Genomic DNA, 144179 nt, shown 5'->3' on the forward strand with positions numbered 1-144179 from the left:
TATACGTTTACAACCGCAATCTCAGCAATGGTGGTTACCTTATTGAAATAATTTTAAAATTAACAGCTGTTGTAATTTCACTTGAACACGAAGAGAAATGCAGTCTTATTACACGTTTCGGTGGGAACATTCAAATCAACTGCTGTTCATCGTGGCCGATATCCGATTACAGGATCTCGTTACGATCGATTCTGAGCATCAAGACGCACGAACGGAGAACCAAACTCGCGGTTGTCATTCAGCGCGAACAGTATCGCTGCTTTTAACCTCAGGGAAAAAGGCGAAGGGAAGTCGGAAGGTAACGGGGTGCAATCGTGATAATAAACTTCGTTAGACGTAAGCGTGATCGTTCCTAATAATAACCAGCAACCGTTTCATTGCGATAACTGCCCCATAAACACAGCATCCGATCCACCAATTATCGTTTTGCAACTAAGAAACGAACACATCGATGGAGTGTGCCTCACAATTCACGATAAGAGGAAATAAATAAATTTTGTTATAAAAATCAAATTGACACATCGACAAGGATGTATTGGAAATTGAATTTTTAGCAGAAGATTAGTAAAGGAGTTTATTAAATTATCTAAGAAAAAATTGAATTAATAAAATTTAATTAAATAGGCGCAGCAAAAATTTTTCGAATTCCCAATAGCGAATCCGCCTCTGGGTATCGATACTGTAATGGCTGGCCCGTGCATACGAGTTGCCTTTGCACAATGAAAATAATTAAAGAAATAGAGTAACGTAATATCAGAACGATGGTATTTGCAAATTAGATGGCGTCTCTGGTTTTCATCATTCATTACCCGTTCGATTAGACAGGGGTCTGTTCTTAGATTGCACAGTTACATCTACCTGATCAGCCAAACCAGCTTGGTCGCACTGTTTTTCATCGGGATGGTCGTTTGTTATTTAGCGAACAGCATGGCATTAGCACGAGATCGTAATGACATATCTGTTCTAGTTACTTTAAGTTAAGCGAGCGGACCGACAGGAACAAGAGCGAGACGGGACAGTAATTTCAGGCCATTAACCGCGTCCTTGTAGGACCGTTTAATCTGAATGAAATCCTCGTTTCTATAATTATACCAAGTGACAGAGGGAACGGGAAATTGATGAAGATCCGGCTTGCGACGATTCCGAGTTGCCGATAATTATATAATCTGTTTGTTTACCCATCAGACGTACACATTTGTTTGCTGTATATGAAATAGTTGATTTTTAAGTATTACAAGTCCGATATGATACGATATAAAAGAATCGTTATGTTAATTCGAAGCTAAGATTCGGTGGGAATGACTACAAGATGGCTGGTTGCTCGAAAGTAATAGAATTAGTATTGTATTTATGTTTGATATTACCCGCTGTTCTATATTGCATGCAGTTACCTCCTGGCGAAACGATAAGCAGTTCGCAGACAACCATCGTTTTTACTTTCCTTTACTTGTGTAATTAGTATCGGACAAATAATTACGTAATTCAACCGGCGTAACTGTAGGTGGCGAAACGTGAAAATTTATTTGATGGTAGCTGAGATAATCGTTAACAGCTGTACCAAGAGATTGTGCAGCGTTATCTTCCGAACGATCGATAAACCTGCTGTGAAACGAACTCGAGAAAATTTTAACTGCGCGCGATTCGGCTATAATCGTCCTTAATCGTTGTCAGGATGCGGTAAATAACGCAAATCAGGATATGACGTTAAAGTAAAATCAGTGGAACGAGGAACTGTTAAGCAAGCATTCGGAAACGTCAAGTTCCTTTGAGATACGATAAAGTAAATTTTCCTGAACCGAAATATAAATCCTGATTTAATCGTTTAAATCTTCCAAAATATTATTTACATTTCTGAATAGATCATAATTCATCTTTTTATAAAAAAACAATACCTTTGATAACAAGAAATAAAAAATATGCTCAACAAAATATAAAATTAATAAATAATGTGTATATACAAATTCTGTTTTCTTTTTGCAACTTTTTTTGGCAAAAAAAGAAAAGAGAATTTGCGTTTATAAATTATTGATCAATAAAAACAATGAATAATAAATTTTCAAACAAAATGTTAAAATTAATTATTGCTAATTACTGCCAGTTCTACCGAATGTTAAAGTAATTGAATTCTTTGAAGTTTGTAACAGTTGATTTGTTTGGTATCTCTCGAAATTTATGTTGCTTCTTAAGTTTCATCTGGTACTGGTACTCGTTACCGAAGAAATTATATATCATTAACGAGTCATCGCATTGAACAGCTGTGAAAAATATATTGTCTCATTAGCTTCCTTCGTTTAAATCATCATTAAAGTCAAATTATATCACACAGGACATTTAATACTATAATCATTTCTACATAATTACATAAACTACGTATAAAGAGGAATACTAGAGGACACGACTTGCACCCAGAATCAGCAGTTTTAAAAGTGACAATCCAAACCATAAAACAACTATGAATATATTGATTATCAACACAAGGATTAAATGGTTTCAAACTAATTAGGTACTTACTTCCATCAACGAAGCAAGAGTGAAAGAAACGATTCTCGCTCACCTAATTGAGTGTGATCGAAATTCCAGAGGATACTGTTGACTCGTATCTTCTTATCAACTGGCAAGACATCGACAATGTGATCGAGGTTCGCGAAAACCGGCATCACAGTATAACGATTCCGTCTTCGTCGATACGACCAATGAACGACCAGCTCTGCGCTACGTTTGTTCCAAGCCAAGTTCTCCACGGCACCGTGAAACTTAACGAGACGATAACTCACGGCATCAACCTTGTTCACGTTCCAGAGTAACAGGGACCCGTTGCCTAAGCCACCGCCTATGCATAAACAGCTACCATCGTGCGGGTGCCAAGCCAATGCCTGCAACATATTCATTTCAAAAATAGAGGGTTACTGTAAAATCCAGTATTTTGTCAACTTACTTTAACAGGTTCGTAGTAGCAAATACTCAAAAATGGAGTCAGATCTGGCCAGAGAAAAATTTGAACATCCATGTCCAGCGCGGATGAGGCCAGGTATCGGTAGTCCTTGGAAAATGCAAGTGAGAGCAAAGTCTGCGTGTGTCCCCGTACCGAATCGATATATTCGCCATTTTTCGCCGAATAAACCGAGATCAATCCTTTGCAACCCCTGTAAACAGAATAAATAGTATTCCATAATGTAGGTGTTTAGTGAAGGGGAGAGGGTTTCGTCTCCCCGGACGCCTTTAGTTTGGGCCGAAGACCGCTAGGTGGCGGCGAGATGACAGTGTTCTCACTGGCGGTCGCCTGGCATGCAGTTCAAATATATAGGAGTTCCGAAGTACTGTATGATAGGTGTCTGGGGTAAGGATCGTCTGTTGTCAGCCCCACTGACGAGTCTGACAGACGATCCCGAGACGAAACGCCTTTTTTCCCCTCTCCTACAAAAAATAATTAAGTGACAAATTCGGGATGAAAATCACTCACGTAACAATTAGTTGGTCGTCTTTTGACCAACAGGCACATCGTATCACACAGGGTGTATCGAACATGGCTACGCTCGCGCACTTTTGCGTCCATATTATTTTCTGCTTTTCCACCGAGTATACTTTGATCTTCGAAGACGTTGTACATATAACCAATTTGTCGCCTATTAAAATTTCACACGTTGTTAAACGCTACTTGTATTTTTTCGATAATGATTTATGCATTATAATATGCAATAGATTATATCAAACAAACCGACCTGCTCCACTCCATTTCACTAAGCACACATTAGTAGCATTCAAGTTCTGCAATCTCTCTACTGTTTGAGATACCCGGCTGTCGTAACACATCAGTGTACCTTCAATCTTCGCCACAAATACGTTTCTCGAACTCCAATCGATCAGATGATAACGATACTCTTCGAGCATTAGAAAAAGTTTCATTATTTTAAAAACATTCAATACTTAAAGTTCCCTAAGTCTTTCCTCCCCCATCAGTGTTCAAATTAAATCTAATGTTTAATAATTTCTTTAATATGTCTATCCTTCTATTTATATGGTGCCTTTTCGTCGAGATCATTGAAATCGGTGAAGTGTACCCTGTTCTATATAATTGCCAAAAAAAAGAGAAATAGTTTGATGGCTTAGGAGGTAAGCTCGAAATATCCTAGAATTTTATGAAATTCTTACGTGACGACGTCTGGAATCCAGGTATATCTAATATGGACTCCATAGTGCCTATTAAAGGCCTCTTTCGTGGCTTCGATTTCCACATTCCATCTTCGAAGCATTTCTCGTCCCACAGGTCTTTAGACTGCTCTGCAAAGTTTCCAGGCGACTTGTTTTCCGAGGATAAGTGGCTACCGCGCAGCACTTGTTTCTGTCTCAATCCTGGTATAACGTTTCCCTCCACCATTAACTGGTGCATAAATTTCTTTTGCCATGCGGTCGGTAGAGACTTTACCTATATGTATATCGTTCATCGATCGTTTAGTTAATCTAGGCAAAACGTGATCCTCGAATGTCAATTGAACGTTACACGAACTGTACAATTTTTAGAAGGTTGATATTTTTATGAAACGTAAAAATGTATTAGAAATAAATGTTATTTTCAATAGGACTGAAAGCATAGAGATGAGATAGTATGTCATTGACTCATTGTTTTATTTCTATGACAAAATGATAAGTCGCGTTAGACGATTATAATCATAAATCGCATAACAGAACAGCCTACGTCGATGAAGCTATTCATAGCAATCCATAAGGGAAATAAGGGTAAAATAAAGAGCGGTGGTCGGATGTCAAGCGAAGTGGTAGCAGACAGGCTCGCCTACAAGGATCTTCTGGAAAAAGGAGGAAAGAGGCAAAGGAAATATGATCGATGCTAGTATATTATTGCTTGTTGTTATTATAGTAATATTATCGACGTTATATTCAGGAAATTACGTTTCTAGGATATCTTCGTTTAGCGATTTCGAGACTCACGTTTAATTACGACTTTCCATTCTCTTCGATTCCTATTTTCTTCTTTTCCTATCCTCGCCAATGAAGACGCTAACGTTAATTTCACAGCGTTAATCGAACTTAAGTTGAAAAATAGGTAAGCGGTTCCGCGAATAGTTACAACGTGAGTGTAATTGAATCCGAGATTGGATGATCAATTTATTTTCTCTTCTTGCGCGTTCGATTAGTCTTATTTCCTTTTCGTTGCATCGGATTCCAGATTTAACGTCGAATTTAATTCTAGTACATCGTTCAACTTGTATTCGAAACGGAAATTTCAATATTTTATAATTTCTTAATAAAATAGTTGATTTAAACGGAATCTAATAATTTTTATTGGGAATTTCAGAATTTTATGAGTTTCATTCCATGGAAAAAAAGTGTTATCTACCTTCGGTGAAAATTTTCGATGAAGTTTGTAGAATCGAAATTTACGAGGGAATTAATTAAATTCTACTTAATTGAACGTGTGAAACAAATTGAATCTCAATTGTGATCTCGCGTCTTTCATTGTAATTATCAATTACAGTAAATCCCATTAGTAAATTAATTAGTATCTTCGATACATGTATACATTCGCGAAAGCACTTCTCGGAAATCTTAAACGATCGCGAAGAGCTTTAGCTTAATGGTACGTTGCGAGAACAGAGGGTGCGAGAGTAAGAGAGAGAGAAATGGAGGAAGTTCTATTTTCTGCTTGAAACGGCACTCATTTTCCCGAAGTCTAAGAACAGTAATTTCCGCGCGGTAAGCCGCTTCCTCGCCGTGATTTCGATCTTATCTTTATGGATTATCGAAGATTACATGCCTTCATCGAAAAACATGAACAAGATAATTCGCTCCCACATCCGGACGGCCTTTATGCTAATTCAAAGTTTGATGCAACAGCGTTGTTTCGACTAATATTAAAAAATTTATCATGTCCGAAAACACTGGTACTTAGTTTTATACTTCACATGCATAAAATGTTACAAAAAGAAAGAATACTCTTACTTGTTTAAACACATCGAGGTGAGATTCCTTTAAATGGTCCGGCTTTTTCTTTAGAAGAATATATCTCGCAGCATCTGTGTTAAAATTACGTCGCGATGGTATGAATCTATCCCCCGGATAGAATTGCTTCGGATATTCGGGTACAGTGTACGGTTTGATGATTTGCGAGGTAGACTTTGTGGTTAACTGGCAAGTAGAGACTGGATTTTTCGGGGTATCCTCCTAGAAAGAAAAACAATATGTTAATATTAAATCTCGGCACAAAAAAAAATATCACTAAAAATTGAAAAATTAGAATTTTCAGAAAATTGTATAATTTTGTTAAAATGTTGCAACAAGATGGCAAATTGGTATAATAGAATATGAAATATGTAGATATAAAATTCTTTCGCTTGCATTTCGATTAATTCCAAGTTATGATTAGCGCAATCGTAAGAATATATTATAGGTGTCGATAATGGAATCGTGTTCATTGGAGCGCGCGAAACGAGTCAATATATTCACTGTTATCAGCGGAAGAGCGGAGGGAAGGCGATAAAGTCGTCGGTTGTTGCATCGTCACCGGGCGTATTTTCCGGTCGTGAGCGGGCCCGCGACGCTAAACACGCGATGGCGGGGCGTTAAGGTAGACTGGAAGGAAGCTGGCACCGGTAAAGGCACCGGGGCCATTAAATGTTGTACGTCGGGTAATTTATGGGGTGCGACAGAAGAAACGTAACCACCATCTACGTCCGTAGGTAGACATAATGCGACCCGGGGACTCGCATAAGAGCTGTAGTCTAACTCCTCGCTCTGTAACCCCCTTCGCGGTTCACGCATTTGCATAAAGCTGGACCGAGACGATGACCAGGAGGAAAGGGCGCTCGAGATTAAACGCTCGAGATTTCGCCGGCCGTGTTTCTTGCACGCTACTCACCTGGAAAATCCGATGGAATACCAGCTTATCCATTTAGGTAAGACGGCACCCTTCGCGTACGAACAAGAATAGGAGCGTTCGCTCGAAGATACTGTGAGACTAGGCCGTGGGAGAAAGTGAACGAGTTACTGTGAGAAGCTATGTATTAACATCTCCGTGATTTCAAACTGTTCGATGTACAAATAATAATGAAATTTTCAATAGAATTTTATTAATTACGAGTTTGGACTCATAATCTAATTGAAAGAAAAAGACTTCGGTAAATCGTGGAAACATTGTAGAATAGATAAAAATATGATGAATGTTAATAATGTATGGGGATTATAAATTGTATCAAGATTTCCACTTCCAAAGGTGTAAGCCTCTATAGAATTTATTAGTCTCGGTGCGGTATGGTGTTCGAAACTTATCGCGAGAAATTCCTATAGATATATTGGGTTCTTCCTTGTGCTGAACGACCAGCTAACGCGCTCCTGACTGGATTTCCGGGACGATGCTTTAAACGAGAAAGCAGAAAGGTGGCATCCTAATTCCGAGTTACGATGGCGATCCCTCGAGGCTGTTCTTCTGGCCGTAACGGTGAACCATCGTCCATTTAAATTGTCTGTACCGCGATTTATTGCTTCTCGCTTCTGGTTTCTACATCGTGTCGTTTTCTTTTAGTGACATCACTGTAATTGCGAGCTAAGCTAAAATTAGCTTTGAAACACTCTTGCCTACGTTTCGCAGGTATGGGATAAGATTGACCCGGTTTCGCTGTTCGAGGCGACCAGACGTGACATCCGAAGCCAATAAATCGAGTCGTACAACAACTGATTTGCATGAAGCTGAACCTTAAAAATTCAATACAGCTGGCTTGGCGTGCGTGGTAGAAAATTGAGGAGGATTTTCCCATAGGCAGCGAAAACATAGAGGACCCCCAGCGAAGATGAGCAACCACCGTCCAAGGTTTGTCCAGCTCGTGCAACCAGACCTGTCTAGCCAACATTTCTTCTGTACAGGTAAGGTTGCAAGGTGCTCAAAGGGTTCTTCTATCGTTTACCACACGCAAATTTAACATTAATTTATAATCATTTCTATATTATTTTTAGTTTGAAAAATAATATATTTTAATAAAAAAATTCAAACCCCCAGGACTGTAACCACTGTACAAATAAATTTTATTAAAATATAATCATTTAATTCGTGTATATTTATTATAGATTAGGCAAAAATAAAATTGTGCTAGTAAAACGATGCAAAATTCGACTGACCCATAAACTACCCTTAGATGCAAAGTAAAAGACGATCGAAATTTAATCAAAACACTCCAGCCAAATGGTCTCAGGAGCCATAAAAAATACTGTCCAATTATTCATCATATTTTTCGAATCCTTTTCGGACAACACTTTACCTCTTTGAATCTGTCCTTCTTCCCACGGTCTTACTTTATATCAGCTCGAACCGGTCAGCAGATGACACGTTGCATCCATAACGCGTACACATATTACAATAGACTTCGCGAATAAGAATGCTTATAGACACAGGAAGCTGATCGAACAGCTACTATAAACAAAATTATTAAAAGTAGGTGTATAGTATGACACCTATCTTCTCTTCAAGATGAACCTAAACCTCATCGAATACAAAGTGTTTTATACAATACATATTTTTAATAATATTTTATTTTGTAATTTAATACACGTAGCTGTATGGATAAAATAAGAACGAGAGGATTAGGGGAATTGCAGAGGAGAACATTGTCCATCATTCGGTTTCGGTCTTGAGAGTTCAGGGCAGGGAGCAAAAGTCTACCCTCCTGTCCTAAGAAAGAAAAACGAGTTAAACTAGTCACAGGAGACATCATCCCCTACACCACCCCTGAACATAGGGAAGCTTAGGGTGTACGAGACCATTCGAAGCGGTCTTTTTTTCAAGGTAGACTGCATCACCTGCAACTCTACTCCGGTGAATCAAGTTCGCAGGGGGTCTTCCTCGGGAAGGGGTTGCGCAGAATAGCGTAACAAGGAATTAGGGGACAGTCAGAGCGATGTATGCTTCTTATAAAGTTGATGTGTTACGTGAAATGCGTGCGTGGCAGGAAACGAAAAGGCCATCACGCGAGATCGTACGTCTTTCAATCCTCTTCTTTCCTCTGTCTTTAGAAGAGCCCTACGTTCCCGTGCTACGGAACATTCCGATCTCGCTTCGTACTTTTATTTTCTATAGTAAGTTTACGTGCTAAGTTAACATTTTACGTGATTTTCCTAGTGTTTTCATCGAAATATACTGATTGTAAATGGTAAGTTACATTCTGCATTTAATAAAATAAAAAATTTGCACCGATTTATCAAGTTTTCTTTTAAAAAATGCAATAACTCGATATTGTCGAAAAATGTCTTCCAAGATTTATTAGATTCACGAATGTACGCGATTCGTTAACGTTACCTTTGATTTCTTTGACGGAAAATAGCTGTTGTATATTTATGAATAATTCAGTCACACGGTATCGGTTTTGTACAAGGAAAACAAATTAATGGTATAAACGCAGCTCGCTCAGGTTGTACTCTTCATTCCGGAACGTCAAACGCTCTGCATATGCATCGACGTTACGAGCACAGGTGCAATTGCACACGCAAGGTAGAAATCCCTGATCTGAATATCAAAGATGCCGACATACTGATCCGTTGCCATCGCTAAACGTTTCTACCTGGATCGAGTACATAAAAAAGTAAATGTTTATAAACGTACACCGTGGTTGTCAACAAGAATCGTGTCTGGTAATTGCAGCTTTGATGTTTTCGCTAAGATTTTTGAAACCAACATCCATGAGAATATTGTTTATAACCGGTTTTCATGATTCAAATCAGATTATAATTGTTGATTAAAATATGCTGAACGTTCTGACGGTCCGACTATTATGGATGCTGACCGGATGGAAACTACGAGTAAAGAGAATTTTGAAATGTTGCAAACATATGTATCAGAGCAATTCGCTGCATTCAGATTTTACCTTGATGTTATCGTAAAACTTCGCTACAAACTTTCCGTACGCAGCCGATACTTCAGCAACATATCTGTAGAAACAGGTTGTTCCACTAGCGAGACTCAGAATCTCGGTCTATAATACAGATATTCAGTTCACGCGTAGCGGGTGCAAATATAAAACTCGTCTGGAAAGAAATGTTGGCTAATGAATTAGTGCTGTCTGTATCGGTAACGGTCGTGCTTACGCGCGACAAATTATGCTGATCATATCGTTAAATTCTAAGGAAACGGTTAAATACTTATTAGAGGCACATATGCGCTGGTAGTAGCAATATATCAGCCAGTGAACCGTGACGACATTTATGTTTTCATACTTCTAACGATCAAAGTCATCATTTTTACGCTTTTTAAGGTGGCATTCTTGACAATAATTGGGTCAACCAACAGCGAAACAAAGCGTTACTGGTTTGTTATTCATTCGTCGATTCCTTATCACGCGCTAATTATACGGTTAACGATCCCTTAATAAACTTTATTTCTATTACTTTAGATCTATACACGAAACTATTCGACTTGTCAGCACGATTTCTCGCATAAAATTTTAAATAATGAATCGATGTAAATGATCTAAACTCGTCCGGACGAAATTAATTCACGCCAGGCAAGAAGTTGTTCTCAGAATGTAAGCAGCTTAACAGGATCAACAGGATCAACCGTAAGATCAGCAGCAGCATCGTTGAGGATCGTAAGATTCTCCGTGGTATCGGTGAATCAATTTGAGGTAGCGAACGCGAGGCGTACGAGTGACACAATATAAGAACGGTGTTCTATCTCCCTCCACTTTCGACACCCGTTACAACCGAGACATTAGATCGTACCTTAGACACGGCGATTGGCTCCCGTCGGACGCGAAGAGGTTGGGCTCAGGTGGGCCATCAGGTTCGCAGGGGGGATCCAAGATGCGATTGGCAGCAGGGAAAGCAACGAAAGTAGGGGGCTAAGCTACCGCGGAAGCCGTACTACGATCGTTCTATTGCACCGGAGAGTTCAACGAAAGAGTAGGATTGCTACTACGACGTGGAACATGTTCAGACGAGGGAAAACCTCGCCAGGAGATAGATGAAACGATAAGAAACGCGAACTCTCACGTCGTATTAACCCTTGGATTTCATCGATAGTTCATTGCTTCCTTATCAATTTTCTAATTGATTATATCGTGGTAATTATAACGAATTAATTGTTATTAAGATAGATCAGGATCGATCCATTTATATTATATTTTAGTAGAATCAGTAATGCCATTATCTTCCATTTAGAAAGAAAAATAAAATCTAAATTATTCTCGTCGCTATTAAAAAATAGGAAAACACGACTACGAGTTTGCTTAATTTTGGGCAGTGCATCCAACGATGATAAAACAATCCCCAAGGTCATTTTCAATCCCATTACACACTAACATCTATTTTTCACAGTGCAACGTTGTAGTCGACATCGAGACGAGTTCAACGACCTCCAACACCGTTGCCTTGAAACGACCTTGAATAAAGAAAATGAGTGTAGTATCATGATTTATTTGAAAAGAAGAGCAACGTTGTCTGGTGGAAGTAGAAACGGACCTTTAGCCGAATTGCCACGTCCAGTTCGGTCCCCTGACCACAGCCAACTCAGCGTTCGAAGGAAAGAAGAGATTCGCCGGCAAGGCAAGCACAAGGGGGGCAATCCTTGCGGAGTGAGGTGGGGAAAGGGGTTGGGTGAGTAGCAGCTATCGAGTAAGGAGGGCGGGGAAGGCAGAGGAGAGAGTACGAAGAGGGGATCAAGGGGGGAAGGCGAGGAGCGAGCAACCACGCACGGCATCCTTCCTTCGGAGCCAAGTGAAGCGGCCGAACTGGTCCTGAAACACGGTGCAGTGCTCGAGCGGATTGTGGCGTGTCGGGTGCCCGGGTTCCGGGGGCCGGCGTCTGCAGCCCTCAGTCGTTCGCCGATGCCCCGACGAGGAGGAACACCGAGTTGTCCTAGGGCAAGGTCATCCCTCGTGCCTCGAATCACCCCGAGAATCGCGAGGCTCGCTCGGTACTCGCGTTCTCGCTGACTTTTCAGTGCTTTCAGTTTCGCCTCGGCTACTCGCCGCGTTCGCGTACGAAGAAACACCGTTCTCCGCTCTGTCGTTCGTTCTTCCCGCGGACACAAATTAAGGATAATAGCGTTACCGATCTATCGTCATCCTCGAGGAGGTCCGCGACCAATCGGACGGATCGATAACCGGAAGAGAAGAACAGCTCTCGGGAATCTAAGGACCAAGTAACAAGGTGATTTTTCAACGGAGTTTAAGTGACTCGGGGTTAATTGCCGATCGATGACGTTGGTGACGGTAGAAGAATGTTAACACGAACGAAGAGCGAGAGGAGTAGTCGGTGTCCAGGTGTCCAGGTCCGTTTCGGTGTTTCCGTGGTGTACAGCATATCCGGAGATCGTCGACTGACTGACAAGTTCGATTCGGAGCGGTCGTGTGTTGTGACGCGTGACGAAGATAAATCGCGTTTTCACCGTATCGGCAAAGTGGACTATTAGAGGCTGCACACACGCGGGATCGAGAAAGACAAGAGAGAGAGAGAGAGAGAGAAAGAGAGAAGGACGAGGGGGGCAGACGAGAAAGGGAGAGAAATTGTTCAGCACGGTATGAGAGAGAAGAGGATAGAGGCGGAGGCTTAAAAAGAAGGAACGAGGCCGGGGTAGAATGAGTAACAGAGAGGAAAGGAAAAAAGGAAGAATCGGCAACTTCCTGCGAGTCGAGAACGTGAGAGAAAGGCCGCTTCGGAGCGTGTATAGCTCGATCGATAAACAAACGTTCGTCGAAGCGTAATATCGAGGTGTGGACCCTCGTGCACCCTGGCCAATTGGAATGTCCATTTGCTTGGAAGCTGTTGCTTGTCATCTTATCTATTTTCAAGGATCCAACCTATCCTTATCTTTTTTTTTTTTCTTTTTATTTTCCTTCTCCTTCGATCGCGAGTCCCTATATAATTAACTGCTCGGAGAGAAAGAGGAGCATCACTCAAAGGGTTGCTCGCAAGCGGCTTATTTTCACGTCAGGAAAGCTGGCTTACCGGAAATCAGCGTATCGGGCATGAACGAGAAGGTTCTCTCTCAACGTCCAGTCAAAGACCGCTTGACAGGTGTTGAGCTTCCGGTTCCACGACGCGGAGTTCATCGAGCGTTCTGCTACTCGACGAACGTATAATGCGGTTTTAATGCCAAAGGTGTCGGGTTTCATAAACGAACCGGTACGCGCGCAGCCAGCCTCGCGCGAGTTTGTCACGGGTCATTCACGTCGCGGGTTACGAAAAACGACCGGTTGAAATGAGTGTACGGCACGTGGGCGATCGGCGTAGTCGTGTTTCCTTTTTCTTCCTCGTTTTCTTCCATTCTGTTTGGAGACAGAGGATAACGGAGAAAGGAACATGGAGTAAAATCGTTCATCTTCGCAGGTGCCTAGTTAAGTGTAATAATAATAAAAATGAATTGATACGTGAAATGGTTACCGATTCAATTTTCGAGGGATTTTTCTTAACAATTGTTAAATGGAATTTAGTTGGAAAGACGATCATTGGAAACTGTGTGTACACGTTTTGTTGAACGACAAGTGATGAGTTCCTCGGTGGAAGTTTGAGACTGCGGTGACTTCGATGCCGCGCATAGGACGGATTTCCGGCGCCATTGGTAAGTTTCGAGAGTTCGTATTAGACCACGGTTCGAGAAGATATTTTAGACGAGCGTTTACAATAGGATTTTTAGAAATTAATTCTCGGTGACTCTGGAATTTAATGGGATACAGTGACACTTGTGGCGGAAAAAGTTAGGCGCATTGTAAATAATTATTTTAATCACGCGAAACGATAAAGAAATATAAAAGGAATTCTTGAAATCGAATCAAATTAGACAATTCATCGAAATCCGAACAGTGAGACGTTCTTGCACGTGTACCTACGCTTCTTGCACAATAAATATCTGATCGATAGGATCTCGATAAAAATGCTACCTTGTGCTTCGGGATAACTCCGTCGACAGTAGTAACGAGTCATCTTTGTTGATCAATCGGTAACCGGTATGATACAGCATTCCGTGCATCCTTTCCAAAGCTATTTTCAATATGATACGCTTGGAACAGCTGAACCTTCGTTATCAAGATCTTCAGATTAGCAAAAACTATGCCCCTTTTCCTCCTCTCTTCGAGGATCGCGGCAAATAACACGAGGAACTTTCCAATATCTGATCTTGAATGCTACAGGAAATTGAACTTGCTATTCTCAGCTTATTAAAGATTTTTCTTTCGTTTAGCTGAATCATTTTATTTTATGCATCAACCAGAAACGAACGATTGTGGTAAGGTCGCATGACCATGTTCCTTGGCCTAACTAATTCCTAAACCGTGACACCGCCTTCAGCTTTTTACTCCGACACATTTCCAATAGTCATGCTCATGCGCATTTCATGAAAGAATGTTTCTTTTTTTAATGAAGAAGAATCGAAGGAAGAATATTATCCGATAACGAGTTGAAGCATATTTTATTAACGATACCTTGAAAAACAATTTTCTTACAAAGTATAGAGAAAATGTGAATTCTGCAAGAAGGAAAAATAAGGGCGACTCGTGTAGAATGCTGTAAGTATATCGATAAGCAGGGAAAAAATGAAGGGGTGTCGAGAAACTGGTAAGAACAGAAACGCGAAGGAAAGAAGAGGCTAACCAGATCGCGAAGGTAAAAGAAGAAAAAGGGTTGAAGGTAGAACGCGTTCTGGTAACAAGCGAGTCCATGACTCGTTATCATTGCAGCAAAGCCGTTAGAAAACTGCAAGACATCACGGTAGAAAGTTATCGAGCAACAAACTAGATAATCTATGGTAGCAATTGCGCAGGTAGCAATTCTACATTTTATCAGTAGAATTAACGTATTAGGTGGGCTGCACCGTCAAACAGATTCAAATTGAACACAAATGGCTTATTAAGTTCAACGATTGCTATAATATTCAGAATATATTTTCAACGCTTAATCATTAACAAATTGCAATATTTTATATTTCGTTACATCTTAATTTTACCGTTATAAAAATGTACAGCTGTCTTTCTACAACAAATCAAATAAGTACCATTTGTGATCTTTTATATTACAATTCTATAACTTTAATTTAGCAACAATAAATTTTACAAATGAAACTTTCATCCTCCCTGTGTATTTCTAATCACAGTAAAAAATTTCAAAATTTTCTCCCCAACACGTGTACCCCAACTTGTGTCCCCAGTGTATGTAACACGGTGCACGGGAAAAAGGACGGAGTGCATACGAGAGTCGAGGGAACGAGAGAGGGAGCGAAACTGTTCGCGAATGAGCTACTTACTCCAATCGAGACGCAGCTACGAAGGAGGAGGAGGAGCAATAGGTAGGAGGTGACGTTGGAGAAAGAGTTGTGAAACGAAGAAACGCGCGTTACCAATCCACCTAGGATATTACTATAACTCGTTACTCTTGTCAGTTAGCCTCTGGGAAATCGACGAGTTCGGAGCTTTTGGTTTCTCCTCGATGACCGTACAACATTTCCGCGACAGAAGAAGAATAAAATTTGGCAGGATAACAGAAACACAGCTCTAATCGTAACGACTAATTAGAATGAAAGTAAACTGAAGAAGAATGGGAAGAAATTCGAAAGCTCGAAACATCGAACTCCGCCAGATAACGCAACATACAGTAGAAAGAGGAAAGTCATTTATTTCCAGGTGGTACCAACAACACAGAGATAGATGACAGTTGACTAGCGACAGAGGATCGAGGATCCGGTACGTTACAGCCAGAAATAAGAAGAAACGAATCCTCTCTATAGTTGCATTCCGTAGGGCGGACACCCGAGCATGATCTCCGTATTCGGTGATCGATCATTGTGACGTATCGTCGATCACGTGACGAGCAATCCTCGAAGCTTATCCAACCTCGGAGGATGCTTACATCTGATCCAACGCTAAAACTGGATTCGTACATATTATCCCTATCCGACATGGAACCGTTCTCTATCAACCACATTAATTATCTCATTTATTTTTCATTATATCTCATTAGAGATATAAGAAATATAAAGTGGTTCTATGCTAGATAGAAATTCTTGTTTTAAGCGCCACTTTCTTGGAGCGATGGTGAAGAAGATATAAAATATATATCTGGTATCAAGAGGAATATAATTTTATTTTCTTTCTATTGAAAAATCCCGACTGCGAAATACCAGTTCCAGCTTCTCTCTGAAAACAGTTGCACGTGATAGTAGCTCTACCAAAAACACGGCTCAACGCAGCCTATGACTTCCATAGATTCCGAGACCACTTCTTCGTGTCTTCTAAAAAAGGCCAAGGCGTGTCCGAAATAGAAACGCGATAATTAACCGGTTACCTTAGCGCTCATCCTTCTTCGTACGCTATCGAGAAGATATCATTAGGTAGCCGTTTTCGCTCAGTCATTGTACGAAACCATGCAAGTTTCTTCGGGATCGTATTTACTCGTAAAGACGACAAGACGTTATACGTTTTCAAGGAAAAGAGACTATGGGACGTCATTATTGTGATCGAAATGATTAAACCGAAGGACAGATACACTTGATTAAGGTAGCAGAATTTCTGCAGATTTTACCGACCGGTTTGTATTAACTGGTATAATCGATAACGTTTCATTTAATTAACGATGTAGCAGGAAATGGGCGGAAGGTACTTAAAGATTCATTTCTGGATCTTCTAATTTTGTTTTTCTGCACTTAGGTGAAATAATCGATTTTATCATTATTTCCATTATTTCTATTTTTGTATTTGTATCTATTAAGTTGATGCGCATTAAGTAACTGGTCAGTTTCAGAGTATTAAAAGATTAATTACTATTTCTTACAATTATTATATACTATAATCATTTCAAAAGCTGAGATATTCAATAAAATACAATTTTATTATCGTGTGCATGTAATTACCACGCTATCTACTGATTTAGAGTTGAATATTTTTATATCTTCATAAAAATTCTCACAAATGTTCTATAACTTTTGAGTAGGAATGTGTATTGTTAAAAAGTAACTATTGTTAAGCGATCGTACTCATGTCCAGTAAGAGGATCATTTATCTTACTTGCAAGTCACCAATGGCAATCAACAAACCAGCATTAGCGTTCGGTCCAGTTACGCGGTACTCATTGTTAGTTAGTGGCGTTCGTCGAAGATCGATCGATAGAGAAGAAAATCGAAAAATATCGGAAGCTTTGTTAAATTCGCTAGATAATTTCTAAGCGAACGGGTTCGGTTACATTGTATGGAAATGGAAATTAATCGTCGCTCTAGACGTATTCATAGCTCACCGAACAAGATGCAATTTACTTTAAAAGGTTGCGCTTACGATCCTGACAACCGAGAATTACGGTTGACTTCGGAGCTCATTTTATCCCGGTATTAACCTTATGCGAGTTTTAGCAGCGTCACGAAGGATTGCGTAGAGAAGCGAATACCATATGCCTTCAGGAAATCGGTGTACGTATGTCTGAAAAATTTCTCACCGAACGAGGCGACTAAAGCAAATAACAGGTATTAGAAGACATTACATTACGTTAATGGCCGCATAATTACCGCGTAATTGAAAAATTAATAACACGCCGCATGGCGGGAAGTCCAGATGGTGTGAACGTTTCTAGGGGTATCGAATAAAATGCAGCGATCAGTGAATCTCGATGTACATACATATATGTAGAACGCTTCGATTGTCGAATAAAGGACTAAAGTGAATATTTGTGAAATACAGTAGTACCTCGATACACGTTTGCTTTGGAATACGTTCTGTTTTTCTGTGAATTTTGCGTCATTTTAAAATAATTATCTCAGAGGAAAGATTAAATTAATAATCAATTACATTCGGAATTGATGTATTATTAACTGACTGATCATCCAAGTAAGGATATCATGTAACAAAATAACTGTAAAACAAGAGGCAATAAAATTTATTCCATTTTTCTGTTAATTTAGAATCTATAATTAGATTACATTTATATTTTCCAAATTAATTATGTTAAAAAAACTAGTAAGTATTTTTTATAAACTTCTGGGAAATCGTTTAAATGCCGAAACAGTGTTTAAATTATTTTACAACCCCATTAATGTAAACATATTTTTTTTTTACATGAAAACGAATTAATCATTTTTACATTACTTCTTATGGGAAAGGTTGGTTTGGTATACGTCCTATTCGGTATAAATCCAAACATCAGGAACGGATTAAGGTCGTATACCGAGGTACGACTGTAGTTAATTTTCAAATAAAAAATTTCAAATTGCAGCTGATTTTTCCTGCAACGCTCTTGTTGAAGCTGCAGTTACACAGAACGGCTCAATTTTCGATAGGTCGAAAAGTAGAAGTGAAATTTCGACCGGGGGCGTCTGATCGTTAGACTTGTACTTGTCAGACTGTTATGTAGGTGTCAACACCATTACAAGAATCATTCTTTGCCGTTCTTACCACTCTCCCCCGGCACGGCACGGTACGGCGTTTGCTTCCTTTTTCTGTCCGCTCGCGGAGCCGGTCCGTTGATCGCGGATCTGATCCATGCGATCTACTACCAAGATCTCTCGTTCTTCCACACCCGCTATTTTCATTCCTCGCTCGTGTCTCGATCAGGCTTGTCACGCCTCGCGGATTTGCTCATCGAAATGTCTCGCACGAACATTCCGCTTCGTTCCAGAGAGTAGTTTGTTGCGATCGCGTTAAGGGATCGATGATAAAATTCTTGGGAATGTGGTGCATCGTGATGAGGCGGAAATTACCTCGCTCTCTGCGAATCGATTCAGGACATGTTGAGATAGCTGTCACACTCTTATTCGACAAATACGAAATGAAACGATTTCAAATGGTGTACTTTTTGTCTCATGTTATACCTTCACTCTTTCCTTCATATATTTTCAAGATATTTCAGAATGAAATCTCATGAAAATAATATTCAAATATTTTATTAAATAATTTCAAATTTGTATAGAAAGATACGTAATCGAGATACTAATTACAAGTTCATTAATAATTAATTTAACTCAGCCAAGGAAATGATATCTGTGGAAATTCTAATTATTTTAATTCAAATTTTACTATTTCACCAAGGGCTGCGTATCGTGTACCTTCGCTTAATGAAGAAATTTTCTCACGACCACTTTCTCGATACAAACTGACCGATTAGTTACATGTGTATTTATTTTGTTCACTTTCATGGCCGAGAATAACACGTGTTATTACGCAGAAAGTGGATAATTGATAAGGTAAACTAGGCACGGAGTTAATTAAATAGGATACATAAAGGGGGTCCAAAGAAAGCTTTGAGTAATTGGGAGGTAACGCATTTTCATATTCAAGCTGGATAATTAAAATCAACCGTTTATTACGAGGAGAAGTTACACGCGAGAAAATTGAACGATTCTTAAACGGTAGTCTTCGTTAAAGTTGTACGCTTCAATGGAATTCAGGGAGTGGTTATTTCTACGATTTCTAGCCTTTTTTTTATCCTCCTAGTCACGTACTCGAGGAATTCTCTGATATATTAATGTTGCATCCCAGTGAAAATTAATAAATTTCTATATTTTATCCGTTCTAGCAATCTCCGATTATAAATCATCGGTTCTACGTGTTTTAATCGAAGGTGTAAATTAATTAACTAAAACATTCTGATTAATTGAGAAATTGAACCGATCGCATTATAAGAATATTTATTTACAATGCGGCATCAACGCGCTGCATCTCTTTCATTTTTCTCTCCGTTCCTATCGTTTTTCTTTATTTTTCGTCCACTTTGATGATTATTATCGAGGCAACAGCTTCGATAGCATCATCTATTCTAATTGAATGTAGATGATCCATCATCCTAGACATCAGGTTACACGATAAATTGAAAAGTAACAAGACGAGAAATATCCGGATAACGTTAGCCTCGAATCGCTGACGGACGTTTAAATTACGACTAGAATGATAGATTATTATTCTTATCGGTAACACGACATGATAATTATATAAAACCTCCGCGCCATGAATGATTTTAAACGCTTGCTCGACACTGAAGTTGATTGAAAGAGATTACATTTCTTTGCCATACAAAATGTAGCAAGCAAATGTAAAACTGACGTTGCAGTTAGATAGCATTTAATCATTGCGTGTTTTGCACGTGATAAATTTTGTTTTAAGTTGAAATACTTCTTAGTAATTTGATAATTAATAACTACAACAGATGAAAAAAAAAGAAACCGATGGCAAAAAGTATTTATACACATTTCGCGTTCGTGGTTGTTCCGGAAATGATAAAAAGACGCTTGCATGATTAAATTAATAGAAATCTGTACCACTGTCGAGCGTGACAAACTTACATTAAGTTTCTGGATGCACCTGAGAAGATAGGAAGTCCTCGACAGTTGCGTTCGTTATAAGCGACATGCAAATCGAACCACCTCACCGCCAGGATTTCACGACGAAATCAACCGGAACTTCTACGTTAACTAAGCGACGTACCGTGACAATTTTAACTTGGAAATATAAACTTTGGGGAGCAGAGTATCTCCTGGAATTTATTTGCCGAAGGAAACATCGAACCCTCTACGTTCGATCTACCAACTGGTATTGCCTGTTTCAGGATTGGATAGTTAACCCCTATGCCCAACCCCCTTTAACCGCCTTTTATGACAAGCAGGGGATACAGAGAGTGTACGGTGCACCCTCCGACCATGGAGAAAATTGAAGCTCGTTGCTATGTGAACGTAAAATGGAGAATTTGTCTGACACAGAATGATGTCCGTGCTATAGCGATGGACTTTTAACCTAGAAAGTATTTCAAATACTGTTGCAATATTTTATTTTGTGCAAAATTAAAAAATATGACCGATAGTTTAACAAATCGACTGTATAGTGAAAATAAGATTGCATAAAATTATATGTGCACATATAGAGTTATTTGTTGTTAAAAATACAGAGAAGCACGGTGAATGAATGCGTGTGTGAAGATCAGGGTGAATGAGGAACAATTAAGGGAGCAAGATAGGGAGAGAATGAAGGGAGAAGAGGAAAGAGCAGACGATAGGGCGGGCGAAACACGGAGGGGAAGTGTGCGAATGGAAAGAGTAGTGTGGGATAGAGATGTGCGAGTACTCGATTTATTCGAGTACTCGAATTTCGAGTCAAACAATGATCGATCAGTCGAGTTTGAAACAAAAACAAGCAAAATTCATCTTCAAGTAAATCGAAGTTTTACGACGGCTCGAATATTTGAGTAGTTCGATTTTTTCGAGTAGCTCGCTTTTGTTTCAAACAGTTGGTCGATTTCGAGTAATTCGGTAAATTCAAACGCTCGACTCGGCTCGAACAAGCGAAGCGAGTTCAGCTCAGCTTGTAAATTACGAGTACTCGCACACCTCTAGTGTGGGAAGTGTAGGTGTTTATGTTACTCGAAACAGAGTTTAACAGAGATTCTTGATATCAATAAGGGAGCGTGGTGCCAGGAAGACACTGGGGATAGAGGAGAAGGATTCTAAGTTCAAATTCTATCTATCTAACGATATCGAAGACTAAAAATCTAAGTTCTACTTGAGATAGAGGGAACAGTTTCTAACAATAAGTCCCGAGTGTCTAAGACCCCGCTGTGCAATTGTATCGACATAACAGAGAAAGAGGAGAAAAGGAAATGCTGTAGATCAATGGCCAATTTGACGGTGTCGAAACGTTTCGACGTCGTTCATTAACGTAGTACGTGGTGTACCGGGCAGAAATGGCGAAAGGCGCAGCGATCAACGAGGTGGAGCGGTTTGGCGTCCAAGAATCGCCGTTTACCGAGATTCCATCGGTAATAATCGCGGGTTTCATTACAAGCAAGCTAAGTAAGCGTGGAACGACTCTCTGACAAGGAGAGTGCAAGACCTTTGGGTTACCGATTCTATTCGGACTGATCATTGATACATTTCAGTTGATAATTCCTCTATTCCTATTTTTATTTGATCATCTGATTTGTTTCATATTACGTGACAATTAAAACAAAAGAACCTAACAAAATTTCAAACTTCTGTTCGGATTGAACATTGATACATTTCGGTTGATAATTCCTCTATTCCTATTTTTATTTGATCATCTGATTTATTTCATATTACATGACAATTAAAACAAAAGAATCTGACAAAATCTCAAACTTTGTTTCAGAAATCAGTTAGTAGTGTATCCCTGAACTCCCTCCCATCCCAAACATGGCTTCTGGATCCGTCCCTGATAAGTGTCGAGCAAGATAGTTTGCGCGGAACAAGGGAAATGTAGCAACAGCAGCAAACACGAACAAGAACGAGAAGTAGAGATGTTCAAGACACGCTTCTATATTGCATCAAATTGCCGGACGATCTCATAACAACACGGTAAACGATTCTCTTTATATTGTTACACGCTTCGCTGCGGTTCGCGTAATTCAACGTCAAAAAAAAAAGAACGTAATACAGCCATAAACATTTCCAGGAGAATCGGTATATCCCGATAAGTCTATACAGGGTGAGACCATGGTTAATAATAACTCTAGAGAATAGAGACAATGGTAGAAAGAAATTTTCTCAGGGTCACCTTTTTATGAAATTTCATGCTTATTATCATTTTTATAAAGAATCAATTGTATACAAAAAATATGTAGCTCCATGAAAATAATTAAATGTAAATAATTGGAATTGATACGTATGCAATTATTCATTTAATCCTGAACATATATCCCAACAAATAGGTATCCAAAAAATATAGATTGGTTCTGAAAATTTATTCTAAAGTTAAACTAGACACCTTATCGAAATTCTTATCCAATCCCTACTTGTCTACGTTATATAAATAAACTATCCAGATAAGAGGTTAATGGGAATGGACTAATAATAAGGTAGAACGTAACGCATAATTTTATCATTCAAATTAGGTTTGAAGTAGAAACAAAAGTATATAGAGTTGAATGATAAAATTACGTTCCCATTTGCTTTAACGATATTACCATAATATATTGCGGTATCAATAAATTATTGGTAGCGTACCAGGTAAGAATAATTAATTAACAAACAAGAATAAACAAATTTGAATGATAAAATTATATGACATTCTACCTTAGCCACTTTCATTAGCCTTAACGATATCTTAACAACGATATTATCGATAACGTTCAATATAGAAGCACCTTTAACTGAATGTGCACACAAGAAAATAGAAACTTGCTGCGTCAAGGAAATTGCGGAAATTAGTTAGATATAAAAAAATTGATGAAAATGGTAAAAAAATTTGTCTCTGGCTGCTGGTAGCAATTAACCTGATGTGACTTTCATGAGATTCGTGCGCTCCTTTATAAGTACATAGGTAAATGAACTTATAAAGCGCGCTGGCTCTAAAAAATAACCGTTGTAAACGCTGAAAAATTTCATAAATTATGGAACCAGCGGTATAAACGTAGCAAATTTAGAATAGCGATGGACGTTGATAAAAACATTAATTAATCTGGTAGTTGATTGAATTTAATAAATTTAAGCCACTGTTTTCAAACTCTAGTCGGATCCTCTGAATTTATAAAACTTCTAGCTGATGCCCGCGACTTCGTCCGCATAGAAACACATTATGAGAGCCTTTTGTTATTCCCCAGCCCAGTCATCAAAGCCCATATGGGTAGGATCGGGGTCGGAACCCGAAGGTTTGTTGGAATTGGCGTACCCATAATAGTAGATTATACTTTTTCTGAATCGATAAAATAATAGTAGATTATACTTTTTCTACATCGATGAATTTAAAGAAAAAAATCTTAAATGACAGTCGGCTTCTTTATTTTGTGATTTAATAAAAGTTTTCTATTCGATACTCCTTAAAATAAACTGTACTATGTAATTAAAAAAACTGAATCTAATTTGTAACAAAAGTACCAAGAAAACGAAACGAAGAAATATTTTTGAATATCGCATTCAAAGGTGTTCTTCTGCCGCGTAAGAAGCCTAATAATTGAAACCATACTATGTAATTGAATAAAACTGAGCCTAATTCGTAACAAAAGACCAAGGAAACAAAACAAAGAAGAAATGTTGTTGAATATCGCATCGCATTCAAAATTATTCATCTACCGCATAAGAAACTGATTAAATAAATAGAGAAGAATAAAAAATTCCTAATAACAGAAAGAGACACAGTCGTCAAGAACGTCTGCAATAGCGCGGTGGCCGGTTTTGATCCTTGGGGGTTGAATATCCAAAAATCCGTTCTTACCGGATGTCTACGTCATACAATGAACCTACCTTCCAAATTTCAAGTTATAATTTCATCGATTTCATGCTGAGTGAGTCAGTGGATTTCGCTTTTATGTATATAATAATAACAATAAGGAAAGTTTCCGGCCCGTCACGATCGTTGCCGCGTCGATTCGATTAATCGCGGCAAGCGACAACGATCGATAATTGGCGTTGCCTAATCGCGACACGACGAGGCAGCGGTCAGTCAGGTAACGATTATGAGACGACCTAATCCTTGGCGGCAAACCAGGCCACGATCGTTGGGTCTCATGCTGGGCCCACTCCTTATTTATCTCGGCTAGAGTCCTGGTGAGGCAACAACGCACCACTCGGAAACCAATGGTCTTATCTCCATCGATATGTACCTGTCGGGTGCACAAGCGACCGTGTAATACCATCGTGAACGTATCGCGAGCTATTTCATCTCCATTCATAGGGTGATCCGAATAACCGAGGAAGGTTGTTTAATCGTTAGCCGATTGCGAAACAAGGAGCTAGAGAGAAACGTGTTTTCGGTAGCATTCCGTTGTTCCAGACCGGAAGCTTCATCTTTTCGTTCGAACTTGAGGAACGTTACATCAGGGCGTGGCAACGAGAAATGTTTAATCGGTTGGAAATCCGAAAGGCGGATCAAAGTTCCCTCGTTATAAGGGGATGTTCGATGCTGTTGGTAGATGGCGATAGTGGCAGGGTGAGATTTACCCTTCGAGGGATGTAGACTGATCAGAGGGTGAGTTGCCCTCGCATCTACGAATGGCCAATGGTTTTCAAGGTTGATTTGAATAAAGAAAATGTAAAAGACACAGGATTCTTATTTTTCTTCCAATTTCTCCTATCGAAGATGTTAATTAAATTCTTATTAAAATGAAATATAATAATGACCTGAACCATAATACCTGATAAATGTTTTTCCTTCGTTAAACTGACCAGAGGTATGGATAGAAAGCGTGTGTCGCTGAGACTCTTAGAAATCTCAATGATTAAAGTTCTCTTACCATAATGAAAGGGGTAATATCCGATGGAACGGGTCTGGTGAACGTGCGCTCGCTGTTACATTGTGCTTTGTAATTGTTGTAAATTGAACGACTCGACAGGACCTCAACACTGCTCGGTTGCCGATAAATATCTCGCTTTTCCTACCGTGCATTCATGTCTCCTTGAACCCCGCGATGACATGCGATTCTCTTCCTCCGCTATAAATCCACACTATCCTACCGATTTCTTTAATAAATTGCCTATATTAAAATTAGCCATTTGCTCGTTGACAACAACATTTGACATCTGTGATTTCGGTTAGTTTGGTTGTTTCAATATATTAACACTTTGAACGCCACGTCACTCATATATGGGTGATGCTTGAATTTCAATAGGAATCCATCACTCATGCTATTAGAAATTCTTTGACTTACTTAATTGGAAATACTTGTATCAGATATGTACTTGAAATTGTGGATAAAAATATAATGAAATATTTTAAAGATAATGTACATAAGATTTGTGAAGACAGAAGTAATACCTGATGGAATTTTCAATGGTTTCAGCGTGGCAGTCAAAGTGTTGAACGAGATCAAAGTGCGAAACTATTAAAAACGGTGGTAGCGTAACTATTCTTTTGAAACGCTATCCCTGAAGAAACTGGCAAGGATAGCTTTTCCAGGAATAGCTTTCAACACGTATGATGACTTTACTAGTAGTAAAGCTGGAACTAAATAGCGATTTTACGCTCGAACCGTGGTGAGAATAGGTGAAACGCGATAAAATCCAGCCACATTCGAGTAAGTAATTTCCGTCGCGTGAAATCGACGAATAAAGTAACACGGTGGTAAGAAAAGGCGAACGCTTTTTCTACGAGCCGGTTCACGAAAAAATGATTGCGTTCACGTGCTCGATAAATAGAGCTATGTAATCGTTCGATTTTGTTCACTCATGGTTTTCGTCAAAAAACCTAGCCTACTTCTTTCCTTTTTTATTACGTTACTTCTCGTCGAAACTCATTAACGTCAAATTGCATTTACGATTTGACAGTCATACCAGTCATTGAAACGTTAATTGAATGGATTATGGCGAACCGTTTAACTGCCTGTTGAAATTGCCATTCAAATATATAAATGCTTACAAAAAATGTGAATTAAATGGAAAAGAAATTTATGAACGAAAATAAACCTAATTAAAAGAAAAGAATCTAATTCCACGAGGTGTATAAACTACGTGAATATAAAGAGGATCATATAGATCGGAGAAGAGGAAGGTTAACTAAGTGTACTATCTTTTTGCGGAATAGCGTAGAATGTGGTAATAGGCAGGTAATTCCATTAGAATACGTTACGGTATCTGGATGGAAAGAGAGAAAGCAAGATGGACAGGAGAAGGTGGAGAGATCGAGGCGAGAGAGATGGAAGCTAGCACACACGTTAAAGATTGCTGGAGTAGAGGGAGGCAAGGAGAGAAAAAGGATCAAGGCACCCCCTGGGGAGCCGAGAAGCCACCCAAGAAGCAAACTCTCCGATATCTTGTAGGACATACCGCGGCTTTGCTATTCAAGCTTCGCCAAGTAATACCATAAATATTCCAGGCCGTATGCCAGGATCCATGCTGCTGCGGAGAGCTCGATATGCGACGGGGAAAAGAGAAAACGATAGACGAATAGGATGCTGAGAAGCCGGTACGGATGGAAGTGGATCTGTCCGGTACTGAGGAATTATGCAAGAAATGTTTTTTCACCGATCGCGAAACGAGGATACACCGGGGCGCTAATATTTATGGATGAAGTATGGTAAACGGGTTGGCCGACACCCGAGGTAAAATAGTATTTTGAAACGTCTAAGGTGGCTACAGTTCGGCTACAGTTCGATCGTTCGCCATAGATAACGCTGTTATTGCGTAGAAACTCGACGAGCTTAGTTGCTCCGACTACCGCGGTGAAATCATTCGGCTATAATCTACCTCGAGATTGTGAGCCGGCCGGTGTTGAAGTCGGGCCAGCATATTGGAAAGAAAAGATATTAAATGATACCGCTGTTTCGATCTTCAAGAAACGGTTCAATCGAGTCCATCCGTGGACCAGAAATAATTAATTAGTCTTATTAATTTATGTTGACAGAAATTTTATTACCTAACCAGTGATAATTTTGCTTGTATTTCAAACGTTTCTCATATGAGAGCTAATGAGATAAGTGTACAGTAATATACAAAATATGCTAAATCTTTGGTTTTCTTACCTATAATAATTAGAGTTCATTATAAACGGACCATCGATATTTATTTATTTTTTCAATAGAAATATAGGTATGAAATATTGCATTGAAAAAATTATAGTAAAAGTGACTAGTATTTTCTGTTATATTTTCAATCGAACAAGGTTGAAAAAGATTTTCTCTATAACGATGAAGATATCTATATCTCCGTGATCTCGATTCGCTTGCTGCGCATTCTTGGCCCCCCTCGAAGATCTGCAACGATCCGCCAATAACGATAATTGTCTTTAATTACGGGAATAATTGCATCGATCTCAATCTATAATACTGTACCGCTAAAAGGTGTGTCTTTATTCAGAAATAGGTTGTTCGCTCTTCAACCTTTCAAGGAACCACGATATCGCTTGAAATATACACGCTGATTTTAGATACGGTATTGTTCACTTCGCAATCCAGACTACTAACAGGTATCGTACTAATCAATGGGGGTAGTATTTTAAGCAACGAAGGTTAAATAAGAATTTTCGATAATAACTTGAAGATACATATAATCAGAACAGAACACCGCAAAATCTTGATGAAAATTATTTATTTTATCAGCAACGATGTAAATTGTTTATCTGTAGGCTTGCGCGGTTACTTTTGCAAATGCTTAATTTAAGTGTTTTTATGTCGTTAAATTGTATAAGACGTTTGATGATTCGTAATTAAGTTTCTCCCGAACGTCATAGGTTTAACATCGCTAATCCATGCCTTCCTAATCCTTTTAGAAAGATGCTATCCGTGTTCAGCAGCGACAGAGGGCCGGAGGGCTTTCGATTTAATCTTGGAAGGTGAAAAAAGGCTTACACGTACTCGACCGAACGCATTTACCTCTGATAAATCCAATCAGATCGGCTGTCGACACAGAGATTTTTTTCCCTCTCTTTCTTCACTGAGACGCCATGCTCTTTCTTTCGCCGCTTCTTTCTCGCGCCTTAGCCACAACTTACCTCCTACTTCTTCTCTACTCTCGGTGTAAACTAGTTTTGTAAGAAGAATAAAAAGAATCAGTGCATCCTCGAGTGATCACATAATCGTGCATTCACCTCGAGATCGAGCCTACGCGATCTTCTTCTTCTTCTTCTTCTTCTTCTTCTTCTTCTCTGCTTCACCTCAACATTGACTTCTACCTCAGCTTCCTTTCTGTTCTTTTTCTTCATCTTCCTTCTTCATCTTACTCTCTGCCTGGTTGTACCTATTCGCCATTATTTGCAACTACTTCCGACCAACTCTTGTTTCTTCATTTTTTTCTGCTACTTAATGCAATACTTCATTCCAGATTTCATGTTCTCTGCTTCGTTGCTTCATTTCGACAGTGTGGATTTTACGGTAATCGATTTGCCCCGTCAGTCTGATTGTAAGACGTTATCATTGCCATCTATACTGTTACGAATACAAGAGACTTGGTGAGATAACAAATTACAAATGAAATTGTTTGTAAGATGTGTAACTTCTTGAGAGGCGAATTTATTCAGCTCAAAAAGAAAACTGTATTTATTTTAAATATATTGGAAAATATTAAATGAAACATGATTTACATATCCATCGTGTTTTCTCGTATTTTCACAGTCAGTGAAAACTTTCTTTCGCTCGGTACATTCTTCTTCAATTGTCGTTCAATTTGATTTCCTATTTTTCCTTATCCTTCATCGAACTTTTTCTCCTCGGTGGTTTCGATCCGAAGAGTAATCGCTTTTACTGCTATCTATCGCTGTCTGATCACTCTCACCGTGGCAATCCTTCTATATCGAGTATTCCTATCATCAATCGAACCGTCTTTCGCGCGAATCGAGCCACGATACCGTTGATGGAAATCCGATTGTTATCTCGAAAGATTAAAGTATCCTAGTCGGGATGAAGGAGACTACCGGTTTGGAAATCTTTTTCTCTCACGGATCACTGATCAAACTTTATTGCCGTATAAAAAGAGTTATTATCGCGAGATTATCTGTTGCGTTAAAGAATACACATTTTGTAATAAGAGGATCAAAACACCGGTAGAAAGTTAACGATCCAACATCTGTGACCTTATCACAGATAAGTTTCAGCTAAATTTCTTTACAATCGTTTTGAAAAAAAAAATTTACCTTACCATAATAATAAAATTAAAACCTCGTTACCAACTATCATTTTAGTGGCATTTTGTTATAGTTGCCACGGTTTGGCCATATCCTGAAGATATGTTAAAAAATAAAAACGATAAAGAATTTCAGGAGCTCCGATTGAAATTTTTTTTTTTCAAACTCGATCGAGAGATACAACTCCGCCTGTACGTTTATCGTGCGATCTGGGATTCGTCGTTCCTTATCTTCCAGATAAGCAATAATTATGTTGGTCGCGGCGAGACACGAAGGATCGACGGGATCGATTGACGAGATTGTCGGTGATTAGAGGCAACTGTGTCGCTGGAAGGGAAAGGAATCCAGCGGAAGGAGACGAATCCGCTCGCGGTATGTGCACGACGAAACATGAATGAGCGATCCAATTTATCGATGCCGATCAAACCAGTCGAGGAGCAGGCCTCTCGAATCCTCGACTGGATCGAAAGAGCGACTTCCCTTGCCCGCAGCGGTCAGCCGCAGAAGAAGTCGATAAACGAACGAGGGAACAGCCTGGCAAAATCGATCCCGTCACGCTTCACGTAATCTCAAAGTGGAAACTCCAGGAATCCCATCGTTTCTCCTTTTCTTTATTGGCCCACGCGCTGCAAATTGTTTGTTTATTCATCCTTTAAACGAGATGCTCTACTTTTTTATCCATAAACGAATTATTACCAGCGTTAGCGATAGATTTTTCATTTACCTTTGATTATTATCGATACACCTATGGTTCAATTACAGGGGTCACAACAAAGTTATGATATTTAGTATCATAGATCATTAAATGTCGCGATTTACTGTCGTGTGAAAGCGTACACGAAAGCCTGCACAAAACACAGCGTGCATAAACGCACAGGTCGGTGAAATGCGCGAAACACGCTAGCTAAGGAAAAAATCCTCCGGTTCGCGTGGGCATCGAGTTAATATCCTTACGCCTCGTCGCATTAACGTCTTCTTACGGGAATTACGAGTTATATCATACGAGATTCCCGTGGTGGCACGAGGCCGTTCCTCCAACCTCTACGAGATCGATAATTATCGGTTTCGCGCGACACGCTACGAGAATCCTACGCCTAATTGCGATATACATCAGCGATCACTTTTGCATTTCGTCAGACGACCGACATTTACATCCGACATTTCCGATCCTATGTTAATCATTTCTTAAATACCTTCCTTTGCTAGGAATTAATAGTTCAGCTACCAAGGAATAACCTTTTCATCGTTTCTGAAAAAGATGATTACATTTTTGATCGCTACTTTTTAATATCGTCTATTCTAATTTTAACAAAGCTTTCAGTCGCGAGTTATCGTGACACTAGTTATAAGTAAAGTAAAAAAAAGAAAGGAAGAAAAAATGAAACATGTAGCGGAGGGTGCACGTTCAACGCCACGAAACGACTTCATTACCTACCGCCAAGACAGAGTGCTAATTACCGCGGCTCGTTAAGCCCCGCTAAATTGTTGACAGTATCCACGTCGCGCCGTGAGCAGCGCGCTTACCAACTGCCCAACGATTAAATTCTTAGCTTACATAGTAGTGATCGTAAAAGATTCCGATTATCAAGCACCGCGAGGCTTCTGAATAACCGCTCGAGTCGTGCCCGAACGATCTCTCGAAACTGTCGACCTTGCCTGCTTTGCTCAATGATCTTTGGATAATGATCGTCGAGTGGTCGTAACGTTTGCAAATCATACCTTTGTGCGCGCGAGAATTCGTGAAGCTATTTTACTGGAAGATATTAGCATCATTTAGATTTTCAAACGTTTTGAAATTGAGAACTCAGGTTCCGTATATAACCTAAATTGACTACCAGAAATCGATTAAAATTAGTTTCAGAGCTGGATGTCTTACCGTTTTCGAGATATCGTGGTAAAAATTTTTGTAGAATTTTGAGACTACGTATGCGCTATTCATTACTGCGCATGCGCTATTCAATACTGCGCATACACAAAACCTAACTTAATTTAACCCAACCTTACCACGATATCTCGAAAACGGTAAGACATCCAGCTCTGAAACCAATTTTAATCGGTTTCTTGCAGTCAATTTAGATTATATACCGAACCTGAGTTCTCAATTTTGGTGGGACCATTCGGAAACAGCCTGAAATTTTAATAAAACTGCACCCCGTCAAATTTCAGTCGTATTCTTTATCCAAGTTTCAGAAACAAACACAAATCGACGTTCGACGAACACATGGAATATAAAGGTAATTTAGTTTCGAATACGGGTCTGGAATGTTTACATAGAGAGTAATGACAGGTATCGAATCCCAGCGAAGACATTCAACCGCAAATCGATTTTACTGACTATCAACCGATCACAGGTACTTCAAAGCTACATTCAGCAAATTTTTCTCTACACGAATCGATTTATACAATAATGTAAATAACTTTTCGTGGAACCCTCTTTATGGATACTGAGAAAATATTTGATAAAGAAAATTCATTTTCTGAGGCAAATATATCGTATCATAAAAATATAATTTGAACAAAAGATCGTTATTTTATAATTTCTTTCAACAGTGTAGAATGTTAGCACAGCGAAGGATGTGCGAAGACGCTAAATGTCCATCACGATGTAGCCTTCGCTAATTGAATCAGCCGTGAGCGTCGTGATCGGACTAATGAATAATTCTAAACAGAATTTTCGCGCATTACGTTGCATGTGCTATGTCCTAAATTAGCATATCGAATCAGCATTGCGCGCGAATCGTTCTACGGACGAGTGGACTAGATGGAGCGTTAATGAGCCGGGCAAAAAGAACGGATAGCAAACGTGTGTAATTTCTGTAATTTCTGATGAATAAAATAACCGATAAGGGTAATTAGCCATTAGCGAACTGTTAAATGATGTAGAAGTGAAATAATTAGATTACCGGTTTGCAGATGGCTTGTCTTGCTCGTGTGTTTCTGCAACCCGTCATGGGAAGAAAATTAAAAAGAAAAATTAATAATGAGTTACGACGGTAGGTTTAGTAAGGATATTATTTGGAAGGCACTTCGTCTTTCTAGGGTTACTAGGTTAAAGCGATACATGAAAGGAAACACAATCAAGATAAATCAATTCTTGAGTCTTTACGCAACCAGTTGTTCGCTATCATTCCCCTCCATTTCGCGGACATCGTGAACCAGGTTTGGAAGATTGCCAATCAGGATTACAAACGAACCTACTACGGATTCAGAATCACCAGCCCATTTTGCGATGCAAACCGATGCAGACCGGATGAGGACTCGGCTGAATAGAATCTCGGCTACGTTGTTACGGAGATACACGCTAGCCAAGCAATGATATACTGCTTTTGATAAAGAAAGCCCCTGATTCATCAGTGTTCGAAATTTCTAGATAACAAGTGATATCCTCAGATTTGCATTATTACAAACGAAGCTTAATTATTTGTTAAAAATGACTGTCATATTGACCATAAAATAACATTTATTTTATATCTTACGAAACTTCCAACTAAATTATTTACATATAAATGAATTTAAATTTAAAAAAGAATCAAATTTATTTCACAAAACCTGCCATATTTACTTGCCTCTCCCTAAAGAGATTTATCGAAGTTTCGTAAGCGATGAATTCTTCTGCAAGAACGAAGCGAAGAAGAAAGTTCGGAAAGAAACGATGTCAGAAAGGCTTTCGAGTGCATTAAAGGCAAGTTAACCGACGCGACTCGACGCGACGGTCGGTGGACGTAAAAGCGCACCCTTTCACGCGATAAACGTCTTGCGCTCAAAGGTATCGATATAATCACGCCGGATCGAGGATCGGGCCAAAGAAAGAGGGATTTATAGATCAACCGAAGCCATTAGATCGAATGTTTATTCAGTGGGCCGCTTTTAAATTGAAACGTCTCTGTCCCCACGTTCACCTGACGTACGAAGCCGCCTCTGTTGCACACTAAACTGGCCGCACATCGCATACTCGGTCAATAAATTATCGCCTCACGTTTTTCCAATAAATTAATGCGATACTGATTAAGAAAGCACTAAAAAGAAAATGGATGTCTTACAAAACTATAATCGTCTATAGCATGAACTTAAGTCCTTAATTTTAATTATTAAGTATTTTCCTTTATATATTTTCATTATTATTACAATCTTTACCCTTAAACCTGTTGAATTTTTCCAAATTTTTTAAAAGTGTTGGAATAAAACAGTTATAAGAAAAATTCAAGTTAAAATAAAGGAATTCGACTTTTATCAACAGTTTTGGATTCGGGGGGCAAAAATACATAGAATTTACTTCTTTTCAATTGATTTCTCGTCTCCTAATTGTAGACATTTACCAAATTCCTTTTTTCATTAAGCTCTATATTTTTCTGATTGGAAAACCCTACTTCCAGTCGTGTCCTCAACGAAAAGACTTTTTCACGAGCAATGAATAGTAAGAAAAATGTAAGGGTTAATACAAACGATCGAAAAGTTGATATATTATTGAAAGCAACCCTACTTTCTCATATTTTATCGTGCACCAGTCAAACGATTTTTCCCGGGCAAGTTTTTAAGGCAATCGTCCAATAAACTTGGTGCACGTTCACTCAACCTACCATTACTCAAGATTAGTCTTCCGATGATCTTCCGCTGATAGTCGAACGACCTCGACTGCGGACACGTCCCGGTGATTTGCAAGCGATCGCCAGCGTCCATCAGAGAGGATGAAGATCGGCGTGATAAACGACGGCAGCGTGTGTCGCGCGCGACAAAAAACGAAACACGCCGTAGCCGCGCGTTGGTAATGTATCGTTGCCGTTTCGCATCGCTTTGACACCGTAATGTAATACGAATAGCAGAAAGCTTATATGGTGTGACTTGCTTACCGGGACCAGGGGCGGAACCACAATTCTTCCGACATTCTTAGGAAAAAGTATTGGAACGCGATAGAAAAAGAGAAATCAAAAATTCTTGAAATCTATCAAATTAGAAAATATTTTATTTTTCAATTTAAAATATCGAAATCGGTGAGAAGAGCTCGACTTCTAAATAATTACTAAAATATCTAATTAATTAACATACTTTTTTGCCTAAAATGTTCTGAGGAATCGACCTTGAAATTTCATTAGAAAATTACATTAAAAGAAATTTATTTCCCTCGTTTCATGTGATTTTTGATATAACGTAACTTTGTTTGGAGCATGATTCCCCTGAAACTATAAATAATGAATCTTTTCTTTATTGCTTTTCTCTATATCCGCCCCTGACCGAGATACGAACTTTCCTGATCAAATTGACAGAGCATAACCAAAGAAATGTTACATAGTGTACACATAATACGTTCTTCGTTCATACGATCGATAGAAACCGGTAACGTAATATTCTGCTTAGTGCTCGTTTTTCACACGATAGAAAACGATACCAAGACCGCATTGAAATGCTTTTTCGTCCCGTTGAAAGACAGAAACCCTCGATTATTTTCTAGGTTTGTTGAATTTGAAATGGAAGATCTTCCGTCGGGGGCAATTACTGAAGAGAATGGTAAAAATCCAAGGGGGTTAGTGTTTCTTCGTCGATGGAACTCGGAGAAAATTGATAGAAGAAAAAGTTAAACGGGCCTTAATGACTACGGTTTTCTTATAATACATATATTGTATTTTTCTTCCTGTGAACCACGTACCTTTACTTTACATTTCAAAAGGTAGTGTATATATTCCGCATGGGAAGTGGATCTTCTTATAGCTACTTGAAAACCTTCAGATAAGATCATTGAAAAACTCGTTGTTTATGAGAATGGGTTATTCGAAGAAAAACCTGGGATACTTGTATTTAAAAAAACTGAACTGTGTAATAAAATACGTTCGAACAATATTATGAAAATCAATCAACGTCCTTTTTTTATCCAGAAATCCAGAAGATCTAGAAGATAGTGATTTTTATTATATTAAATAAAAGTAAATAGGTGATAAAGAAGAATAAAAATTGATGATTACAAAAAGCTCAATAAAATGTTATGTATACACAACGTTTGAGTATTAATAAATTAATATCATGTTAATTTCGAATTAATCTTGATTAGTAAATGATGAAAATGATTAATGGATTCATCGTCGATAGCGAGTTTTCACCGATGTCATGGCTATTTAAGAAACTCAAGAAGTTTTGCATGGACATCCGATACTTTAATGTAGTAAGTGACATGTAAGAAACGAATAAAAGGAGTAACAAGTGGAATACTAGGTGCCATCTTCAACGACAGAAAGAGTATCTGTCGAGCGTTGAAGCAACCGCATGTCGATGGCAGATGCACGATCGTTCGATCCTCAAAAGGTTGTAGCTTTTGCGCCCAAGGTACAAAAGTTACGCGTACAGATGTCTACGAGGATCATTGAACACTTGTTAAAAACCTTTTCTGCTTGTTGTACCATGCCGACAAAGAATTTGTTCGCAACCGCGTTATAAGGGTGCGATAAAATAAGAAGCTCGAGAATTTTACTTATAATAATTAGAAAAATTATGAAGATGAAATTTTTACAATAAAAAAAAGGAATAACATAAATAGTATGAAGTACAGGTTTCAGAAGTGTTTGTAAAATTATGCTGCATAAAGAAATCACAAATTAAGTTGTTTTCAATATCACAAATGTTGCTATCTTGTTTCAATCGTCCAGACAGAACCTCGTATACCAATGAGCAATAATATTAACATAAGACTGCAAAATACGTAACATTTTACTCATAACCGGTTTTCAGATAGGCTTGATTGCAAGATGTTTATAATTTACATTATTAGAAGAAAAATAGTCGGGCTGCGTGATGCGAAAATTAAAATACATCTGCATTTCGTCTTCCCTCTATGCTCATCCGGTTATTCGATTTATAACATTGCAATTTACGATGCGATTACATTTTTTTCACTTGAATTCGATCGAAGCTGAGCAAAACCGGTTCAATGACAACATTAACGTCTTTTTCGTCGATCCGCTACGGATTTCATGGGATACTTATCTGCCGAGTGCAACCAGTTCACAGCGTACGCCATAATATCACACCCAGTGGAAGTCGACATTGGAATGCGTAATGCTTCCTTTCATTGTATTTCTCATTCAACTTAAACACCGTGAAATATTAATGGAGAAAAAAATGATTATCAATTAGATCGGTTATGATATATCCTCGCACGACATTTGTCACCGTGAGAACTAAACGTGCCATCCTAATCCTCAGAATTTGTAAATTTGCGTTTTGAAAATTGATTTAATTTTCGAGAAAGATATTCCCCTCTAATTAAAACAGCATACGAGTAAGTATTCCTACAGGAATCAAGTTAATTTATTTTTGATAACGTGTCGATTAAATTTTTGCAATTCAACATGTTCCTGTCGTGATAAAGATTAATGCTAATAAGACTACATACATGAATGTTGCATGATGTGATAAAATATGAAACAGTTGCGATTAAATAAAATTCGAACTTGTACGATGACATAATCAACGCGCAACTTTTTAATATCAACGTCTCTCGATATAATTTTCTATAAATTACTCCAAGTCTGACACTGTAATGAAGGCTCTCTGGTTTCCGGTGTGCTTACATAGTAGCAAACTGTTCGTTATTCGTCCATGTACGTATATCTATGGAGTACACTTTACCCCAGTAAATGTTATACTGAAAAACCACTTAACACATTGCTAACCAGTCACGTGTTAACTCGTGTTTGCACTTGCATTGACTATTTTCATTTTCGAAACCCAGGATAATATGGGATATTGTAAAATTTTTCTTCGTCGTGTTCAACCACGACGTAAAATTGTCGGTCAGCAATGTGTTAACTAAGTGTACAGATTGAAATTCAAACCCAAAATGGACTTCATTTTATTTTCCCGGCCTAAAATTGCATTCTTTTTAATTTATAATCTACTCTGACAATTAATTTTCAAAGCTCTTTTACTTGTACTCACATTTGCTCCAATTCATTCATTCATTATTTTCTTATCAAGTACCCATGTATCCAATCTCACAATCAATACCGATCGCAATCTTTCACGGTGTACTTTTTCAATTAAATTCCTCCCTAGTTACAACGTAATAACTTGCACAGAATCGGCCAATTGAACTTTCTAGTACATAGAAGCAAAGGAAATATCGTGTACAGTAAGTACTGTGATTTAAACTTATAGTCATACAGACATACAATTATCGCACCATTCAGAAGGTACACTATTGTCCATAAATGTTGAGCTGTGTTATGTGAGTGATTGCTTGTGCACTAAAATATTTCCAATTGGATAAATTGAATATAAAAAGAAAAAAAAAACGAAAGAGTGAATAAGGTCTCTGTAGTCTGAATGTCTTCCAAAATTAGAACAATGAAAACCAAATTACAAGAATCCTAATATACTTATGAACGACAGTGTACTTACTGCACATATCGCGTGCCGTTTATTACACATTTATACGAACCTATTCAACATTTACCGGTACCGTGACAGCCGTGGGTCGTCGAATTTTTAATGAAAAGCAGATTTCTACAACTAAATAAACATGAATTACATACCGCGCTCATTGCGAACGTCGCGTATCACAGAAGTTAACGCGTGTCTCGCGTGCTCCGACACGATACGTTTCGCTCGAATAATTACGCCAGAAGGGCGGAAGCTTTAAATTATGATAAATTATGTCCCTGAATAAATTTATTGCCGGGAGGACGAACTTTTTCATCGAATTCTTTCGACTCGCGTTGGATTTTTTCAACGTTCTAACGCACGACCGGGGTAGTTACCCACCCCACGCTTTTCCCGCTCGCACAATCGCTGTTATTAACAGTGAAAGTGTTCATTAGCAGAAAAATCTCTTTATCTTTAATAAAGAAAAGAGTGGAATTCGGTAATTGAAAAATTCACTTCAAGACCTAACAATAATGAAAATCAGTAGAGAAGTGTATTTTGAAACAAAAATTTGCAATTCTTTTCAGTGATTAGACTTCTACTATGTACAAGCAAAGATGATAATTATAATGCTTTATATTAATAGAAAATTGGCAATATTAACGAGAGGGTGTAAGATGAAAGAACGGTCGTAAATAAAGACTGGTAAAAGGAACCTTGTTCTATATTCTCTTTCGAAAGTAATATCACTTTTCAGAATATATCATATTACTTTAGTAATCTGGCGTTGAAGAATAATGAAGGAATGGGGTGTAATTATCTTACCGACATTAAAATTGATGCGTGTAGACTGCTAAACATAGCGGCGAAGAAAAAGACGGAATTTGCTCGTTTCGCATGAACGTTATTATATACTGGCATGGTTTCGATTTCGTTAAAAATGCATTACGGGAAAACGTTGTAACTGATGATTTCCGGCAACATTCATAACTCTGCGAAATGGTGCGCGATAATTTATACGCATTTGCTTAATGATTCGCGCATTAACCGGAGGTTCTCCGTTTACCAGTGATTACTCATAATGGCGATAAGCGAACGATAAGACCGGAATATCGCCAACAATGAGCATCGCGTATTTCATAAAGACGGATGTACTTTCGCCAGATTGAATACCGATCGTTGACTTTTAATTACTATAACCTGAAACCTGAGACGGTGCTGGTTATCCAGTTCGTTGATTTTCCACGCCGATTATTTCTCCTTTGCCGATGCCATCGCACCTGTCCCTGAATCTTGACAGGTAAACCGCGTGTATTCGCCTGAATATTTATGTATGCTCGAACATTCGTAGATATTCGCAGTGTATCGAGATTTGGTTCTTGAATTATTTTCATGATAAATTCGAGATAAGTTCGAGCTACGTTTTCATAATTAGACAAAAAGATAGCACGTGCTATCGTTAAATTCACTCGATTATAATTAGAATTCTCCAAATTTGTAGACATTACAAATTTATTTCTGTATTGAAATCTTGAAAGCAACAATATACCTATAAGTTCAAGTTAAGTTCTTAAATAATAAAATAATAATAAAAAAAAAAATACAACCGACTTCGTGTAAAATAATTCATATTTCATTGATACAACTACGTGACAATTATTAATAAAACCTCTTGCTGCATTAATAAAATGTGCTAAAAAGTATACAATAATACTATTTCATTTAATCGTTAAATAGTATACTAAATACATTTCAACCTTTTCGGAGGCGGCACAAAATTAAAAATACCTAAATAAACGATGCTGCCAAATACGATTTAATCGCGGTATGGCGAACTTGGTAATTAATAAGTCGTAAGAAAAAGTACCGAACGTTATAGATAAGGCTGATAGCATTTGTAATTGTTAACGATTGTATTACAAGTATTCGGTGAACACACATAAAAAAAGAAATATGCTGATCGAATTCAGTAACCGCCATCGTTAGATGGTTCCCTTGGTTGCACTGAAATCTTGAAAGCAACAATATACCTATATACCATACGCTGGATTTCTGAAGTAACATTTTATCTTTTCAAGTATTCCGAACGTCGTAAAATTGTGCGGATCCATTTTTAAACAAGTAACATTGTTCGGCCGGCAGTACGTGCCATATACAAGATAGAATAAAGACACAGGTTCGAGTAGAGAGGAGTACGCGTGTATATCGGTACCGCGATAAATAACTGAAACAACTTCGGTGTAACGCGATACGTGATACTGATGCTTGGTAGAATCGAGGCAGATACGGAAGAATATTAAAGCAAGCCGCGGTACTTTCAACTTGATAAGACGTTTAATAGCAGCCACTGCGTTTGCAGGTTTTTGAAATTCGCGGCATAGCTGGTGCTACATCGGTCGGCGGGAAACTGTTCGCCATACCTCATCGAACGTCCCAGTGGTACATTCTTGCCTTCTCGTGGTGTGCCGTGATTTTTCACTCGGCATCAAGCGTACACGCTTCAACAACGATTATCACAGGATAGCTTAACCCTTTGCTCGTTTCGCATGAACCGTTACCGACTAGTAACTGCCTGGTTACTGTCCGCGCAACGAATTATGTCCGAACGTATTAAGGTGGTAAATCACGTTCGCCAAGGTGCGCGACCACTTTTCCGTTCGCGGACGATTTACAATGCGAGCTTGACCTACGAGACTTATTTTTCCTTCCAACCAGAAACATTCGAACCTAAACACGGCCGAGAGAATTGAAAAGTACAACAACGAAGATTTATGAAAACCACCGCGCTTTAAATAACAATTGGATCATTCTCTAGCGACACTTGTAGGAGAGTTATAAACAAGAGTTGAAACAGTTCTGAAAATAATGAGCAATGAAAATGATAAGCAGATCAGAACCGATGTTAATCAGCCATGTTTTCGCATTTCTTAGCTAAGTTCAAAAATCATAGAGAAAGTTTGCAAAGACACTAATCTCTCATCTAGGAGTAGTTGATCATTAAGTACCAAGGGTCACAGATAACTTCTCCTAAAAGGTCTAGGGTATAAGAAACTAAAATCTAGATAAGGGCGGTCTGTCATTTTGTTTCCGCAAGTGTCCATTATATCCGGAGTTGTACACTAGTGGAATTAATTGTGGACACTTAAATGTTTACTTAAATTTCGCATTTATTCAAATTATTTAATATATAATCATTTATACTTTATATTCTAATCATTGTTTTTTAATATTTCGTTGGATATCCTTTCATCCTATGATTGACTATTTCACATCATGTGACGTTTCGTGCTCTACGAAATTTTCATTTTTTTAAATGAAATTTTCAAATATTTACAAACCAAATCATGTGAAAATATTAAGTATAAACATTATAGATTACAATAAAAATATTACGGTATCAATTTAGCATAGCAGAATATACGTTTTCTGCACAAATGTGAAATAAAGAATATTTTTACTCAAAGTGTCCAGAATTAATTCCACCAGTGTATATCCGAAACGACTGAAATACTTTTCTTACCCGGATCCCAACAATTTTCTTTTACATAAGAAATCTAATGAAAATATAAGAAGAAATGATTAATTAATAAACCGGTAACGCGAAATATTGGCGATTTTTATTCGGTCGGAGAAGAAAGGCGATAAAATGGCGAACGTCGGTATGTACGTTAGAGGCGTGCGTGCATGCGGAGATGATAGCAAGATTTGAGAATAATCTGGTAACGAGTCGGCGGCATCGCAAAGCGGACACGATCTCCGATCTACGATCTCGGATCTCGGATCACGGTAAGCTGGCATGAGCATGCTGGATCGCTTGGAAACGATGCGTCGTCAACGATGACGAGAATGACGAAGAAAATGACGACGAAAACACACCGTGACTCGCTTCGATCGCGATCGTTTCAGCTTGTTGATGAGATCTGCTCGCTGCGTTGACGATCAGATCTCACGGTTTTCAGCGAACGATGTCTTTCAGTTCGATTACATCGAAACCACCGACACAGGTTTTACCGACAAGAATCCGCCACCAGTTTTCACCCGCAAAACCTTCGACCTTTGATTAAATTACTAAATCGAATCACTTGTATGAAGTCTAAAGATAAACTCTCTAAAAGTTTATAATTAACATATTCATTAATTCCGTCCATTAAATGCGTCCAATTTCGCATTTGTACGACAATCATCAAGGGCTCGAACTCATCTTTACACCGCGGCTGTTCTTGTTCTTAATTAATTAAGGTGGCTCGCGTGAAGCGTAAACACCGGTTGCATAGGCACGCACTTACGAGAAATTATACCTCGATCGATCGAGCATGGCACAGCTTCATGCTACCGATTTCTTTCAGCTTGAATACGAGTAAAGATCGGTTATCTTGGTCGGAAAGTAATTGTACGAGCTGCCAAGCAATCGTATTTTACGCGAAAGCTATCACGCTGAAGATATATCTACTAGAATACTAGCTTTTCAACAAAACGTGATATGATCTTTATGTTTCTGCCGCTTCTCAGTTATCAATTTTCATAAATACCCAGATTCTTTGAAACAAACCAAGGTGGTGTAATTTCTTAATTAATGGGTCGGCTAAGTTTTCTCAAAGATCTGTCGCGACCGGCGAGGAAACAGTTGCCGTGGCAGGTCGTTGCATGAAATTCAATGGCAATCGTGCTGACATCGACGTCGCGGGTCTCTACCGCGATTCGAAGGGAATCTCAAGATCGATCAATCGTGATTTCGAAGAGAGACGCTGCTTAAGGCGAGACTTGAGCGTTATTCATCGCTGTTTCGCAGCGTGGAAACGTTGAATCGAGTTTTTTTCAGGATCACCGGCCTTGTACGGCCGCACCACCGCGTGGCAGGTGCAACTTCCACGTCTTCTGGGTACCTTTTTTCTTTCCTCGTCTTTTACATCGCGTTCCTTCCTCGTTTCCTGTCGACGTGCACTGCTTTTCGTCTCGCGCCTCTGCTGCACCCACCGACCAACCTTGGCCGACTGATCGAACACGGAAACCCAGTATCGAGCACTCATTTTCAGTTTCAAGGAGAGGATGATACTCTTAAACCGTGTTAATTTACTTAAAAATATGAAAATTTCTAAGTCCCATAACTTTTGAACCCGTTGCCAATGGCACCCAAAAATTCTTTCGAATAAACATAGTCTGGACGAACAACTCTACCATCCACTTTTGACCATTCGCTTATTAGTCTTCTTCGTACTTCGTTGTAATTCCTGTATTATTACTGATAGATGGTTAAGAGCTTGAGTGTCTTCATATTTTGTCCAAAATTCCGAGTAATGGCGATGTGTTCACAATTTTCTCTCGCGAAACAATTATTTTCGACGATATTACGAGAATTTGCATGCTAGTGTGAACGATGTTGCAAGTATCTATTGCAAGATTTCCTCGAGTTTTCTCGCGTGTAGAAGTATATCCAGTTTGAGCGTACTTATTACAATAAAAATATCAAGTTTATGAAATCCTTTTCCATCTTCTTTGAAATTCCCTTTTTTGTACACAAAGTAAACTGTCGAGCTCCTATGTATCGTTTCAACGTTCTGTTACGAGACGAAGCAAGGACATTGTCCTTTTAAGCAGCTTACGCCCAAGTCGTCCGCGCGGGTTCAAGAACAGGCTTACGATTTCTCGTGCCAGTAATCATTACGAATCCTGCCCTCAGATGCAACAAAGTCCTCTTGAGCAGACATTTCTATGGAATTGTCGAATCACCATTTTATCTTCCGGCTAATCCGGTACGATTCTATATCACGCAAGTTTGCATTTCGAATTCAACACCGTCCACTATTGCGTCCTCGTGGCAGCCATGTTTACGCTTTCGGCAATGTCCTGTATCAGATGAATAAATTGATATCGCTGCTGACCCAACGTGTAACCACGACGCGACGTGTCATCTATTTTATGTTAGCAAACGACGGAATGTCGCAAATGTCTGAACGTTTTCCAAGATGATATTCTTTGAACGTTTGACTATTGCAACTTTGGTATACATACGTATACGTATATTATTAGGGGTGGAATCAATTTCGATATATTTTATTTTAAATTTCCTTTAGAGATCCCACTGCTTGCCATAACACTCAAGTTACATCTCTTTTATTAGATGTTATTAATTAAAAATCCGCTCGATGATAGGTTAAAAATGAAAATATAAAAATTCGCTTAATACTAGGCTTAACCATATGGTTATGGCACATAGCTTGGCTAACAATTATTATATTCCATCGACTTCAGAGTAACGTCACTTCCTGATTTTTCACAGTTCACGAGGCGGAGTTTCCGCCATTCTACGTGCATTTAACGAGAATATAATGAGCTGTCTTTTACGGCCAGAAAACATAGCGTAAGATAAAAATCGAAGCTCGGAGATTGGTCCGAATTTTTATTGATTTAACCATGATGGTTGGTTTACATATTGGTACACTTCCGCTCATAAGTAAATGGAATACTTTAAAGCAAAGCTGCATGATTTCCTGATCACGAGTAACGTTCTCCTCCCGAATTTCAGAAATAAATTGGAAGCAAATTACTGATGCCCAAAGGCAAAATTGTTTTTTTTTCTTTGCTCCAGCCCACCGTACGTGTTTGCTTAGTAGAATAATATGTCGCGATGAATGAATGCAACATGTCAGCGCGGTTTTCACAAAACCAGTCGCACTATAGCATCCGTAATAACGTTTGGGCATCATTAAGCAGGCGAAGCAGGGATAAGTTCGCGAAGCCATTTGTAAAGTCAACTGCAATTTCTCTAGCGTTGATTACACGTCTACAGGCCGAGTGAAATCAAGTTAACGTATCGCTGCTTCGCAGCGCTGGAAACTTGATATCAATTTCTCCTCAACTAATAGTACTACTCGACTAACGAGAAGAGATGAAAAAAAAAAAGAAGAAGAAGAAGAAGAAAAAGCCGGCCGAGAGGCAGAGAAGATAATACTGAAATCGTGAAACGACTTCGGCCGCGATCGCAGAACTGGAGCCAAGAAAACGAGAAGCCGAGTCAAACGACGGAGAACACTGAAATCATTTGTAAAATCACATATGGTATCCTTGGTACTCGTTAAGGGTCATTAAGCAGCATCGAACCAAACTCGCGCCTCGTCGAGTCGAACGAACGCAATTCCGATAGAACCTGACGCGCGTAATTCGAAAGGGAAAGAAAGAAAGAAAGAAAGAAAGAAAAAAAAAATCGAATTTGCAGCTCCGTCTAGGTAGAATACATCGAGTCGATATCGAATCCCGATAGCCGCGGCGAACAGCGAGGATACGAGTTTGCTCAGGACGGAGCCGCAATCTCTATTAATTACTGCCGGAAGCGCCTTCGCATAAATCAATCGTGAAACAGAGATAAAGATACGGCCAATGAAAAACACCGACAGAGAAAGAGCTAAGAGATCGGGATGGAGAAACGTATGAGCAAAACTGGCTACATTTTCGTGAGTCATACTCTCCTTGTTAAGTCTGCTTCGCATATACATACGCTGCTACGTCGAACACCCTGAAAGGTTTCTTTGCTTTGCCTCGTTCGATTACCGCGTCGTTTTAATAAGCGTTATAGTGCAAAAAAATCGGTTCACTCGGGATACGTGATTTGTCATTTCCCTTTGACGACACTGATTTTTCTTTCCTTTTTCGTCCCGGCTATCGCGATGACTTCGCGAATAATCGGTATGAAATACGGTGGCTCGAATTAATGTGCAAACAGCATGATATTTAAATACCTAATTATTACTCGGTACAGTAATTTACAATTAAAGAAGCGATGCGAGATGTCGATAGAGTTTTATACCGAATCATTCACTATTGTATTTCCAAGGGAAGTTCGGTAACTCGAAAATCCCGATTTTTTTTAAACATTGTAAGTTTGTAAGAGAAGTTTAGCGCAATTTTTGTTTTTGGCCCAATTTCAGTTTTTCAGGACCAACACCCTCTGAAGGTAGATAGGTACATATTTCCCTGTATATGTTTAAAACTATCGTAGATATAAAGAAATGTTTATAATAAATATTGAATGGTTTTTAATGCTTTATAAAACGAGGCAATTAAATTGATAAAAATTCTTTGTTTAAATAAAAAAATTCCCCTCACCACTGTTATTTTGAAAAATTTTAAATTCTGTTGTAAAGTGGTATTTAAATTGTTGCATTTTGAACGATGCGTTATCACTTACCACGTATGTGTGCGAGCACACATGCATAATATGTGTTTATTATAACCATTTTATTATATCTACGATAATTTTAATATACAGGGAAATATGGAAACACCTATCTATCTTCAGGGGGTGTTTTCACCCTGAAGAATTGAAATTGGGTCAAAAACAAAAATTGCGCTATACTTCTCTTGAGATCCCCTACAAACCTGCAAAGTTTTTAAAAAATCGGAATTTTCGAGTTACCGAACTTCCCTTGTTAGATAGTTCGGCTATCGTATTATAAGTCAGCCCAAGTCCTTCTTTCTATTCCTAACGATTCATTCGAACTACTCATCTCCAAACCCTGACCTCATGACCTCATTCATTACCGACCACTGGACTCACAATAACTCCCATCTTCCTATTTTGCCGATCTTATAAAATACCCAATAGGTACTTTTCCCTCTGGGTCAGATTTTTCCGAACCATCTTAGGACTAGAGTCTACTTTTGTCACGACGAATATTGTATCAAAAACTTCCTTGTATTTCACGTTGTGATTGAAATAAATAAATATCGCGAGTGGAATACAACAATAGTTTCCATCGAATGATATGAAATTATTCGAGTATCGTCGATATGTGTAGCATCAATCCCCGATCGTTATGTGTGACTCGAAAATTACAGCTCGTTACAGAAGGTTAAAACACAAATCGGTTCGGCCATTCACAATCCTCTTTCCAGCATTTCCTTCTGCAATTTATCGTCGTAATGAAACTTGATCAGACGATGGTGTCGGTAGGTGGGTCTTAACAAGAGGAAAAAGGAGAAGAAACGGCTACCGGTCATCTGCATGATGAGTAAATAGATTCAAGTTACTCACGCGAACACGGCAATTTATATCGGATGATCGCGAGATAAGTTAAGAAGCGGCGCGTGAAATCAGTCGCAATTAAAGTCGCATGCTCCACCTTTTTCAATGCGATCTCGTCGTATTTATTACACCGATCGCGACTTTTTCGAATCTCCTTGAATCTAGTTCGTTTGCTTCCAGATTTAGCCCGTCATTGCCGCAGATTAATAATTACAGAATCTCATATTTATGAGTGTAAAAAGCGTTTGTTCGAACGATGTACAGAGGAATCTTGATTATACCAACTAATCATAGCAGAAGGCTGTTCGAGTAATTGATTTTAACGGATAACGAAATAACTCTGTTTTCATATTAAAACAATTTGTCGCGGTACGAGTTGTAAGTTTTTCAATAAAAATTTAACAATTTTCCTCGAAGAATATTTGTATTAATAAATAACGCAAACTAAAAATAATATGAACGTCTTTTAACTGGTACTTCGTTACTCGTGTTTTGATTAATCATAATTATGTCAGAATACAAATGTATCTTTAAGGATTATTATTTTTCCAACTCTTCAGCTTCCTGTTAAACTGGATTGTAATAAATTAATCAGTCAGCCGACATTGTGGACAACAGTTTCGCATGCATAAGCGATATGCTGCATAAATATCCCGGCAAACTCTGGCTGCTTGATTTCACACGGTAGCTCGTATTATAATCGGCCTTTTGCTTATGTTAGTTCTACTAGCGAAATGATTAATAGCTACACGTCACGTTAGCTATTGCCTGCTTGATGGCCAACAGAGATGCATGAAAGAGTAAGCGGAAACGCTTGCGAATTCTTCGAACCGCGATAACCGAACAGGAATTCGTGAGACGAACTGTCGACACATAACGTTAACTTATGCAATTATAAATAATTAATTACTGCCCGTTTATCTGTTAAGTTTCGAATCCAGAAGCTCTTTGTGACAAAAATCGTCACTTAAAATTATTAGTTATGCCATAAATGTTAAAAATATAGATTTAATTTTTATAAGGACTTTTTTGGCTAGACTCCACTGTACAACGCGACGGTAGAAGTTTTACTACTGCGCTAGCAAGAATTATTTTCACCCATTAAAGCATCACATCTGGTTCCCGAGGTTTCTGGACGACCCACGCAGCGCCATTAACATCCAAAAGTAACCTCCGCCATGTCTACAAATCTTGATCGGTGAAGGGAACCAATTTAGCGACGTTTACCCCTTACCCACCCCTCGGTGTACACTCCGCGACAATATCCTAAGACACTAAATGCAAATCTACAAAAGATTACTCATTAATCACCCTTAATTTCGTTTCCCACGCTCCGGGTTTCAGAATTTAGATTTAATATATTTCAATTAAGAAACTAATGTATAAACTCTGTATTTATTGTTAGACATGGGGTCGCTAATGAATTTTACTGGTTACCCTCAAATGGCGGACCATGGAGAGAACCCAATTATTTAAATTTTCTAAATTTGACACCGTTCGCTTGAAAATCACCCTTGCAACATATAAAACCCTTTTATTTAAAAATTATGAATTTATATATTATCGATTCAGGCTCCGCTCTGCAAGGGTTGATGCGACCTTTTTAAGTAAAAAGTAGATCCCGGTAGAAATTTACGAAGAAAGCTTTGACAAATTTATAATAGTTATAAACTCTGCATCGACTGTCAAGATAATGAAAAAAAAAAGATAAGACGAGTCTCGTTCGTTTTATTGGCAATTTAACTAGTCTCATCGATTATTGGAGAGACTGTGTATTGTGGCGGAGTGTATGTATCGTTAAGGCTAGCTACGCGTGTCTCGTAGTCGGTGTCATTACCTGGCGATCGACTCCCACCAGGAAACGTCGGGGAATAGTAAAAAAGCAGAACGACGCGACGCGACGTTGGCCGTCATGCATCGATATGTCGTAAGAACGTCTGCGCGACCCTCCTCTCTGTGGGCGACCCTACGAGCTAGAGCACGCGTGGAAAAAGGTAAAGCGGCTGCCACCGGTCGTTAGGTTGACGTTTACGTTTCGTGCTTAACGAAGCACGGCAGAGCAATGTCGTACCTAACGATCGATAAAGTATAACGTCGCAGGGAGAAAGAGAAACATCGCCAGCGAAATTGGAAGAGACCTGCGAACTGAATGAGCGGTACCATCGCACGGCCTTCGTTCGAATCATTTGCAGCCGGTTTAACGATTTCCACGATATCTCTGCTCCTACGTTCGTGTTTTTACCTGTTTCCCTCTGCAACTCACGACTCCCTGGCTCGCTGTCGTGTCGGATCAACGTATATCCTGCACTCGAATGTTTCACCTGACGGCTTGCAACATTGTCACTACCCATGAACACGCGTTATTACATCCTAAAGGATATCGCACGTTGCAATACCTTTTTTCTAACGGGCATTTATTACGAACCTACGTATTTACAGGATAGTATAATGAATTGAAAAACGAACAAAAAGAGGTAAATTATGTACCTGCCTTATGGCTTTAAAATTGAGCACTCGCAATCTCGTTACGCGTGTTTTACATTTCTTGCCACTGTTTTGTATTACCAATTTGTTGCTTAACTACTAGACGAGCTAGATGTTCGATATGACACTGTATAAAAGAAGAAATTATAAGAGGAAAGTCATTTCTTTCTTTGCAAAAAATAAAATTTTCAAATCTCTGATTTAGAGTCTACACGTTTCTCAGTGTGTGCAATACCAATGATTATTCATTAGCGCTTGGTATTCTTGCCTTTAAATATATGTGTGTATCTAGACTCGTGGTATTTGTGTTACGCTTGACGACCATTCGCCCATGCTGCCCATTAACATCAGACCCTGCTTCTCTCTACACATAGACTAATGATCATGTCACCCGGCTCCTTAATTGCTAATTGATCTTGCGCCTCTACATCCGCGATGTCTTCGCGTACACTGTGATTTCTGTGATCAAATGTGATTTGAACACTTGAATCATAAACGTATTTTTCATACCGTTATAAAATAATAGGCTTTTAAACATTGTTCCATCATGAATTTCTACGTTATCGTTTATTTTTTCTTAGGATGTTTATGTCAAGAAGTCTCAATAGTAGGTTCTCATCTATTGCCAATTTATATTCGTGTTTCAATTCGAGTAGGTGGATTTTCAATTAAACACTTCCTCCTTGTAATTAACAAGAATCGCTCATCCTACTATTGTCTCGTATTAGGTATCGCGGAAGTTGGTGGTAATTAAAGCTTCAGTTGCAGCTTTATAATGATGCTGCATCGATAAAATCACTGTTTTATTTATTTCATTAGTGCACAGTGAGACATTATATGTTTATATTAATGATATATTGTCATTTTCTACCACCGTTATTTACTTCCAATAATGTGACTTGATGTCGGTAATCTATGCTTTATTTGCTTGCGTTTGCAGAAAAAATATGAAAAGTACACGTATGTCGAGACGTATTTAAGCAATTGCAGATGCAAATGATGGTATGGCGAGGTCTTGACGTACAGGATGCGCCAGAAATTTCAGTACTGTGTCATATGAAAAAATTTTATTCTACATTTTCGATTCAATTTTTCACGTAGAATCACCCCCTACTCGCTTGTACCACCCTATATAACGTTCCGTATTTTTTCTTACGACTTACTAATTATCAAGTTCGCCATACCGCAATCAAATCGTTATTAGCAGCATCGTTTATTCGGGTATTTTTAATTTTGCGCCTCCTTCGAAAAGACCTACCTACTATTTAACGATTAAATAGGTTTTATTAATAACTGTCACGTAGTTGTATAAACGAAATAAAAGTTATTTTACACTTTTTAGCGCATCTCGATGTCGGTTGTATATTTTGTTAAAAATTATTTAATGCCCGCCTTAGTATTTATAAATAATGGGCAACGCGCAGTGGAGGAAGTAATGCATTAAACCGATAATAGGTAGAAGAAGCGATTATTCAGTTGTGGGAATGATTTACGCGGATCAACGTTCGGTTTCATGTTTCATGAGAACATACATGTTGATTTCACACGCGGACTTTCCCCAGCTGCGTGACATTTCTCCGGTGCGGCGTCTTCTCTTTTCTCAGGATATCGCGATCCCCGAGACGGCTGAACTTACGATCGAACTCGAACGATCTTTTCTCTGTTCACCTATGTATGTATGCAGGGATCGCGCGCCCACGTTGCTTTTCACGATGTACATTCGATCTCTCGTGTAATTACTAATTGTAATACACATTTGCTGAGCCTACTAAATCTATCCGCGCCGCGGCGTTCCCGATAAATATCCTCCTAACGCTCGAAACAATGCGGATGCACTTTGTTCCTCGGCTATAATTAAATGCGTGTTTAGATTTGTGCTGCGTGTTGAGCAGATTTTTCACGGAACAAGGCTGTACGATCGCATAAATATGCAATGATACTGTTCGAGTTCTATGAACGATCGAAAGGATATTTATATTGCAACGAATCGCGTAGAAAAGCGATTATATCAGAAATAGGATGCACTGAAAAGGGATGAGCTAGAAATTTATAAGGTGTTATGTTTTATTATTTCTTAAGTTCGCCGGCGGAACTAATTGTAATAGACTAATTGCCAGAAGAATATATGTAATGGTCTAATTGCAGGGGGGAGGGGTGAGAGTACATAATAAGCTATCTACGTGAAGAACGAATCCGATTGGTTGATTGCGAAAAGAATATACGTGACAGAAACAGAGAAAACAAGAGAGAGATTCGTGTACCCGTGAGAAATCCGTGAAGAAAAATCACTCGTTGGATTTTTGACAAAATTCAGAATATTTATACTGTATTGCTCTTTTTAAATAATTTCATTTACACACATTTTGTACATTTTGAAAAACGTCAGCCTGACCATCACTATCCAACGCTGTCGTTCGAAAGAGCTCACTAAAACAAATAACCTTCGTACACTCTGTTGGAAGCATGAAAATACAAGTAAAACACAAATGAGAACGGCGAAGCGGCGTACAAGCAAATAAGAGAGAAAGAAGAAAGGCAGCACCTGTCGCTGCAAATTCTCCTACAATGCGCCATCGCGGACGCCGTACAAGGGATGAAAAAGAATTCTCGAAAAGAGAAAAACAGGGAACGAAGGCCAGGATTTACGCAGAGCTCAGTTTGATGCGTACGTGTAGCCCGATGGCATCGAACATCGAGCAAGGAACACCTTCATCTGTCCCTGATGGCCGTTTCAGCCTCCTCCAGCGTCTGCCTACCGTCCACGATACTATCTGCAAGATGAATCGGTCGGTGCACCGAGTGCAAGCGGACTGCAACGACCCGGCACCGAGGGAGGGCACGATGCCCCGTAAGTACTTAGTCGTCGCGTCGTTCCCCGTATCTTCATTTTTCCATTTCTTCAACGGAAGGCCTTCGAGAATCTGAATCTCTACCACGCGTCCGACACGCGGCAACTCATACCCGAAACGGTACAAATCGCGCCTAGCCCCGAGCTAATTCGCCTTCCAACGCCCTTCCCCGACGTCCAATTTAATCACCCAACCGCCACTAGCAAGAATGAATTAATTACCATGACGATGCTGACGATAGAAACTGCTCCGACAACGTACGCTTTATCTACAGTCTGATTGAAATAAACTTAATCATGGAAAAAGAAATTTGAATCTTATCGTTAATATTAAAATCATAAACGTTTGCTAGAATTTTCCACTGATTTTACGTTCGCTCGTTTTAACTTCGTATAATAATTAGCGTTCGAATTCAGAGATGAACGTTTACAGAGTTTCATGCAACAGGCTTAATTTGTGTCCTCGATGATCGATGAGTCTGTCAGGAACTTGTAATTAATTAGTAGCTACGGAGGTATCTTACGGCGCTGAAATAAGATTGATCGATTTCGCCAATGGACAGTACATCTTTACTCTTGGTAATTATTTGTCGATGGTATGAATTCAATTTCGTGGAAGGAAGAATAATGAAGATACCAGGAGCAAGGATACAGGGTGTTCCAGTAATCGTGATAAAACCCGGAAGAATTAAATTTTTCTCGAAAATATAGAACTAAATTTTTCATAGGCACGTTTGAATAGTTAAACCTATATTCATCTTATTAAATAAAATTCGAAACGTCAACTAAAATAGCGACACGATCAACCAGCAGTGGTAGAGTATTGACTGCAGGTTGTAGAATAGCATGCACGTTTACCCGCCACTTATTTTCCCTATCTGAACAAGCGATGATGATCGAGCACGCGATATTGCGTGACCGGACATTTTGCATTGACGATGTCGAATGAACGGCAACGAACGTGTTAACAAATTAAAAGGGGCTTAAGGACATGAAGCTTCGTTCCAGACACAAGATCCTTTCTAGTAAAAAGCATAAAATAGGGGAAGAAAGAAGGTATTCTTAATGGCTGATGCGAATACTAAAAAAGTGAATAAGTAGCTTTCGAAAATTGTAATCAAACGCAAGGGACACTGAATCATTTGAAAATCCAAACTCGTATCTCAGCAAATTCGTGACGTACACATCGGTTGAGAAATGGTAAATTATTTGCGAACAGAGGCATTCATCGCTAGCGAACGCTCGGAAGGCGCTCCCATGAATCGGCTGAATATATACGGAAGCACGAATCCATGAGCCGCGGACAAGTAATGAATTTTCTTGGCCACATGCGGGGGGGTGACACCCGTTAGCTCGCACTCTTGTTCGACCATTGAAATTATTAATCGTCGCAATTAGCGAGCTGCTAGGCAACGCCAGTTAAATGTCAAAACGTCTCCTGCTACCAGCCGCCATGGACCGAGCCGTTCGGTATTGCGGTATGCGTCCATTTCCTTCTTTTCCACCACGGTTATACCACGTGCAACGCGATTCCAATGAAGCGAATTCCGAAACTATCTGCGGTCAGTGATTCAACGATAACGGCTCTCTGCCAACCACCTACAGTCAGTTACAAAGTTAGCAGCGCATCGAACAACATCCCAGAATTGTGGAAAATAAATGAAGATAATAATTGCCATCGATATCCTTCATTTACCGGCATATACAATTATTTAAAAAACAGTAAATACGTTTTTGATATTATTCTTATAAAAACATTCCTGTAATAGCTATAACTTTCTTTCGTTAAAAAATGATTTTACTAAATCAAGATCAATTTCTTCGGTACTAATTAATCTATTACACGGATTTTTGAACAATTTGCCGATTCGCCATCGATTTTGTGACTCACTGTACATTTATCAGCGGAACCTCGAACCCGCCTTAACGATCCTGAAAACTCGAGCCGGTTTCCAGCGGCTGTGTAAAAATCATAATCGAAAGGCGCGACTAATCGTTGCGTGACGGCTGCAGCAGCGAAACCACCGTGAAATCTCATCTCACCCGCCCTAATGAATTTCAGCCCGATGCAGATCGCGAGTCTAATCGTTGAATAAGTTGATGAAATGTTTGCGTTCCTGTGAGCTTAGATCTAGACGGTATTACGTAGCGGCGATAAAGAAACGATATTCAGAATATATACGATTCGTTTTTCAATATATCTACGCCATAAAAATTAAGAGAACTGAAATGTTAATGAACTTTTTTCTACCATCGTAACTCTTGTCGAAAGTAATTTCCATTTAATTTTCTAAACTTATTGGCTCATAATTTATTGTTATGTTCAGTTCCCGTTGAAAAATCAGAGACCATCAGTGCGAATGGACTATTCATCATGCCCACGCAACAAAGTACGCTTCCATTTAAGACTTCATCAATTTTCCAGACACAGAATAATGCTTCTCGATTATTCAATTATTCAATAAATTAACGTCATTCATAAAACACTATTGGGTCCTGTTAACGACACCCGATCATCGTACTAAAACTCACAAAGAGGAACCACCTGCTCGGTTATAAATCTCATCCGAACGAATACTCGTATAAACATCGAGCATTTAAACGTGTTCGTAGCAACATGGACGCCGTACTTTGTTGTTAATGCGTGGGCCCGGGATGATACCTCGTAAAGTTTGTTTATAGGGTCCGAATAGCAGGTAAGCGTTTATCGTTTATTAATTGAAACTTGAGACGGTTCGAGCTGTACCGAAGCCTTGTTACAATGTCGATCTTCTCCATCTTGTAACAACCTCGTTATTTTCAGATCTCAGATACGGTAATAAAAAGAAATAGCAATGTGTAAGCCGTTAAGTTTATCAGATCGTTCTGATCGATCAAAGAGAAGGCAATAAATGAACCGTTAACCTTACAAGGGAACGATCCCAATTGGTCGACTTCGATTTTAATATGTTTTTACAGATTGCTAGTACACAACTCTCCGATGATACATCGATAATATTAGACGCAGTAACTTGATAACTTTTAGGTTATAAGTATGGTTAAAATTACATACCTTTAATACAGGGTGTTTCAACCAGGGATGGATATTTCTCGAGGGGCTGGTAAGTGGGATGACTCTGAATAACTTTTTCCTTTCACAAGACACTAGTCGAGGCTTACAATTAATTTTAGAATCGTTAATGAACAACACTGGAGTAACGCGCACGCACTGCCGCGGGAGTGTTTACTAGAACCGCGCTCGACCGTGGTCGCGAACAAACTACTTACTCGGTGCGTCGCGTCGCGTCGGTTCGTAGCCGACACTACGCCGACTACGCCTGCGCACTCTGATTGCTCGATATTTTCCTTAATAATTCAAAAACTAAGCCTTGATGAACATTTTGGTAAAGGAAAAAGTTATTCAGAATCATCTTAGCTACCACCTCTCAAAGGGAAACCAGCCTTAACCGATCACCCTGTATATAATATGGAGATGAAATTAGATAAACTTGGAGATCCTGTATATTGATGCGTCATTGATCCTGAAACTGAATCCTGTTTTTATAAATAAAGAAGAAACTACTAGTTAGTAGACCTATGTTCAGTATGGATATCACTGTTCTTTGTAAAGGTATATTCCATGAAAGGAGGGACCAAGTTTTACAATCCTTAGTCGTACAAAAGCGAAACGGAGAACTCGAGGGAAGGAAGAGGGGGGAAGAGGGTAAAGAGGACCGAGGTTTACGATGTTGAATCCTGTCTACGATCTCTGATAGAGTCGTGTCTGTCAGTTTGCATGTTCATGCCACGACGTTGACCGATGCCTTCTTCTCGACCACTTCACTGACGTAATCGACAATCTATACTGGGTGGCCGAAATGCACCCTTGGAGTTCAAAGATTTTAAATGCTGCATCGTCCTCTAATAATCTTCAATTATGTCGTCGTATATTAATCTAAGTACACTATGTATAAAGGGATTATCTTGTAATCCCACTTTGTATTTCCTTAACTACGACATCTCATTTTTCCTTTTATTTTCATGATTCCGTGAACGGTTTTACGATTGCAATTTTATTATATCATTTTCTTTTCATTACTCTTTTGATAGGTGCTTAAAGACACGCTGAAATGTTGATTACACTGTCTCAAGATACGCATAAACCATAAACTAATTTCATGGTTGACAAGTAATGCTTCTTAAAAAGATGCGTAGAATGATTTTACGTATTTATGTGTTAATATATCAAATTATTGCTCTAAGGCTGAGACCGCTCGGCCGTTTAAAATGGCGTCCGCTGCAATGGACGTACAGATAATACATGACTATAACCTTACATAAGAATCTTCTCAAATAATAATTCACTAACAATAACCCAGAAATACGCGCATCGAACGACCTCCACTGTAAATAAATATTAAATAAAACAATCTCTAGAAACGTATTCCGCGTCTATCCCACGTGATGCTCGCGGCCATTTTATAGACCCGTAACGCATAAAACTTGAAATGGCCGCGTTGACTTTTACGAGTGGTTGGTTATTTGTTCAAGAAATTATTGATCAAAGATTATACAATTTTAATTGCTCGTCTTCTCTTTGCTGCTGTTTTAAACGACCTCTTTGACCCGCTTGTCACCATGAGCTTGAATAATAATTCTATTACGTTTTCGTTTAATCCTGCAATAGCAATTGTAATTGAAACATAAAAATAACTGATACGTTGAAGGTCTGCAGGTTCACGGACAAATATGGAAGAAGTCGGATACGTCTCGAAGTTTATACCGATGTTATGTTATTGGTTGGAATCAGAGAATCGATGAATAATAATAGAGGGAAGAAATAATCGTGCTGAAGCGACGAACAAGTGCAGGGTACCTACACGGCAAGGTATTGACAGTTGGAAAAAAAATGATTGCTTCGAGTTACGACGGATCGGTTCGCCGCACTGGCGTTTGTCCCGATCGAAGGTGATTTTATAAAGGGGACCGCCGTGACGGAAGATATTGTAGAACAAGTTCTCTGTGCGGGCTGGGTGGGCTTGCCCGTAGTATACGCGACCGTCCAAGACAGTTTCGCTCCCATTGACTCATACGTTATGCAATTTCAATTGCGTTGAAAAATCTGCCTTATCGAGTAAACGCTCTCGACACAAGCGGTACCGAAACGATTTATTCAATACGGAAACCGAACATCTTCGATAAATTTATCCAGGGACAACAGGATTTAATACGTTTCACGGTTTTCAATATATTCAAGGATGAAAATATCAATTTTATACCCGCTGGTAAACTTAGAATCGAATAATTTTATAAATTTACATAGGATATTACAAGAAAACTACCTATAATTTTGCTGTCCTAAGAAAGCTAACAGATAACTGGTATGACTTACTGAATGCAAAGAGCATTAAGTGGCCGAGCAAATGGTAGGTCAAAGATTTGATACGTAGCTAAAGGAGTATGAAAAGTAGCTTGTATAAAGGAGTTGAGAAGGCTGTCAGATCGGATCGAAGACATCGAGAAAAGGCGCGGAACGTTCGCGAGTTAAAAGAAGAAAATAAATAAGGTTGTTCGCGAAGGAGAGTCGTTTGCAGAGCATCGGAAGATCGTTCTGCATAAATGAGTATCTCGCTAGTCGCAAAAACCGCGATCGGTCACGGTCAATAGCTTACGGGCTGCCGTTGGCATTCGATCAGCGATAACCGTATCCGTCGAGCATAAAGAAATATGCGTCCATGTCGATTATCGCGCGATCTGCCGCGGACCATTCGAACGGCTCCGATTCGTCCTGGTTAAATCGGAAACGACGGCATAATTCTCGCGCAATTAAGTCATTTGAATCGCGCGCAACGGCCACCGCTCGCTTGTCTCGGCTCCATTGATTCATGGTCCTGTCGCTGATCCCATTGTACTGCTCGCCCGATGTTCGTGTCCTTTTTCTGCCACGCGGACACGGGAAAAACCGCGAGCCAGAAGAAGGAGGCAAGCAAAGCAGCGATGGAAAGAAGCGAACGAAAGAGAGCGCAGCGGGACTTCGAAACGGCCGCGGGGAGCCTCGCTGTTTTAATTTGTCAACCGGCGGATCTGTCTTTTTGCGAAACGAACTATGGATATCCCACCGATAAAGACGTCTTATTCCTGCTGAACGACGCCAACGATGCTAAGGTTTTATTACTCCTAGAGAGACTAAGAGGGTGGCGCATTCGAAGACGTAAGACGAAACTTATGTTCGATACCGCTTACTGACACTAACTCTAGCGAAAAAAAAGAAGAAAAATGGAATAAATATAGAAAATTGCTATTTGGTATGTACTCGGAACACCATTAATCGAGTAGTGGAAATATGTGCCGTTGGACACGAAAGGGTCGAAAGATCAACAAGAAGCCACAACATAATGAATCGACTTTCGCTAACACGTCTGCTATAATAGTAAACGTGTTTATCTGTTCGATCTACAGGTGTAGGTTAGGTGACGGAATTGTATGTTTCAACACGTTATCTATACCATCTGGTATGTATGCGGTGACCTAAGAACTACCTTAAAGAATTATTAGCTACAAAAATGAACAGAGAACTCTGGAACCTACGCATTCTCTGTGACAATAAAAGCAGACACACCTCGATGGGCACGTGTCCAAAGACGTCGAACAGAAGAATTTCAAAGACGCCTTTATGATTAGTCAGGAACAATAAGAATATTTATTAATTAATGAATTTCAAGCTTTTATCAGTGATGAAATAGTTTAACGATGGATGATCGAAGGTGTCGGATTGGTATCACTAAAAGAAAACCTTCGAATGCATTCATCATCGTTTCGAATCGAATTCGCTGGATGAATTGCGTTGTTACAGTACATACATAGAGTACATACATGTCCTCGCGTGACATAGCAGAGTGCCTTGGGCGAATTTGCATGTTGGCCTAAATTGGAAACGGCCTCGGGGTGCATGTTCAACTTTGTACAACATTCACCACGTAGATGTTGTGTACGGTATCACATAGAAAGGAACGCGATGGAAGGCGGTACTCGACACCAGGTGTCGAGGACTATAAAATTTATCTATGATCGCCGTAGAAATTCCGTCCTATTCCCGTCTCATTGACGCGCAATTTCTGGCGGATAAAATATCTTCTCAGTTTTTACACCTACGTCCACGGAGTGTTATTGAAAATTGTAATAAAATTCATATTTTTGTATACAATGAAACCTCTATCTTTTTTTGAAGCAACTTATCGAAACTGAAATATTGACAGCACGAATATAATATTTTCCAGTTCGAAATAAAAAAGATAATGATTACATCAAATACCTGGTACAGGATCTGACTTTACACTGTTGAATAATGGCACACTTTTCTTTACTCTCGTTTCACGACTATTGCAAACCAATATGTACGTACCTGAAACATAAAAGTTTAAGTATACGTTATTATCATACCAAACTGAGCATAAAAAAAAGATATAAAGTTAAAAACGCGTATGTAGGAGAGCGAAACACATTTATATAATAAATTAATTTCGTAACAATTAATCGCATGACACTAATTGTGTAAAAATATCAAGATGTCGCGGAAACAAAAGCGACGACTCTCGATGTCACGCGAAAATACATTTTGTGTTGCGAAAGTGAAGGATGCGATTTACTGTCACGTGAAATCATTCCTCAAGTTTCGTTCGAGCAAAGGGACCTCGTCAAAATCAAAAACGTAACTGTTTAATTTGATCGAACCCTACGTTCGTTCGTGCGTCTTGGAAGCAACGCTTAGTGCAAGCCGTTCGAGCACGTAAAAAAAAAAAAAGGTTAAATTGGTAATTATACGCTGCGGCATTCCGTGATTTCAACTCGTCACGAAGGAAATAAATAAAAAGGAAAAGGAGAGAAAGAGAGAATTAATTTATTCTGGCCGATAATCGTCCAAGTGATCCGAAGGCCGACTAAAATGGATTTCAGACAGAGAGAGAGAGACCAACCGATGGAATGTGACACCTGCCTACCGTGTCCGAGATCCTTTTTCTGCCGGGTGTACCTCGTCTTCTCGTTGAAATCAAACCACTTCCGTTTTTATGCTACGATCGTGTGCCAAATACGCGTCGCGCACGTCTACCGCAAATTCTCAAGGCGCGTTTTTTTTCACCCCCAGGGACTTCTTAACAAACTGAAATCGTCTGCGTCACGGACTCAATTCAGGGTGGAATCCTTGGATCGCGTGGTGTGAGGCGAGCTTCGTCTCACACCCGATCCAACCGGTTCGCTCGCGGCTTCAATTCCACTGAGTTATCGCCGTATGAAATTTAATTGTCAGATGCGTAAAGTATCGGGTTCTGTGAAAAGTTCACTCGCGCAATAACCTTTACTCGTCAGAATAGACTGCGTTGCATTTAATTACGTTCTTCCATCGTGTAACAAGATTGTGGATGACTTTTATTTCAAATACTGTCGACATCATTTCAAAATACGTAATTAATAAGGAAAAGGCATTGGGTCATGTAATTAGGGAGGGGTCGTTGTGGGCCAGTCTTCCCCCTCCAATACAAATTGGCTCCTCCCTCTATCAATAGAAATAATAGAAATAGGATTTGGAACAAAATGAAGACCTCGCAGTTTTTATCTCGGCACAGGTAATATTTTCTGATGCGGAAAAATTTAATTTGGATGCTCCTGATGGTCATCGTTTGTATCGGAGGGATCCTCGAAAAGAACCCCAATACTTTTCAGCAGGGAATTTTGGTAGCGATAGTCTTATGGTTTGGGGTGCCTTTCATACGCATAGTTCTCGTCACGAGAGAATGCATTTCTCGGAGAACGCATTTTCGTTCATTATGCGCATGTTGCTTCTGATTGGCTGCAACCCGCCCCGTAACCAAGGGTAACGCGCAGGCGCCCTTACGACTTTCGCAACACCGGACGTGCATATCTTGTGATCTATTATTTGCTGTTCTCCCTATAGGATCACTTTTTTCTGCTATTCAGATATTTTTTATCTACCGTATATACGATCGACGGAGAGGGAAAGGGATGGTAGAGGGGCATCAAAGGGTGGTAAAAGATCTTCTGAGCTCAGTTTAGATGCGCGAAATGTTATAAATAATACGCTATCTCTAACGAAGCAAAGAAAGAAGTAAAGTGGACTTTTTAATGAAACAATACACAATTCGTTTGAAGATCAATGCAAATGTATGAAATCTTTTTACGAAATAAATATAATATTTGCAAGAATTATAATATTTCAAATATGTATATCAGAATCACAGGAACCTGATAATTACGCTAAATTTTCTAATATAAAATGTATCGAAGCTCGTAAGTGCACTGCACGTCAGATTCCTCCGATGAATTCCGTGCATCCGGCATATTTAAATATCAACAGTCTACGCTAATTGCAGGTTGCACAGAGGAATGAGTAATGTCGTTTCGAAAACAGCGTTATCCTTGCCAGGCTGACACTTAATCGTTAACGTTCCTTTCGTTTTGTTTCAGATACGCGAAATTGGTTTGGCGGACAGTAACGAATCGAAGAGCATGATCGAGGTAAGTCATTGAACTAGTCTCGACCAGTGTCGTTGGAAAAATTTATAGACCGATTATAATATTTTCTCGACCATTCGTCTTTCCCTTTTTTGGCGAAACTCCGAACCGGGGATCGGTAACCTGTTCCCAATAAAAAGCCGCGTAATCAACCTCGATAATAGCGGTGATTATCATAGGTATTATAGTAAAATATTAAGAGGCATTAATCGTCTAAAGCGTGCATATTCTTGCATACAAATCGATCGGAAAGCAGCTTGAAAAATCGAAATTCGTGGAGGAAACCAATTAGAAAATTGTTATGTATATCCGTAATGATTCTTTGGAGACTGATTTAATTCACATTTTTTGTATTAATTCACGAGGTGCATGGATCTTCTTAAGTCCATTTAGATGCACCTCACGTTTTCAGCGATAGGTACTTAAACGAAATGCTCTCAATTTTACAGGGTGGTAATAGTTTGCATGTTAAGTGGCCAATTTGCAAACATCAAAAGTATTATAAAATAACATTTATTCTACGTATATGAAGATTAACACTGAAATGCCTAATTGATCATTAAAAAAAAAAGAAAAATTGTAGTTTTGCATTAAAAGGAATAAGAGTCAAGGATCATCGGTGAATCTTAACGTTTCCTTCTGTTCTCGAAGGAAGTTGGCAATCTACGGATTGATATAAGTGCTAGTAAGGTTTTAATCGCAGGGCTGGTAATTCATTTGTTTGCTCTCATACCGAACTAGTTATTTGAAAGCTGATCGGCCATGTTATCGAACAAGAATTAATGGTTACTTTCTTACACACCCTGTATTTGAAACTGATACATTCTAATCTCAGTGGCATAAAGAGCAGAGAACTGTTGCAATTAATTTCAGAGAACCAGTATGCAAGTAGACCTACCGAAGAATATCTCACAATATGAACACCGCGGAAGTTCAGTGTATCCGGTGATCGAATCAATAAATATTTCTTGCGAGATATAACAGTAAATGAAACGTACGTGAACCTTTTTTTATTTAATAATATGAACGGATAATCGGAGTCTGTTGAAACATATAAAGGTAAGAGTTCCTTTTAGCACCCTTCAGCATCCTTTAGGCAAACTTCGCATAAGTTGTAAGTCAAAAAAACATTAATGTGGAGGCGCGGAAATTTTTTTTGGGATTCTACAGAATGAATGTTATTGCGGGAGCAAAAATGAGCAAAAAAAACTACAAAATCTTCAAAAAATATCCTAACCTAACTTAAACCTAACACCCAACAGGATTTACTGGACATTTTTGCCATTGATTATAGCGAGAGAGAGAACAAGAAACGCGAGATGATATTGGTTCGTAGAGTTGCGATTGAGAAAGCAAATGAGATGGCGGCCGAAAAACTGCACTCACAAACACCGTAACTGATCTGTCCACATAAATCACGACGATGAACTGATGTGATTGATTAGATGAATTTAAAATTTTAATAAAATTATTGTTATCTAGAAGATTAAGATGGTGGTGATGAAAATGGCCGCAATTTTTCATGAACCAAGAATTTACGCGCCACGTGATTTTAAAGTGAATTGAAAGGGGGTGCTAAAAGGAACTTCACCCCAAATAAATATTAATATACAATTTTAACGAAGGAAATCGTTTACTTTTAGAATAAAGTAAATTTCGATCGTTGTGCGAGGGGTTAAGAATGTTCTATCCCATTAAGACATCATCGTCAGCAGGTTTCAGGGACATACTAAACAAGCACGATGTTTCATTTAAATAGATCTTCGATTAATCAGAGAAGAAAGAAGGGAAGAGGCCTAAAGAAACATAGGATCGATGGTTTTACCGCGCTGACGACATTATATACATCTTCTGCCCGTTCGAAGGAGCAGATGTCTGGCATCAAAGCTTGTCTTCGACAATTCAATAAAGCATTTCTTCGTAGCTAAGCCGTGTTCCGGCGAGCTCTCAGGCTGGTTCGCGTCTCGTCTAGCTCGAGCGCGGCTATGTTCCAGTGAGAAGATCATCGATCATCATTAGCTGTTGCTGTACGAGCACCGCGTAGCAGCTTTAGTACCACCATGTCGAGAGTGAAATTATTTAAGCGGCTGTCGTATCGAAAATCGAGCCGAGTTATTTCTTTTCTCCTTTTTCTGATAATTACCTGATCACCGGCTTCGTCCGCCGAAACCAGAGCAGGATAATGAAAACATTTCATTTGTATTTTTTCTCGTGTCCTTAACGTTAATGAAATACAATTTTCAATAAATAAACGAGTATAATGTACTCGAGTACACGTGTATTCACCTTTAAAACTCGGTGTAATGTTTTTTCAACAAACGCTCTCCGTCACGATCGAGAGTGCTCGTTAAAGAGAAATTTATGGTAGCAGAACGCAATGTCTATTTATGATGGAAGAGGGCGGAACATTGGAACAAGACCGATATTATCGAATGGAATGAAGAATAAAGCTTAGATAATGCAACGTCCTTAATTAAAAACACTTTTTGCTAGCCACCTCAAGTTACGTCCACGTATTGTGGTACATCCTGTAGAGAAAAGGCAGAATTCTCGGTAGAAATTCGAACCAGAATCCTCAGCAAGGAAGGATCGTTCCGTTTCCGTATCTTCTTCGTTTTTCTGCTGTCGCGTGCACACGCGTGCGATTCAACGTCTCTGCTCGAAAGGTTCGCGCGAGTGGAATCGACATTCGATACGCAGACGCGTTGTACAGGATCACCAAGTGTCGCGGTGTGCGCGAAGGCCAATTAATTACGCAATTAATTACCTCCTAATTACCAGTATCTCCTGTTTAGCTTGTTCCGTTTCGTAGCCTACCAGCTCGCAGCCGGATTCTCGGGTTCTGTCCTGACGCACATGTACCATCGTACGTATACGTACGAGATGCCTTACCTTCTCGGAGATGCCTCGTAAGCGCGACGTGACACGCGAGCTTCTCCGCTGCCAAGAAGAACTTTAAATCTGCCTACCTGTCAGCTCGCTAGCTCGCTTCACTTCGCTTTCTCCAAGCTGCGTGTGTCCTAAATGGCACGCCTCGATGGAGAACGATTGACCGGGGTTAAAATTGCTGCAAATGTATACAGGGTATTCCCGTACTTACTATCAAGTATTTTTCTTATAAATAGTAAGTACCGTCGTATTAAACATTTTTCTACACATTTAACTACCTAGCAACCGACGAGTGAACATTCTGTATATTATCTCGAAACGGCCACGTTTATGAGTATCCTTGTTGGTATCGAGAAATCATGTTTAGCCATTTCGAAATTCCATCAGAAAACTTGAAAATTTCTAACATTTGTAATTAATAGAAAAAGTGGATAAAGATAAGGATCATTAACTCGTAATTATCAACATTAGTTGATAAGAAATTTCTTGAACGTCTAAAGATACCAATAACAATGAAAGTATCGATACAACGGTGGCAATTACAAGACAATGCATGGGAATCGATTACGATCTGTGCGAACTGCTGTTCGATGCTTATTATTGATAGTTTAGCTCAATTTGATACTCATTGACTCGTATCAAATATCAGAGAATGATTCATAGATCAATTCATTGAATAATTCAGAATTTAAAGACAAATTCAATGATCTTATCGAAAGATTTATTTCCAATATGGCTACTTTATTTCCAATAAGGTAGTACTTACACTACCATTCATAAGTCAGATATAGCGCTATCAATCTAATATTAAATTATATATGTGAACGAGGTTTGAAATTTTCTCATGGATGTAGCAAAACACGCTTCGATTTAGAGTTTTGGAATTTCATAGAAAAAATTCTGAACACGAAACTTATACTAACGAATGATTATCTCGCTGGTTGCAACACGCAAGTTGGGACTGCTCTTGGCGATATCCGAGCAGAATGTTTCTTAACGATCCCTCTTTTAAACGAGGTAAAGCAGTCTGATTAACGATTGAAATTTACCTAACCCGTTAACTAACGATAATCATTCCGCGCATCGCGTTTTAGCGCAGAAAAATTGGAAAATTGAACCGCCAACCGGTTTCATCCTGACTCGGACACTTTGTCACCAGCATTGAGCACGGTTCACATTTGCGCTTTTCCGTACTTAGCAGAACTTGAGTACTAGTATACAAGAGTGCGTAGTTAATAGGCTGCGTGTACCAGCGATGATACTCTATCGGTACTAGAAGCATTACGATTATCAGCTCCTATTAAACTGGAAATATCTAGTGATGGAGGTTCGAATGTTCTCTTACAAGTTTTCAAGCAATTCAAACACGCTTGAACTTCGAACCACTTCGATATTTTAAGATCCTCGCTTCAGAGCGATTCGATACCTTCTTCTCATTCGAAACGCTTCATTTTCTATCATTAGAATGATTGCATGATTTATTCGAGTGCGTCGTGTTGGATTGCATACCTGGAAGTTGCGTGTGTAGTAAAATGATACGTACATAGTTGCAAACAGCGATATCTTCTCTTTTTCTGTTCTCCACATCGCGTGAGGTTTCGTTCACATTGCACCGAGTCTTTCCTATACTTATCGAAAGAAAATCGTTCTATGTTAGAACTAATGGAATATCTTTGATAAGAGATTCTCAAAAAACAGGGTACCGATCTTGATGAAACGTTACACGATGACAAGCCTTGAAATGATTTTAAGTATAGATATTTAACGCTGATGTAAATGCGTTCACTTCTATATTATGCAGATTTGCTCGTTTCCGCGATGCCCCTTCTTTACGATTTCGAAGCCGGAATACCGTCAGGCGGTGCCAATTAAAGTGAAACGAATTATTATATTGTGGCAGAGAAAAGCCATCTAATTAGCTTCGCCCTCATTTAGCACATAAATAGGCACACTCCTTATATACAGTCTGTTTCACAAGAAAGTGTACATAATCCGCAACCTAAATAAAAATGAATATTTTCATCCGACTAGATTTATTATGTTACAAATCAATCAGAGGGAAATTTCTTTCGCTAGCCAATCTTTCATCTCTCCCTAATATACATTGCACTCGTCGTATAAAAAAGTCCAGCAAGTCGAAGGAAATGAATAATTAACGCGTTGCCAAAGCATATACACTAAACATAAGAACGTACCCGGCGCTCATTAGCCGTTTAAAAGTTTCGCCGTACACTTTCTTGTGGAACGGACAGTAAGCAGGTAGCAGGCGGTTACCGGCCCGGCCGGTGCACGTGTGGTACCGCATAATGCAACCGGGATACCGAACGTTTTTTCTTCTTTCGAGAAGCCAGAATGGTAAGGTACAGCCATAGTTCTCATGGTTAGTTCGAAGCGGAGGATAGTTGCCGACGTTGCCCCGTACGTTTCTGATCGCAGCTTCCTTTTGTGCGGATAACGACGATCGACGTGGCAGATAAGCTCTCGGCGTTTGCTCCCGCGGTATTTCGCGTCTCTGCGTACGCTCTCCTTACCCGGCCATTTTTCCAGCTTTCGTGTTTTTAGAGAACGACGCGCGCAGCTCGTTTCTATATGGACAATGGAAGTTCCGGTGCACGGGATCGAGCTAGCGTTCGTTTATTTCTGAAGCAGCGATTCGATAAGAGCCTTATCTATCGAACCACTCCCCTCCCCCCTCACGACGGAATTCTTGCTAGCACCCGGTAGCCGCCTCGCATTAAGGGGATTTCGATTTCGCGTCGAGGAAGAGAAGATCGGCCTACGTAAAACGGCGATTTTATCGTTTCCGATCCGGCCCCAAGGATTCCTGCTACTTGTCTAGCTGCTTCTTTTTCCCCCGTTCACCGCATCGGCCTCTCAGATTTTCCTCGAGCTATGCAAAGTACTGTTCTCGTCCCTCGCTCGCTACGGTAACAAGCCTTACCTGCCTCCTCTATATTTTCCAAACATGCACTCTCTAATAACGACATTGTCGTGTTTCTTTCGTACGTTTAATTCAGAAGCTTGTTAAATTAGATGCGTACCTTGCCTCGCTTCGATACATCCTCAACCCTTTCGTTACCAAAGGTAAGGATACTTAACGACCTTACAAGGGAACTAATTCGAACGAAACTTTATGGCTCTATAAAATGATCAAAGACAAGTATAACAGTACGCTTTATTCGTATATAATCTTCCTTTAAGGGAGTAAAAAGTAACCCTGCGAGTCAAATGGGTAATCACGCTTTTTCGCGTCCCGACTCTTATGGTATACGATGTTTCTATCACCGATTTATCGGAGTTTACCCTGGTGTTAGTTTTTATGAACATAATAGGAGCAATAAACTGGTCAGCAGCAATTTACTTCTTGCGTTTATTCTCCATAATTCCGTGAAAAGTCCGGCTTATCAGTCCGTGTGCTTCCGCAAGGAATTCACACGTGCCGCTGGCGCCAGACACTCGCGGCATCCAGACGCTCGTGCTTCGATTCTACTATACGGACATACGTATAATTCTTCTGTGATAATGAAATGCATAACTTTAGATAGAAGTACGGTGAATTGAATTTCTGTCGGGAAGTCCGCGACGCGAAAGCCCACGTAAAAGGTTGATACTCTGATGCGTTTCTTTAAGTCCACATACGGGGTGTCCCAACTAACATCGTTTTCAATATTTCTAATTTTTAATCACCACATATAGGAGCTAATATTCCTATAAAATTATTATACAGCGCTTTAAATAATTTAAAATCAACTTTCTGAAAATCTTAATTTCAGTTATGTCATTGTTGCACCAAATGGTGCATGGTTATTGCATTTCTTAATTCACAGTGGATGATCAAATTATTGGAGCCACTCACATAACTCGACAATTTTACATAAAAATGATTAATTCTTAAATAAAAACCGAGTTGAACAGAGTTTTTATTATTTTTTTATGATGTATTGATGCTTGTAAAATTATGATATACAGTTGAAAAAAGTGAAAGTTCTTGACTGGCCTGGAAATTCTCCGGACCACATCGAAAATTTGTGGAAATATTTATTATTAGTAATAAATGTCAATTGATTGAAGAAATAAAGAAAAGAAATTGATTCAAAATGAATTGCTTAAAATGCATCGAAAGTATGCCGAAAAGAATTGAGGCAGTAATTGCAGCAAAAGGTGGCGTTACGAAATACTAACATACATGTGTAAATATAACTTTTTAAATGTATTTGTTTATTTTATAAGTATTTTTCTGTATATTAATAGTGGATGATTATTGATTAAAAGTTACACAATGTGAAAACCTTAAAATTGTAGCTCTATTTCTACACAAACACGAAAAATCCATTTTTCATACCCTGGATTTAATAATTTGATCACCCACTGTATATAACTTTAAACTAGCATATATTTTCTTTACACCATCGACATTTACATGTATCGTAATAAGTGTCTAATAAGCGCGTAATGAGTGCTTGTTTTAAAATAAGAGTGCAAGCACAGAAATGTAGTATTTTTATGTTCCTAATAAAATTATTGAAAAAAAAGTGTTTTCGAGGCAATTTCCGCTCATTGAAAATATCCGTGTATGTACATACGCTCGTAAACGAGAGGAATCGGAAATCATTATCATTATTGATGAACGCAATTGCCGTTGTCTCTTTATGCTCGATACTATGGCACTGGTAACAGAACTAATAAACGCGACCGGACTTCCTTCTTAGATGATTAAACCTAACTACGTTCAAACACCGCGTGCGAAGTCATCCCTGACGACCTTGCAATTATTTATTTCAATGCGGAAACATAAATAACGAACGGGGTAACAATTAACTTACACATCGTTGCGACTTTCGAGCATTCCTCGCGAATGCGGTTCTAAAACCTCGCAAACGAACGTAAGAATCTTAAGATTTTAATTGTTCAGAATATTCGAACTATGGACACAGCTCATAAAGCTGTAAACTTTGAATTTTTATCGTATAAAATCGTTTGATGGTTGTTTCAGCAACCGAGCATTTGTGTTAAAAAATTTATTATAGTTGAAATATTCCAAAAACGCTCCAGATCTCCATCGAACATTTTCAGGTTTATGTCCGTTTCTCTGATAAAGATCTTTTATAGAAAGTGCTAGTTGTAAATAGAACATCAAATTATTACAAAAATTTATTTGATGATCATAAAGCACCCCGTCCCTTAATAGTCCATGTAAAACTGAGCTTTCGCAATGTTCTCTTGTTCATTAACAAGCCATAGTGCTTATCATAACAGTTATTCGTGGAACTTTTATATTGGAAAATTTTTAAAGACTTTTCTTATGGAACTACTCTTTTATGGAATTCTAGAGATCAGTCGATCTAACACACGTATATTTACGGATTTTATGTAGTGGAGTAAAATAAGCGTGCGGAATGGCGTGCCAGGTTACCCCTTATCTTCCTCTAGAATACTGCGATCTTCTTTATCGGGCAATAAATTTGAAGGTGCCCCTTTAAACAGGATGACTGGCTCAAGGATTTACGTCCGATATGAAGCAGAATGGGTCGCTTCGTACAGAGCGCAGAATAGGATACCTGTCGTAACTGGCCTGAACACGTGAACAACCTTGTTCTGCATTTTCCCTGGCTGGATATGTAGAGATTTGTCCGAAGTAAGATGTAGACTGTCGAACGCGTTAGACTGTTCCATAGAAAAAGGCGATATAGGGGAAGGAAACTCCACCATTTAGCTCGATGCAGCGTAGAGAGTTACAACGCATTATGCCTAGTTTAAACGAGACGAGTATTTGATTTAGTGTTCCTTTCAAAGCGAGTTGATTCATTTAGTGAGGTATCAAATGGGTGATAAGCTTGATGTAGCATTCGTTTGTTAAACAACCAAAGTGTCATGTCTTCTCTTTAAATCTTCTTTTATAACGTGTAATGTGTATTCGCTCCAAGCGTTCTTTTCAACAATTTTCGTAATTTTACAATGGTTAAGTATACAATTTTTGAGGTACTTTTCCCAGCTTTTATGCATGGGAATATAGTAAATGGATAAGCTCCCATTTCAGTTCAGATATTTTTCTTCTCATTTTCTCATTTAGGGGATACTCGCAATGAAAGTTTATGGCAATTGTAAGCGATACAGTACTATTAATGAATTATGGAAAGCGGTGAACGAAGCATGGGCATCTATTCAACAAGACACACTTCAAAGTTTGATTTCGTCAATGCTCCATATCATTTTCAAAGTTATTCGAAGAAATGGCAGTTGTACTAATTATTAATATAGAAATAAAAAGGAACTTATTGTTAATTTTGAACCTACTTATTAAAAACATATGTGGCTTTATAGAAATTTCGCAGTTTATTTTATATAAAATTATATATTTACGTTTATTTTTTTAAATAAATATTATTTCTATTATTTCAATCGATGTATATGTGTTTTTAATCAAATTTATCATATGTACAGAATAATTATAAGATATTACCCAAAAACGTGGTGTCTTTATGGAAATTTCGGGCACTGTATGTGATAGGATATCATTTCGATTTACAAGAGAACATTGCAATAAAAATTAAAATCAATGATTGTATTTGAATGTATTTGCCTCGTAATAAACTATTCCATGCACGTGCCTTATTCAAGTGAGTTTTACTTAAAAAGATAGGATGCATGTAAACTTTCGACGCACACTGTATTCGCATAGGTGCGTTCGTGTCCATTAAAGTCTCTTTGAAAGGGGAACGGCGAAGAAAAAAATGAAGAAGACTGGTCATATTTTAGAATTAGCGTGTGTGGAGGCAACTAAACTAAACGCAACGAGAAGCAGGGGTCGCGGATCAGACGATCCTTGCGGAACCTTAATCCGTTTAACCATGAAGGGCTGGCAAAGCTGACAGACAGTATCTCTCGCTGACAAGCGGAACGGAGTTTGTCATAATTATTGGCCGTGGTGTCAGCGAGCCGCGCGATTGCGAATTTCCCGGGGCGCTCAGCGTCCTAAGCAAAATGGCTAGATACGCGAATAAATTCGAGAAGGAGAAAAAGGATCTGTCGCTGATTAACGACGATTCTAACGTGGATTCTGACCGCTACATGCTCGGATTAATGGATTACAACGGAGTAACAGTGTCTCCGTAAGTTTCGCAACCGTGCAGGAATGCCGGAACGGAGATAAAATGACGATTGAATATACAGTGAGTCGTAGAGAAGTATTCGTACCCTCTTGATTAACTCATTAAGGGTTAATAAATCTATGAAATTAATTATAGTGGTGAATGTCGACATACAATATCATTAGAACGCAATAAAATGATTGGATATAATATTTATGTATCATTAATTATTCATTAAGAACACGTAAATACTTTGGCAACTCACTATAGGTCGATCGATTAATTTATTTTTTATTTTTCAAAAAATGATATCTCTCGTTCCATAGATGTTCCCATGTTGACTCTGAGTTGTCAAACTAGTGTACTTTATAAATGGATTTTAAATTCATCGTTTAAGAAGCGAGAAACGGAGAGAAATCGTTTCTAAGCTTCTCATGGCGGTAATCTCATTTACACTTAAAGAAGGCTGCAAGGGAGCGAAAGGAGAATCCTGCATACTGAGAGAACGGTTTAAAGGACGAACAATAGCATTGGTACAGTATGATGACACCGTATTATGCGAGATTTCTTTCTGTTTTTCGTCTCCAAGGGCGTCCTTATAATGGATGCGTGAACTTGTTTTGCCGGTGACAGTGGATACACTCTTTCTCGGTCATCATTCCCAGACCTGGAGCTTTCAAAAATCCACAATGACCAAGGGGTGAATGAATTTTGCTGTACATTAAGTCTGTTCTTAATTTATATATTCCCGCAAGGAGAATCGATGCGTCGAATTTCAATTTCGTAACCATAATACCATAACTGGTATTTACTTCGGTACTGGTAGTCAGTGGTGGGTCGGTATTTTACACCGTGTCGTAAGGACATTTATGATACGTCGTAAATGGATATATAATACGTCCCTTTTGAGGACAATTTATAAGTGTCATTTGTCGTAAATATCGTAAATGGAAGTTTGATCCTATAAAAATAAAAATAATTATTTTATCCTTAAGTTATATGGCATATGTTCTTTTTGAACGTGTCCATTTACTCTTAAGGCTGCTTTACACCGGAGGTTAAAAAGATATTGATTTTGTTCTAATTTAATTATTTACATTATTACCTATTTAATCACTTAACACTACTCTATTACTATTTTTGGTTTTGCTCAGTATTAACATTGATTTAATTATTATTTTATGAATATTTAAATGTAACACTATTGTTAAATAAAGATAATAATAGTTCAACTTGAAATTTTTTAGATTTTTATAATATTTTCAACTTCACTTTAAAACATAAATGCCAATAACCTTTACTCACTGATGATTATAAATAATTTAATATATTCTTCACGAATGATCATTTAATTGATAATAATTGAAAAATACTGAAAGTTCTTCTATGTTCTCAAGAGTAATTGACGTCTATGACAAAAATTCACTTAGACACCAAACTTGGATTTGTAAGTTGTACTTAGGTACTAGTTTCTTCGAAATTGAAAAATATGCAAGGGGGTATGTTCACGTTCTCAGCATGGGGGGCTACTTGGGGCGTGCCCAGGAACTCTGGAAAAGCCACCCAACCTTCTTATTGGTTTACGTATACCCCCACTTCGCTATACTACCCCTCAAAGAATATTACAGGGATAGTATAGAGGGAGAATACGTAGTATTTAATCCTCGGATGGCGGAGCCAGCTTTTTGCTGACCCAACGTATAAATTGGAGTCTAAATTCTATGAATTATAGAATTGACAAATTTTTAAAAATAATAAATAAAATAGATTATACAATATGAAATACCTTAAATGATTACCCACTCCCTCTTAGTTTTTATTCTTTCTTTCTTTGTAAATTTATATTTTCATGTACTTCATGTTGCTGCAATAAAAAATTCTTAACCAGATTTTCACGTTAGTTATTATTTTTCATAATTAAAGAACAAAAAAAAAAATACTGATCGAATTGAGTAATCTCCTCCTTTTTCGAAGTCGGTTAAAAAAGTCACTTATTCATATAAAACCTGGTTTCTGTGAATAATTTATAATGTATGGTATTCTTTTATTACAAAATCTGCACAGACATTTTTGCATGCGAGGATGGCTTCCCACGGTTAAGGGGTAGTGTAGGGAAACCAGCTTCCAACCACTAGCCAGAGGGCAACCCCTCCTGTCCTCGCAAGGGAAACCATATTTGTATACAGGGTGGGGCATCTAAAACAAGTAACCTGAATAACTCGCTTGTGTTTTGACAATAGCAAAAAAATGCGTAAGACCAATCTTAGAGAAAATTATCTCCCCCTAAACCAGGCACAGGAGAGGATAGTGTGCATTTGAGAACTGAATCTCGATGAAAAAGAGTGTACTAAGCAGGATCCGGGCTTTTTATAAGAAGGAATAAGAAGGAAACACCAAAAAGGACTATTTCGCCAGCGTACCTATTGTTTAGGCCCTAAACTTTAGGGAGTATATCGAGTGATATGATTTAAGGTTCGGGGTAGAGAGATCGAAGAGGCTACCTGGACTTTTACGCGCTTTCTTAACGGACAGTGGTTCTCAAAATAATGCGTAAGTGGATCGAATATTGAATGCTCTATATTAATTTTCATGGATAAGAAATTTTATGTTATTATCAGAGTATTCAACAGCATCTACAAAAAGTTGCCTGAGAAGATGGTATTTAACCTAATGACACGTGATTTGTTTCAAATAAAATCCTCTGGTCGAGAGATGAGAGAATAGATAGCTATAAATAGATTTATTTCAAAAAAGGTATCATTTATGAATGCACAGATCGTTTCGCCGATTCTAACACTCGTGTATCAGGGACAACGACCAAATATTCGGTGGAATGTTTCGTTAAGATTCTTCCCGTACTTTCGACGAGTGCTTTTTACGAGAGCTACGTGGGATTCCAGCAGATATCGTAGCTATCGTATTGCTCGAATAGCTCGTCTTTTATGGTAAGATCAGCATTTGATATTAGTCGATCGCATCGATAAAGTACGGACTGTTATCCAGGGAATTATGTGAAATAATATCATTCATCTAGCTCGAGATATGCTTATTTGAACTGTACCTGTGAATCATTAGAGAATGGAAAAAGAATATTGCAATTTTTTGAGATAAGTAAGTAGATCCTGCCTTCAGAATTATACAGAATATTTATCAGAATTAAAGAATTAAGCGTGGCAATCAACGTGTTAAATTTCCTCTACTGAAACAACCAACATTTGTGTGAATCAATTTTTATCGATTCTTCAAGCTGGATATGTTCTGTTTATATTTTGTAATGAAGAAATTCCCAAATCTTGTACCATCCATAATGTACATTTAAAGTCCGTATCGATAAAATTTGAAGGAAGTTTGTGTCTCAGAAATAATTCAGAAAAAAGTCGGTTTTTTCGGGTTGGACAGTGGTGTTGCCCCTTAAGGCTGGCGAGCAACACCAGGACAGTGGACACGCGACTCGCATACGAATCCTCGGGAACGTGAGAGACCCAGACATCCCTGTCCCTTCGCCTCCTGGATTCCTTCTAATTGGGCGCATACGCGGCTGTTGCTCTCGTCGAATAGCATCTCGACGCTTCTTGCAGCACCGCTACAGTTCCATTCGGGACGCATCCGTATCCAGCACGCACCGCGTCTACCCTCGCTCCCACGTTTTTTTAATCAATCACATTGTCTATTGTGCGTCGCAGCTGTTCCATTGGCGGGGCTGATTTGAATTTAATGGGCTGACGTACGTACATGCGCTGGAATACGGAATCATTAATTACACGCGTCGCCCGACATTTCTACGTGTCCCGTTGCAAAAATCTCCGTACCCCTTCGGAGGCTGTTGCCTTTAAATTAACCCGCGTCAACGATCGCCGTGTTGAACATCAATCCATCGATCGATCGGTCAAGGAAAAGCTCGGATGCCAAGTAAAGCGTTTTCATTGCACAAGTGGAAAATCAATCTATCAAATGCTAAGAAGATTTACACTTAAATTTTTAGCATATTTAATGAAACCTTTTGCCTTAGAATGATATGAAAAACAGTAAGGGAGGGTTAAGTAGTATCGGGCGTTAGAAAAATACAGCTTTCGTAATTAATAGTTTTTTACCGTCTAGACACCACTGTATACCCTGGCATAGTCGCGGTTCTAGTATCGCAAAGAATGAAAAAGATGTATCGCGTATTACGCGAATGCTTTCAGACCGGTATAACCGGACGGTACGTATTTATATAGGGGGTTTCAGTAGTCCTGTATCACTTTATTGCTATAGGACAGTTGGAGGATGATTGAAATGAAGCCCCAGGGTGTTGCTGCGCAGGAACGCCTGACAAGATGGCGACCAGACATAGCCACAGACTATGTTCCGTAGTTCTATCCCGTACCCCTTGTTCCCCCCGAAGCTATCGAGGAACGTGTAATTTCACTAAACCACGTGGCCGGATTGATCCCTGGCATCGAGTGCTCGTAAATTTAGACGGTCTGTGCTTACCGCGTCATACTTTTATCTACGTACGAGAAAATTGTCTGGTCGAGCATCTTCCGTGCCACGAGCTTTGTTCTGGAACGATGGGTGACCAACATAAGACCAGTAATGGATTCCGAATGTGAAATAAAAATGAAAAGAAAAATCGATTTGTTTTACTGGTAAGGCAACTCCTTAAGAAGAAATCTAGGGGATGGAGATTCTGACCACTTGTCTGACTCTTGTTCACTCTTGTTAAGTGTAAGGATAGGAGGTATAGTTGGTCTGCTACCACGCGTCGAACTCCCCGGAATCGAAGGAGTGAGTCAGACGAGTAATGGAAGGCTCCTTAACCTTTTCGCTACGGCGGACTTGTTTGCGAACACGCTGTCCCGGTACGGGGCAATCCTAACGCAGACGCACTTAAAAAATAAAAATAACAAAATAATAATCTCGTGATATAAAATGAAATAGAAATTAAATACAAGAAATCAGCAACTATAGAAATAACAGTGTAATAATATTCTGCTCTACCAAAATTAAAAATGAATGCGAAATTCACCATCAGTGCACTTTAAATATTTCCATTATTTGTAATAAAATAGAATATTATATTATGTATAAAAATTGTACGATATAGAGGGGCCCAGATGTTCAAAGTGTCATCTGTTCATCATCCTATCACCATCTGAATCCTGATTCAATATAGGAGGATAGTGATAAAAAGTAACCGTGCTGTTTCGAATCAAACTTGTTTCATAATGTTCTGTAATAATTTTAAATTGTAAATCAAACTACATCAATCATCTTCGGTGCTTCTTTTCTTTACAATAGGAAGCGACTTTTCTTTCGATGTACCGCGATAGGAAACCGTTTCATTGATTTAAGTTTCATCTGATGTATCAGTGTCATCGGCGTTCATCCCGATCGTTTATCATCGCTGGCAACTTCGATGTAAAACCGAAGATAGGCTATTTTATTTATTCGTTATTTAATGCATCTTCTTGCCATTGGTTTCAGCCTCGCTACCTTCCAGTACAATTGCTGTTATTGATCATTTACTATGATGGTTTACAAAACGATTAAAATATGAGCTGTCTCATAAAATATAAGAAAAGTTGTTTTTAATTTTATTTAATACTTTATATACTGTATTAACGCATTGACCGCCATGATGGTGACTAGTGATCTACATCACAAATTTTTCACAATTCAATAATTGGTAAAAGAAAAGAAAAGGCAAACTTTAAATAGTTTCGATATTATATTAATAATGTAAGGTACCGATTTAAAAATTTACATTTGAAAATTAATCGATCATCACGTTTAGTATGTCTAACTACACATGGCCTTTTCTACTGTGACAGTCAATGTGTGTTAACAGTTCTCTAATGTGATTAAATGGAAGATGAAAGAAACAATGTAAAAATGAAAGTGTTTTAATACACGCGACAAGTATTAAAATGGTAAACGGGAGTTTTGCATTTCACCTGCGGTTCGGTTGCCGGGTAAACGGATATCTGGTCGGTTCCACTTTCCTCGCGATTATTCCACATCGCCATTCGGAGGCTGGATCATCGATCATCGGCAATGGTTTCCAATTCGATCTCTCTGTCACAAGCGGGAAAATACGATCGGCTCGTAGGTTATTTGCGGTGCCCCGATAGCACGACTGAGAAGAGAAGTTAATGCCATGGCCACTTTATCAAACTGCAATAAGAACGGGGTGCCATGGCATCGCAGAATATAAGAACCAAGTTCCTGAGTAATTGCTCGGAGCAGAGCAATCAATGCGATGGACAAAGAGAGAATGATCTCGAAGAGACGAAGGAGAGGACAAGACCGGCTGGTTCTCGGCCGGCTTTCAGAACCAGAACAACGTGGAATCTTCGCGATCTTAAGTGTGCTTAATTAAAGCATCAGCTCGCGTTAGTCTACGACCGGTTTTCATTAGGGCGGCATTCATTCGACCGATAAGGTGGCAGCCTTCGACGACTGGTGAAAATATTATGGCGACCAGTTTTCTTCTAACTCTACCGTCTTGTCAGCTAGGACATAGTCCCAGGTCCAATTTGAATTTTCCTCCTTTGATGCCACTTTTCTTTTACTTAAATAAGTAATTCGATTTTTCACACTAACGATAAGTTTAACTGAGTACGTACGAGACTGGTACGCCAAACACGTTAAAAAGGAATATTTAGCTGAAGAAACGAAAAAAGAGAAAGAGGGAAGATTATAATAATTCTGTTCGTTAGACATAACTAGCTAATTCTTACAACTGTAAATACAATAGTATGCGAAATCCAGAGTAAAATTAAAGTTGCGGAGAGCTTAACGCCAGGTAGTTGACTCCCGCGGTGCCCAGCTGGACGCATTTGTCCTGTCAGAGTCCGAAGATATTACGCGGAAACGAACACGTGGGCGAGGATAATGGGTTAGGGGTGTGATCGCAGCTAGATTTCTAAGCCGGAAGACGAGTCCTGGTCGCGCAATCATTTTCCTTCGTTTGGCCAAGCCACTCGAGAGGTGTCAGAACGGATGAAATAATGGCGCTCGTGCCACCATGACAGCGCCCATCTGGGCAGCCTTCAGATTCAATTTACAATGCGTACCTTCTCTCTCGGCCCTGTTGGTACCGTGCTACCCTACCCGTTCATTCTTTCTCGAGATATCCTTTATTCCACTCGCCACCTCTTTCCACTCTGCCTTTATTCCCTGTCCAGCTTTTCCTTCCCTCGCCGCGGGACCCTGACTCCTACACTTGTCTTGTAAAGCACGACTCAAAACATCGCAAAAATCGCGACACCGACTGACCCAAGATACACTCAACAGATACCGGCCGTCTTTCAATGAAATTTAAGAAACCGATGCATTATCCTCCTCTTCTTCAGCCTCTTCTTTTTCTATCTCATCGTGCCTTCCTTCCCTCTTTTCTTACGTCACTTCACGCTTTCTTCGCGTATTGTTTTACTGCCTGATTTATTTGAAACAGACTGTATCTTCACCCTATTCGAATTACATATGCATCATAAAAGAAAAGCGTCAGGATACTTCTTTCGGATTCTAACCGTTCTTTGACGCGTTCTACGCACCGTCCGTTTCATTCTGTTGTTTCCTTTTCATTCTTCTCCATAGCCAGTGTCACATCTTCGGTGGTTCTTTCGATTCCTGTTTCTTGGTGTTTTTCTTCGGACAGAAGTCTGGCCGATCACGCGCGATTTTAACGACTTACACGGCCGGAATATATTTCCACATCATACATCGACGTAAACCGTCGGGACAAACTCTTCCTGCATTCAATATCGTAACTATCTTAATATCCCATTTAAGTTTCGACGTTCGGGGAATTTAATCCGCTTCGACATAAGGGAGAAATAACAAAGACGCCAGGTGATATTTCACCTCCCTTTCTCCCTATCTTTCCCTTATTGTTTCGCGTTTCTTCGCTTGTACATTCCCGGACAAAATGATAGCACGGGTGAAAATTTTATAAATAATAAACTTCATTATTATTTCATTCGATATCTCTTCGATTAAAGTAAAGTATAGATGAATTGAAGTTTGAAATGTCCGGTCGCGGACAAATTTAATAAGTGTCCCAGTACACTTATGAACCGCAGTGTACGTAGGTAGTAGGTTCGAGGAGTCGAAGCGTAGAGCGTCGGTATGCGTTATACATGTTATAATTCACACAGAGAAGCCATAACTCAGAACACGGGTCTCAGCTTCTTCGGTAGAGAGTCGAGCATGGGCGGAGTTGGCAATGCTCTCTTCCTTCTATTTATTGCGTCCGATGCACCGATGCACCGTACACCGCCACCTCTTACGTGATCCACGACGTTTCCAGGCGATAGCAACACACCGCGCCGGTTGACCGCTTTCAAATTTACTTGGAATTTACCAGGAGACCGAAACGTTACGTGCGTTCCCGTGCGAGCACGGCAAACACGATAGAAAGTGCGGCGGATATTTATTAAGGAACGTAACGCTTTGCACGCGGAATGCCGTGGATTCAACGGTCGTTGAACGGGATCATCGGTGACTCTCAAAGTAAAGCAAAGCGACTCGTCTCCCTGCTTCTCTCTCACCATTTCAGAATTTTTAGAGTAAACCGATTGATAGTCGCACGAAATGCTATCGACAACTTCTCCTAGGAACAACTTCTCCCCAATGAACACGTAATCTTAGGAATATTTTCGTAAGGCAATTTGTAAATCTTTGGTAAATCTTTTAAATGTGTGTATCGTCAACTAGCGTTCTCCGTGTCACCTAGGCCGAGATTCGTCGACAATCTCAATATCTCCGTTCTCCATAACGTCCTCTAAGGATATCGGGCCGAGAGATCTACAGATCGAATTCTCGAGCCGCGAATAAAAGAGGGCCTTGGAGACGGCGCCAGTTTACGGGCGAGTCCGCATCGCGAAAGCGGTTTACAGAAGCACGTGGTCGGTTCACCGTAATGGATGCGAGCCACGACTGTAGATTAGGCAGATTAACCATTACGGCGTAGCCCGGTACGCGACTATCGACGAAATACGATGAATTATATGGTAATTACCGACATTTTTCCTCGGAATTGCTTCATCTTCAAGCCTGATACTATTGTCTCGCCCTACTCGGGAACGCAATTTATGAGGTGGAAAAGTGTACCGAACAATGCAGAGACATTGTTTCGCTCTCGAGACCAACGCGATATCTGATAGCCCAATTATTTATATTACCTTGTTGCATATTAAATGGACGATTTCGAAACTTCGAAAGTCTTACACGATTCGATGACATAAAAATAGATACATTGTTCGGATGAGAAAATATTCAACTGATGGAATGTTTGTTTAACAGAGCATTCCGATAATCGAGGTTATACCGTACCGATTATGTTCTCAATGTCATTGGCAATCTTCGGACAAATTCATCGGCTTCCACCGCGGGCGGCCAGCCGATCTGTGATCTTTAATTCATTAGCCTCCGCGATCGTCTCACGCTCGGCATGCTGGTGATCCCTACCTAAGGACCAGGATCATCTTGGACAAGGATCTACATATCCTCGTTGCAACTATCACTGATCAGCAATGCGTGTTACTTTTATCGCTTAATCTTATAGAGGGTGTCATTTAACTGACGGTACCAGCAGAAGATGATTCATCCCAGAAAACTGAACTAGAAACGTAGAATAACAAAGTATGAAACGGGAAAGAAGAAACCATCGAACGGTAATACTAGATGCATCTATTTCTCTTATTGGTTCGTATTCTATTTAGCCACTATTAAAATTCCACCGTAAATAAGTACCTCTACTCCGGGAACAAGAGTCGGTAGTAAGTGGCTGAAATGGTTCGCGGCAATTGAAAATAGGGAATATAAAATATTTTTAATACCATTAACTATTCAATTAACGGCAGCATTATCAAACATAATTTTCGAAATAGCAAAGTCTAATTACTAGGTTGGAGAAATTGAAGAAAAAAGAAAAGATATTCCCATTAACGTTTAATAGTGAGATAGCCGGTTGGTATTCCAGATATTCGTTGCACTGTTCTTGGCCTATCACGTAACGGGGTGCACGATGTCCGCAACCTGTAATCAAATACTGGATAAGCTCTTAAGAAAGGGTAACCACACGTCGGATCGGTGAAATGTCGTGCCGCACCGATTGACCACGGAAGGCCTAAGAATCCGGTGAATCGCGTTGCGACCAGCGCGTTGCAGTTCTTTCTTTTCTCATTCGCTCTTTTTCGATAACCTTCTCCTCTTTATTTCACTCGACGTGACCCAGTTCGGCTTACAGGTTGCAAACCTGACAGGTGACAAGCTCCTGCGGTCGTCGTCTTTGGTTCCAAATCGATTGGACACCCTTTCACGAAACTTTCCAACGTTATCATTCCCGGGAACAAGTTGCTCTTCGAAGAGGAAGAACCGGTGCACCGTACAAATTATAAACGATGCACGCCAATGAAAGTAATCGACAGAGCTTTTAGTTCTTACAGGGAAGTTGCCAGCTTTATATTCGTTCAGAATTATTTCTATAATCCTTGTATCAATAATTGACTGAAGGTCGTAAAATTTGAAAAATGATCATTCATAACTTTTAATTATATTTCTAAATTCAGCACAATAAGCTTCGAGGCAATTTTGTAAGTCAAAGTTAACGTAATGTAAGAAAATTTGTGTGTCAGTAGCGATGCTGGGTCGGAAGGGTTAATTAGAGAGTTGAATCTTCGGAGAAGCTAACTGTTCGATCTTATCACCGAATGCAACACGTCCGAAGAAAATCCGCGACTGTAATAGAGTAGCTTACGCGATTTCATGGGTCGAGAAGTAGCTGACGTGTAATTTACTGGAAATCACGTTCCGGTTTGGTAGCAACGATGCAGAAATCTTCACGACAAGTGAAACGACAGTGTAGAGACACAAGCGTGTAACTCGCTTTGCCAGACAATAATTAACCCTCGAATGGTGGTTGGTTCAACCGAGCGTATAATATAAGAAGCGGTGCCCGGCTCTATTTCAACTTGTGTGTTAACTATCTTCAAATGTTCAAACGTCATTCGAGATGACATTCTTTTTCCTGTTTACTATTTCCACAATAAATATTACTAACCCGTGCAATTTGTATAAACTATAATATTCAGCTCGAGGTTAGTGACATTAGAAAATTATGTTCGATCGAAGCAATTGTAGGTAGGAAAAGGAGGCAGATGCAATGTGTCGAGGGTGAGATAAGCAAGTTTATCTGTGCGCTGCATGCAGGGCATGGAATTACGAGCGAGTTAGAAGTCGATATGAATAGAGGTTGTCCAATAATGACAAGCGTCTGATTGCAAGAGCGCTTCTGCCATGGTACCGCAAACCTGCATTAACAATTTTTCCATTTACTCGCTTAGAGTGATCTCATTTTAATCGGTTCAGGAAGCTTCGAATAAAACCTTACTAACAGCCAATAAACTGGTTGTCTTTGTAAAGCAGAAGTGTGAACAGACTACTTGCCAACTATCGTTGCCGCGACGGAACTCGATGAAATTCAAGCGAAGGTTGTATACTCGTCACGATACTTTGCACGTCTTCTTTCGAAGCCCTTGGGAGTAAATCTATTTTTCACGGGAATCCATGAAAGGATCCGGCAGCACCGTAAAATCAGCAAGCAGTCTCCTTTTTTTAACAACGTCAGATCGTTACGCGCATTAAAAGCGCGAATGGAGTATCGTAGAGTTTCAACAGAGGTAGTTTCTATTTTTATCTGAATAGTTTCTTATTCACTGCATTCACCATGGTGTCGGCTAATGTTTTTATTAATTACAGCTTTCCAGGCTATTTTAACCTATTCCTATTCCTATTCTTCTAAAGTAATGTTTTATAAAAACATTTAAATAACTAATTAATAATTAAGTAGTGTGTATGTTTGATACAAATGTCAGACACGAACGCAACATGGTGGATGTGGTTTTTGTGTATTAATACCAAAAGCATGTACCCTTCGTCAAAATAATCGCGGTACGATATGCATCCACGGCAGCCTTACATCAAGTACTTACATACACGAAAGTCTTCGTCTGAGTAGAACTTGTTGTAAGAAGAAGGGGGAAGGGGTACTCCTGGTAGCTGGCAAGGAGAAAAGATAAGGGGTAATGAATGCGATACCCTTGTGGTTTGTATACCGAGGATGGGAAGATCGCGTTTTTCTTCATTCGCCAAGAGTATCCTTCTAATGTACGCTCTTTCGGCTCCTTAACGAGAAAATCACGTGTAAGTGTAACTCATTTGTAGAAATTTTACGAGTGTCCGATCAGACACGAGCTTCTTACTAAAATATTAGGTGTATCCATAAATTCTGACGGTATTTTATCAAAATAAACGATATCATCGCTAGTTAAAATGAAAATAGTTGCTTTTCAAACAGGCTGCTCTTGCGGAAAGTATTCCATTTAATTTTGAAATCTGTGCAACCTTTCAAAATTGCATCCAGCGTACATAAATGTTCGCGTGTGTAACAGATCTATATCAGGGACATACCCGCGTAAATACATGCGGCATGCATCTGCATGCGTACACCAGTTATATAGGAGGTTCGTAAATACGTCCAGAAGCCGACCAAAGCCATTGTTGCCGGCTTCAGATCCATTAAGGACTTTAGTTATTTATTATGCAACCGGTTCAACTATCGGTACCGACCTACCACTCGACCGTAACCGAAGCCTTTATCGGATTCTGTGAATTTTTGATATTACTCGGATTTCCAAGAACGCACTGTTCTAGACGGACGAGCCATTAAAGGAACTTAAATTAGTACTTGAAGATGGCAACGAGATGAATAGGAATTTATTATATTTCTCAAAAAATTTCGGATATTCGTTTGCTTATTATCAGACGATGCACGCATATATCAGAAATTTTACCATAATTAATAAGAAAAAGTAAACTTGTACTATCCGCGACACGAGGTTACATAGCTCCAATGCAAATGATAAACGCAACGAGCTTCCCGCTCGTGGACTTCGACACCAACTGACTGTCGAATGAACGATCAGAACCAAGAATCAGCATGCTCGTAAATCCTGGCCGAACGATGGTCATCGGTATTTTAATTGACCCTCGAGAGTGCTCGAGAGTTCGTCGCGATTTCGTCGAGAATCAACGACCAAAGCGACGGAAAAGAGCGAAGAAAAAGAAGACCAGATATATTATGAGTGCACTGATGTACAAAAATGCATAAACTTAATTTCTGGATATATGTCACTCGGTACCGTATCATTTCTTCTTACGATATCTCCATTTATCTTGTATACTTATCCCGGGCAATGATAGGATACTTTATATGGTATTTTTCCTTAACGATAAACAATAAAGTAAGATAACGGTAAACAGAAAATCCTGGAAAGTGTATTATAAACTTTTGCAGGCACAGGTGCCGTGGTAAGCAGGTGCAAGGCTGACCTAGCCCAGCGGGGAGGCTCGAGAGTCGAGCGACGTTGAAGAGAGAAATGGTAAATGGAAGAAATGAGAGTCTGCCCGGAGCGCTAGAGAACAAGCATACCTTGAAAGCAATCGTATACCTCGACATCGAAAGCTTTTACCCTCGAGCAAAGGTAAGTAAGATCTTTGAGTCGTGATTGTACAATAACTCAGCGTTTTTCATAAATGGTCCTGTTCAACGAGTTAGAACTAATTTACTGTCCAAAGAAGGTTAGGTGCACCGTTCGCGGACAGATAATCCGTTCTCATGTGTGTCTTTACTTAGGATACACATGGAGTAAGAATGTATAATATGAGATAATAATGTTTTTATTATATAAAGAATTGCTGAAATATTGGGGCAGTTTTCTAGAATTGAACAAAATTCAATCGTGAGGTTAAATAAGCTCGGGTAAAGTTAGATAAGCTCAGGTGAGGTTAGAATGTACTAACCTAAGCTCTACGTTCAATAAAACTGGCAATGCGTTGAAAATACGAGGATCTGTATTTTATCATCACTCGATAGGGAAAATTTATCAATTAAACAAAAATTTGGGTTGCGGAGAATTAAAAATTACAAATTCCCACCCTTAACTCTTTTTATCAGCTGCTGTATTCCATTTAATCTTTTTATTCTGCAAAATAGGTTATTACTTTCGTCACACTCTGTATATTGGCCGACATTCCGATTATATTCCATTATATGCCGGCTCTATGAACATACACGTTGTTTGGTCCTTAACATACCAACTATTTCTCGGCAACATCACGGCTATCCCAGGGCACCATTGTTTCGTAACATAATAGAGCGTTCTCTGGAGTCGATGCGCATCCTGCACGTATCCTGCAGGCACGATAATGAGTCCATGTGAGAGTCCACGTCGCTCTCGACACCGACAACCTCGTACCTTTCCGAAGACTTTTCAAGATCCTTATCGCGGTGTGTCTGCCATTTGACATGTGGCGTGTCGCCTTTCCAACTAGCCCTTCCCGTTCAGAACCGCACTTTGTCGCCATTTTTGCCTTTGCGTAAACTTGCAGCTAACTTATTGTTAGTATTCCATACTTTTGGTAAAAATTTTTCTGCTATACATCCAGTTCAAGTATACACACGCTGTTATTTCAATAAAGTGGAATAAAATAAAATTTCTGACTAACGTGCGTACAGTATTCTTGCCGACGGTAGACCGTTGCTGGTGAAGGTGTGCATGTGATAAAGGATAATTATTTTGAAGGTGTAAGGTCAATTTGGCGCTGCTATTAGGGCTGTTATTGAATTTGAGGAAATAGCATTTTCCAAATGAACATAATATGTAGCGTGCTATCATTTCGCTCTTGCTATATCTACAACTATTTTTCTTTTTTTTCTGTTAGATTTCCTTGACAAATGGCAGCCATCTTTTTAGCTGGGAATGTAGCGCAGATTCAACTTCTACAAGTTTTATTAAATATTTCTTTCGAACGTGACCTGCATGGAATGTGAACACGGCTTTGTTGCATTTAGCATGCGATTACACGCATTTCAACCCCGCAGTTAATTTATAATGGGCTTGTTTCAGTATTAAATGCTATTTGCACTCACCGTAGTATCACGCTTTGCGGTGCGTATGAAAAATTTCACGGGAAGTGATCCATCACTGTCACGTATCGAGTAAAGTTCACTTATTACGGATAATGGAAACGTAAAGATACAAACAAGTTTTCGTATAAACATACGTTAATAAGTGTAATCAGAGTTGGACGGTAATTGATCGTATTGTGATTAGTTCTGTAATTGATTGTTGAAAGCGATCCTACTAATTATACGAATTTTTATCATATGTAATACTTTCTATCCAAAATTTAATAAAGATAATCACAACGTGTCACATTTCTGTTTTCTTTGCTTCGAAGCCTTTTGGTAAGCCTTTGGTAAAATTGCTAAATATTGAAAATACATATCAAGAAATATTCAAACGATTGAGTCAAAAAATTCGAAAATCAGGGTTTTGGCAAAAAAAGACTTCGAGTCGATATAAATTGTTCTCGCAAAGAACAGCTCAATTATATCGTTCCACGTTACATAGGATAGTTTTCGCTGCGGCATTCAACATGTTAAATACAAATTATTTCTCGAGATACGCCCGAAGAAAAACACGGGATAGCTAATTGTAACGTGAAACTTGACAGTCGGAACAAATGATCCTGGGGATTTAGTTAATGTCGAAATGTTTTGAACTCCGAGTATATTAAGTGCAGGTGTGCATACCGAACGCGCGAGTAAAATCTGGTTGTAGCTGATATACGTGGCGCACGGTAGTTGACCGGTAGGTCGAGCCCAGGCCGGCCAACAATATTGCATTATTATTTATTAATTCGGAGCATACGAGATGTGTATCTCTTACGATGCGATGCTGCACTACCCAGCATCACGACTTTCTTATCTCCGCGGGCAGCCAGCGATTCTCAATCGGAGCTAAAGATTTCTCTCCGTCAAAATCGGGACGGTAACAATAATTTAGAGCAATTATTTCCTTATAATTCGGTATGAACACCAAAAGAGGATATTATTTAGAATGCAACGTGTTTTATAGGTGTATTGCAGAAATTATTGCTGAAACAGAAATACAAAATTTCCTTTATATTCTGTTTGAGATCGTAGCATTAAGTCTTTTGCAACGTTATTCAAGTGTTGGCGTGTGTCTGTCTACTAAGGTAGCTGTTCAACCGAGTTGCTAATTTATCGCGTGCTGTACAATCAATGGGCGGTTTGCTTTTGTTTCACGCCATTGTGTATACTTTCCCTTATGATGGACAGTTTCAAGACTTGATCTTAACAATTTTAGAATATTGATTAATCAACCTGCTCTCTGTGATTGCAGATTGGGGATTCATCGATAGTGTAATTTATGGATTTCTAAATACAACTGGATTTTTAATTAGACTAGACTAGAATCTTTTCCTCGCGTCATTGATCATTGGTTAAAGATACTTAGTTGCCCCAGGTGCGTGAGACACCCTGTATACCAATGAATACCATAGGCAGTGTACACCTACGAATACCTCCGGGCAATGCAATCTAGTGGCATCGGTCTGACCTCTAAGTCCCAGCGGCTACCGTTCTGTGATTACCATGATAATTCGTTGGTTCGCCCATATTCACTACCATTGGCCCTTGGCAGGCCAGATAATATGCAATACTCTCCGATAGAGCAGATTCCATATTCTTAACGACGACCCGCGAGCATATCTGGACCCATTGTTTTCCGGTCTCGACCCCACCAAAAGCGCACATACATCGCGTATATCGCTAGCGAAAACCACCGCCATGTTCTCCGGAAAGACTTTTCAAACAAACCACTTTCAAAGCTATTCAATTTTTCTTACGCACCCTGTTTTTGGAAATTTTACTCCACTACACAACTACTTATGTATGCTATGGGAAAGTTAGAAAATTTCGCATAAAATGCGTGCAAACATTCGATGCATCGACTTAAATTCGACTTATTCATAGGATAATCACGGTGGAATTAATTCTGAACACTTTGAATGAAATTATTCTTCATTTCATATTTATGCAGAAAATGTATATTCTGCTATGCTAAATTGATACCGTAGTATTTTTATTGTAATCTATAATGTTTATACTTAATATTTTCACACGATTTGGTTTGTAAATGTTTGAAAATTTTAATTTAAAAAAATCTAAACTGTGTTGTTATTTTTGTTTTTGCGCCTTATGTGAAATAGCCAATCACAGGATAAAAGGATATCCAATGAATTATTAATTTTTCTCTATCTCCTTTGATGCGCTGAAATTGTAATTTTTATTGCATATTAAAAGTATGGTTGTAAATGGTCTCTTTACTGATTTTTTTATACTAGCGACACTAAAATTACAAAATAATGATTAGAATATAAAATATAAATGATTATATATTAAACAACATGAATATATGCGAAATTTAAGTAAAAATTTAAGTGTCCAGAATTAATTCCACTAGTGTACTTATGTATGCAAGCTTCAGGATTCATAACCGAGCAGAGCAACGCGGGTGCTACTTGGGACTCATGTCAGACTCGCTCTCAAAGCTCGTCCTTATGCAGAGCAGAGACGATTTCCTTGTATCTGAATGGCTTGAATAATATACGTTTGAAGTTAATGGTCTCCATTCATGGCGCCTGTCATACATCTATATACCTATATATGTTACACGCTACTCACCAACGTGCCGATCCCACGTTCTATACTCTCTGTACGGTTCTCATGTGTCACTCAAGAGATCGTCGTGTGTGTACAGTCACTCGCAATCGAAATCGTACATTTTCTATCTGCAGGCAAATTTTCGCGTACAAATTAAAGTAATTAAGAGTAGACGCAACATTGCTTTGTTAACTGACCGCCACAGGAGTTGCGGTCAGTTAACAAGACGATACCATACTTTCTTCTGTAAAATTGATTTTTCACACCCAGACCCTTTAATAGCAGAATTATTAAAAATATAAACAGGTCTAATTGTATATAATCACCGGTGCTAAATTGCAACAAGAAAAGTAGCTCATCTGCAGCGGGCCTTATCCTGGCGATCTGTAATTCCCTCCCGTGTCTCGTTGCGAGATTGTCGCTCAAGACAGCTCTAACTGTAACTTATTTACGCTAGACGGACACTTTCGCGCGCGACTTTCGCATGTGTCTAGTCAGAGAGACCAACTTAGATATCAACTTTTACGTTCAACTCAGGTAGACTTCTCTCGCGACCTCGCGATCTCAACCGTGAGAAAGGGCACGGCTATGTTCTCGCAGAGACACGCCGCGACTGTACAGACCTGCTTCGTTGTTATAATTTTATTCACGAACAGAGGGCATTTTCACTTTACCCCAGGAATGGTCATGTCACATATAAGTACTCGTACTTGAGTCTAGTTGAACGGGAATCGTACGAATCAGCTAAGCTGAACCGTGTTTCAGAAAAGGAACAAGATAAGAGCGAATCGAAGTAAGGGGTATTAAATTTAAAGATTTATTTATAATACAAGTAAATAGTTGAGTCGTAAAGAAATTCTCCATTGTTATTCATGATTTTTAACTATTTCTGTGGTAAAAGGTCATCAAACTGTGAAAAGTGTGTGAAAAATGGTCCCAGAACACCCGGTATGTTTCATTGATTAGCATTTATAAATGTAAAAATGAAAGGTTCGAATACTTTCGCGAGCCACTGTACGTCTCGGTATCGAAACGATCGGTTTTCAGCTGGTAGCTTCAGTTAACGAAAGAAACTAAATTGCATTTCGTTAAGCCGCCTACTTACCAATTTTGATTAGATCGAACGTTTTTCCTACGCGTTCCTTTTCTTATCGCGGCATTACGTTGGAACCTTATATCACTGTAGACCTTGAATCGTGGTAGAGACGGACTTCCACAAAAACCGGCTCAACTTACCCGATCCTGAATCATTTCGTCACTAACAGAGCTACCTATTAAAAAGTTGCTTTTATAATGTTCAGCCGCGACTGGAATGGCAGTCAAAGGAGCACCGAAATCTGCCAGAATAATGTAGAGCTATATTGTATACTGTCATCCAAAAGTATCCGGATTCTTATAGCCGGTACAAAAGTGTTCATCCCTTAAAATAGAATAATTTCCTTCAATTTTGATATAACACCTTGAACTTTTTTGAAAAAAAAAAGCTAGGAAAATTAATTTAAGCTTATCGAAAGTTTTCGAATCCTGAATACTGGTATACCGAGTCCAACCGAGCCTTCCCGACTCCACTCGAAGCTCGGGTACCCGATATATCAGACTACCCGCACAATAGGGTAGGTGTCTCTTTCATTTCTGACATCGGCGCAATTGTATCTGATAAAATGTAAATTGGATACGAAGACCCCATACTTTTAGCTGACAGGGTATATTGTATAAGAAGATTGATTCCGCATCGTCAACCTCAAATAGGGTAATAAAAATGAAAATATAAAACCGAGAGTCGAAATATCTTGAAGAACAGGTAAGCAAAGAAAATATGTATTGTTCGTACACCCTTGTTCTCGTTCTTGTAAATGAAATCGAGAGGGTAACGAAGGGCTTCGCACCCGATACATATATGTATATATGTATAAAGTAGCGGACCCCAACGAAGAATCTTCTTTTAATCTTTTCCCAAAGAAATATAAAAAGAAGGGGGTTAAGAGGATCGTGTATGACACCTGGACGAAGTGCGTTTGATCCGGTCGGTCCAGTTCCTCGGCATAAAGATAACGGGCCATTACATTGAACGCGCGTATGGCACAGATTTTCGCCGTAGAACAAAACTAAAGATTCTCCGTTGATTCTCCATTTGCCAGATCCCCCCCTCTATGGTATATGGTATCGTGGCAACGCGAGAAAGAGGGGCAGAAAATCAAAGAAGTCCGCCATGATAACTCGTGACTCACCCGAACCCAAGGGAAGGATTCAAACAACAAGGATAAAAGAAAAAAAGAAAAAAAGAGAGAGAAAGAGTGGAAAGAGGTGGAAAGAGAAACAGGGGAGAAGACGGGAGAATGCACGACGTCGAAGAGAAACCACCCTTGCCGGTATTCGCACGGAACCCATGCGAAATTTCCTAACCCCACTACCGAAATGGTATAAACTCGTTGAAGGGTGGCTTTTCTGCCCGCCTCCCTCGAAGCCGGCTAGCCCGTCGACCCTTCCTCCTTTCGCTAGGGTAGCCAAAAGACGATGCTGACTGGCCATCGAGGCAACAACCCTGAGTACCGACCTATCCCCGGATAGGTTGAATCTCGTCGTGGGGACTGAGAAAAGGGTGTGGTCGAAGGTAGCGAAATTTATGCTAATCACTATAGCCTTTAAAGCCCTCGAAAAGCGCGGGTTTAAAAAAGAAGAAGGGTTCCCATGCGTAGCCTCTCTCCTGGCGAGCTCCATCGATTTTTCTCCCTTCTATGAACATTGCCGCGTATCGGCTGCTGATGTGTGAGTTTTCAGGGTGTAGGTTGGGAACGAAAGAGGAGAGTAGCCACGGTACGTACACGCCAATACAGGCGATCCCGTAAACCTATACAGGGATCGTTTCGAGCGTTCGTATAGAGGGACGGCGAAGGTGGTGCGTGAAAACGAGAGGGATGTGCATGCGGGACAAAAATATTGCGTGCGTGGTCCCCGCAGTGTCGGACCGACGAAAAACTCGGCCGGGTAAGCGACGAAAAACGGGACGGTACGGGACGCGACGCGACGCGACCGATCGTCTTTCGCGGCTAAACGTCGAATCCTTCGGATAGAAACTGGTCCTCTTACGCGGCACCCGTGTCGCTGTCTACTCGTCAATGTGCCGCGATTTGCTGATTCTTTAGTGGTGTGGAGGTGCATAACGCGAGGAGGATCGCGAAAGCCCTCAACTGTTTTGTCGCCTTTGTCGATGAGAGCTGAACAAGGATCTGGATACGCTGCGCATTCGCACCTGCGTCTTCGTCGCGACCAACGGGAACGCATGTGTCGATATGACCTGGATGCACCGTACTGCATCGGTGTTGACGAGGAGTGAGTAACTACCTACGGCTTCGTAGCCCGGTGTCACTACAGATTTTTCCAACGATTCGTACGGATACGATGGCTCGCTTTTCACAGGACAATTGCATGCGGCATGCGGCATGCGCTATGTCCAACGAACCACGATCCGACGTCGCACCAGATATTTCTGGAAAATCGTGCCCGTTTTACATTACGTTTATTCAGTGGGTGATTCGATTATTACGGTCGGATGAAACGAATTACACGTTTTATGTTTCCGGTGTTACCATCGCTTCGATAATTGTTGATTTAACGCATAGATAAACTAAAATTCGACTACGTTTTTCACTAGTGAACAGTAATAGGCGTATTTATGACGAACTGTTTCACTTCGTTTTCGTTGTTCATTTACAACAGTGTGATTCGTTGTTCACGATGCATAAGTTTGCTTTTGTTTGTGCATATTTTTAAAAATGTACGCCGGGATGTATTCAAGTAAAGATGGCACGATGGAATCTACCGAAATATGGGGTGCGGCGGGAATCGGTCACCACGATTTTCCGTATTAAAAACACACTTCAAATGAAACTTTTTAAATATAAAAGTTTAAATAAATAATGCATAACAAGGATTTTATAATTTTTGCAACTATTAAACGTTCTTATAAATGTATCCTTAGTGCGGCGCAAATCAGTCGCCACGATTTCTTCGTTGGTTCTGATAGTTTAATAAAAAAATATTTCAATTTGAATGTTAATTTATATTAATACATTGATCGTTACAGTGACAATAGATATGTTCAGTAAAACATGTTGGAGCTCTAATTATTAAAGATGTGAATAGTCAGTTTTCTACATCGTATTATTAATATAATGCAATAATAATGCTGTTCAATTTTTGTCCTGTTTTTCTTCTAATTATTCTATTACATTAAATTTGAAGCGACGCGACGCGTCGGCTACTACTCACCAATATGGCAGTCAACGTAAAAGAAAATGAAAGTCAACTTGTGTTTCTCTGAATAGATTAATTCGTTGTTTGTTATGTATAATGTCAAAGTGCTAATTTATTACGTGAAGTATTATAGATTAAATTTGACAACGAACCGTTTTACAAATAGTAAAAAACTACAAAATCTTGGAAAATAATCCATGTTCTGTGCGGCATCTCCTCCGTAATAATTCTAATTATAATCATTGTAAAAGAAAATTGCTTTGAGCTGATCTTCATTAACATTAAATTTACATTGACTATGTTCGCTTGAACGTATTAACATAATTATCAGAATTACATAACTTTTTCGATTTTTTACACCCACTAATCGTAATCATGTCAATTACTCGAGGGTACGACTATAATTATGTATAATTATATAGCGATGATGTCGGAAATTGAATCCTTCTCAAAAACCGCAATCAAGGGAGTCATGCAAAAAGAGAGGAAACAGGAAAAATCAAGAAATTAAGCAGCATTAAAGTATTAAAGGCATTAAACGGTACACGTTAATTGAGCCGCGTAGAAGGTAAACCGATCAACCTCCACAAAACGAAAAATAGCAGAAAGCGATGATGTTACAAATACTATTCATCAAAATTTATTTTGCAGTTTACGATTAAACAAAATATTATGCAGTGAATCGTTTGTAATATTATATTAATAAATTTGTCGAGCGTGATGCAAAGATATAAATTATCTGATTTTTCAACAATTCAGTACTAATTATTTGCCAAGGTATAATAAGAACGATCGGTTTGACTTCTGAGCAGCTCGAGTGCTCCTCCGGAAAACTGATTTAAATAATAATATAAAACAGCAAAACCGTGTTATATCTATCGATGCGTAAGATATTCGAGGACAAGGACGAAGTTCGGAAGAAGGACGAACGCGAAGGCAAAGCGAAGAAGACGAAAGATGCATGAACCGTGTACACGTCTGCGTAGGCACATAGCACGCGTGCAAATAATCGCACGCATAATGCACGCCGCTTGTGTGGGCCAGGATACGCGGCATGCCTTGCATTTACAATTCAATTTATATATCGTTGCTACGATAGTAACCATCGAATAAATCCTTACCAGGGGGAGGATCCCGGTGCGGTTTCCGTCACACGATCCACGTTTACTTCTAACCTTTCTTTACAATTGCAGAGTTGTCAGGCTAGGTTACTCGGTTAGAAAGGCTAGTGTGACGAATTTAGAGCTATTAATATATCAGACACTCGGTTACTCCGACATCTATAAAGCAGTCTACAGACGGTGATATTTATTAGATAAAATTTAATAGTTCCAAAAATAATTCGTCTCTACATCCTCGAAATCGCCATCAGAATGGCTTGTTCAACGATCAGGATAGTATTCTGATTCTTCCATCGATACACGCTGCACCGATACCAATCTAAACAACGAAGTCTAGAAGTCAGTGCGTGTATCGCAACATGTTTCACCGTGTATATACCGCTTAAGATACTCGAATAGATGATATAATCGAAAGTTTCAATTTCGAAATCAAATTGTCTTTCGACGAATCGAACGATATCACAGGACTAGTAAGTTAAATCATTTCTCAATCGCAAAAGTACGATTTCAGGGCGCACGGAGGATGCACTTACATTATCTCGCAATTATTGGCTGAAATAAGTTAATTAATAACCGATTCGTAGCCGTGCCCCTTGACTAGCAATTCGAACGATCAAGAGTTAATAACAACCTCTCTAGACGAAAGACGGTAGTAGCAGAGCTTACTGCTTGGAATTTTAATCATGCCAATTGCTCGGAGTAGGATATTTGATACAGTACGTTATATTACTTCCATTTCTCGGCGAGAAGGAAGAAAAAGGATATTTCTGACTAAAAACGAACGTGCAATCAGTTCAAGATGGAATTAAAAAGATTACTATTCTCCGACATAAGTTATGGGCCGAAGAATGTACAGTGGATGATCAAATTATTAGAACCATGGTATGAAAAATGAGTTTTTCGTGTTTGTGTTGAAATAGAGCCACGATTAAGGTTTTTACATTGTGTAACTTTTACAATTTGTGTAACAAATACATTTAAAAGATTATATTTACACATGTATGTTAGTATTTCGTAACGCCGCCTTTTGCTGCAATTACTCAATTCTTTTCGGCATACTTTCGATGCATTTTAAGCAATTCATTTTGATTGCTTTATTTCTAGCCCATACTTCCATCAAACGTTCAATCAATTGACATTTATTACTAATAACAAATATTTCCATAAATTTTCGATGGGGTTGAGGTCTGAAGAATTTCTAGGCCAGTCAAGAACTTTCTCTTTTTTCAACTGTGTATCATAATTTTACAAGTATCAATACATCATAAAAAAATAAAAACTCCGTTCAACTCAGTTTTCATTTAAGAATTAATGATATTTATGTAAGATAATCAATTTATGCGAGTGACTCTAATTTGATCACCCACTGTACATATGTAGTGTAACGAATGATGACCAGAATAATTTTGTAAAGTGCATTTAATTCTCGTACGCTGTTCGGATTTCATTTATCCGGAAGGAGGAACTTTGCTCTTTGATTCAAATAAAAAGAATGTAAAAAGGCTCCGATTGTTCTAGCTTGACAGATCTTTGGTACCGTTACCGGAACGTGTTTCCCCAAAGGTCCTTTGAAACAATAAAAGCGCGCATGATCAAACACATCCCACGTAATAATCGCGATGTCTGCCGGGGCTGTCCGATCGAAGCGAACGGCTTTTTCTAGTTGTCCACTCCCTTCTCCTTTCAAACACTCAATAGTTATCAAATTCATTATTTATCGGATACATTTAGAATTTGTTCGTTCAACTTATTCACGTAGCTGAATGCCAGAACTGTCTTGCGACTTATAAGGTACGTAAGTACTCACTTGTTTCGATTTTATGCAATTCGCTAAGTTTAAAATGAGGAATTGAATCTATTTACCTATAAAGAAAAAACTAATTGCATCAGATTACACCCCCCTCGAAATCTATATCTTTCGATAATATTAATTGTTTGGACGATGTTCGCCTAAATAAGAGAAAATATATTCACGTGACAGCGATAAAAGTTTAAACAAATTCCACAGCAAAACTATAAAACACGTTTGAACGAAATGGCAAAATAAATTTGCAGAGACCTCAGCAGTTATACAGTCACTTCTTGTACACACTCGAAGGCAAAAACGTTATCGAGCTTTTACGATTCCTAATTAGCATCGTCACTTGGCAATTAATTGCCAATAAGTCGTAAATGCAGCGTGCTTATTAACGCGACAATTCTACGAAACATAGAACGTCCTTAAGCCTGATTTATGCATCGATGTCATGGATATTCTATGGTTTCTTTTTGTTATCGTTACACCATAAAGCGTATGAGTTCAAGCGATACGACAATTTTGTAGGAGTCGTTTTATAATAAGATAAAAAATTATACTTCGCAGATACAGTACTATTGCAAACTATTCGTAATTCCAAAAAATGTTTCGAGTAGAATTTACTTTATTTTGAGAAGGACATTTTTATTTCTCACCTAGATGGACATGCCCCCGAGATGAAGAATTCTAAAGAGGGTATCTAATATGAAATATACAAATATGTAACGTGTCCTAACAAAAGAGGGAGACCTCAGAAATCATTAATATTCGTTGACAAAAAGCATAACTGTTAAACAGTAAAAGTTCCCACGTAAGAAACTGAATGGTTTTTACGAATGTACCATAACGTACGTCGAATTACATATTATTATTTAAGATTTCAGTTACCCACGCTGTCTCTTGGACCACGCTGTAACAAAGAGAGCTGGCTCAAATATATCAAGGGTTACATTAAGAAACTCGATTAGAATTCAGCTGGTAGTGGGGACTACTACTTTTTGGAATTTAGTTAATAAGCCAGACAGGACGGTCCCCTCGTACGGAGCTGCTACCTTCGTGGATCTCGTTTCCATTATGGCGTCCACTACCTTACCTCGCACCATGCTCATTTACTCGGTGCCTCTACTGTCCTACCTGGCCACTTAAATCACTCCATATTCCTACGTATTTCATGCTTGCTAGGCCACGAAGGGAAAGGGTGTCAGAAGAGGTGGCTGATTCAAAAAATGATCCAACAACGGGAATACTTAATGCGAGCTCCGCTAGCACCCTCCTTCGTACTTGAATCAATCTTACCCTCCGCGAATTAACATTTTAGAAGCTACATATGTAACTATACATTATGCTCATATTTTTACTTGCCAAAAGAACACGAACAATTTCACCCTTATTTCACGCGCGGTGTAAAAGAAAAATAATCAAAGTAATTAACTGTTCAAGGGGTGACATTAGAATTTATATTTCGTTTCAAGTGTATTTTTTTATGAAAAATCGGCCTGCATTTAATGAAACACATGACGTACGCGTCACTATTTCAAAATGCAAATTTCATCTCCGTCGTAAATATTAAAAAAATGAAAACTCGTTTAAGACAAGTTATCGAATACGTAAATCGTTCGGTCAGAGACAGCTCTATGAATAACACTTTGGCATGTTACAAGATAAGCAGACTGTTAGTCAATCAGTTATTACTTCTGTAGCGCAATGTAATAAATAAGTATGGCAACAGTCAACTGGTGACATTATAATTACCTGGCATTTCGAGCATACAACGTGCCCTCAAAGTATCGATGTTAATTTACATCCGTCCAGATCTAGGTCTCTGTTCGTACCTCCGGCGAAACTGTACCGCGATCGACGCGAAATCGGTAGATAATAAGATCGATATAACAACAGGGAATTCTATGATTATTACGGGTGAAAAATGTCCAGGCATACCGTGTACTTACGCGTTTGACAATGGCAGAAATTATTCACCACTAAACTGCTTAATGCTTTTCGTTCCAGAAGAACGATGCCAACAACAAGGAGAGTAACAATACAAATAGGATGAAACGGGGAACCGAAGATCTACCAGTCCAGTTATGGATGCTGCCCTGTACGTAGGCACCGGTTAAGGCTGAGGGTGATTTGGGCCTTAGTGGTCCTGTGGTGGCTGTGTATGAATCCTACTGGCCTGCTAAGTCCCAAGTTACCTTCAGCACACGCAGCAATAAACACGCGCTTCCGACGATGAATCAAATATAAATTGAAATTCGTGATATTCGTAATCTTATCAAAAGTGAGTGGCTGATGCTAGCGAATGAATTTAGTGAAAAAATAAGAATAAACTGCGATAAAGTTGAAGTTTCGAAAAATCTCTGTGCAATGGATTTCAACCAAGAAGAATTCGTATAAATCAGAATTAAAAAGATGATCAATCTATTGGAAAGAGTGCTTAAACGTTATAGGATATTACATAAACAAATGACTGTCTGTTTTAAAAGTAAATTGAGTTTCGACAAAATTCCGGTTTGCATTTGATCAACTTTCGTATCAGCAACAATCAAGCTGTGTTTTTGTGAACGATTGATTAGTTGAAAGAGCCGTAGTGACAGAGCGAAACTGGTCGCAAATCGCGTTTGTTTTCAACCCCGATCGAAAAGAAACGCTCATCTAGATAAGAAGTATTACGTGGGGGGAACAAAGTCGTATCATTGTGTTGTGCTGTTGAGCATTGTAAATCTTGTGGCTTATAGAACTCGAAGAAATTATAACACTGAAAGGCAGTATATTGTAGCTAATATAAAGCCGCACGCCCTTCTATGGTGCTTTCTGTTCCTACATTTTAAAGTATTTCAAAAACTTGTTTAAACAAAAATGAAAGAAATATGAAATTCGTAAAAATTTTCGATTATATGATTCCATATGCTTCAACAGCATAACAATGCGACGGAGTCCGATGGATTTCAGATAGAAAACTTGCTCTTAATACGAAGCTTTCATCTTGAGCGAAAATAAAATAAGCTAACTTTAATTTACTTGAAAGGTATGCACGTAAGAAAAGCTAAAGATACGATTTTATTTCAGGAATGAAAATCTCCAAATCAGTGGTTGAGTTCGTTGCGACAGGGTTGGGGTTTCTATGCGGCATGTGCCTTGCTTTCAAAAAAGGAATGCCCTCCGAAATCCCAAAAATGTCCAACGCTTATCATCGTTAGCAACTTTGCAAATCAAGCTTGGAATCGAATCAGACCTGACAGTGGTGCGTTTCGAAATAAACTTTGATTTAGACTACCTTTCGAACGTCGATGCTAGCGGAAATTAGTTTAAGATAATTTGGAAACATAGATGAAGGAAAAATAAATATTATTTTTCTCTAAACGCAAAACACGTACGTCGTTCGCATTTCTCGCATCGCTGTATAATATTACAAAGAATATTTCATTAGAAAAATATTTGAATCGTTCGTATGCCAATATGGCTGCTTGACTATCGCGCTGTCCTTGTCTCTTCAAAACAAGAGCGCCAAGAAGAGACAAGGACCTATACTCGTCTGTAATTTTTCAGTTTCTCCGTACGATTGACCATTAATATAAATAACACGAACAAGTAAATGTAGAAACAATTAGACACTAGGTACTTACCGGTTCGAAGTTTTGGTCCAGGAGACGCAAACGCGGGAACCTAACCGTGTTTCCACGCAACGGTGTCGTCTCGATATTTTCGCTACCTTGAGCTTCTGGGTTTTCAAAACGTAACAGAATTCTTCGCATCTTGTTTAACCGTGAATTTTCATCTAAATTCTTCAACCACGAAAACAATTTCAAATTAAACATTATTTGTGTATGAAACAATCTAACGTACACTTCTGGTCATAAGTATTATAAGTAGGATTTAAAGCGAAGAAGTGACTTAACTATATGAATTTAAACATCTTTTTAAATTCCTACCGTGCACATAATAATTCATTGTTTAATAGTCCAATAATTTAATTTAAACACACACGATGCCACGGAACGATAAATAAATATATCTAACTATTCCTGATGATAAAATTTAAAATCGCGACGATCTGATTCTCACGTAGGACAAGTTCGAACTGAGTTTAAGGAACAACGTGAAGTTCGTCCGAATGCCAGAAAACCGAACAGATTTGTTTACTCATACATAGCAAGACGAAGGAGATTAGGTTGTATCATACCGAACGACCGAGTTCGAAATAAAGATTTCTTTGTAAATATTGGATCTTCACGAATTTCAAAGTCAAGTTTGATTAACATATTTGTTGTTATAAAAAAAGTAATTACCAGTACATATTTACACTCGAAGTGTTAGAAAATATATAAAATAGCGTAAATGTATAATCATATCATATCATCATACTATTATATAAAGAGACAGCGTTTGTTTGCATGTACAGAAAAATTTCAAAAACTACTTAACCGATAACAGTAAATAAAGTGAAAGGGCAGACATTTAAATGTATAGGACTCGACTTACGCTCAGATTTTTTTTCACGCGGACAATTATATGTCGGACTTTCGAGAACGAGTAATTCCAAACACCAATTTCTTTTACTACCAAGGGAAAAAAAAACAAATAATATTATATATTCTGAAGTTCTATAATATCACTTTTCAATAAATCCAAATTCTACGCATATGATATGCGGGCGAAGCCGCGACGGGGGATGTTAGTAATGTATAATTATGTATAAAATTACTTTTAATATTTTGTAAGTTAGCTATTATTATTTATAAAATTCTGCAAACGTTGTAGTAGAAAATTAAATTTTTAATCGATTATTATTTAATACTTCATTTTTCCATGTTTGCCTCTACAATTTATGCAAAATTTTACAAACATTATATTAAAAGTTTCCAAAGCAACTTGTATCTTTTATAATTCATATTTATTGAATAAATATTATTATCTTAAATTACATGTCATACTTTTTTCACCTTTTTCCAATCCTAAAACCCATATAGCTCCGTTGTGTTGTGACACACATTCTTTGATAACATATCAAAAGTTTCTTTTTGATTTGAGTATCATCCCATCCAGTTAACAATTTTCGACAACCATCGATTCGACGTAACAATAGTGTTCCATCTTACTCTAGTCAACTGGTTCATTAATTTTTAAATGAGATGTTTGGATCACGATAGATAGGACTTTTCTCCGTTCACCAGATCTAACACCACTGGGTTCCTTTCTTTCGGGAGTCGTCAAAGAAGACATGCCAATTGGATATTTCAGTTTTTTATTTACAATTATTCCCATGAACGAGCTTCGGCAAATGCTTTTTTCATGTCTGATTCATGAGCGGCGTCCATGTCTGTATAGCCCTTCCGCTTCCGGCGTCGTTTTCCTGAGCAGAAAAAATAAAGATGTGAGACTTGGGTAGAAAATTAAATAATAAAAACTGACTAATTTTGATACTAAAATGAAAAAAAAGAAAAAAAAAATAAGCAAAGGAAAAGAAAAATTTGAAAGTTCTAAAGGATGAAGAAAACCATTGTTAGCCATATTGTAAGGGTAGGAATAAAAAATAACGATAATTTGCGATTATTACCAGTAGCTACTTTCCAACCATCATCGGCCTGTTCTGTCTTCACCCCGTTCATTGCTAGAGAACTTTTCTCCCTTTTTGCCGGCACACTCCTATAAAAAAAATGTAAAATATGATGTATTAGTTACATAAATTCCTTTTTCCATTTGCAAAAATACTGTCGGTTCACTTCGATAATTCCGACCCTCTGTTCAGATGACCGATATGCACCCTGCACATTTACAGTGGCCTCATCGCGGAAAAAATTAACACAATTACATACCATTCAATACATATTAACAATTGCATTGCAATTTAAGAATGCCTTATATCTCAAGGTATAAATGAAATAAGTAATTATTCGAATGCATTCAAATATTTATTATTTTAACAAAGTAAAATCACATTGTTAATTCTAAAATTATTTTATTCCAGTAGTAACACTTAAGTATCGTTACTGTAAAAATAAAGTTAACATTCAATAAAATGTTGTAAGCATGGGCATAGTCTTCCTAATTTCTGCCCATAAATGCTCAATTGGATTAAGATCTGGATTTTTCGGGGACGTTTCCGAAATGTAAGGTACATTATACAAATTGGGTCACCTAATATTATCACCTTCATTTCAATATTATTACGTGTAGAAAATCATAAGTTAAAGTAGTATGGTTTTAAGGAAGACATAAGATGGGTCAATAAAATGAAATTTAAAAACCGAGATGATTATACCCAGATAAAAAATATAAAAAAATTTTGTTCTAAAAAAACGCATGTTCTCATTTGAGAAACCAATATTCAGCTTCAAAGATTTGAAGCCAGTCTATAAGTAAAAAAGTCTCGTTTGATCCACGGTATATCCTCCTTAAAATAATACACTTTATGTTAATTCATTTTTCTCTATAAACAATAATATTTACAAAACTCGTAATATTAGGTAACCCATTCAGTATATTCCGAATAACATCGTCAAAGACGAGTAGTAATGAGTCTTCTCATCGTTTGAAGAAGTTTAAGCACATTTTCTCGGAACGGCAGTCTCATTGCCACGGCATTCACAGCAATCCTGTAAAATACAGTTACTCCCATTAATATTTCTGACACCGTACCATCTCCGATTTTGCTGCTTCATTTATGTTATCAAAATATTAACATTAATTGTACTTTGTGATTTCTAAACTTCTTTTTATCACTATGGTCACGTATATGTATTTTATGAAATCAATGATCCTTATAATTAATATAACATTTGTCTTATATCGAGTTTAATGATAATGAGACAACTGAGTGGTACGGAGTAGGTAAGTATTATGAGTTTGCATTTGCCTGTTACCATTGTTCTCCTAAACACTTTAGGTTCCAAACAGATTTTTATGATTCCAGACAACCAGGGAGCACTGCAGACATAGGTTTTTAGAAAATTTTAATTTTGCTTTTAATTTATAGTAAATTGTAATTTTGTAATAAAGATTAAATTAATCAGAAATTTAGTCAATACCATATGTATTCTTATTGATAAGGAACTTGAAACTTATATTTTAGATAGATATTCTTCGCTTACATATTAATACTTATGGGGCTAACTGTATGTAGACTTCTTATTTAGCCTTGAATGTAGTTAGCTCGACCTTCGAACACCACTAATTAATCATTATGGGTTAATTTTTAAAACAATACTTACAGTTTCCGACGCCTTATACATTTTATTATCAATGTATAATATATTTGTACACTTCTGGAACACTAGAAAAAAATTCAGTTTTGCCCCCATCAATTACCTAAATATCACACTGTACGTCGCTGAAGTTTTATTGAACACTACTACATAGAATTGATGATTTATGTTCATGATTTATGACTCAAACTATTCATTCTTCTTTTGTAGAATTACATACCAATATATAAAGTGAATTTGTATATTATTTGAAAAAATTTATTTCACATCAAATAACAAAAAAAAAAAGAAAACCATTGCATAGTGGATGCTCTTTTATGATCATCAATTAGAAAATCTTCATCTGATCACGTTTTTTTTCGTTGTTAACAAATACTTTATCAACTTGCGCGCATAATCGAATATTCTACAGGTGACCGAAAAAGTTATTAAACATCTAAACTGAATCTTTGTACATATATTAATAAAGAATAATAATTAAAAAAAAGGAATAACGATGGTCTTCTATTCTTGTAAAATCGCTTGAAGATGCGAATTACAATTGTTAAGCCAGCAAAATAGTAAAGTGAAGAACGAATCGCTACTATTATTAATTGAAATCGTGGTCACATTTAATGGTGAATTTTCATCATTTTGACGACGAGTAATTAAATCGATATTGTAATAATCTATATCCAGTATGCATACAAAAAAAAGAGATTGACATAAGTGGAGAAAGGAAAAACAAAATGTATGAAAGGAATTGAATGTTGTAATGGACAAGTAGGAAGAGATCTAGAAAAATGATTATGTGTAATTAATAAATAATCCACATAAATACGGCACCAAAAACACAATGGTCGCCCTTCAAAACTAAGTCCGCGTGCAGTACGCCAAATTGTTAACACAGCATCCAATTCGATGAAATCTGGAAACCAAATAAAGGAAGACCTGAACTTAGAATTTTGCTCCTGGCATATAATTCAACATTTGGAATTAAAATCAAATGAAAATATCAAAATCATACGAAATTTCGAAGCTGTTATGTAACCAATCATGGAATCGATAAAAATATTAATAATCATTTAACATAATGACCACTCCCCTAAAGGACCTTTTGTTGAAAGCGCTCTGCGGTGACGACTACTGTTCCCAGTTGGATTATTTAAAATTAAAAATTCTAAAAAATTTATTTGTAATCCTACGAAAAATAATTGATTAATAGCTTGAGTCATAAATCACAGAAATTGCCGAACTTACTAAAGGTCATCTCTGTTAGTAACAATGTAAAATTGGAGAATGCCCAATTCTTATCCTAGTAAAATCTTTTAAGATCCTAGTTACGCCAATGCGTAGCATCGACCTTTGCATCATATTCGAAACTGAAAATAAATGTGGCCAAAATGGACCACTAGATTTCCTGTTTTTGTTACTTTACTATATCAGAGACAATTTCGTTGCGAGCGCTCTTCAGCAGCGTCGAAATTGATTAAAGAGAATTATGACGATTAAGTAAAATATATAAACAAGAAGCGATAAATTAATCGAACAAGAATTCTGTTTATAATTACAAATGTTAATACTTGTGAAATGAGAAAATGATTTATTGAAATTAGAACGTCAAATTCCAATTGCAGATAGTAATCTTGAAATCTTGAAGAGAATATAAGATTATAAAATATATGTAAATATTAGTATCTACTTACTCAAATGAAGATAATTTTCTTTTTCGTTCTCCTGTACTAATGTTCACGTCTAAAGATGATTGGTATTCGGCGTACCTTTGTATCGTATATGCACTTGTTTTACAGAGATTTTTCACTACCGCATTAACTTGTTCGCGACGATTTAGTCCTACGTATGCTGTCGTGTCGGATAACCACGACACGTATACGCCTCCTATAACACAATTAATAAGACTTTTTATATTAAATAAGTAAAAATAAATGAAAAGTTAATCATAATACAACACTCACCAAATGGACTAAATAGCTGGCATATGTCATTGAGTTTCCAGTCTTTTGGGAATGTTAAATGAAACACATGATCTCTGCTAGGATTTGCTAAAATTAAATCAAGAGAATACATTAAATTTATACTAAGATTTAAGCATGAAGAAGTGATATAAAAAAACTTACGATCGTCTCCAATAAGATTTATATATGGAATATCTTTTAATCTTGCTATAATGAGTCTGTAAATAAAATAAAAAGTTTTATACTATCAAAATATACATCAATTAATACAATATAGAAAATAATTGCACTCACTTGTTTAAGAACGGGTTAAGCAAAGGCGAATCCGATAGAACTACCGAAACTTCAGGTGTTTGTAAAGTGCCTAAAATAATTAATATTTTATAAATAAATAGGTTTCACAAAAACGTGTAAGCTCTATAAAAAAATATCAGCTGCTGACCTAAGTAATCCGATAGTGCTATAAAACATATTCCAGTAATATATGCATCATAACCTGCCTCGTGACATTTTTCCACTAATGTCGAATAACTTCTACCATCGACGGATTCTACTTCTGGCATTTTAAATGGGGATTTACTGATTGTTTCTAGTAATACATTTAGATTCGACAATGGTACGTGTTCCCTAAATTGTGGCGAATGACAAATTATTTTTGTGTCCAAGATCCTGCAATGAAATTATCGTACTTATATTGTTTGTTCCATACGTATCTAAAAAATAAAAAAGAACGAAGAATGTTTACTTAGGGAACAAACTATGAAGAAGCGTCTTAAATTCCAAATAACTTTCCGGTAAATGTCCGAAAAATTGATGGACTATATGACAGAGATCTAACAACATGTTGTGACCAACTATTAACTTTCCCTGCAACAAAGATATGTTTCACTATATGACACATCATATTCTACTTTACTCTTCATAATTAATTAGCGAAACTTACACAGTCTGCGATTTTCCTCATAAGTATACTTAATCCAACAGCTTGCTTAATCTCTAACTTTTCCTTTTCTCTTTTCAGAGTGTCCTTCTGTTCCTCTTCTTCTTTGGTTCCTAATCTTTGTATTGCAAGACTGCACCCAAAATTATCCATTCTACTTTCAACTTTCAATTTATTTGGCCACCTTATCCTTACTTCTTGATGCACTAACCGTCTAATGTAAGCGTTACACTTCTCTATTAACAATTCTTCAGTTTCAGAAGTAATAAACTCTTCTATCCTTGAACTGAAACGAACCACAATTTAATTTTAGCCGGTTTATCAAAATAGAAGTACTGCTAATGATTTTACCAAATATCCTCAATTTGAGGTCTATCATCATCTGAAATAGGTATTAATTCTGGTGTTTCATCCTTTATCTTTTGCTTTTCTTCTAAACGTTTTGTTAACTTTTCTTCTTCGGTTACAGTTAGATAAGGAATACCCAGTTTGAAAAGTTTGTTAAAATCAAATCCTTGACTAGCCAAAAACGACATACATGAGGTTTGACACATAAATCTGCAATCAGGCGCTGCGCGATTTAGCGGCCGCGGAAAAACGTAAAAGTTGTATGAGCGCTGATTGTACCTTAAAAAAGATGTAATAATGAATTAGCTTGAACTCAATTTTTCTATAGCTCATATGAAAAGCATGAATTAATTTCATATTAAAAATATTTAGTTTTAATGCAAATTAGATGTAAATGAGAAACAAAAACATACTTATTTGTTTCCTTATTAAATGTAAATACAGAAAGGCCAAATTGTATAAGAAGAAAGTCCATTGAACCTGCTCTCAATTTTGCATAATATTGAGCAGGTGTATCAAAGGCACCAGCATCAGGTCCTGAATTAAGTCCTGTGAATTCTCCATCAATTCCAAGGAAAGAGGCATTTTTTAAAATGTCATCCAATTCTGCCAGGACCTCTTGAAAATCTGTAAAAAGTTTTATTCTACAGTAGTTTGGGACATACGGTTTTGCTTAAATAGAGCTGTGTAAATCACTCTTTGATTCCATTGAGATGATGTGATAATCATTATCAAAGTGATTGCATTATGCAAATAATAAATCTTAAGAACAAATAGCTGTAATGTTAAATGTAAAATAATTCAATGTTTACACAAAAAACAGAATGTTTACAACATGTAATTCTGTTCAGAATCATCACAATGGCCAAAAGTATAAGTTATACGTTTAATTTTTCTTTTCACTCACTTGAAGAAGTTACTTCCATTGTTTTAATGTTGTAATTACCAAGCTTAACTTATAACAAGCATCTCCAATTTTCTATCTGGAAGTGGAATTAAACGCACAAGCTAATGGAATCCATCAATTCTACTTACGTGTTTTCTACTTAACCATATTAAATCAGTAGATTAGAATGAAAACTTCATCAAGAAGAATTGTACTATGGATGGGACGCCATCTGGAACACAATGTATTTAAGTATAAGCAAGGTCTTCTGAAACAGAGTATGCATATAAATATATATACGTAATAAGGAAATAAAATTTTAGTTACAAATAATTCTACATATATAAACAAATTAACAGACTACCTTTTTATTATATAAAAATATCAATAGTTTATCATTTTTAATTATTTAAAATTGTTATATATTCTTCTTCAACAGAATTCTTATGCATCTTATCAATATTTAATTCAATAAGGATACAATAAAACTGTTTGATATAAAAAAAATAAAACTGTTTATTAGCCCAACTTATTTTATAGTTTACAAATTGAAAAATGTAACGTTATGTTATGTCTTGGATTAATCGATTATTTTTGGAACGCCATTTTCGTTATTGCCCCTTGCGCGATTAAATTTTGCTTAGCGTAAAACGTAGCGGTGAACTAAAGTAAAGATTTTGTATAATCTTGCAACCAACAAATTATAAAGAAATTTCGTGAAAATAAATCCACGTTACAACGCGATATATGCATATATATAGTTTTTTACGTGGTAAAAGATTATTTTTTATGAATACTGTGGTTTAGGTAACATAATTATGATGAACCAAGAGGGTATAATAACAGTGGAGTATCCGATAAAAGCTTCAATTTAATTCTATTCATTGATTAACTATCTATATATATGCGTCAATTGCGTAATAAATTACTTATCAGTATTGCATACAACATCAGTATCATTTTAATCCAAGTGTCATTTGTCTTGAAAATCCTAAAGGTGGAAATTCTTATTTAAAGATTGACAACAAAATGGGTAAGTATTTACTTTATATCTCAATGTTTCCTGTAGTTTAATATGAACATCTTCAAATATCCAATATTGTAGCATACCGTTTTTCAATTTTTAGTCATAAAAATCTGCTGTGTTTAAAATAGTTAATCTACAGTATTAATGTGACTCGTAAATGTGTTACAGAAAATTCAGGAGCAGTTACGATCGAGGGAGAAAACTATGAGGTAGTAGATGAATGTCACGAAGAAGAAGAGGCACTTAATATTGCACAAAATAAGTGTGCAGATAATAATGTTAATGTGAAAAAGCAAAATACAGTCGTAGCACTTCCTAATGATAATGCACAGAATGAAAATATGGAACAAAATAAAGATGTGATACCAATAGATTCTGTGAATAACTCATTAGTAGATAATTCAAACATTGAAAATAATGTTAAAAATGATACGATTAACATTGAAGACAACACAAGTAACATTAAAAATGATATAAGTATCATTGAAAACGATAAAAGTAACACTGAAAACGATAAAAGTAACACTGAAAATGATATAAGTATTATTGAAGATGATAAAAGTAACACTGAAAATGATATGAGTAACATTGACAATGATACATTAAATACGGAAGCTAAATATCCACAACAATTAAATGTGGAATCAATTGATTTTACAGCTGATATTAATTTAGATCAACTAGATGAACAAAAAGATATAACAGATGAAGATGTTTTACTTCACTTAAAGGATATTGAAGATTTGGATACTTCAGATTTTCAAGGACAAGAGGAATGTGATCAATTAATAGATAAAAACGCATCTAGTTCAGACATAGAGATAATTACTGAAATAAGTAAAGACAATTATGTTAGTCAGCAGATATTTGATGACAATAAGAAAGATCTTAAACAAGAAGCAATGAAAGAACCTAAAACGAATGACTGGTATAAAAAGAAGGTAATACAAAATATGAATATCAGTATCTTATAACATGTACATTTCATAATCTATCAAATTTATTACCACATAATTAATAAAATTATTAAGTACTTATTATTTTAATTTTATAACTATTTATAGCTTGCTGAAAAAGAAACAATTGTAAAAGAACGATTATCAAAAGTTGCTAGAGTTTTGGGAATTTCTTATCCATGTTATGAAAAATGGTTAGAGGGGGAAGAAAAAGCAAATGGTTCTGCTCTCTGTAAGTTACAACCAACTCAACCCTGTCGCTTGGATAAACCATACGCAAATCGTTGGAAATTCGTCTGTGAGTACTTTCTTAAAGACTGGTAAAATTAATTTTGTCAAATGTTCCCCAAATATTCTCAAAACTTTTTGAATAACCATATGTCTAGGCGTTAAAAAAAAGTTACAAGAGCTTACTAGCAAGACAAATAATGTTGATGCTGATGCTACTGATAATAAAAATACAGAAGTTGTCTGGAAATTGGAAGCAAGTACTGTATGTAATACTAATACAAACAATGAAGTCGAATTTCCATCTTTTGTCTTGCGTGCTGTAAAGGTATATTTAATTTTTTTTGATAGCATAATACATTTATTTTTTTTTAAATTTATGTTCACATATTCACAGTATGCGTTCAAATCTACTAATGAAGCTACCAACTTATATTACGTTTCTATAGGTATTTGAAGAGTTTCTTCAAACAACAGAGCAATCAAATGCACAAAATTCTAAAAATGAAGACTTTGCTGATGATATATCTTTGAAACCAGAAGTTAGAAAAGAAATTAACAACGAAGGAAAACAGGAGTGGCTGGGGTTATTAGTACGTTGCAACAGTATGGATGAGCTTATGTTATTTGCGACTGGTAAAAATATTAGTTGTTCAACCATGGATCGTTTGAAGCAAGTTTATGAATCTGGAGCTGGAAAAGATTGCAATGTGAAGTCCCTTTATTGCAAGTCTATGAACAAGTAAGTGTGTTTCATAAATTTCGTAATTTGGAACCGACATTTAAATCGTCTGAATCTTATTAAGATACTTTATTCTTTTTCATTTCAGATGTAACGATACCGTTGTCACGGACACAACATTTTTAGTGGGATCAGAAGCTTTAGATGAAGTTGTGGGTGGGTTAAAAATACAACTTGCACCTAAAACAAACTTTTGGTCAAATACTGCAGGAGCGGAAAATGTAACAAATGCGGTAATAGAATTACTTATGCCTACTCCAAAGACAACAGTACTTGAAATAGGTTGTGGCATTGGTCTTATTGGATTAATGATGGCATCCGTGAGTATACAAGTTACATTTTTACTAAAAGTCATTTTATTTTTATGTATTTTAATATTGTTATACATTAAAATTATTTTAACTTGACATAGAAATGTCAACAAGTTATAGGAATAGATTCTCCTTCTGAGGTAGAAGAAGCTGAAATGACGTGCGAGTTGAATAATATAAAAAATGCTTCGTTTATTATGGGAACTCCTACGGAAGTGACAAATAAAATTATCGCTGCAGTGAAAAACCGTAAAGCATGTGCAGTAATTAATGCAAATACTAATATTGGCCGAGGTTTGTATCAAATATATTGTATATAAATTATTTTCAATCATTTGTTGATAAAAGTACTGTTTTTATAAAATATTAACAAATTTTAAAAAATTGATATTACTACAAAGCTTTTTTTTAGAAAAATTATAGGTAATTATTTACTTTAGCGATTCCTCGCCGATTTCGATGACCTTGAAATATGTTGTCAAAGTCACTCTTTTGAACATTTTTTCTCAATACATGTTACCACCGCTCGCCCTTCATTTTCGAAATATTTGCAAAAACAGTTTTGTCTGAATTAGCCTCGGGTTGAGTTGGAGATAAAATATTAAACTTTATTCTTAATTATTATTATTATTATTATTATTAATAGAGATTGGAAAAATGTCTGCCATTATACCAAGAAATGCAACTATTCTTGTATTAATGCAAGAAGCGGCGGTAGAGAAAAAAATATTCAGAACAGTGACCTTGACAACATATTTCAAGGTCATCGAAATCAGTGAAGAATCGCTAAAGTAAATAATTACCAAATTTCATTTTCCAATTTGCTTTAAAATAATCGTTACATATTGTTTTATCAATAGTAAAATATATGTATACATGTGTATTTATATTTTATAGCTACTGAAGTAATGACATGTCTCAGAAAAATTCCATCTCTTAAACGAATAGTGATGATAACTACATTGACTAAACAGTCAGTACGTGGTATACTAGAATTAGCTCGACCAATGGATAATGTTAATGGACTACCATTTATTCCTGTTATGGCGCGCGTAGTTGATACTTTACCTGTTGGTCCTCATTTTGAAGCAGTTATTTTGTTACAACGACGAATGATAAATAAAGTTAATCAACAATGGTTCCAAAAAGGTTTAGAGGAAAGCTTCAAGGCATCAGATAGTAAAAACAATCATGAACAGGCAAATGAACAAAACGCAAATAATGCAAATAAGAAAGGTGTTAAAACACAAATGAAGAAGAATTTTAATAAATCACTGATGAAATATTCTTCGAAGAAATCAAAAGCTTCATTAAAGAAAACGCTTTATACAATGAATACTGCGAATCCTGTGAAAAACGTTTTCAAAGGAAAGCGTTCACATTCCCCTGATAAAGGAGAAGTACCTCCAAAGAAATTGATGAAAAAGTTTAACAAATCTGGAATTAAAGGTAAGCTTTAAAAACTATTTAAAATGTAGTTAAAACGCCAAATTACTTCTTCTTCTTTTGGATGTTTTACGTCGCATCGACTGCGAGGTCATTGGCGACGGATGTGTGCTTAGGCGTTATATTTCGTTGAATACGTTTATCTCCTTGAGGAAGTTTATGGTATCTCTTACGTGGTCCTGGGCTGTATGGGCTGTGCCTGGTTTTGAATATACAGCGTGTCCCATGTTTTAATGGACGGACAAACTTGGGGAGCATATCCTACAAGTGAAAATAAGAAAAAAATATTATTTGCAGTTTGCTCAGAAACGCTTTACTACAAAGTTATAAAGAAATAAAGTTAGAATTGGTGACGGCGGATTTTACTTTACTGAATATTGAAAGGTCGAGCATGTTTATCGGATTATTTCAAAATGTCGTCCTTGGGCGCAAATACAAGCTTGACATCGATTTTTTATGAAGCTTATTACAATAAATCTTTTCATAATTTTGTTGCATTTCAGTAACGGAGATATTAATCCGTTAATGGTCGTTAACACTAACAGCAAATCATATCAAAATAGTAAACATTACATGAATAGGCAAATAAGATAAACACGTTCGACCTTTCAATGTTCAGTTAAAGTAAAATCCGCCGTTATCAAATCCAACTTTATTTGCTTATAACTTTGTAATAAAGCGTTTCTGAATAAACTTCAAATAATATCTTTTTCTTATTTTCACATGTAGGATATGCTTCCCAAGTTTATCCATTAAAACCCGGGACACCCTGTATTTTTCATTATGAAGTTCGATTTCTTGATTTTCTGGTTTGAGTTTTTCTTTTATTTTTTCATGATCCATTGGTGACGTAGGACGCATATGTAGGTTGAATTACCTTCTTCTTTGTAGTGGCAATTTTTTTTTTTTTTAAGTTTTGGTTGATAGTGGCGTGGGGAAGATAATTTCATCCAGATTTACATAATTGGAATTGGTATCGTTTGATGAGTGCAGTAAGGGTCTTTTAATACGGTTTGGATCTTCGATGGTTCTGTTGCTGGTTCCACCAGTTGTTCTTCAGATGGTATTTCAGATGTTTCAGTTTCTGATGTGTTCCTATAAGTCCGTCCAACGAAACGAGTCAGTAAATGTAAACAAAACAGCGTGATGTTCACGTGATGGATGTAGCGGCTCTTACTATTGGCTGTCAATTGTCGAGTTCAGGGCCAACTTTAGGCGGTCTTTTGCCGTTGGCCCTTGCTTGGAAAGCCAAGAGGGAATTTGGCGTTTTTCAAATACGCACACCGCGATCATAACAAATTTCTGCATATAGGGTGCGCAAAATTTATTTGTCATGATTTTGGGAGATGACTACACCTATTATGATTGTTTCAAAAGAAGTAGCTTTTTATTTTTTAGTATACAGGGATCGATATACCGTAAGCCGATCCTGCTTCGCGCCTGAGAATTTGTATACATTTACTGACTCGTCTCGTTGGACGGACTATAGTTCCTATTTATCGACCATTGTAGTTGAGAGGTGGCGTTGGGGATTGGGTTAACATTGGTTTCTGTAATATTTTGATTTGATTCTTTATATGTAAATATTCTGGTTCGGTCATTCCTGCTTTTAGGTAAGATATTCTTGAATAAAGTCAAACGTTGTTTTGTTTGAATGTGTTTTCTATTGTTGAATTGGGTATAATAGGAGGGACGTTGGATAAAATTATTCGTTGAGCCGGTGTTAGCATAGGTTTTATTTCAATTGTATTGTTGGCGGTTAGGAAAGTCACTGGTTCCTTTCTATCTAAATGGATACATACTTTGCCGTTTGATTTTCTTGATATGAATTTTATTGATTTCGGGCCTATTATCTTTCCTACTGCACAGGCCTGTTCTTTAATACTAATACTTAATACTTAATACTCTTCTTTAATACTAATGCCGTCTATTGCTTTGGAAATAATGACTTGTTCTTTGGTGGGATTAGATTCGTATTTTGCATTGTGAGCGTAAGATTTGTCTGGTACCGAATTATTTTGAGTTAGGCTTTTTCCCGTTGTGTGGTTATGGATGAGATGCCTCTGTACTCAAAAGTCTCGTTTGTTTACTGGTGATCCATTGTTAACTTCGTTATGGTTGGTTTTATCCCGTATATGTGTATACGGGGCCGGTTGCCGCGAAGGCACTAACACCGGTGCCTCGTTTGTGCCACTTTCACTGAAACACACACTGTATATATGACACACGCGGTGATACTGTTATCATAACACGTCTTTGCGGTCGTCCGGTCGACGTGAGACTCGACAAATTACTGATTTTCTGTTTTTAATAAACTTTTGTTATAATTGCAGATTTACCCATGAAAAAGAAAAAGGAGTGGATGACAGAAAATTCGCAATTTCGTCCCAATCCTTTATATGAAAAAAAGATGCGGGAACCCAAAGAGCAAACTGATTTAAGGGAAAGATTATCTAGTAATAGGTTTGATACAGATGTTGCTCAGACTGTAAAAGAGCATCAGGCACTTTTAGAAATAGCAAAAGAAAAATTAAGTGGACCAGCACCGACCGTTGATGTAAATACTGCTAAACAATTACAAAATATGTTAAATATGGTTTTAGAACAAACGAATAAACTCCAAAGTCAACTTCCGCGTTCCGTTTGGGATCGTATCGCACCACCAGAAAATGTAAATTTAAATCAAAGGGAAAATAAACAAGACGATCCTCTTTTGAAAGGTCGTTATGTTCAAGAAATGGGTTCTCAGGATATTTTAATTACAGCGCCAAACAAGAAGTTTGTAGTTAACGAAGAACTTAGTTTAAAACCAATATATAAAAAACACAATATACCACCGTTAGAACCAAATATAATTATGCCAGTATCATCAGTAATTAATCACAGAGAAGAAAGATCTTTCCGTATGACGCCAGAGCAATACGAAGCTGACGTGCGCCAACAACAAGCTCAAGAATTTTTTAACAGAAACCGTTGGTCAGAGATGGGCAATATAAAGAAATCAGTCTCACCTATGAGGAGAAATATATCTCCAATGAAACATCGAATAACTCCTCCTGAAAGACTTTCTCCAAAACGTCCGTTATTGTCTCCACCAAGACGTCCATGTTCTCCTCCTAGACGACACTTTTCTCCTCTTCGCCGTCCCCTGCCATCAATGTACAGACAACGTTCTCCCCTGAAATGTCAGACATCTCCCTCAAGACGACCTTTATCACCACCACGACGAACTGAGATGCTCCTAAATCGACCGATGTCGCCATTAAGACGTCAGATATCGCCATCGCGACAGCAAATGTCTACTATGAGATCAACTATGTCCCCTTCTAGAAGACAACCATCGCCAATGGGACGACCAATATCACCTCCTAGAAGACAAATTCCTTCTCCCGATCGAATGATATCTTCCGGTAGACAAGAATTGTTACTTTCTAGGCGTGGAGGATCACCGCAGAGATTTTTAATGGAATGTCCTCCGTCGCTATCAAAAAGACCGCAGTCCCCTCAAAGAGGCCAATCATCTCCACAAAAATATACAGATGACTGGGATATACCAAGTAGAGGAGCAATTGAACAAGCTACTTGGTCCCGACCTGTTGAAAGGGTACCCCAACAAAATGTCTGGCGAAATGAAAAAAATATAACATCTATTAACAGTTGGGAACAAGCTGCATGCAATGAGAGGCAGCGGAAATCTTTCAATCAAGAAAAGTGGAATGCTAAAGATCCTATTCGTAATGATACATGGTGTAGTAATGAAAATAATTGGAATTCTCAACAGTCATCCGCAAAAGCTATGATCAAAGAAACATGGTCATCAGGTTTAGATAATAGATGGTCAAACGCGTCGAATATGCCGGGAAGTAGTAACGAGAATTGGAATATTCGCGGGAAAGAAACTTTTACGACGTATAAAGAACCTTGGGTAGATAATAAAAATAAAGTTCGATGGGAGTCATTAAATGTTAAGGAATCCTGGAAACACTGCGATAAAGAGGATGATTTACCAGAGGATGCAAAAGATCCTTGGGGCGATGATGGCACTTTAGATTTTAAAGAAAGATGGCAGAAATTTGAAACTGCCACTGCATCATCTACGTGGACAAGAGATAACGAACAACAGGGAGATATGTGGTCAAAAAACAAAGATAATTGGCAAAACAAGGGATCATCTTTTAGTAACAAATCTCAGTGGCAAAATAATAGCGTTCAAAACGTTGGAGAATCACGTTGGCTTTCTCAAAACGATATGGACATGAAACCACAATCAAGTAGTACTTGGAAAAGTGGGAACAATGTAGGATCTTGGCAGTTTCAAAATTCTAATTTTCAATCACAACGCCCTTTTTCCACTTCTCAGTTTAAATCTTCATACTAAGATTTTCGTTCTATAAATTAATCATGTTGATTACAAATCTCGTTTTTTTTTTTTTGTTTATTTTTCCAAATACTGTTATCATTATGTCACTCTATTGCATGGGTCACAAAGGGGAAATTATATATTTTTTTTGTTTCAGTTCAAAATATATTTTAGTTGTATGAAATAAATAGCAATTAATGCTTAAAATACTTATAAACTTACTATATTTATTATAGTAGATTATGTCCTACGAGTTGATGCAAATGATTTTGTTTTTAAAATGATTTTGTTCTTAAAATGATTTCTTGTTTTCAAATTAAGAATAATATGAATATTATTATTATTATGTAATAAATACAGAATTTATAGTTTAATGTGCTATTGCAAAGTTAGGTAACGGTGTTTTCTGTATATCTCCTTTGAGACTATGTAAAAAAGTAAGTTTATATTGTACTTTTTAAATAAATTGCATTTACGTAAAAATATAATTGACTTAAAACTTTGATTATACATAATAAAAATAGTTCGTTATGTTTATTATGAATTTTCATTGTTCGGAATTGTTTACTATCTGAATCACCCCACAAATATCAATTTATAGTTAGTAATATCATTGTTTGACAAACCTGTGTTTTAAAAAGACCGCTATAAATGAACTATTTTGAAATTCGACTCCAGTGCCATCTCTTCAAAAACTGCTGAAATTACTCAACAACTTACCGATCGATTTTCTGAAACATGTAGCGACCAGCGTCGAGGTCGATAAGGAAGAAAATGTCCATAAAGAAGAAATTGTCGACGCCGCCTTTATTAGTCGTTTTCGCTCATAAATTATTTTTATAAACAAAATTCAAATAACTTTCCTGAACATTCATTCTTTCCTCATTCATCAAACTGTGAAGATTTAAACAGGGGAACATCAGCGCTACCTATCAGAGAACAGCGAAAGCTACTTAACAATTTACCGACTGCCTAAGGATCAGTAAGTAGTTTTCGCTGCTTTCCGATAGATGACGCTACTATGCTCTTTTCGAAAAATAAGTAAGAGAGTAAATTTAAATAAGTAAGAGATATTCATTACAAATTCTGTGGTTTAAGAAACACCTCTATGACATTATATTGTTTAATTCAAATTAATTGATCATTTTAAAGGTTCTTATACTAACAATTAAAGAAACGGCCCGATTAGTTCGCCCATTTGTTCATAGATGGCTAGAGAATTTGGAATCCATGAATCGGCTATAATTTAAACATAAAAAAAAAGTATTTTAGCATTAATTTCCATACCTTCTCGTACTATTATTGAACCGGTAGACTGAATTAGTTCAAACCGCGTCGGTAGAATACTATTATTCTACAGTTCAGAGTTTACATTCTAGTCCCCGTTATTTAAAATTCATTATTATCAATTCAAGGACGAAATAGTTCATGACCTCTAACTATAAATGAAGTATAAACTAAATTAGAATATAAAATAGAAATATATGTTCACCACCATTAATTAGTATATAGCTATATGGGGATCAGGATGGACTTAGCTTCCTCTAAAATGCGCATTAACTCTCTCTACGTTAGAAATTATTGAAATAAGTAAAAAGATAGCTCATTAAACATATTTCGATTGAAATTCCAACAAAGCAACACTAGACATTTCACATTTGATAAAACTAGGGAACACGAAGCTTTCTTAAACAAAAATTCCAATTATGTCAATGATCACAGGTGAACAACCCGTTAATGAAAAATAAACGAGAATTTGATGTGCTGGAATGGATTATCAAACATCGATAAAAAAAGGTAATTAAATTACGAAATGTAAGCAAAGCCCCAACGCCAATACCCATGCAACCGACTCGACTGGTTTTCATGAATCTACGGTGAACATGCATCCAAGCCGTGGGATACCAAAACAAAGGAAATGACAATGTGAAATGTTGAACGATAATGAAATTCAAAGAAAGGCCACGAGGTCAATCAACGAGACCGGCGGCTAGCATTCGTTTAAGTAGTTCTTCTCGGGTCCTCTAGAAGCGCGTTTCATGCCAGGATAACAGCTAGGTAAATTGTTAAAAAAAAGTTCTTCTCAAACTGTGTATCAATTTCTCAATCTCTAAAATTCTTCCTTTTATTCAATTTCAAGAAATTTGAATTAATTTATCAATATTCTCATTGTTTCTTCATCATAAAGTCGTTGACCCTTCGTAGAGGGATCACTTTGAACATACGTACTTCAAGTTCTTTTAAAATAACGTATTAAAAATTTCCAATGTCTACAGTCACAGTTTCTATTCAAATTATAAATTTGCAATAGCTTTTTTCTTAGAATCTGTTAAAGTGCTCTTTCAGTAATACTGAGCATAATCATTCAGAAGTATCAGGTGAAGTTTTTATTTGTGATAATAGGATGTCGAACGAGAAGAAACCAGTAAAGAAACATGACATAAAATGGGCTGCCGTTTTGTGGTACATCCACCTCCACGTTCTCGGAATCTACGGGATCTGGTTGCTGTTCACTTCCGCCAAATGGATGACTGTGTTCTTTAGTAAGCAAACTTTCTTCTTTTCATTTAGGATAAGGAGGAATTTTTTAATTTTCATTCATACAATTATCCATCTTTCCCTATATTAAAATTAAATTAACAATCTTCCAGCGATCCTTATAACAGCCATCGGCAGTTTGGGGGTGACAGTGGGTGCTCACAGACTGTGGGCCCATAAGACATTCAGAGCATCGGGGGCTCTCCGGTTCTCCCTCGTGTTGGCGCACACCCTTGCGGGAGTGGTGGGTATCTCGAGGTCACTGTAACAATGGAAACGACCTTATTATTTCCAAAGGGAACTTAACAATTAACTAATCCGTATTTCATTGAATAATAAATACAGGAAGAAATACCATTCTATTCAAAGGCAATCGAATAATTATGATTGTGGAACACGAATAAAATATAGTTCATAGAAAAGTCGGTAACTAAATTAGTTGTTTTCAATTGAAATTAATATTTGTTACCAGGGTCCCATTTACGATTGGGTATTGTATCACAGACTACATCACAAGTATTACGGAACTGATAAGGATCCTTACAACCACAAAAAGGGATTTTTATTCAGCCACTATGTAGGCAACTTCCTGTCACGGAAAATCGACTACGAGCAAGCAAAAATCGACATCGATATGCGCGATGTCGAACAAGATGGATATGTGTGGATACAAAAGATGTAAGAATTGATTTATAAATATGTTAGTTGCTCGCAATAATGATTATTAAACATCATTTCCGTTCGTTTAACGATCTGTTATATTGTTTATTACCAGACGGTTTCGTTCCGATGATATAATTTACAATATTTTCATTTTCTTGGCAATTAAATTTCTCTATGAAAACTTAATTTATAACTATTTTCTATTCTCGTTCATATATCTAGGTTCTACTGGCCAATGTTTATCATTTTTGGATTAATACTGCCACTGAACGTGCCGTTGGAATATTGGGACGAATCAATGGCGATCACTATACTCGTCACCGGATTGTTACGGTTCGCCATTACGGTGAACGTTTCCTGGATGGTGAACAGCGCGTTGCTGATCTGGAATATCGAAGGAAACAAGTTAATGTCCATTTTTGACACTCTGCGTTTATTGTACACGCTTTTCTTTAAGATGCCAAAGAGTCACGGCACCGTCGTCATTGGTGGCGATGGTATTCACACGAAATAAAAAAAAACAATCCTTGACAATTTACAATCATTCATTTTTTATGACGATGATACACGTAGAATAGATTTAATTGACCTTCGTGACGCGATCGATCATTTTTTTATTTTTTATTTATATATTATTCAACTCTAATTACACGTACTGTATTCGTTTGTATTGCACCTTTATTATTTATATACTAATCCTTTATGGACGAAGTATCTTTAAGCTTGACACTACGTTTGAATACAATACTCCATTTAATAATGTTTTTAGTCACCAAAACTTATTGCCTTCAAATAACAATTATTTTCATAATCATACATAAATTATTAAGCAATTGTAATACATATATTCGTTCGTTCAAATTAAAATAGTTATCAAAAAGCTGTAGAAAAATTATAATATAAAATAACCCTGAAGCTTGTTGATATTAAATTTCTTCTTAAAAACTTGCAAAACCACAGAGTATAATTAGCAACATGGAATCCTAATATATTGAATAAATAAAACAACTAGTTAATTTATGTACGATTTCAGGGTTCCACCGGATGGCATCAGTGTGTTTTTTGTGAAAAAGTCATTTTGGCCAATGTACCATTATGCAGTGCCATGGGACTGGAAAAGCGGCGAGTTTGGCACTTACGATTCCGGTTGTAGCACTTTCTTCATCAAGATGTGGTACGAGCTCGGTTTGATTAATGATTTACAAACAGTGGACACCGACAGCATCAGAGAGGTTCGTAGAATGTCAAATGTTTCATTCATTGCAATTTCAAAAATTTAGAAAAAACAATTGTTTTCCTATGAATGACAGAAGATTCCTATCAACACATTCGAAAAACTTTATTTCAACATCGTTTTTCGTAGGTTCTCCACAGGGTGGCGAGAAAGAAGTTGCCACTGAACGAAGGTCTGACGCAACTCAAGGAGATCTCCGTGTACAATACACAGAAAGAAAAATTATTGATTCGTAATTGAACCGGAAGAGCAAATTTTCCAGATCCATTCCACCAATCTTTGTTTGTCAATTGATATCGACGAGTCATTTTAATTATCGACAAATGACAAATGTAACAATTAAATTTGACGCGTTCAGGTGGAAATATAGTGAATTGTACAAATAATAATTTCATCTCTATTGTTGATGAAAAGCAAAATCGCATGATTCCACGCGATGAACCTTTATTGATCTCTTTTTCGACTCTTCTAACCGACGCGACGCGACGCACCAAGAGGAAATGAAAGTCAACGAACCCCGAATTTTTGGTAACAAAACAGCATATATTTGTCTTTGAAAACCTGGTAACAGCACACTTTTTTCTTTCGAATGTTAAGATTAAACCTTAGAGCTAATATCGCAACAGTTCTCTTCGTGTACCACGAGACGACGAAGACTACGCCTCATAGAAAAACGTGCATACATGCTTGTACACGTTGTGTGTGTTTCTTCTTTGTATACATATTACACATATAATTATTCGCTTACGTGTATCTATACATTGATTAAGACAAAAAAAAAAAATAGACACGGACGTGCGGAAACAACGAGCTCGTCGTGAAAAACGCCGCCACGACTGTAACCCAATGATCGCCCTTAAAATTTCCGGAAACGCCCCGCGTTTCCGTCATTTCACCCTCGTTCCGCGACGAGATCGCGCAACGATCGTGCGTTCAACGCGTTTAGCGAGCAACAAGCAGGAAAAGAAATTATTTCTCAGGATGGAGAATCGTTCAGGGTTGTTGGTCGTTTTTACAAGGTGTTCGGAGACGAAACGAGTTCATTCTAAAGAAATTTACTTCAACGATTATGTTGTCCAATTCTAAGATGAAATGTTTGAAGAAAAATGCAGAGATCCATTGATAATTCATTATCTTCCATCGAATTTCACTGATGAACAGTAGAGACTTGTTAATAATTATTTTAATTAGAGAAGTTCTTAGCCAATGTTATGGAAAATTTTCGAAGTGAAATTTTTCAAATTTCTCTGATGAAACTGGAGGAAGTTACGGTTGGAATGTTGCTGAAAACTGTGAAACATCGTGTAGGAAATTCAATCAGGAGATCGTGTAACAATCGTAAACATTTCCATTGAATATACAGTAAGCGTACAATGTTTCTTTTTTTTTTTTTACAATATTTTTCCAATGAATTATCTTGCAAGGAATCGCGCATAAATATACACGTATAAATCACCTTGGCGCAGGGTGTATTTCCTTAAACTAACTAAAAGGTCCTTTTCGATTCTATTTTATGTCTTTTTCATATTTTTTTTTTTTCTTTTTTACAATTGCTCGCTCTCGTCTCGTACAAACAGTTGTACCACACAAATCCCCTGTCCTTCGTGTGCTTGTCTAACGGAACGGGAGAATAAGTTAAAGGATGATATTGTTTTCACCTTTAACCTTGAAAAGCTTGAAATTACGTTTAGACACATTGTTGAAGCTTCTACGAAAGCTTTTCACACCATTTCCTTGAAATGAACTAACAATTTTCATAATTTCACACCGCTACTCGTAAAAGCTAACGTTTAATTATTAAACTGTAATTTCTGATATACCAATCGTCGTTCAGATTCATCTGCTGAAGTTCGATTCCTACGATCGATCATAGAAGAAGAAAAAAAAGGGAAGTGTATCTCTTTTGTACTTTATATAACTTTCCAAGATTAAATTCGATGCGATCATGAATAGAAGAAATCGATGAACGGATTTAGAATGAACGAGAAGAGAGGAAAAAAGGACATTCAACAAAATAAGTGTTTTCTGACGACACTGTAGGAACAAAATAGAATATAAAGTAACATTTACATTGTTATCCCGTTACTAAATGTTCGGATGCGAAGGGGGAAGGAAGATAGAAATGGAATGTTAACTTTCTTTTGTTTTGTTTACTTTTTAATCTGGAGAATAGTTATTTTCCGGATCGTAAAGAGTATCCTTGTACGAGAAAGAAGAAACACAAGATACAGGAAATAGGTGAAGAAACCGATATACTTTCACGAATGAAATAAAACGGATCGATCTTCAACGATTTCCTATCGACGCGTGACAAAGTTCGGGGATCGAACGAATTCTCATTGTATTAAGCTTAATATACATATTATATCACATGCCTAAATCTTCGTTAGTTTTTCCTTTAACGAACATGAAAAAAAAATTTGTTCTCTGTCTCGTTCGATCCATCGCCGCTAAGTAACGTTCGACTCGCGTTCACGGGTAATATGTTACCTTCGAATTAAGACTCGGTTTACCACCCTGCGCAGTAACCCCCCCTCCTACAGAGCAATGTTGCATCTACAGAAACGTTAAATAGAATCTACATCTAAACAGAGTTCCACGTGCTAGTCAAGAGAACACGAACTAAACCTTAAATGTAAAACAGAACAGTCTAATTAGATCGAACAATCGTCGACTAGAAAATCGATGATTCGGTTCGATCTGAAACGCGATCGTCGAACGCGAGCCTATCGTTGTAAATCTAGAACGTCGTCAAGGAAACGTGAAACGGTGACTGAGACCGGGGACTGTTTCACTCTCGCTTTACGCCGGGATCATTGATAAATACATTTAGAACCTGCCAAATGAATTTTAATGTTATCCCCTGATATAATGTTCCCCGCGTAGAAATCGATTCCACCGGCGTGTACAAAGATCGTGGATCAATCATCATATACTATTAACCCAAGAAAAAAGAAAAAAAAGCTAGTTTTTATAGAAAAATAAAACACCAAATAAAAAGTAAATGTATTGATCTTCGTGCTACAAACGAAATCTGAGATTTACACGGTTAATTTTTGTTTCTTCTCTTTTTAGACGGAACTAAACAAAAAAGAATAAATACTGTATTTTTTGTACTTCGGTTCAAGGCACGCCGTTCGAATCGATTTCTAGGGGGGGAAAAGAATCGAACGTAACTCTAGAACACCTCGTACAATCGTGTGATTAAATAATTAAGTGATGTCCCAAATAATTTCCAATTGATTCTCAGATAACTCTCTCATCCCGCTCCTTTCATAAGAACTGTACAAAAAAGAGTCGATCGTTGTTTTTAAAATCGATGAAACGAACGATCGATCACGATTCGTTTGAATCGTTCTCATCTATTGATCCTTTTTCAGACAATGCGTCACCATCGTCTGCTCCTTGTCTTCTTGCAATTGATCTTTGTCACCCCAACCCCACACTTCGTGGCTACCGTCGCCGGTTCTCTCCACTCGTTTCTTAACCACGTCGTGAGGAACTATTTTCAGGTCGTATGCGAGACCAAGTTTCGCGCACAGGTCGATGAAACCTGTTGTCACGTTGTATCTGTAGTTGCCCAACTCGGCCGTCTTGTAGTCCCAGGGGAACACGTGGTGATAATTGTGCCATCCTTCACCGAGAGCACCTATGGCTACTCCCATGTTCTCCACGGGGTTGATGTACCTGGAACAAGGGAAAAGTTAATTAATTTCATAATAATGAGTTGTTGAGCTGGGCTCTGCTGATCCAATATACAATTTGACGCTATAATTATAATTATTTAAGACACAATCATTTCATTTTCCAATTTAAATTTTCTATCTTTCTATTTATATATATATATATTATCATTTTTTATACTAACTTGTCATATGGTTTGTTTCCATAGAGATGGGCCGCGGAGTTGACCAACCACGTCATGTTCAGAGAGAATACATAACGCAGAACAGTGGGTACAAAGTAGGCGTTTAACCAGGTCTCGTTCCAGGCTACAACTGGTATTACAGTTGGTAGGATGAAACAGCACATGGGCATCAGAACCTTGTAGTACCTGTAAGAAAACGAAACATACGAGTTAAGAAAATTCCAAAAATTCTTATAACGATGTTTACAGAAGAAAGGATTAACGAAGGCGTGCTTACTTTTTCTGGAAAGCAAGTATACGATTGTTCCTCAGATCACTGAGATCGATTCCTTTGCCCTTCTCACTGATGTCCGGGTGCTTTCTGCAGAGTAGCCAGCCCACATGCGCGAAGAAGAATCCTCTCTTTGCGTTATGGGGATCTGCGTTCGTCTCGCTGTATTTATGATGGAGCCTGTGATCTCTAGCCCAATCGATCGCTGCGTCCTGCGCAAAGGCAATGAAAGGAAATTTTTTAAATCTCATTTAATTTGACTCATTTACTTTGTAAATTCAGGTACGAAGAATACAGATAACACTCTTCTTTAATTGATTCAAATTTTTCCAAAATTAGAGTGACACAACTATGATTAATCGCAACTTACTTGGAAAGCGATGGTGTTGAAAATCATTAGTAGCAGCTGGAGTGGCCATTTTGCCTTGTACGATTTGTGGGCCCATAGTCTGTGTGCACCAGCTGTGATTCCCAAGGCACTTAAAATGTGGAGAGTGATTGCTGTAAAATAAAAACAGAACAATAGTTATTTATTATTTGTTGAGGAAATGAGAAGATGGAAATTCGTGTGCATCAACAGGTGGACCAATTGGACGCTTTTTGTTGTCACCCTCCATTTATTTGGAGCAATCATTTCTTTTCCCTTTTTCGCATTTGATTCTGTTCTCGGCACACACACACTCCTTCGAGTTCGTTATTTATATTCATATTTTCAATTACCCAGTCACTCTGTGCTCAATTGAAATGAAACTGCGAATAAAGAGGCCATTAATTGAACGTCGCAATCGAACCATCAAAAGTACAAGTTAAATCTATACAATTCTGATTAGAGTAATTTATAATACATCTTATCATGGATAAATAGAATATGTAATTCAGATTGGATTTATTTTCTCTGACGGATCTCTTTTTATCTAACTAGGGTCGAATTATCATTTAAGCTTTAAGAATGGATTGAAAATGATGAATTTCATGTCAATTCTTATCAAAACACAGAAATTAGCGATAAGCGAGCATAAACGATCCTACTAGGTGTTTAACGATGAATGGAAATTTTAATAATATAAAAGTGTATATCAAGCGTCCAAGTGGTTAATTATTGGTATGAAAAGAAAAATTGTGTTTCACTCACCGAACAGGTTGGTTTTCAATTTGGCGGATGTTAACATGAGGTACAATCCATAAACTGCACCCAGGTGAAGGTAACTGAAGATTATTACATTCCTCCAGACTATACGTCTCACGTATTTTTCTTTAGGTGGTTCTACCGCCTCTGGAGCATCTTCCAAGGTCTCACCCTCGAACAGGACACCCGTTGGGGTGCTGGTGATGTTTGGTGCCATTTCTGTTTTATTCCTGCAACAAATCATATAAATGTTTCGTTAAAAATTATGAAAATTATTTTCAGTAATCGAAATTTAAACGATTTATTACAACATTCACGTACAGTTGATAGGCGAATACATTTTACTACCAGTATTTATAAAAAAGAATTGATAGTAAACAGACACGTGTGGATAAACTTGAAAATTGAAAGGAGCAAAAACATTCACGGCTATTTACTGCCTGATTAATTATTTAATACGCGTTGCATAATATATGATAATCCGAGCACGCCGAATTTTTAACTGCCTATATATTTATGTAAATGATCAAATACGAGGACACAGGCGTTTAGCAAGAAATAATACGTAAAGAAAGATGATGAATTTCTATTCATCACTGGATCTTACGGTTGTTGATTTACGTCCCCTTTTATACACAATAACCTTGCTGTAATAGTTATTTTCCAGAAGTTTTAACGGGACCCGACATCGTCACTTTTCATTTCAAAGTCTAATATCGAACAACAAGCTATTGATTGATAATTAAAAATATAAAACAATACATAATTATTGAAATATATTTCTTGTAAATTTTGATTAAGATAGTCATTATAAGGCTGAATCAATTAAACGGTAGATAGTAATGTTTTTATAATTTCTCTTGATCAATTCCTCGAACGACATTGTGAGTCGTGAAAACCTTGAGAAATTCCGTTGCGTCAGTATTTTTGACGGTTCACTTTCAAATTAAAATTTCTTTCAAAACCTATTATTTTCAATGGAATATTTGTTTAACATCAAAGGTTATGCACTGCACCAAGGTTGTAGTATGAATTTCATATTACGAAGGTCAAGTTTCTTAGATTTACCCAGACGAACGTGATATTTAGAAATGATTTTTAGAGAAAAAATGCGCGTGGGTGGCATTATGGTGAAATGGTCGAAAGGGTGTACGTTCGTACGCATGGAAGGGTGAAACTTCGTGAGGGTGGATATGGCGCGATGAAAAAGCTTTCAGACGAGCAAAAAGAAATATGTTATATCCCAAGAACATATTTTTTTCTGAACTATACTATAATGAAATATTTATTCCACTATGTAACACTAACGAATAAATATAAAATCAATTACCTCCCTTTTAACTTTACCACGAAATAAATATTGTTACAATTTCTCAGTAGAAGAGCTGTTCGAAAGATCGATTCATAAGTGAAAACACAGTAAGAATGGTACTAAAGAGTAGTTAACCAGCTGTTTTTATACCGTTTACGGGTGACTTTCGTTTGACAATATGATTATGTATAAGGATTCGAAGGTGGGGATTTTCCGCAAATTCGAAGTAACGATAAAAATTCATCAAGATAATCTACGTTATTCCTTTTAAATAAATTTTGCATTCGGCAACAAGGACGCTGTGTCGCCTTGATCCGCGTATCTACAACTGAAATATTCCAAGTGAGAAGATAACGATTCGGACACACGCGACCACCAACTTTGACCGATAATATTTAAATCACGCACGGCTGATAGCGGAGTCAATCGTGAACCGAATTATCGAAAAAGCGAAGGTGAATTGTTGACCGTTTAACTCGTTAATTAGATACGTCCAGTTTTTCTTCTTTTTGCAGCGAGATAAAACGAGGGTCGTTGAAAAAATAACGAGCAAATTGGGGATCAACGAATTACCGAAAATAATCATAATCTTCGCAGTTTCGAAATCTTTCAAACAAGATAACACGTATTTTCTAACTGTGATTACCCAACTAACACATCAACAAACAGAAACTATTCTTCCAAAACTTATGAAACGAGGGTAAAGTCAATAGATCAATCTGATGAATTCGAAGAAAATTTCGTGCACCGAGACAATACATAAATCAAAGACTTGGTACAAATCAATAGACACGAAGGAAATCAATTCCAGCTGTTTCTTTGCTCGAGTGAACACTGACACGATTACAAACGCATTGAAGACAAAGGGGAATGAAAGAAAGAAGATCGAATATAGTGCATGATTAAAGGAGAATATTCTTCCTTTGAATAAAACGTTATGTATTAGATTGTCTGGAGAGTGTAAGCGAGTAAAACACCGCTTGTAAAACGGATATATTTATTTCTAGCAAACAATCGACAATTAATTCGCATCGATAGAGATTCGTAAGAGGAGAACATTGATTTTCGTATACACCTAAAGAGGATCGTACCTGTCCATCGGTATGCCGGTGTACGTCTCACCTACATTCCCTAGCTCATCGTTCGTCCTGCTGATGCGAACGTCGCAAAACGTATTCCAGCGCGAAATCTAGTGACCACCCTTCTGTCTCGTCACCACAGGACATCCCCACGAAATCGATACAAGCCGCAAAGGCAGTGATCAAACGAACGACTTCTCGAACACTGACACCTGCCGTGACTCCCATTCTCTTGTTCGACAAGAGCCAGGTGTAACTTCTTCTATCAAATATATATATATATTATATATATATATGTGTGTATATGTGCGTGTATATGTATGTATCAGTATACGTGTTTGAGAACCAAGTCGAAACGTCTCTGCTTGTGATCTACGCGAAATCACCCTCTTCCATAATCGAACAAAATCAAACGAACACTTTATCACAGTTCCCCTTTCATTTGTACAAAGAGCCACCGGAAATCGGCACGATGACACCTGTAATTCCTCGTTTATCGGTGTATTAACATTAATGAAAGATCAGGGATATGGAAATGCGCGAAGGATCCGTGGAAACCCGAACGAGGTCGTCTATCGACTGGCAGATCCCGAAGAGGGTATCGTCCAGGCGCAGGCTCGCGGCACTGGCGTCGGGACGCCACCGGTTACACAGGACGTCGACGACTTTGTTACTCGAATCGACGCTGCTCGAAATTTCCATCGGGTCTGTTGAACCCTGGAGAATGGCCGAACGCTCTAGCACCCATCACCTTGACACTAGGGTGCCCACCCGGGGTGGGGATGCTTTTCGAGAAAGAAACGGGTGAAACTTGGCTGGTCTATCGGGGCGAACAGCGAAAGCTGAATGGATACTGGTTTTACCCTTTCGAGTATGAAAGGAGATTCGAGTGAACATATGGTCGAGAATCATTTCTAATTTTGATACCACACAAAATTTTCTTAATTATTTCTTTTTAATGTATGAAAATTTTAAGCTTGGTTTTGTAGACGTAAGTCATAATTGCTTTGACTTTCGTCGTTTGAAAATTAACGAAATTTTGAATGGGTTAAGTGTTGCAATTTAGACAACTCTATATTTAACAGCAGTATATTTAAGTGATTAGTCGGACTGAAACATATACAATTAAGTACGTGTACAAATAATCGCGAGTCGCGTTATCAGCAGCGCGCATTACATAGAGCAAGAACATGCTTTCTGCGTATACTCTCGCGTGAAATTATAAGTCAACCAAGTGATTTTGATTTATTATCATTGATAACCTTTTGACATCGCCTCGGTAAAATTTCAATTGACCTCTCGTGCGAAAGACGACAAAAATTTTTTCATTGTAAGATACGCGGTGTATAATTTACGTTTGACGTGATCCGTAGGATCATTTAATTATCAACGTCATCGCCAACCTCTTGCATACATTTGTTTTTTGCTCATACATTAGAAAATGTAAATGCGAATTGTTCTCGACCGTGGCTAACTGTCTCAATGAATCATAAACATTACTTAGCATTACAAGTGAATATTTCTGTTTTGCTTCTCTTTTTTTTAAACAACATTTACATAAAATGGTATAAACTCTTTTTTCTTATCACTTTAGCATTCAATTAGCTGTCTACCATAAAGCTCCAACTTTTTAACTCGTTCTGTCGACAGACCATTCTCGTTTGCAAGAAATACGTTGGGATTGTTATATGTCAAATGTTAATGAGCTGTTTTCTGCTTAACGAGAAAAATGCATGCCACTGTTGTTCTATGATGTCAATGACTTTCTGGAACTTTCAATGACTTGAAATGCTGCGTTACGCAATTGGTTACAATCACTGATAAAAGTCAGACCACTTACGTTTTTATTCAGATTATCGAACCATTTGTACAAATATGTTTTTCTATTCAAGTTAATCGTGTATTTAACCGATTGAATAATGCATAGGCCATTGGTGATGCATGGTTTATAATTTGATTCTTGCATTACGTAAAAAGGTGACTACCTGTAACGTTGACAAAGAAACAAACTTCCACTGAAAGAAACGCTATTTCACGCTTTTTGAATATCGTTTGTCTATTTCGAAAATACTTCCATCGAACTTGAATCTTTCACGCTGTTGAAAATCGATTCGTTTCGTGTCGGGCCATGGCGAAAGTGTGACCGTTGCTCGGATTTCGCAATTCTCCTCGAGAGATTACAATTCGGCTACCATCTGGCTTGCAAAGATTCATTGAAGTTTCTTTCAAACGCATTTATCGTTATCAGAAAGGGCAAGTGATAAACGAGGGCTTTCATTCGAGATCTGCGAAACAGAGGTCAAGGATCGATCAACGACTTATTTCAGTATCGAGATTGTCGAAAATTTATAATTTCAACTATTGCTTGTGAAATAGTAACACATTCATAAAATATGGTATATTTAAAAATTGTATTAAACACTTATGTTATAAATTTTATCAATGCAATTTATTTCCATTCGAATGCAGTTTTTGGAAGAGGCACGCACAGTGAAGGAATTAAAATTATCTTTGTATTTCTTTTTTACAATTTGACAATGTTTGATTATTTTCTAAATAAAAATGAATTGAAGAAATTGGAACACACTTTTTTCATTCGCGCTTTTGACTCGTAGTATGCAATTTTATGCAGTTTCCTCTGATGCTCGAATGTAATACTGAAAGTATATTCAAGAAACTGGTGAGTTGTCACTGCCAAGGTTGTGGCGGTTAACGGCTTCCAAAGGCCCCATTGATCATTCACTGAACTTGACCATTCGATTTGATCGATTATGACCGTGAAGGGAAATAACGCTGAATTGAACAATCATTTTATTTGAAATAATGAGAGTATGATTAACCGCATTCCATCTCGGTAACACGTGGATGTTGCAAAATTGTAAAATAACCTTTTGACTCTCGTTATGATACGCTTCATCCAGAGTGTACTGCTTAGATGGATAGCTGATATTTCATAAACAAATTATTGATAAATAGTTGTTTATATTCTTAGAAAATATTTCTGTACTTCAGTGGTTTGATAGCAACCCCTCTTTAAGTCTGCCTTAATTAAATTTCATTTGCAACTTTTTTCAGTCAAATTACATCATTGAAATTTGTCTAACTTAATTGCAAATTTTATTAATGATGTTTTTCCTATGATTTTAAGAAGTCTGAATATTAATTGGCAATTAGCAGTTTGTTAAAAAAAAAAGAAAAAAAACTAAGTGTCTCTCTTTTCCTAGGATTTTATAGTATTTACAGTTATAAATCTTGTTATACAATTTCAATTAAAGCAATAAAAAGAAAAAACATTTAATTACCAAATTGTATACAATTTTCGATTACCTCTTGAGATAAGTGTGCGTAGACTCTAAACCACACTTGCAGTCGCGACAGATGTGAAACACGAGTAAGATTCAAAATTCAAATGAGTGGAATTGTTTAGGAGATTTGTGTGTAATAGTATATTACGTAAAATGAATGTATTACACGTGATTATGTAAAAAAAAAAAAAAAAAAAAAAAAAAGAAGAATATTATTATATAATTTATCGAACGAATTGATCTTTTATCGGTCACGTTCCCTGTTTTGCGTACCTACTTTTCAAAATTATATTGCAAAAATAAACCGTTCGTTTCCTAAGCCACTATGACAATTCCATATTCTTCATCGCAGTATTAACACAAAATTCGTGGGATTTTATTGAGATATACACGGAACAATTATCAAGTAAAAATTAATTAAGTTTTTCTAGAACTGCAATGACAAAAACTTTATAACGTAAGAGCAAACGACGCCTTCAGGTTCCTAGGAAGATATTACTTAATATTTAAATAATTGAATTCATTATTACATTTTTTTTTTATGCAGCGTTCAACGTGTTAGTGAACATCTATTAGACGTCATTAATGACGAATAATGTAAGATAATCTAGGCGTAGCTACATTCGAATTAGACCACTATTCGCCTGTGTATCTTTCATCTGTTTTCTAAAATAATTTATATTTGTCAGCGAATGGAAAGATACCGCGTTAAAAATTGCAGCGTACGATCGATAAAGCGTAGAATTATGAAGCAGAGTTCGTAGAAAGGATTTTAATATACAATAAGGTTTTAATATAATTTCATGAAATGAAACACTTGTTAACTGGCGTAGTGTTACGTTGTGTTGGTGTTGCGTTTCGCGGACGCACAATGCCGTGAAGAGATCGGTGACACTGCTTCAAAAACGTTTCGATTTTCATCAACAACTGGTTTGCTCGTCATTGAATGCGAACGAAAAAAATGTAGAAAATCCGGACGCTTTTGAACGAGAAAGACTCAGTTCTTGGCAATCTCTCATAATGTTAACCCTGTACGTGACCCCACGATTTAGAAATATTCTGACCATCACATTGCTGACCTAGTATGTTCAACCTTTATCTGAAATTTCCTGTTCTACTGAAAAAGATTTAAAAAAAAAAAAAAAAAATCCAACTCTATTTTAAAATACAGTTTCAGCAATGAAGCAACTAAATAGCAAAGATTATACATTTGGAAATCTGAGTGTCTAATTTTAGAAATGTATTCTCTTTTTCTTCGTTGTAATAAAAAAGTACTTTATTTCCCTTTAGGAAATCGCTTCGGTTTAGTTATTATTGTCATTGAGGGATTTAAGAGCGCGCCAGCTTCCTGGCATTCGTTCAAATTGGAATTTTCTTCTTGAAGATGATGAAAAGTTTCTTTTCAGAGAGTTCCCTGCTTTTTCTTTGCCAGCCAATTCGTAGTTTCATACCAATAATAGTACGGTTGTTTAGCTTTTGTCGTTTTACCTTTGATGAAACGCTAATCACTTGTTAATAGCGTGACATATTAGAGTTCGCGTCCTAATGAATATCGATCGAGAAAGGACGGTATAAAAGCTTCTCATATAAAGCTATATTTTGACGTAAGAGACATGCAACGGAAATTAGAAGCTTTAATTAAAAACACGCGATTAAAGTAGTAAATAATGCACTACGTTGAATAGGTGACGCCATGCATTAAAGCGTTGAATTAGATAATGTAAAATTGCAGGAAAGTGTAATCGAATAAATGTGAACACTGCTTAATTCGTTTATAATAACTTTGTTTCAGAGTTTTAATTTTTTTTCTGTTTGATTGGAAGAAAGAATCATTTTCACTATCAGTATGCATATTAAACGAAGTTAAATAAATATTAACTAATCAATTACTAACGTTTGTGTTCGACTAAAACAGCAATTAGCACATTAGATTTTAAAGAGTAATAAAGAAGTAGAAAGAAACATCTTTTACATAAAAGTACTAAGCAGGAAATGTAAATGAAGCTTGTTACGTGAAGGCAAATATTTAAATAATTCATCAGGATATGTTTAATTCTATCTTTCAATTATTCAACTGATTTGTGTAACTAATTACGCGTGTGTCACCGACCTATCAGCAGACCACGTAATACCTGATGTTCGAAAAAAAGAGCCAAAAATGTTAATCGAGTTTCCTGTCCTTAGTGAAAATAAATTCCAAGGCATTAGTCTAATTTAAAGTATTTTTTGTCGGTCATTCAACCCTTTCGTTAAGCTAAAATGCAAAAACGCGTCTAATTATAATTCTTTCAACATCCAACAAATCATTGAAAATTCATTGGAATAATATTTCAGTAACGAAAAGGTTAAAACACCTATTGAAACAAATATTTAGTTTATCCAGAAAAAAGGAAGAAACAAATGAATTCTTACATTTTCGGCGCGCGAAGTGGTTCAAACTACCGGTATATCCCCGCTACGTATCAAAGTATCAAACAACGGTTCCCATGGAAGATGTTGTGATTTTTGATGGCGAAAACACAAAACAGAGCGCAAGAATCGAACTGAAATAGTTCCCATCATCGGGCAGCGTGGAACGCCGCCAGCTTCGATGATAGTTATAGCCGAGTCTTTTGATAGAGGTACGCCTAAAATCAGACACGTTGCGACGCCGCTCAGCTGAGATGGTCTGAGCCAATCACGTCGCTTGTTACTGCTCTCGCCACCTGAGACCGACGAATGGTGTCCATCGAAGTCCACACGACTCCTAGCGCACGCTGTCGCTCGTGTTCCTTCGTGTTCCCTCGTATTCCCGCGTGGAATTCGCGCACGTGTATACATGTACGTGAGTGCGTAATATGCACTCGAGCGAACACCACGCGGGTATGTTCGGTTCTTTTACGTTCGTAGAACAAGGAAACACGAATTCATTCGACCCGTTCGCACTCATATGAGTGGAAGAAAGACGGAGAAAGAGGTCAGTTCAGCGAATCGAATCATACAGAATGGTCGATTTTTTGAACGGCGAACAAAAGCACTGTTTTCCAACCGTTTTTTTAAAATAACCCCTGCCCATGCACGTCACGTTAGTAGTATAATATGAAGGTTATACATTAAATTGAAAGAAAAGACAAGAGAGTGTGAGAAAAATGTGTATTCAAAAGAAAAATAGATTAAAAAATAAAGAATGATAATGACAATGATAACATCGACGCTTCGTACTTCGTTTCAAGGCCCGAAAAAAAGGAGGAATACTTACCTGGCATGTCGATATAAAGAAGGAAAATGTTAAAAACATTCGAGATTTACATATACATGGTTTGGTATAAATATTTATTCAAACCTGCGACCAACCGCATGAAATCGTTCGTTTTTTCGATAATGATTTTTAACGATTAATCTGTTATTCTAATTTCAACATTTCCAAGAATTATTGCCACAATTAGCAGCGATCGTTAAGTGCAAAAAAAAGTTGTAAAAGATGCAATGTTATCAGTGCAGTTATAAGGACTTAACCAGGAATGAATAATATCATTGATCGATAGCTAGTTGCGTTAGCTATAAATTTTCCAGACCAAAGAGATGATTTAATGACTCTTTTTTAATTATACTTCGTCGTTCATCTGTTGACGTTAAAATGAGCAAGCACGTAAGAACACGTGTATCAGGATCGCGTAGCCACGTAAATATGTTGCAATGAATCTACTACGGTCATCTACGAGATTAACCGAAACTTAATGGAACGAATGTTTCGTGGCCATACTGATGCAACGAGAATCATTCATTATGAAACTTGATCATCAAGTTTGCGTGGAAAGCTAACACACTACGTCATCGTACAGTGGCTGCTTGTTAGCTCTCTTAGTAATTTCTGTTGTAGTATACCTAATTGCCTAAATAACAGAAGCAGAATGTCATAAAGAGTAAAGGTACGAAATATACGTTCAATGCAATGCTCATGTAAAATGTGCAAGTGAAATGTAGATTTCTCAGTCGTGATTATCTATCACCCTTAACCGGCCAGTTATGTAAAAGGCATCCTGCGAGTAATTGAAACACAATAGCAAAAAGACAGTGGAAAAGTAAGTTCAGGTATCTTCTGGTATGTTACATATATAATTTTTAACAAAAAATACAACCATCTTCGAGATGCGCTAAACAGTTTAAAATAATTTCTATTTCATTTATACCAATATTCCACAGCTATTAATAAAACCTATTTAATCGTTAAATAGTATACTAAATACATTTCAACCTTTTCGGGGGCAGTGAAAAATTAAAAACTTTTCTTCTATCAGGAAGATTCTGGTTCAGGCGTCGGCAACCTATGTCAACTTCTGATACAATCGTTACACTTACAAATCTTTTCGGTCGTATCTTTAACGTTCCGTATTTTTTCTTACTACTTATTAATTACCAAGTTCGCCATACCGGAATATATAAAAAAAGAAAAAATACTAATTGAATTGAGTAACCTTCTCCTTTTTCCAAGTCGGTTAAAAATTAGTAGGCATCACTCATTATTATCAATATTTGACAAATCACTCAGTATTTGACAAATACTCATCACACTGTATAATATATAGTGTGCAAATATGCTTTGGTTATGACCTTTTAGCAGTGGAGTGTTTCAGAATTATCTATTTACTATTTAAATGCCAGAATCAACTTATTCAATTCTGTACATTTAATTTAGAATTTTAATATAATTTTAAAATTTTCGCGAATATGTTGCATTTCATGGTTGTATTTTAAGAGACTTTAAACCTGTGGGATAAGTCTAAAGCATAATATAATAGACAATACATTTGTCACCTAATGCTCGCCATTTCAAAACTACTTTCAAATCCATCGGATCATCCGCTGCGCATGCGCGTAAGCGAGTCACGTGCGCGACTGAGCATAGGCGCATGCGCACGAGCGGCTGATCAATGTGCAAGCCAGTGTGCCAGTGTACCAAACTGCAACAGATGTTATGCGACGCGAGAGGATCGCGAGACTTCGGCTCGCTTCCTTGTCCGCGTGTTACGTGAGCCTTATAGACTTATAGCCAGCCGGACATCAATTTGGAAAGTGAAAACCGTCATTACATCACTCAAAGAGATTACGTGTTCTTGATGGAAACGCGTCTTATCGAAAACACAGATAATCTGTAGCACGCGAACGGCCCATGTCTCTTATGTTTGCAAAGAATCATAATAATAAACCGCCAAATATAGATTCGCTGTATTTTTATATCTTTTCCTGCTGTATTTAAATTTTTAAATAGGTATACATGTCGGTATCCCTGAAGAGACATTGTCCTTGCACTCGTCCCCAGAACGGATCGTATTTATTCGACTTCAAAATTTCCTCGAATAAATGAATAGATTTCATTGAGAATGAAATTATATGTTGAAAGCGATCGGGGAACGATTCATTGAAATTATAACGTTTCGACAAATTGTTACAATTCGTTCTGCTCTGTCTTTGAAAATGAAGGAATTCTAATGTCGTTTTCATCTTTCCAATATTATGGGAAGAAAACAAGATAGGGACATGTTACAAAACTGGTTCTGAGTTGTAACGGAAGAGATATGAAAGCGAGTACTTCCGATCTAAGGAGAAAGGTGACGTGATGTATGTACCGATGAAAAAAAGTACATTCTCAACATCTAAGTGAAAATACCAAGGATAAACTTAATAATTTAACTTTCAAATAAATGATTACTTTCAATGTCAATGTTGATGCAATTTTTTATTGAATCTTTATGTTCAGCGGACGCGATGCAAATATATTTTTTTTCAAACGAATAAACATACTTTTTTTCATGAGATCGAAGTCTTTTGAGATCGGAACTGTGAAACAGATATGTAATAACAGCGAATAGGTATACGAGTATGTTTTTATTGCCTTCGTTAAATATGCAGGATGCTAGTATTTAACAACGTTGTATTTAAAAAAAATACAGCCGTAGTTCAATCGTTTTTTCTTCTTTACCTGATTTGTAAAGCGGGTAAATTCTTGTATTAATTTTATCGATACAAAAAGGCTTAGATTGTTCAGAGTAATCCACATTGAAAGATAAAAATAAAATAATCTAGTGATTCGAAGACACAAATCCAAATCGAGCCAAATTAAACATGTAAGAACACTTAATCGCATAGATACATGGAATAATAATCAATTACGCCATAAGTTAGCGCCGATACGTGATCGATCTTATATTAAAGAGCTCTTGAAAACGCTATAAATTATTACCGGCGATTAAAATTATATAGCTATTTGCTATCATAAATGTTAATCATAACACAGATAAGCGCCACGGTAAAGTTTTATTTAAATGTGTGTTTTATTGCTTTTTCTTAATAACACTGTAAAGTTCAAAATAAAATTATAATAATTTTTTTTTTTCATTTAGACCATATAGATCACATTCTTTTTCACATGAAAAACTATTTTCCATTATCCAACACGCAACACGAAGCTGGATCGAACCGGTGCCATGAATCGACCCTAATCGAATTGGCGTTTCCGGTGGGCGATTACACCCTCGTGTCGATTCGCGGCTGAAATTGCAAATGACGCGTTGCGAATAGATTAACCATAAAATGGCAATAATTAACAATAATTCTTATATAGTTATATAGAATTTCTAAAAATAAATTAAAATCGTTGGCAAATGAATTCAATTCAAACCTTGTATTTTAAACAATATTCGGTATCTATCTATAACGTGACAAAATATTTTGTAACGAATTCGCAAGATTTTTAGCAACCGGTTTTACGGCTTAATTTACACGCCGAGAAAACAATCGTGAATTTCGGTAACGGTGAACGGAAACCTTCCTCCGGGCAAAACCCAATGTCGAAAATCACTTGGAGCTTGACTAGATACACGTTCAGATTCCGCCAGCAGACGAAGAAATGTTTTCAAACAAACAATTCAACAGGTGTGTTTCATCGGGGAAACTCACGCACGCTCTGTGTGCCATTTCAAACCTGATGCCGTTCGCGAACGATCGAGAAACTTCGTTTCCCGCCAGTTTCAAAAAAGGAAGCTCGCCGAACGGGTCTTCGATCTTACGAAGGATTTTAATTTTATTTGTCTTTTATTCATAATTTAACTAACTGTTATAGATTAGAAATATATGATCAAAATTGACCCCATTTTTTTGTTTAATATATAAATGGCAATTAAAATCCTATGACTATTCTAAAAAATTATTATCCTATTTTATCAGAAACCATTTCAATAATTTTAACGCAAAGGAATATTACAATTTACGCACTGTTTGTATTTAATAAACAAATGTAAAAAAAAGAGCGCTAACGAGGTTACGTCGAACAAATTATACGCGTAGGAAAGCACGTAGGTATTCTCGAATGGATATACGACGACACAAAAGAAGATCATATATATATACACGACTATAAATAAAAAAAACTGTCGGCCGTAATGAAATGAATTCAACTATTTTTGCGTCGTATCGAACGACGACGTGGATCTGATTATTATTAACACCTTCGCAAATTGACGCAGAGTCCGATGCTGGTTATCGTGCGACCGTAGTTGTACATACGCTCCTACTGTTATCGTTACCTACAAAACATGCTACACGATTCACGTTACCGGCTTGCGTTAATTTTCTCTAGGTTATACCGTATCATGAACATAAACTGGTTCGTAGAGACCGGTCGATTAACCCACTAATTTCCAGAGGTCGAAAACATTACTTTTATACTAATAAAAATTTGTTAACAACTGATTCGCACGTGATTTCGTGAGTTTATAACGAAAATTATTATTTTTGAACTTTTGGAAATTAACGAGGTAATTTTGCGCTTTTCAAATTGAACGAAATTTCACGGTCTGCGCCGCACGTCTACGACGCTAGTGTTCAATTTGAATGACTATCAAAAATGTCGCGCTTGATAAACGGCTATTAAATGGTTATATTCGGCATAATTTCACTTGTGTGACAAAAAAAGAGAAATCCGTTACGCTGAAGCCGGTGAAATAATGCAAAATGATCACACGTACGACGAGATTTCAATTAGTTCCTTTAATTTCTCCGGCGAAACATCAAACAATGTTAAATTACATCATCTTGGGACGCTGACAAGTTTCAAACGACGTGAGGTGTCCGATCACGCGATGCTACAATGACCGGTCGTACGACGAACAATCGCAAAACGTATGGAAAATAATGGTAATAAAAAAAAAGAGAGAGAGAAGAACGGGAAGCTTTTTGTTGGTTTCTATTTCTCAACACCTATCCCGCGGTCGATACTTTCAAAGATTCTCAACGATAACACACGGTCGCCCGTAACGTACCATCTTTATAGGTTGGAAAAAAAAGAAACAACATACCTTTGTAGGAATCCTCGACGAACTTCTCGGTAAGGTAACCTTTTCGATGAATGTTACCGCTACTCGTCGTCCCTTGATGTGTGCACAAGTTAATACACGATCGTAAAACGCAAAATAAATGTAAGGTCACACGAGACTCGTCCCTTCTTAACGTACAATGGGAACCGTACGGTTAGATTCACCTTTTCGTGTAACGCGTCTCCTTGGAACTGAACGATCTGACAGCAAAGCACGACTGAAATGCCGGTTCCACGCGACCGGAGCTAAATATGATTGCCGACAAACACCAGCACGACGACGAGCGCGTTTCGAAGCCTGGCGGAAGCGACGCTGGCGCCGCTTAACGGCACTCTTCTGTCGTTCATCTGCGAGCAACGTACAGTCGCTGTACAGGTAGCTGCCTACGTGATCTTTAACCGAAACAATCAGCGTCGAGGATGTTGTTCAATGTGACTGGCTTTGACCTGTATCCTTCTTAATAAAACCTCCAAACGATCGATTTGGCAGAATGTTTTTATTTGATGCACTTTGGACGGGTTCATAAATTTAAAAAAAAAAAAAAAAACACATGTTTGTTGAAAGGGTTTATGGGAATTTCTGTCCTTTTTTGTTTAATATCGACCTTTGAGAAATTGTAGGTACTGCCCACCGATCACAAGAAGTCCTATGAGAATAACGCAATCTGATTGGTTGCAGCTAACACGTACTTTCGGTCGTGACGTATGATTGGTCGAAGCGGTCACATCTATTATTTAGTCTCGTGTAAAACTAGGGGGTTAGTCGATGTGTGTGTAATACCTCCTTTTGCCTCTGTGCTGTCCCGCGAGACTTCTTGTGTTCGGTGCACAGTAAGAAGTCTAAAGGTTGAAATGATAAAATAGCAAAAAACATGACGACTTTTTTTATTTTTCGGTATATACGTGACATTATGTTTGAACATGTGAATAAAGAGTGATTGAGAGATGATTGATTCAGTGGAAAATTTCGCCATAAAATGTTTATTTATAAATAATATTGGAGAATTTTTAAGTTGCGCAATTCAGTTTTATCTATGCAAAGGTGTAACTTCCTCCTTTTTTAATACATTTTCGCAATCTTTGGATGTTACTGAACTGTTTTATTATTATTTTTTTACTATAAGAGATATCATAGTACATATATGAAAATTTGGGTAGATTAACGGTATCTCATTTTACACATTACTCAATTAATTACTGATTCCAATCGGAATTAATTCATAATTGCAATTTGAATTTTTTTTTTAAATTTGACCATTATCTACAGTCGATTATGCAGTCCATATAAAAGGACTACTTTCTTATCTACATACAGGGTGTGTTAAAAAGAAGAAAATAAAATAAACATCTGTGTACATTACAAATATGTGTTTAGTGATCATAATTTATGAACAATTCACACATTATAGCGGAAAATTATTCATAATTGTGTTATCAAGAGTTTTGAAATGCGAACGGCTGTTTTATTTGCATATCTGCAGCTTGTCACTAAAGTAATCGCATGTATAGAATACCCTTATAAGAATATTTCCATAATAAAATTCACAGAATTTCACGTGTGTTGTTCAACTAACGTGGATTTTTATTACATTACGCTCTATTCTATCCAATCAGTGAAGGTTGAAGACTTCCTTCTGTTTTGTACCTCAATTTGGTTTATCTTGTTGCAGCTTACAGTTGTAGCTATCGACGTAGCAGGCTGACTTTGCACACGATGATATGCACACGCAAAATTCATTAGAAAATCGAAAGACCAAGTATCGTATATGGTCAGTCTATGTTCTTCCTGTCGGACACGATTATTTATGCATTTATGACATTTAAGTGTATACTAAACATATGAATCATATGCCAGAAATCCGATATAATATTTAGAACATGCAAAAATATGGAAAGTAAAATAAGTGATTTAAATAAATTATAGCATTAGAACAAACTTTTACGTGTAATTAATGATGTAGAACAAATTTTAAGAAAAAATCGAAGCTACATGCATTAAATGCTTTTAATTAAGATGGCAGTATCGATGCTGATAGAACCTATCTTGTCTGCATCATGATTACAGGGCATACTGAGTTTAACGATATATATATAATTCTAAAAATCATAAGCAATTTATTATGTAGTCATTGTTTACTAGTAAGTTCCAGAATTTTCACCAAAAATAATGTTTGCATCATGAATTTTCTCCACTCTTCAGTTTCTAGATGACGAGTTCCTATTGTTCATCAACGAAAGGCTGATCATCCTGGCACCATCTTCGTGTCATTCTCCTAAAATTAATCTCAAATCCAAAGTTCAAATTCTCCTCATGGTATCGTTGCGTCAGCGATACCAGTGTATAATTCTGACGACAGAATCACGTGAATGCTGTAACATCATAGAGCGCCGAATTATTAGGGTGAACTTTGAGATCGCATTAAAAAGATTCGCCTTTCCAGTCATAATGTGTACGAGACCACAAACGTATTCCATATATCGTGAAGTATACTTGGATATGCTGAATCATCCATTACAATTGAAACCATCTTTCCTTATTCATTTTCCAAAAATCCTTACACTTTAGGGATTGGATCATTTGAATTAGTAAGCGACTCCTTAGTTTACAATTTGGGAAAATAATTATATCAGTAGTTCATTATTATTCCAAAATTTAAGAAAAAACATTTCACTATCAGTCGAGTTAGGATGAACCCTTTGACACTTTTTGATATTTCCCAAATTCTTCTAAAAAATTTTGTTGAGCAAAGTGCTTTCATCGGTTAGAATTAAATTCTCAGAACTGATATATTTGTAGAACTGACCAAGATGGTTTAACTCTTTAATAATTCCAGGAAATAATCAGGAAAATTGTTCATTCTTGAAATGAATGATAACTGTGATAATGAACTTTGATACCATTTCTCGTACGAAACAGGTGGAATAAAAAAATGTGCTCGTGCCATGTAATAATTCAGTTTATATTCTAATGAACCTTGTCCAAATTCAATAGACTTTGTACCGGTAAAACAGTCGTGTCTCTAGATTGCTTTCTGACAGATTGTCGGATTGTGACAGATCGTAAATATTATCGAAATTAATCTTTCTGAGAAACAATAATATATAATTTTGATTGACACGTATGTCAGGGCACTTCACCGTTGCATTTGGTCAAATAATAATTTATTTAATGGACTTTTAAACACTTAATTACCTGTAATTTCTCCAGAATGGAAAAATGTCTGTCTTTTTTGAACATTCGAATTTTATAATCTTAAGCTATGTACTTGGAAGTACTCCAATAAAATTTTCCACAATTTCTTGAATATTAAGAAATTAAAATTCTCCTGAAAGACAGCAATATGACAATGTAAATGATTTTCTATAATCAAATTTTCAATTTAGAAATGCATCGGATTCATTTGTACGCCTAATAGAAAACAATGGATCGAATGATTCTCTTGTGATTCTGAACAAACAAATGGTTGGTATTCGTCAGAAAGAATAACGAGCGTCGATTCTCTTCGTTGTTCGTACTTCGATTGCATCAATTTCATCGATTTTCTGTCGACCCGAAGTAAATACTATTATCGACACATCATTGTCCTCATTCAACGGATTTTCTTCGCAAACGTCAATACGCCTACTACGCTGATTTT

The 144179-nt window shown here is 37.5% G+C and overlaps 5 protein-coding genes and 1 long non-coding RNA gene across 14 annotated transcripts; 3 read left to right on the forward strand and 3 right to left on the reverse strand.

Moving 5' to 3' along the window:
* Positions 1–2053: 2053 nt before the first annotated feature.
* On the reverse strand, positions 2054–100582 carry LOC114872494 (protein cortex-like). 2 transcript variants are annotated; one of them, XM_029179743.2, is made up of 9 exons: positions 100324–100582; positions 100018–100176; positions 5956–6177; positions 4150–4423; positions 3720–3878; positions 3461–3623; positions 2936–3143; positions 2555–2873; positions 2054–2255 (listed from the first exon to the last, which is right to left on the reverse strand). In XM_029179743.2, the coding sequence occupies exons 1-9, from the start codon at positions 100330–100332 to the stop codon at positions 2101–2103; spliced, it is 1668 nt and encodes a 555-aa protein (XP_029035576.1). In that variant the 5' UTR covers positions 100333–100582; the 3' UTR covers positions 2054–2100. The 2 variants fall into 2 exon arrangements, with proteins under 2 accessions (XP_029035576.1, XP_029035575.1); XM_029179742.2 differs by having other exon boundaries at positions 100018–100581.
* LOC114872495 lies at positions 11724–22457 on the forward strand. Its single transcript, XR_003788775.2, has 3 exons — positions 11724–13555; positions 22062–22267; positions 22365–22457. It is a non-coding gene; the product is annotated as an uncharacterized LOC114872495 (long non-coding RNA).
* Positions 100583–101266: 684 nt separating the features above from the next.
* On the reverse strand, positions 101267–107919 carry LOC114872515 (poly(A)-specific ribonuclease PARN-like). Of its 6 annotated transcripts, none has more exons than XM_029179776.2 (12): positions 107747–107915; positions 107253–107466; positions 106843–107118; positions 106495–106777; positions 106297–106418; positions 105994–106220; positions 105846–105915; positions 105714–105769; positions 105552–105638; positions 105282–105474; positions 101949–102037; positions 101267–101744 (listed from the first exon to the last, which is right to left on the reverse strand). In XM_029179776.2, the coding sequence occupies exons 1-12, from the start codon at positions 107763–107765 to the stop codon at positions 101647–101649; spliced, it is 1734 nt and encodes a 577-aa protein (XP_029035609.2). In that variant the 5' UTR covers positions 107766–107915; the 3' UTR covers positions 101267–101646. The 6 variants fall into 6 exon arrangements, with proteins under 6 accessions (XP_029035609.2, XP_029035611.1, XP_029035612.1 ...); XM_029179778.2 differs by lacking the exons at positions 101267–101744; positions 101949–102037 and adding exons at positions 102285–102987; positions 103255–103318 and having other exon boundaries at positions 107747–107918; XM_029179780.2 differs by lacking the exons at positions 101267–101744; positions 101949–102037 and adding exons at positions 102902–102987; positions 103248–103318 and having other exon boundaries at positions 107747–107917.
* Positions 107920–108657: 738 nt separating this feature from the next.
* LOC114872514 lies at positions 108658–117255 on the forward strand. Its single transcript, XM_029179775.2, has 9 exons — positions 108658–108758; positions 108921–109693; positions 109817–110006; positions 110095–110264; positions 110386–110678; positions 110767–110998; positions 111091–111283; positions 111887–112438; positions 114769–117255. Exons 1-9 carry the CDS (start codon positions 108755–108757, stop codon positions 116811–116813), a joined length of 4452 nt encoding a protein of 1483 aa, XP_029035608.2. The 5' UTR covers positions 108658–108754; the 3' UTR covers positions 116814–117255.
* Positions 117256–118741: 1486 nt separating this feature from the next.
* On the forward strand, positions 118742–121619 carry LOC114872517 (acyl-CoA Delta-9 desaturase). Its single transcript, XM_029179786.2, has 7 exons — positions 118742–118853; positions 119199–119338; positions 119447–119577; positions 119806–120011; positions 120219–120401; positions 121030–121228; positions 121360–121619. The coding sequence occupies exons 2-7, from the start codon at positions 119200–119202 to the stop codon at positions 121468–121470; spliced, it is 969 nt and encodes a 322-aa protein (XP_029035619.2). The 5' UTR covers positions 118742–118853; position 119199; the 3' UTR covers positions 121471–121619.
* A 941-nt stretch (positions 121620–122560) lies between these two features.
* On the reverse strand, positions 122561–140803 carry LOC114872516 (acyl-CoA Delta-9 desaturase-like). 3 transcript variants are annotated; one of them, XM_029179784.2, is made up of 6 exons: positions 140525–140803; positions 126502–126725; positions 125740–125870; positions 125376–125581; positions 125099–125284; positions 122561–124917 (listed from the first exon to the last, which is right to left on the reverse strand). In XM_029179784.2, the coding sequence occupies exons 2-6, from the start codon at positions 126710–126712 to the stop codon at positions 124593–124595; spliced, it is 1059 nt and encodes a 352-aa protein (XP_029035617.1). In that variant the 5' UTR covers positions 126713–126725; positions 140525–140803; the 3' UTR covers positions 122561–124592. The 3 variants fall into 3 exon arrangements, with proteins under 3 accessions (XP_029035617.1, XP_029035616.1, XP_029035618.1); XM_029179783.2 differs by lacking the exon at positions 140525–140803 and adding an exon at positions 134604–134784; XM_029179785.2 differs by lacking the exon at positions 140525–140803 and adding an exon at positions 127826–127913.
* Positions 140804–144179: the final 3376 nt, after the last annotated feature.

The sequence above is a fragment of the Osmia bicornis genome, chromosome 3, assembly GCF_907164935.1.
Source record: "Osmia bicornis bicornis chromosome 3, iOsmBic2.1, whole genome shotgun sequence".
In the NCBI taxonomy this organism is placed as follows: domain Eukaryota; kingdom Metazoa; phylum Arthropoda; class Insecta; order Hymenoptera; family Megachilidae; genus Osmia; species Osmia bicornis.

Excerpts from the sequence above, each read along its gene's own strand:
- LOC114872515 (XM_029179776.2), bottom strand. Across the intron at positions 106,419-106,494 it reads TGAGGAAAATCGCAGACTGT|GGAAAGTTAATAGTTGGTCA; the intron begins GTAAGTTTCGCT and ends TCTTTGTTGCAG. Across the intron at positions 105,639-105,713 it reads AAATCTTATTGGAGACGATC|CAAATCCTAGCAGAGATCAT; the intron begins GTAAGTTTTTTT and ends ATTTAATTTTAG.
- LOC114872514 (XM_029179775.2), top strand. Across the intron at positions 110,999-111,090 it reads TTGGATTAATGATGGCATCC|AAATGTCAACAAGTTATAGG; the intron begins GTGAGTATACAA and ends AACTTGACATAG. Across the intron at positions 112,439-114,768 it reads TAACAAATCTGGAATTAAAG|ATTTACCCATGAAAAAGAAA; the intron begins GTAAGCTTTAAA and ends TTATAATTGCAG.
- LOC114872517 (XM_029179786.2), top strand. The coding sequence starts at position 119,200 with ATGTCGAACGAGAAGAAACCAGTAAAGAAACATGACATAAAATGGGCT. Across the intron at positions 119,339-119,446 it reads ATGGATGACTGTGTTCTTTA|CGATCCTTATAACAGCCATC; the intron begins GTAAGCAAACTT and ends ACAATCTTCCAG. Across the intron at positions 119,578-119,805 it reads CGCACACCCTTGCGGGAGTG|GGTCCCATTTACGATTGGGT; the intron begins GTGGGTATCTCG and ends ATTTGTTACCAG.
- LOC114872516 (XM_029179783.2), bottom strand. Across the intron at positions 125,582-125,739 it reads TCAACACCATCGCTTTCCAA|GACGCAGCGATCGATTGGGC; the intron begins GTAAGTTGCGAT and ends GCCTTTGCGCAG. Across the intron at positions 124,918-125,098 it reads GGAAACAAACCATATGACAA|GTACATCAACCCCGTGGAGA; the intron begins GTTAGTATAAAA and ends CCCTTGTTCCAG.
- LOC114872494 (XM_029179742.2), bottom strand. The coding sequence starts at position 100,209 with ATGTTTAATTTGAAATTGTTTTCGTGGTTGAAGAATTTAGATGAAAAT. Across the intron at positions 3,624-3,719 it reads AGTGAAATGGAGTGGAGCAG|GCGACAAATTGGTTATATGT; the intron begins GTCGGTTTGTTT and ends AAATTTTAATAG. Across the intron at positions 2,874-2,935 it reads GCTACTACGAACCTGTTAAA|GCATTGGCTTGGCACCCGCA; the intron begins GTAAGTTGACAA and ends AATATGTTGCAG.